The 137,219-nt window shown below is 41.4% G+C and overlaps 1 protein-coding gene across 1 annotated transcript; it reads right to left on the bottom strand.

Annotated features, from left to right (window-relative positions):
- Positions 1 to 16,432: 16,432 nt before the first annotated feature.
- On the bottom strand, positions 16,433 to 93,440 carry ARNT2 (aryl hydrocarbon receptor nuclear translocator 2). Its single transcript, XM_074155437.1, has 18 exons — positions 93,331 to 93,440; positions 86,789 to 86,836; positions 80,887 to 81,100; positions 78,482 to 78,695; positions 58,372 to 58,474; positions 56,301 to 56,366; positions 55,785 to 55,870; positions 46,625 to 46,701; positions 44,404 to 44,538; positions 43,440 to 43,514; positions 39,039 to 39,190; positions 31,623 to 31,695; positions 31,343 to 31,466; positions 27,131 to 27,230; positions 24,335 to 24,473; positions 22,012 to 22,177; positions 19,250 to 19,386; positions 16,433 to 16,802 (listed from the first exon to the last, which is right to left on the bottom strand). Exons 1-18 carry the CDS (start codon positions 93,438 to 93,440, stop codon positions 16,704 to 16,706), a joined length of 2,118 nt encoding a protein of 705 aa, XP_074011538.1. The 3' UTR covers positions 16,433 to 16,703.
- Between the last annotated feature and the right edge of the window lie 43,779 nt (positions 93,441 to 137,219).

Raw genomic sequence — 137,219 nt, 5'->3', positions numbered from 1 at the left:
ATTTGCTTTCTCAGAAGTCACCAGGTCCCCCCAATGGCATCCGGAGAACTTCCAGAGTTGATGAAGCAGCGAACAGGCACTTCCCTGTTATACCTGCCTGAACTGGAGACCGCAACCAGTAAAAGAGTGAGGAAGATTTCCATTCCCTTGTCCCACAAGGCTCTCTTAAAAGCTGGAGACAGGAAACATTATCTGTTAGGGACTGATCAGTATTTGTGCTGCAGCAGCTCTGGAGGCTCCCACTGACATCCTGCTCCTGTTATTCTGGGCACAGCCACCAGATTGAAAACAGTCCTGGCCGCAAAGACTTTGCAATTGAACCCATCTATGTGAATAAAAAGGGCCTGCCCCACCAGCAGACCCACAGCTGAGGGACTTGGCTCTTCCCATCTAGCCGGGGCCACCAGGGATCATTGTATCTGTGCAACCTTCCCAGCCTAGTCCAAGTCCAACATAACCATCCCTGACCATGGAGGATGCTACCAAGTCAGTACCTGGAAGGACAGCAGCAAAGCTGGAGGAAACCCAGCTGCTTTCAGCCGTCCTTTCCCTCCCCAACAACTCCTCATTTGATTTATGGTTTTGATGCTTAACCTCACCGCTTTTAGTCATTCCCACAGATAAAAAAGCTAGATGGACACCAGGGCTGAAACTCAATCCTGTGCCCAGACACCTGAGCAACACCACTTCTCATGCTTTACCAACCTGCAAGGCTTTTATTTATGTATTTAGAAAAGGGTTCACTCGATTTTTCAGTAAATACCTGTTGCTGGTAATGATGGCATTGCAAAGAGTTATTTGACTGTAGCTGTGCTCCTGGCAGCTTCCTCAAACAAAGGCTTAAAAAAAATTTTGCATTAAATTCAGGCGTCTGCTCCAGTGACTCTCCTGGTAAAATACAAGGCAAAGAAAAGAGTTCTACCAGATCTTCCTCCTCTTGCTCATATCTTTTATACCCCTCAAACCTGTACAGGGGTATACAAGACAGTGTTTGCTTTCCGGGAGAGGTTCGGTTGCATTTCATCTCTCCATCTAAAGCAATATCTTAAATTGGTACATAATTTATGACAAAACTAGCAAAAAAATAGATATAAAGAAAAGCTTTGTCAGATATCCATAGGTATACATTGATACTATCAATATCCAATCCTACTTTTATTTAATCTCAAAGGCACTGGTACATGCTTGGCTTGGGTGATACTAGGCTTGTGTTATATTTAGGAGGGATAAGGGGGAAGAAAACAGAGGGGAGATAAACTAACCATTTATGGAAAATTCCTGATTTTTTTTTTCTTTTTCTTTGTGTGTAAATGACAGAAAAATGTTTTGTCACAGTAATTTTCTTGGATTTCCAAATTGGACTAAGAAGCTCCCAAACTCCACAGACCTATCTGCAAATGTAGCGCTGCTTCTTGATGCTGAATGGGAAAGACTGAGTTAATTGCCAGGAAATGGAAACTGTGCTATAATATCTTGGCGAAAGCGTGTGCGATGAAGAGCTACTTGCTCTGCTGGACTTGCGATGCTAATAACATACATGTGTCTAGTGGACTGTGCGCCATTTAGAAGTCAGCTGTAACTGGAGGATCTGCGTGGCATTGGCGTGGATCAATCATTAATCAAGATCTGAGAGCTGAGCCCAGGCGGGTGGGGTGAGGAGAGTGGGTAGGGACAGGCAGAGGAGTCTGTCCCCAGGGCAAGCGCCGCCTGTGCTGATCCGCCCCCCAAAGGCAAGAGCCTTAGCAAGAGCCAGATCCAGAGCACACGGAGACTTGTGTCTGCCTGGATCTGGCATCCTTCTCTGGTCTGAACCGGGACACCAGGGCAGAAATATCTGACCTCGGGATCAGGCAAGCACATGCATTAAGTGGCTGTAACAAAATGCTTATCAGTCTCTCGTTACTAAAGATTATTCTCCAATGTCTGCACCACTTGCAAAACCTGGAACTGGCTGGGTGTGTTCCTTTCTCGTTCCTCCCAGAAGGTATGGGCGCAGTCAGCACTATTTAACCATTCCCAGGAAGAGATGAGCTTTCCTGAGAGGAAATCGGTGTTTCATCCCCACCCAGAAAAATCAGCAGGACTGGATGAAATCCCGAGGTCTGTATGTGAGCCCAGGGGCACGGCTAGTGAGTGTGGCTCTATGAGCCCTTTCAGTCCAAATGAAACATTGATGAAAAAAGACTTAAACCTCTGAATTTCCGTACTTTCAGTGTGAAACAGAGGAAGCCTGGGGTGGTTCAGCTCCCCCCAAGCCCTTTCTCCCCCCTTGGCTTCCTGCCATTGTCTTTGGCAGAGGCGGGGTGGCTGCGGGAGCCCAGGGAAAGGAGGGGGACTCTTCTCTCACCCACCGTACTGATTATTTGTAGCCTTTTCAGGTATTTTCCAGCCCATATATGTTTTGCTCGAGTGTCTACACACACATAGACACACATGTATACATTCATAGAGGCACACACAACTACTTCAGACATATATTCCTGCATATGCACACACTCATATGGTGACCTTGGTCCTTCAGAAAGTGCGTCAGACTCATTTCTGCCATGCTCATCTATTTCCATCAACAAATGTACAACTGACACCTCTTTTCCCACAAAATGGTGACGCAGAAGGGTGGGATGAACATGCCATGGGAGCGGAGCCCGGCACTGCCTCACACACTGGCACCACAACAGGAAAGCCAGGGGCAATGGGTGGCCAAGATGAGCTTGTCTGATGGTCCTGTGACCCAGCTTGTCACAGCTCAGCCCCAAATTGCTGTCTCTGTCCAGGAAGGACCCTAAACACCTACACAGCTTTTGCACCAGTGGGCCATCAGGCTCGTTGAGGCTTTGTTTAGTGGCCCAGAGCCCTGGGCACCCCAGAGCAGCTTTCAACATCCTCCCTTCCCTCCAGGCAAATCCTGGAAGCGGTCCAGCCCCTGGAGGCTGCCTCACCTTGTGTCAGCAGTACTGGTCCCCTCCTCCGCCTGCATGCAGCCGTGTTTCGGTGTCACAAACACATGCCCTTCCCAGACTCCTCTGTTCCTTGGGAGATCCTGGGTCCTGGAGCAGGTTCCTGTAACTGCAGATTTTCAGGCTGCTGAGGTTGGTTTTTAATCCCTTCCCTGTTCCTGGGACAGGCCAAGGCATCTGGCTTTCATTAGTTTTCCGTGTTCGACTCTAGGAAGCAAATTCTGGTTTGAGAAGGACTTTTTGCTTTTCACATCTTGCTTTGAAGAACCTACCATTTAAAAAAAAAAAAAAAAAAAATGTTTTCTCACCCAATTTCATCACTGGTAATGCTGAAAGGCGGCTTTCAGCCTGCTGGAAACTGGCCTCAGGGAGACCCCAACACCTGTTAAAATCCTGCCCTGAGCCGGGACCTCAACAAAATCCCTCCACCGCAGTCCCTGTCAGCAAAATTCAGAGCCGGCCCATCGCTTCAGACAGCTTTCCCCAGCTTCAGCGTAACAGAGAGCAGAGGACCCTCATGTGAGACAGCCCAGTCTGACAGAGCCACCAGCAACATCACGCAGCTGCCAATGGATGCCTGGTTGGGACAGGGCTGGTGAAGCACGTGGCATCTCCTCCTGAACCTAGCACGGATTCCCCAGCTCTCCCATCACACACCTGCACTGAGCTGGGCTTCATATCTGAGTAGAGCTTAGCTTTATTCCTCGTGTAACATACAGTGTCCACTGTGTCCAGTTTTGGGCCTCTCACTGCAAGAAAGACATTGACATTCTGGAGCTTGTCCAGAGAAGGGCAAAAAAGCTGGTGACGGGTCTAGAGAACAAGTCTTATGGGGAGCGGATGAGGGAACTGGGGTTGTTTAGTCTGGAGAAAAAGAGGCTGAAGAGAGACCTTATCGCTCAATAAAACTACCTGAAAGGAGATTGTAGAGAGGTGGGGATTGGTCTCTTCTCCCAAGTAACAAGCAACAGGACAAAAGGAAATGGCCTCAACTTGCACCAGGGGAAGTTTAGGATGGATATTAGGACAAATTTCTTCACAAAAATAGTTGTCAAACATTGGAACAGGCTGCCCAGGGAAGTGGTGGAACCACCATCCCTGGAGGTATTTAAAAGACGGGTAGATGTGGCGCTGCAGGACATGGATTAATGGTGGACTTGGCAGTGTTAGGTTGATGGTTGGACTCAATGATCTAAAAGGTCCCTTCCAACGTAGATGATTCTATTCTTCTACAGGAGAGGCCCAGACCTGCCCAGCTGGGTGAGCTGAACATCACTACCAACCTACCAAGGCCAGGAAAGAGGTTGTATCTGCTGCATTGCCAACGTTGGGCCTGGTGCAGCCAGAGTCAGCCCCAAACCACTGTGCATGCGGCATATATCGCACTGGATGCACCCAAAAAGGCATTTTCTCACCCATTGGGTAGGGTTACCCCTGGGAGACAAATCTGGACCAGAAAGAGCTGAGGATGGGAAAGGGGAGGGCAAGGAAGAAGGGGAAAATCATGGAAGTGATGGTCCCAGCAGGAAATCCAGATAAGAAATAAGTCATGAAATCTCCTTACCCGTGATTTGCTCTGTGAGAAATATCTGCTTCAGCCTTGCCAACGTGGGCGTTTTCTTTAGCATCCAACACTCAAACTTCCTTCCTACCTCTTAGTAGGCATTCCTGCTTAATTCATAGAATCATAGAATCACAGAATTGTCTAGGTTGGAAGGGACCTTTAAGATCGTCTAGTCCAACCATCAACCTAACTGATAAAAACCATCACTAAACCATGTCTCTAAATTAACACACCTGGAATTTTTGAACCATCCTTCATTTTCTTCCCTGGGACAGAGACTGCCTTTTTATTTTTATTATCCACTGCCTAGCATGATAGCACGAGCAGGGATTGCAGGCTCCAGCACAATCCCACTAAACAAAGATGAAAATAATACATTATCAATCATCAGAGCCACAGCCTGAGCCGAGCGGTGCCTTTTTGCAGTGCTTGGCTCATTACTTACTGCTGTCACTCACGCTCCAGCCTGACAAAACCTCTGAGGACTTTGAAGACCCTATGGGGCAAGTGACACAGAAAGGGAACATCTCTCTTCCATGCTGTCACCGTGCAGCCAGCAGCACAGGAGCAACACGCTGGATCTCCAGCCCCGCACCGGTGGAGCTCCCCGGGGAACCCGGCTCTGCGTGTAACTGCTGGAGAGAACAAGAAAAAATTACTACTGATAAATGCGGCAGAAACAAGACGACACATGCCCAAGAGCAAAGCCAAGAGCTGGGCCACGCTGTCACAGCCTGCTCCTGTGGATAAAGCTTTCTGCTGCTGTAGAGCGGGGTATGGAGCGGTGGGATCAGGGAAATGCTGTCACTCAGCAACTGCATCAACACCAGAACCTGCACCAAAGTGTTTGGAAGTGAGAAATTTTACTATTTTTTGCTGCAGCTGTGCCCACGTGCTGGAGCAAAGGGAAGCGATTTGCCTGTGCCACCTACACAGCCCAGAGAAGGGCGCTTGGCGGCGAACTGGGAAGCAAGTACAACAGTGATTTTTCTTTTAAGACATGAGTTCTGCTGAAGCCTGAAACATTTGGTGAGAGAGGAATCAGTTTAAGCAAGTGCTGGGCACTTTACTTACCCCAAAACACCATTTTTGATCCTCTTGAGGTGGCAGTAAATGGCGACCCATCCTCTGTTTTAATAACAGAAAACAGCAAAGACTCATTGTATCAGATGTTGCTACAACTGCCTTTTGGCAGATCAGTCACCTTAGTGCTAAACACAACACGTCACTTGTTCTTCTGCTGCAATGCTCAGGTGGAAAAAAGAGCATTTTAAAAAAAAAAAGCATGAAGATCTCTTGTTGGGTGGTTGGACGTGTCCTACACCAGGAAAAGTTTTGTCTTCGGGTAATAACCACAATGAGAAAACATAACACTGAACATTGAGGGTACTCAGAGCTCATTATTAATCAGGAGTTTCAGGACTCATTAACTGATAGCTTGGATTCTTAGAGCTACGTATTTTCACGCAGGGGAGAGGTTGTTGTTCGATGGCTGAGGAAACCTCGTACGGTGAAAATAGAGGTGCCTTCCCCATCCATCAGCCCATCTGTCCCCAAACCAGCTCTGACAGGAGGCCAGGTTGGAAAGAGGAGTCTGGTTGAAGGGAAAAGGCTCATTGTCCAAGAGGAAATGAACTTGGTCATATCACCCATATCCCCAAACACCAATATTTTCTGGAGTTAGTTTGTTTTTCCTCATTTCCCTATTTTTTGTTTGCGAAAATATAATTTTGGAGGAGGGATTTAGGATTTATGCTTACAAATAAAATAGACTGTAACTTGCATAATGGGAGCAGTTCAGTTTTACATGGTTGTCTCTTGACATGTTTACACAGCTGGCCAGATACCATTAAAACATATTTTCTCAGGAGGCAGTGTGGTCTAGTGGAATGAGCACGGGCCTCGGAGTCAGGAACTCCCACGTTGTGATTTTGGGTCACCAGTGATTTGCTTTGGTGTGCATACTGAGTCATTTAACCCCCGTGTGCTGCAGCATCCCCAAAAGACATCTCCTCATCACAGCTTGATGTTCAGGATCAACACGTAAATCCTGGGGCAGGAGAGGACCGGGTCCTGATGTGGTTGGAGATAATCCAGCGAAAAACGTTCCAAAGCAGGCAATAGCTATTTTGTTGCTTCACTCCGGTTCTTTTCTTCCCTCTCTCAGTTTCTCAGGACCTGTAATAAAAAAGGAAAAGTTGCTTGCAAAACTGAGGGCCTGGCTTTGCTGATGGACTGCATCTCTGGGGTTTTGTCAGCAGCTTGAGGGGATTTTTGTCAACAACTTGAGTCATTTTAGAGAACTGGTCTGCTCTTTGTAAAGCAAATTTCTGCAGAGGAGGATGGGTGTGGGAACAGCCAGGCAGCACAGCACAGCACCCGACGGGCAGTGTGGTGGGAAGCACTTTCTCCGGGCTTCTGGGTATGGGGAAAGGATTTGTCAAGGCGTGAAGCAGATGGAACTGGAGGTGGCTGCAGCCCGAGAAAGTCTTGGTGTTGCGTATCTTCTGTCCTGCAGCTGCTCTAACTTGCTGAGAAGGCCAGCTGGGCTTTTAATTCACTCGGGGTCAGTGACCATGTAAGGGTCTTAGTGCCTTCTCCAACTCTGTGGTTGTGCTGAGGGCTTGAGCTGACCCCACCGAATCCCAGGACCACTGGAAGTACGGGACCCATGGATTCACCTCTTCCACCTCCTGGGCAAGCAGGGCTCTCCCCAGCTTGACACCTGATCAACCAAGGCTCAGTCCAGCCAAGGATGGAGACAGCAAGAGCCCTCGGCAGCCTGTTCCCACTCTGCACAAGCTCGGTGAGAGAAGAAGTATTTCTTAATGTCCAAACTGAACCTCCTGAGCCACAGGCTGTGGCTGCAAAGCCCAGCTCAGGAATCAGACCTTCTCCTCCACTACTGCCGAGGCAACAGAGCATTTAGTGCATGTTCTCTTCGTGAGAAACAGCTGAAAGGAACAGAAGGCCTTTTTACTTTTTCACTTTTTCAGAGAGAGATTGTTCTCTTCTGGATGGCAGACTAACAGCAAAGAAACCTGAGCCTTCAGGGTATCTTTAACCCAATTTTAGAACCTCCTGGAAGTAGGGGTTATTAATGGACTTGTTGCTGGAAGCTCAGCTCTAGTGTTTTGAATGGCTGTGAAACATACACCTGATGGGAGAACAAGCATGAAAACGAGAAAAACAGGAATCTGTTTTCTGATATTCCCACCTCTGCTAATAAAGTTCTCTTTTCAATGTTGAAGCCTTGGTTGTTTTTAAAACAGTTTTGTGAAATTGCCTTGACACCTTATTAACGTCGGTACAAAAAGCCACTCGCCCACCCTTTACTGACACAGTGGTACAAGGGATAAATCGGGGGTTTTACAAACCTGTCAAAGGAAATCTGTTGCCTGAGCTCGGAGTGGGTGTACAGTCTGCAGTGAAGTGTCACGCATGTCTACAGTGAACTATAAATATTACCATTTACTGAATTAGGGCTTTTGTCTTTTAGTAGCCTTATTTAGATAATTGACACTTGCTTCAGTGGGTTTGCTCCGGTATTTCATTACCAGCCGATATATCCAGGCCAGCCTTGGTAGGTTAGTGCAGAACCCCACTCCCTCAGCAGGACCTGAAAATTTAGGTCAATTCGCATAACTTTGATGAATCTTTAGAACTAAAATGATTAAAGCGACAACTTCCATTGACTCCCCGCTGAGGTCTCTGACCTTAAATCATGGAGGTCACAAAAAATATGTTAAGAATCTAAATAAACTCCAATTCAGCACTCCTTTAAGCATCTCTGTGCAGTGGGGACATCAATATGGCTTAAAGGAAGTGCACAACATATAGTTTCTCAATAATTAAAAATTTTCATGGGAATTTCACAAATTTCTATGCATACCTTATTTTTTTTCTCAACCCCACCAAATGCATTTTTTTTTAAGAAAAGACAATGGAAAAGGTAAGCGCTTCACGTTAACAAGGTGTCAGTTCTGCAAATGCTTCATAAAGCTGGAACCGTCTAGTTTCAAGGTTGAATAGAATAAAATCAAGACATTTTTCAGTAAAAGGGTTTGATATTTTTTCACACTGTACCAGGACAAATGCAAACATTTGGTGTTTGAGCTCCATGGGTACAATGACAAAGGCCCCTTCCTATGTCACTGAGTAAGTCATCGGGCAAGAACTTTTCCTGACTGCAAAAGACGACCACGATGACACATGCACTTGGTATTAAAGGAAGAGGCTGTCATTAGTTGTTGCTGTGCAAAATCAAAGTTCAAGCCCAGACTCTCTTGTACTACAGCATAAATTGTTCCATTTTGAAGAGCCCTGCAGGAGCTCCGGGGAGTCAAGCAGTCGCATACTGGAGAGCACTGGGGGGCACAGGGAGGTGCAGGGGGGACCGTGAATCCACCTCTGTAATCTGGTGCCAAAGGGACACTGCAAAGGGGGAGAGGAGCTGGTTTTTCTACCTACCTCTTTAATGAAGGAAGGATGCTCCATGCGTACCTCGTGCTTCCCCCAGCAGACCGTGCCGGGGCAAGCAGAGGGCATCTTCCCCTCATATCCACAGACCGGCCCATTTACCTCAAGTAACCCTAAATTTTTACAGAGAGTACTCAGCACTCTTTTGCTAGTTGGAGAAGGCGGCAGCAGGTAATGAGGTGACAAGAGTTCCTTTAAAAAAAAATAAAACAATTATTTAAGTTTTCAGTCACCGGCATTGTACAGCGTTGCCTCCTGATGTCTTTTGCTCAGAATGATGTGAGCCAGAAACACCGTCGTGACATTTGATGGAGCGAGTGCGATTTACATGAAGGAAGGAATCCCACAGCATTTATGTCTCCGCTGTGAGTCATGTTTTGGTATCCCTCGTCCCGGGCCTGCACACGTTGAAATTGCCTGCAATGAGGGAAATCAAAGGAGAGGGGAGCTGCTTTGGGGATAAATCTCACAGTACAAATTCCTTCGTTAAGTGGAAAGTATTACAATCCAGTCCTCGCCTCCCTCTACACGCGCTAAGAGCAGACAGTGTGGGTTGTGGGTACATCTGCCAGGGCAGCATTTTCTCTTGTGCGTTTATTTAGCAAAGCGGAGGTCTCAAAACTACAGAGAAAGCAGCAGCTTAGGCCTTCAAAAATCTTTGCTCCTCAGTGACAATGGCTCTACCTGGCCAGTAGTTCCAGCATTAAGTGGAAAATAACTATACCGGGTTTTTATTTTGCAGAGTGAAGCTGCTTCATGGCCACACACAGACCTGCCGTGGGCTCCAAGGGAAGGGTCATTGGCCACTGCAACCAGGGACGGGCAGCACAGGGTGGGGGAAGCTCTGTGAGCCACCCAAAACGTGTTTGGGGTGACAGGGTGCACCAAAATAGTTCAGCCTTGCACTTCTTCTACGCTTCGAGTCCTCTTGTTTTTAAAAAAACACGTCAAGTACTTAAAACCTGACCTTCTTAGCTAAGAAGAGGAACTTGCTATTTACAAGAGGCCGCAGCGCGCCAAAGCGCTGGGTGGTTTCGTCTCCCTCATAGAGCGCGTGCCTTGGGCAGGTTTCCAAGCTGGGGCTTTCTGCTGTCCCTCAGTCGTGCCTGCGCATTTGCAATCACAGCAATGTGTGTACAGCTGCTACATTTTTTTGTCTGCAAGAGCCATGGTAATTGCACTTAAGCTGCTGCATCTTCCACGCGTGAGCCTTGGGTTGACATTTCTTTTCAATTGGGTCCCAAATGGCACATTTTGTATATTAGTATTTAGTGCCAGTCTATAATTAGAAGATAATTTTTTCCAGAGCTAATGAAAAGATGCCCTAGCAACCTCTGGATCTGATCCCAAATCCATTAAAACAGTTCAAGTGATTCCATTTTATGTGGGACAGACCAAGAAGTTTGAAGAATGATGCTGCTGAGTATTTCCAACCAGGAATATGCTGAAACTTGGTGAAAAAGAATGGAAGAATTCATCCTGTATCTGTCCCTGTTACATCCAACTTGGAGAGAAATTGGGAAAATTAAATGAGTAATACTTCCTGAACTATGATGGTATATTGATGGAAATGTGGCTAAGAATTACCTCCCATGGAAAAATTAAGGAAAATATGTTTCTATCATCATAATGAAGACTTAAGCCTTTGCTATTAGTCATTAGTGCCAGTTTATAGAGCCAAAGATGGTAAGTGTGGGCATACAGTGAACCTCGACTGCGTTGCTTCCCTGTGTGCCAGCCTTTGTGTGTGGATTTCTACCACGGTGTCCTGCCGCGCTGAGCTGCGGTGACTATTTGTCACCAAACATTTGGCTCTGTTTCACATCCAGTATCTCCAAACCCAGATTCCACACTGCAGTTAACTGCTCCCAGCACTTCCACACCCAGTCGTCACCCTGGTGCCCAGAAATACACTTGATTTAGTCCACGACAGCACAGGTTAATGGCCATCAATCTAAAAGGAGTGCTAAGGAGGGATCCTAAAACAGCTCAACCACACCATGCTCTGCTCGGTGTGTATGCACCTTTCTGCTTGGATGATGTTCTTCAAAAGCCACTAAGAGCCTACAAAAACGCACCAAACAGCTGCCACGATGAAGGTATGCTGCATTTCTAAACGGGGCTCACGGTCTGGGGCATATCCACGGTTTTCACAAGCATCTGGGGAAATGCCAGAAGAACATCACTTTGTTGAAAACCCAATTTTCACAGCAAACCAGCACGAATGGGACATTTTCACTGACCAAGCTCTCTCTTTGGGATGAGCACTGAGCGAGCAGAGCCCGACAGAGCCGGTGGGGTTGGTGGCTGCATGCGATTAAGCACATCCCAGTGCCCTGCTTTGACCACGGGTCCCAGCAGAGCCTGCGTCTGCTCTCCACAGGCAGAGCCGCGAAAACAGAGTACGAGCTGTGAAAACCACCTACCCTGTACCAGGAACGCGGGCCCGAGAGCACAGCGTCTGCAGCTCCTGCCATGCTCCACTCATCGGCTTTTTGGATTTATTAGCAAAGTAAATCCCTACCCAAGTCGACAAAGAAACACAGCGTAAAAACAATGAAGAACCACAGTGAAGGGCAAATGCACTTTACATAAGAAAGTCTGAAAAGGTCACCAGAATGTTTGCGGGAAGGATACAAGTGTTTTGTAACTTTGAACAACGAGACCAAAAGGTGGACAAAGCAACCACTGTGTTACCACCCCAGGGAGTGAATAAAAATTGCCACAGACTATGAATTAATTCTAAACCAATTGTGCTGTAATGAAACCCTCGACAAAACAGGTACCGATTCACACACCTCAGTGTCATCAGCAGAACAAAGGTGTTAATTAATGTTTTTCTGGAACTTCTTTTAAAAGTTAAACCACCAAACCACCATTTCTCTCCCGCTCCCCTGGACAGCCTTTACGCAAGGCGGATAAAAGGGGAACTTCCTGACCACGACCACACAGCATAGGAGGAGATTTTAAAGACAAAGATCAATGCCTAATCTTCTGATTTTGGGCACGAATCTTGAAACTGAGGGTTATTTCCTACTTGACGATTCCCAACAGCATGTCTTATTTATTTACAGAAAGACAGGAATTAACAACAGCTCATGACATTTTTATTTTAATGAAATTTAAAAAGGCAGTTATTAGTTATACATACACACAACTGATTCTGTACCTGTTAGTCATAAATATAGAACATTCAGAAGTACAAAATACACTTTATCCACAGCACAATTTCACATCAAGATGAAGAGTTTTAACAGATAAGTAACCAAGTGCCTAACAATGACAGAAGCCCATTTTTGGAGTTGTTTTCTTTTTCTTTTTTTTTTTTTTTTTCCTTTTTCTTTTTTTTTAAAGACCATTAATCTACACAAAGTAATCAGTGCCCACAGTCATCAGTTCCACATAACGCACTCTGGTCTGGAGTAGGAAAAGACTGACCTTTTAAAGACAATTAGATGCCATCACCTTTTCTTTGCTCCATTAATAGAAACAAAACAAAGCCCACATTCTCCTCTTCTCACAGCTAACAACTGTGAAAAATGGGACTCTGGCAAAAATCACCTGAAGCCAAATTTGAGCACTGCCAGGAAAAGTGAAAATATCTGAACTAGAAATTAGTCCACTCGATACCTTGCAAACGAAGAGCAACAGCAGTATGACACTGATAAGGCATTAATGACAAAATGGCTGTATTATTCTCGAAAAAAGAGTACACCTATGTATAAAAATATATGTCATAGCAATTGGGTAAATCCAACACTATTTAACACTGTGCCAAAAGTAATTAAGAGTTAAAAAGGCAGTACTGCAAGAAGTATTTACAGTTTCATACTGTACTTCAAAAGAAAAAAAAAAAGGCAACAAAGCTACACATGGAACTATCTGGTTAAAGCATCACTGTAGGTACTGCCAGTAGCACTTGTAACAAGTAATGTGCTGGAGTCCCTCTTGTTAAACAGGATTACTTGTCTGAATAAATGAATGTAAATATTTTAGTAGCTAAAATCTCAGTCTACGTGCCTGCTCATTGAAATAACTCACCCAGACCATTACTATTTGCAGTTTCTTGCTCCATCAGTTTTAAAACCAAAAGATTCAGTTTCAAGAAACCCTGTGTTTGCAACACGGTTTGATCAGAAGTCACAGCTTTATTTCCAGCTAAAAAAAACCCACAAAAGAAACGAGAAATCCACCACCTGTGAAATTCTGGAAACCGGCAGCCAAAGTGCCAGCAAAGCCACACCAACGGCACATAATAAAAACGTTAGCATTCCAAATGCACTTTATAATTCAGCTCTAGAATAAGTAAGTTGCTTTAGTAACGAAACACGCGACAGAAAGGTACAGCACAGCCAATGCTACGCAGCTTTTTTGGCCACAAGACCCGGGACGAGGCTGTTTCAGGGGAGCAAGCCACTGACACGACGGCGAGGGCAGCGCAGGATGCCCAGCGGCGGCAGCAAATGCTGAACTTGCTCGTTTGCTCGGCCAGAAGCACAAAGTTGCCAAACTTTAAGCTTATGAAGCGCTCCCTCCTCGCTGGCTTGGGAAGGGCAAAGCCCGCGCTTCCCACACGGCCGTGGGAAAGCGCTGCAGAGATGGCCGGGAACGGGAGGGGAGGTAAGGAAGGGTGGAAATGTCAAGAAGAAAGCAAACTGCCTCGGGATGGCAGGACAGAAATGAGGGGCCATAATGGCTCACAGGGAAAAACCCAAACCTGGCGCTATCCGGAATGCCCCCTTAACAGAGTAGCCACGCACCTTCCCAACCGGAAAGGCAGGAGTGGTCTACAAGGTGAGAAGCAGTCCATGCTCTGATGCCTTAGGCATGTTGGCTTCAAAAAAATAATACTGTATTTAAAAAGCAACAACAACAAAAAAAGAGAGATGTGCTTGAAATTCTGCTAACAGTGCAATTCTAACTGCACAATCAAATTCTGTACACAAGAAGCCTTCTACAGTAGTATAAAAACCATGACACACTGAGGAAGTTATCATCACTGATGTTAGGAGAAAGATTATTTTAAAAACCTAATTTTTAGGTTGAATTCAGGAACAAAGGTAATTATAAATATACTTAGAGCAGTTTGTTGGGCAATATACAACAGAGCAACAGCATTTTTTCAATTAATTTTTCACTTTACAGAGAAACATTTTTTTAAAAATTTTAGAAGAAGTGACATTTATCATGTCAAGTGCCTTCTGTGCAGAGACACAAACTGCTCATCTACTGCTCTCCCTCGCGATTAGCCCCCTCTAGAAGCACGTCCTGCTGTACAGATGCTGACCGCCTCGCTCCAGCCGGCGCAGCATCCAGGCACCTTTTACAGACATCAATGAACTCCCTTCTGGGACAGCAGAGCCTTGCTTCTCTAATTCAATGAGCAGTCATTCATCTGAGCAGCGCAAGCGGAAAGGGAGAAGGATCCAAGAGAATAAACATCCGTGTATTTAAAACAATAGTGCTTTAGGCTTGCTCACCTAAGAAGGTATTTTCCTGATCTCTGGGAAAGAAGAGATACAAGTTTTGGTTTTTTTTTGTTTGTTTGCTCTCAGTGTGATTTTGGTGAGGCAAGTACAGACCAGGAGATCTGAGGCCTCTCCAGTACTACATCTAGCAAGAAAAAAAATCTCATGAAAAAAAAAGCTCCTAGCCCCACTTGCACGTAGGGTAAGAGATTGGTCCCAGATTTAGCGAGAGGAACAGTAGGAAGGACTCTTCCTGGACACTGAAAACTACATGCTCTTCTCGGAGGAGGCCAGGGAAGCAAAGTCAGATGGGAACACCACCCTACGGCTAACGGTTAAAGCCACGTCCCTGGGTCATGTTTGCTGCAGCCCAGCTCCCTGTGCTGCTCGTCAGCATGAAACCAGGGTGACCAGAGCAGGCTGCAGGATGGGGACCTGTCTGCTTTTTGGAATATTATCCTGATAGGATGGACTGCAGTGATGCGCAGTGCCTCCCATCAGAGGCAACCCAGAATTCAAGAGGAGCTACAAGAAGGCAGACCTTAGTGAGGTCTGAGAATTGCTGTGGACACTGCGATCTTCTAGATGGGGGTTACATGCTGGGGTTGCTGTTTCAAGGTCGGTGATGGCCCCTGAACAGGCTAAGGTGGAGGGAAGTTGCCCCCTTCCTCCTCCACAAAGGCTGGCTACCACCGGCTGACCTCAAAGGTTATGGACAACCTGCACATGGGAACTCTGAGCTCCTTGTCCTTCGTGAGCGATTCCTTCTCCTCCCATCCCAGAAGAAACGATCTGGAGAAAAATGCTGACCTTACAACCCAACCTCTGTAACTTCTCATGCATATGAAGTATTGAATAAATACCTTTCTATCGCATTTCTGATGAAGACATATGGTAGGTGACTCGGCCAAGAGGAAGGTGATTAACTTACCTCTGTGGAAAAGCATACAGCATTCAGAATAGTCAAGAGTCCTCAACATACTTGGTAAGCTGAAAATCCCTTATTTAACAGAATAGGGTTAACAGGGTTTAACAGAAGTGATTGCTTGGGAATCCAAGCAAAAATTCAAGTTATCACTGTGTACGCAGTAGACAATAGTCCAATTGATATCTATTACCAACTCACTCTAAAAAAATTATACACTACAAAACCATCTCACTGCTTGCAGCAAATGAGCTTGAATGATTTCCTAAGAATAGGCCACCACCTTGCACTGTTAAAATGTGAGGTTTCACAGTATAAAAAAGTACTTCACAGAAAGGAAATGCAGCGAATATAGAAAATGCAGTCAGTCTTGATGTGTTTACAGTCATTTTTTACGAGGCAATATTTTTGGGAAAGCAAGAACCATAGAAATTAAAGCAGCCAGTGAAAAATGTATAGAGTTATAGGCCTCAATTCAGTGCAAAAACAGACTAATAGCTTATGTAAGTAAATGTTTGTTCTGAATAGAGAACCACCTGAATTAAAAGTAAGAACACCTATGTGAAGTGATGGAGACTCCCACAACATCTAAATCCTCCACATATACTGTCAACCATGTCAGTACACTTCAGAATGGACCCTTGCTAAAGGCAAAAGAAACCAGTACAGGAAATCACTTCATACAGCACAAGATATACATAAAGTACCAAGATGTACACACATTCAAGTTTAAGTTAGAAAAGGCAGAACTGAACCTTCTGGTGAGAGAGGCCTACATTATGTTGCTTAATCTCACATTTAAAGTGACCTAAAAACTACAAGAATCAAAGAAAACAGAATATTGTGTCTGCTTCCAGAAACTTAAGCTTAAAGCAAGGCATCGAAATCGAGCGGTAGGCACTGTAACAAGACATTACCTTACCTTTTCTCTGTTAGTCTTTGTTACTTTGTTATCTATTTTAAAATTACCACTCAAAGGAAATAGTAGGTATCATTCACATTCAAATATTTAAGACTCAGAGATTTTTTTTTTTTTTTTAAATCAAGCAAAGTGTTTCATCTCTGAGGTAGATGACGATAAAAAAAAAACAAAAATAAATGGAGCTGTCAATGAACACTACCAAGTGCTGGAGCTCCTCTGTCGGCACTGACACCCCAAGGAGGAGAGAGCAAGCCCTACACCACTATCTGAAACATGAGAAATGTGTCTTCTGGTTTAGTAGCTTCTACAGAAATGCAACACAGAAAAAGCAGAGCCAAAATTACACTGAAATGGCCTCGGAGAAGAGCTTCCACTTCTGCTTTGCAAGCTACTCAGAAAATGGTGGAAACATGCCCAGGTCAGCAAAATCTTCAATGTTGTAATTGCCAGTACCCTGCGTCGGATCCCCTGGCATCGGCAGCATGTCCTGCATGATAAGGAAAAAATCAAAGTGAAGTGTCACTTGCTAACACGTTACCCAGACACAAACTGCTTCCCGTTCCTCTTTTCAGCGTAAAACCAGACAAAGCCAAAGGTTAGATAAATAAGGTGAAAACCAGACCTGTGCAGGGGGCTGGGCTAGGATTTATGTGCTGCTTATGTTTTGCTGGGGCGTTTCTGAACGGGAGGTGGGAGTTTAGCAGGGCAGAAGTTTTGGATTTGCCTCTGAATAAGGCAAATTTGAGCTGCTCCATACTCCTCCCAGGCTGAAACAGTTCCTCTTGGAATGGGTAGCTACGTATGGAGAGAAGCAAACTCTCTGGTTTCACTGTATGGGAAGTATTCAACATCCCACACACTCCCCCACCCTGCAGAAAGGAGCTCCTGCTGTCTAAGCATGGGTTTGGAGAGGGTCTCCCCTCCTCATCAGCACTCTCTAAGTGAATGTATTACTGCTCTTTGTCCTTTGAGGTGCACTAAAGACTGGACATCCACCCCAGCCCAAGCAGCCTCCATGCATGGACAAAAGCAGAGGAATTGACAGGAACTTCTCAGGAGAAATGGGCTTTCATGGTAATCGCTCCCACGTGTCTTGAGCCACGTGAGATCCCTGCAGGAGGCTTCGAAAAATACTCAACCTTTCCTCTCAGCCGGAGACCGAAGCCACAGGGAAAAGATATCCCTTGCTGAGAAAACCAGAGTTTACACTGGCTTTTCCTGTCAGTCCTTACAATAATAAGCTCTTACTGCAAAGCCAAGTTTTGCCAGGGATGGCTCATTAATCTTACAATTAAACAAAACCTAAAGAGCAAAGAAAGCTCACAAGATCTGCTCTGTAAAGGAATAACTACTGAGAGCTGCTGTGTACTGGGAAGTTACCCTCAAATAAAGACAGATTAAAGCCCATCTGAGGTCTCCGTAGCATCCCTGTCGATGGTGGTGAAAGAGGCTGTGAACACAACTGGCAGTTTCTCAGCTGCCAGGGTCAGCCTTCACTTCCTGACCAAAACTTGCACTTATTTAATGTTTTCCCACATTCCTCCCCAGCCAAGGGGAAGTTGTAGCTGCCCCCACTTGTTTAAATTTCCAACTCGGAAGGCATTTCTGCTGCTGGCGCCTCTGAAGCGAGGTCACCTTGGGTACAGCCCTGGCAAGGTAGCTCCCCTCTCAAGTCTGCCTCTCTCCCTATGTCCGGCTGACCCAGGGCTGGCTTCAGGCACACACAGTCCAAGCACCTTCTCAGAGGCCTTTGAACTGAGCTCATCCCAGATTTTCACCACATCCAACTATTATCCTATTTCCTTCCGAATGCAGAGTCACCTCCAAGAGCCCTGCAGGTGAGCCCAGTTCTCCCATTCTCCCTTTCTCCTTCCCACTCATTTCATAAGACGTTTGCTGGGACACAGCACTTGCCGGAAACACAAGCAAGATGCTGCTCGGAGCCCCGTGTCTCTATGGGCCATCGAACCACACTGCCATCAGCCCCACTGGAATTCCCTTGAATATGCTTTTGGGTTAAAGTACGTGCAAAGCAATTAAACTTTGCTTACAGAGAGAGATGCAAGAGATTAATCTTGCCTGGGCCATGGGGCATGCAGACAGGTAGTTATTCCAGACGTAGCGATGTCCTTTGTTCCTGTGTGAAGCAATGGTTCGTTCACACAGGAATATTTTCAAGCTAACGTCTCTTCTGCAGCGTTCCTGCGAGCAAATAAGCGCGAGCCCGGTCTTGCAGGTGGATTTACTTTCTAAAAGATAATGAGGTGCCCCACTTCTAAACCTTGCTTGGGGCTTGAACTGTCTTTCCTGCATTTATCTGCATTGTTTTGTTGCAAACTGTCTTCTTGATCTAATTTAAAAACAAGTTATACAAGGACAGAGACCTTATTAGTTAACTTATGAAGTCCCACTCCATCTGTAGTGAAGGCCCAAAATTGTACTTAATATTACAAAATTACGTAGTTGAAGAGGATTTTTTACCAGCTGTCTGGTATCTGACTAGGTTTAACCTTAAAAAATTGTTGGCCACTATCTTCTGTGACAATTCTATGTTTCTATGCAATATCCAAATCCTCTCCTGTTTGAACTATCAAAGAATTACACTGATGTCTAATTGGACTCGACTGGGATTTTAGAGGCCAGCAAGAGGATAAGAAAGACACTCTTTTTGGGACTATTGCATGGCTTCCCTGCAAAACACACCTAAGTACAGGGTGCAAAGAGAAGGGAAAACAGCATTTTAAATCAGCAAAGATGCTGCTCTTCAGCAGAAAATAAAACCAGCTGAGTTGTAGGTAATGCAAGTGCAAAGCTATGGCAGCTCACAGCAAGAGGGAGTTGCTCCAAGCCCTGCTGGCACCCCTGGTCATCGAGGGCCACGGTTCTTCAACTCAGCAGTGAGAAGCTGTCAGAGGGACTTTGGGCTCTCCTCACCTGGAACACCTCGGTCTGACTGGGCTGCGGGTGCGAATGCTGGTCGCCGCTTTGCTGGTTGTGATGTTGGCTCTGCCACTGGGACCAAACTTCGGAAGGTCTCCCCTGGAACTGGCCGCTGCTCTGGCCACCTTCAGCTGGACAGGGGGGAGAAAGGGCAGAAGTTAGAGAGCAGCTCCTTCAAAACGCCTGCTGGTGCTTGAGGCTTCACCCATCAACGCCCGTGTTTGCAAATGAGTCTTAGAGAAAAGACCCCGAGTGATGCCCAGCCCCTGAGGGGTGAAAGCCAAAGGGAGTTCCAGCCCTGATTGCAGGCTGGGGGCCACCCTCAGAGTAAAGCTCATTGCCGGGGGCTGTATGGGCACAGCAGGTGAATTGCTCACAGCAAAACGCACAGGGACACCACAAGCCAGGCACTGGAAGACAATTTTCAAGCATCCCACCACCACTTTTTAATCACTTATAAGGAATATTTGCCATTTCACTAAAAACCAAACAGCATCATCTGAATGCTCTTTCTCTTTAAAAGACTAATTCTTGCAGAGCAGAATATAACTGCTTACCATCCTACCAAATAACACCTTACCATCTAAGCAGCATGCTTTCGGATTTTGTAAGCAGATGTAAAACAATAAGATCAACAGTCAACTGCCTTGCTGCATTACATGCGCAGTGCTGTTTGCTGCACTGTTGTGCCCTCCAATATTACAGCTGCAAAATGATTTATCCAATATCCATCTTATAGCAAATTATTATCCTGTTCGCGTGGTGACGCTTTCTTAAAAGTCTGAGGCCATTTAAATTTCACAGTGTAACACACACAGCAAGGTTTTATGGTAAGCACGCTTAAAAAGGTAATTTTAGGAAGATGGATTGCTTCTAAATAGTCCACCAGAAAATAACATGATGCCACACACATTAATTTGGTCACCTGTTACACATACATTTTTCATGAGTACAGTCACAGGTCACAAGCTGGACTCATTTTACCCTGTATTTCTACAGTCTGGCCCCAAATGTATAAAATTTTTGGATAATTTTCCTTCAATTATTTACAACGTCTCCTAAGAATTAGCATTTTAGAAAGCTTGCCACTAGACTTATGCTTTTCCTCCAAACATTTTCTCTTCTTTTTTTTTCTTTTTTTTTTCCATGTAACTGTTTTTGCCTATTTTCCTCTCAGAGAATCGCAGAGAACTAAGCAGGGTACATCTGGATCTCCCCGATTATCAGTGCCCATTGCCGAGGGTGCCAAATTTCCCGTGTGCTGTGTCAGGTCTCCGATAACCAGACTCGATCATGTCAGATCAGTCACTACTCTTAGTCATGGCTTCAGAAAAACACAGAAACACGTGCTTAATCCAATCCTTTTGGCTACCAGCTAAACCATGCAAAACAGATAAAGTGAACATTTTACAGGAAAGTAAACAGGCTGTAGTGACGTATTTCTATCACATCTAAAGCAGATAATTACAGTTCTTCCCTTAGTGACATTACCACAACCAATAATTCAGCTGACTCAGAAACCCTGCAGCCATTTTATGGGCCAAAACAAAATTCATCTAAGTTCCCCTTCAAAAGAAAGCTGCAAGTTTGTTTGTTTGTTTTTTTTTTATTTTATTATTATTTTCATTCTCAGAACAATACATTGGAATTAACTCAGTGAGGCAAATGATGCTTCTTTTTAGCAAAACTGTTACCGCCGGTCGGAGGTTCAGGACATTCGTCTCTGCGTTATTAATAGCATCCAAACTGATGTAGGTCAGGAAATGTTTCTCATTAGGTGAACGGGTTCTTGCCAAGTATTTCAGGCCTCAAATGCAAGGCTGTCTCGTAAACAAATGTACAAAACATTGTACATTTGTGGAAATGGAGGCAGGAATAAGCTCTGGGGGAAGAGCCCTGTTTCCATGCGCTTTTTCTAGGCGGCACAGCACAGGTCTGCACTCCGGGAGGCTGAGCTCCAACAGCCTGCGCTGATTTTATTCTCCAGGAATAAGAGAAAAACGACACACATTAGCACACGGCTACCCATGGTTTTTGGGATTGCACGTTGTTATCGGCTAGCATAATTCTTCATGGACTTCATGTGTGTTTATCACCAATGGATTCATGATTTTTTTTACTCTCAAATATTATTCTGCTGGTAGAGTGCAGAAAAGTTACCAAGGGTCACCCAGTGGGTCATGGTCTGAAAGCCACTGAATTAGTATGTAATAGGAACAGAAAACCATTTCTAAATATGGCACCTTCTCTGATTAGGTTAGTAGCAGCGTGGGTACAAAAAATCACGTCTCCAGCCAAACTCCAACAAGCCATCTCTGGGCAAGAGGACACCAGTGTGCAGTCAGGGAAGTTGAAAAATGAAAAGAATGTAAATTTGTGCCATTTAAGCATTCTCCTGAGAAGTGAGAAGAAACTGAACCTGCTGACCACAATTTGGGAGGACGTGTACTACTGTTGTAAGGAACTTGAAGCTTTCATGACACTATTTACTGAATTTAAAAAAAAAAAAAAAAAAAAAGCCCTAATACCATAAAATGCCACAATATTCTGAAGCGTGTTGGATGTGGAGAAGATGCAGCATGGAGGGAACAGGTCACCTCAGTCCACTCTGCTCAAAGGGAGAAAGCAAAACCCTTTTCAGCCCCTGGGCTCCCAACTGACCCACAAAAAGAACAGGCTGGAAGATTTTAAATGAAGTTAATGCTGGAGAGTTTCATTTTTATGTGCATTTCTGTGTTATGCCATCTAAAACTTACCAAACCCTGCACTTCGGTTTGCTAAGCTGGAGTAGGCATTCCCACTCGGAGAGGAGGTGGCTGGGCTGGAAAGGGGGCTGTATGATGACGGATCGGCTGGGTAGGTGTGACTTGTTCCAATCCCAAAGGGAGATGACTGAGCCTTGCCAGACTGAGACGGAATTTGCTGAGGAATAAGGGGTAAAAATAAAGGAATGAGTTTTATTGTTGAGGAACAGCACAGCAGACTGGCTTTTGAACAATGTAAAGTACAGACTAAATAAACTCTGCAGATGCGAACAGGCACGTTACTCCTGTCTCAGCCATATTTCATCTCTGTCAAAGACAACTTATTGCTGCATGAGGAACACAACATACTATAAACCAACACTTACAGCTCTCCTGCTGATTAACTTGTATGTACTCAATCTCAGAGCTACTTGGAAAAAAAAATTATTTCCTTCACTTCTATTACAAGGATTAATCTCAAACTGGTATAAGGTATAAGGTATAAAGAATTCACCCTTATTTGCCAGGTGTTTTGATTTTGCAGTGCCACAGCAAAATCACGGTTATCTGAATGTCTTGCAGAATATATGCAGTTCTCAGAGGACCACAGTCTTCAAGGGCTTGGGGGTAAACGGTCAAAATTTCAAAGCTTATGAGCTGCTTTCTCTCCCTGCTTAGAAGTACAGGCAGCAAAGTCATTTTGCCATGTAAAAGGCTTGGGAAGGAGTGTGAACCACCAGCCCTGGGAAGAGGGAAGAAACAGTCTAACCTTGCTTTAACTAGGCAGCTGAGTTAATTGAAGGGTATTGAAAACCAACTTGCTGTCGTTTCCATCTACATAATGACTTCGCCATAGGATCTCCAAGAATGTTACACGAATGATTAAATGCTGCAAGATGGCTTTGAGACACGCACAACGTACTCTGGGACTAAGGGAGGTGAAGCATCTCGTCCAAAGTCATGTGCTACAGCAATGTATAATGCTACAGACAGAATCTGTCTATAAAACATTTCCTGCATTATGAACAAATCCAGCAGTTCCAAGAAAAACTCACTGCCTAACCAGCTCCACAAATAGAAATTAAAGGTGATTACATCTCTGGCTACTTCTAACAATGTGCGCCGTTATCGGCAATCAATACACTCAAGCGAAGCCATTCTCTAGGACAAATGCAGGGGAACTGGGGGAGGAAAACAGATCCCAACAGGCATATAACATGATGAAGATGCTATTAAGTCTTGAGCTCAGTTCCAAGGTAAGAAACTGTACATTTCTAAAGCTTTCCACAGTGACAGCGAGACCATGACATGTCAGTTCTGCAAGGCTTAACTCTGTTTTACTTTATTTATGACGAATGAATGAATGCCAATTTCCCTACGCTACTCACATACAAACTCTCTTCACTTGGACAGAATTTGGACAGTAAGAGGGATGAGTAATTTCTCTTTTGTCATTTTTAGCATCCTCCATATCATTAAAAAAAAAAAATTAATGTTATGACTGGATTTCATCAAACAGGTGTGACAGAATAACCACGGCCCACTGAGGGCTGGGCAGGATAACTGTGATTAATGTGGAAAACATTCAGTTACTGAAAAACTGTTTGGTGCCCGCCCCAGTATGCCATTCTACCCTTCTGAACAATGGAAAGTCAAGAGTGATTAAGAGCAGCATTAGTGAGAGACTAAACGTGATTATTTCACATTATTTGTCTTTAACAGTTTCAAAACAGTTTTTTTTTTATTGTTATGCAGAAGAAGAGAGGTGGTTTCTGAGCTAAGATTGCCAAGTGCAGGGCATCTGATGGAGGGATGTGCTGTTTCCCCCAGCAGCGGACACAGAATGAGCTACACCGGGCAGTGCTCACGGTGGGGAAATGGCTCAGTACCCTCTGCTCTGAATTCACGCCTGGATTTGTATGTGTCCCTTTCTGATTACACTGCTGGCTTGCTGAGTGCAAGGCCTTGGTCCAATGATTCAGTGTCAGGCTTAATACTAAAGCCTAACAGCTGTCCTCTTTTATTTCATTCAGTGCACATATGAAAATAAACGCAGGACCGAGACCTTCCACTGGGATTTATGTCAGCGTAGCGACTGCCACTATTATGAACACTATTACAAACTAAATGCAGTTACGTGTAGGGCAGCTGTCTCAAATTATTATTTACCTGCCAAGGAACAGAAGTGGGGGAACACATTTCTCTCCAACCACCAATGATAAAGACAAAGTACAATTTAATCACCTTACAAATGGGGTTTACTAATTCTTTTGTAAAAAGCACAGAGATTGCAAATCTTTAGTGACCGTGAAGGAAAAACACCTTTAATCAATACCTGTCCTGGAAATGGTGGGCGATTTCCTGTCCAGGCAACCTGACTCTGATTTAGCTGGCGAGAAATCTGTGTCAGATTCTGGCCTGTTGATGAAGAAGACTGGATGTCGTTCACACCAGGCACGTGTACCACAGACGAACTGAAGGAACAGAAACAGTGCCTCATTTGTAGGATACATTCTCGATGCATAAACAGTATTCCAGTTATGGAAATTTTAATAATCACATTAAAACTAATTGTTCAATCAGTCTTAATAAAAAAGAACTTAAAACCATCACACAAACTACGAAACATATTGGCATTCTAAAATGTCACTTCAAACAGACACAGAGGGCAGAATTATTTTGAACTAAACTTCTATAATCTTTTTGAAAGGGCTTGGAAGAATAAAATCAGTCTGACACATGGTGCATAAACACTTTGCAATACTAGTTCAATATTTGATGCATTAAAAAAAACCCTGCTTGCAGAGAGTATTCAAGCAGGTACTTAATTTTAAATTTGTCCTTAAAGTCAACAGTATTTAAGCATTTGCTTAAATGCCACCCTAAATGAAGATGCACAAAAAGACGATACTTGTAAGTACTTCTTTATTTGTTTCCTGCCTGGGAAATGAAGAAGTGCTTGTTATATAATAAAATGTGAGCTTTTAATTCCTATTTTCACCAAATGATGCTAAAGAAGAGCATGCAGTTATATACCCAGGCAAAAGAATAATGAAGACAGAAACTTAAACTAATGGAATAGCTTTGGAATTAAAAAAAAAAAAAAAAAAAAAAAAAAAGGTATTTCCAAAGGAACTCGTTTATATGTTAGTTGTTTCCTAATTACTGAATTTCACTACAGAAAAATTTCCCAGAAATTCCTAATTAGAAGGAAAATTTTATGAAGGACTGCTCCACTTTGTCATTTTATTCTGATGGAAGTCTTGAACAACTGAATCTGTATAACCACACACTGTAAATGTGCTTTTATGTATTTTTATATATAAAAATACATATTTATTATTTTACATGTCATCTAGAAATATGTAAATGAATATAAACAAAGACACAGCATAAAGAAAAAGCTTTTGTGTATCAATTGAAACAGCTTGCTTTTTTCTCCAGTCCCTTCCCTATTGTCTGTTTTCACAATCTTACAGAGAAAGAAGAGAGCAGATTGGGAAAAGAAGTAAACAAGGCTGAGCAGAGAGGAAGCAGGAATCTGAATCCTCCGAGAAGGCTGACAAAATCCCACCCAGAGTGGTAAGCAAAACGTGGCAGGCATTTGAATATGGGAGTTGTTATTCTGTGTTTCTTAAGCTGCCTAAAAGCAAAGTGTGTCTTTAGAAATTCTTCATAGAGTTTGCTTTCTTTTTTTTATTATTTTATTTTATTTTTTTACTACCACAGTCTCCAAAGAGGGAAACGCAGACCAGAGCGTCCATCTAAATCTGGCTTAACTGGGAAGACCACAACAGCTGCTGGGGAGGGCTGGCCCTACCGCTAACACCTTCCCAGCTGGACTGGCAAGTCCCATGATCAGAGGGGCTTGGACTGCATCTGGAATACAAACTTTGAAACCAGGAGTCTGCAAAATAGTGCCTTAGAAGCTGCCCAAGCTCAGTAAGCAAATGGATCAGCCTGGAGAGCTTCCAGGGAGGACAGTTCATCGAGGGTGGAAATACTACAGATGTGTCATTACTGGATGTAATAGAAGAGCAGTAGGAAAAAAGCTATAGTTAAAACATGAGGAATATAACAAAGAAAATGAACAAAACACATGCCAAACTCCAAGATGACAAGTCAGCTATTCAGTAATATGCAATATCCAATTAAAAGACATTTTAATTTAATGTCATTTCCCCCCCTCTCCTAGTTATTCTTGGTTTTAATTTGACAAAACATACACACAGGATTTTATTTCTCTGCACTGAGATTATTAGCAATTATAACTTTAAGAACACATTGGTTTAAATAAAATTATAGTTTGCAGATGTTTCTGAATTCCTGAAATTGACAGGCTCCATATGGCTGTTCCTTCACTTTCACAACAACCTTGGTTGGTCTAAAACAGGAGAATGAAACTTCAGTACCATGGTCCCAGAATGGTGATATGAAGGGCATGTAGGTAAATCTAATCACTGATACCACCCTCTCAAAAAAGTGACTGGAAATGCAGGCAAACTCTTAAACTTCACATTAGCCAAATGTGTGTTACCAGCTGGTAGGCAACAACAGGCATCCTGAATAACTCAAAGACGCCTCAGAAAATGCTGGAGCACCACATTACGAGTATTCAGAAGTTGCCTTGGAAAACTGTTCATGCCCATGTCCCAGCCCTCACCGGGGACTACGGATGAAGCATCCCTCTGTTCCCTTTAATAAGGTGTCCACACCAATCACCTTTGAGGTAGCCATCAGAAGTACCGACAGCTGGAAGTACAAAACAAATCTTCCGCACCTTCCTAGGTTGGTTGAATGTTCCTCCAATCTCTGAGCCTGCCCCATCACCTCTCAGATTTACTTCCCTTCAAGATCTGCTGCTGCTTCTTAGCTTTGTCCAATTACGTCACAGCAACAAGTATTTACTTACCAGCCACTATTTTTAACAGCGATATCCACATCTTCTCAGCTCATAAGCCTAGTCCAAGTGCTGAGACATCACGTAGGAGTGAAGTGTACACAAAGCAAAGTTCATTCATGTAAAGAAAGCCCTTGCACCTTAAGTCAGTTTTATTTCCACCACATCAAAGGGGAACAGTCCCCCGCTTTCAGACAGAAACTGAGACGTTCAGGATCTGGACTACAGTACCTGAAAGTCTTTCCCGAATGTCCTGGCTGAAATGGGCTTCCCTGGGAGTAAAGCTGCTGGTTTCCTGCTGTGGATGCTGAGGCCATCATTTTTTTATCTGCTACAAAAGAAAAACAAATCACAGAAAGAGAAAAGTTTAGGGGATGAGAAAATGATGGCAAAATTATTTAACGAGCATTACAATGTATATACGTAGCAGGAATTTTTCTTTCCCTCTGAAAGATTTATGAAGAAGCCCCGTGGAACATACAAAGAATGACACAAAAGGGCTATATGACAATTCAGTATGAAACGAGAGGCACAGCTGGTTTGTGTCTACTTCATACCCTCTTCCCAGGATGTATCTCATTAATACTATTGTTTGCATGGAACATAACACTGGTATGTGCCCTCCAGCCATGCAGCCCAGACATTCTCTGTGCCCGCTGGAAGCTGCTCCTGACCACGCAGGCAGGAGGTGGAACAGGAGATGGAGAGCAGGCAGTGATGGGTGCATGAGTCCCAGCTACAGACTGTAGAGAGGAACAAAGGTTTTATGGAAGAAAGATGGGAGAGTCTGCCCAGGGGAATGGAGGAATGCCACATGAAACAAGCCTAGTCTGAAGAAGGTCTGATGCATGTACACCTCCGTGGCTTATCTGGGGGTGGCCTCAGGTGATGGTACCTTTCAGGCTCCAGAAGAAGCCCTCCAGGGCTGCTGCTGTTATTGCAGCCTCTTTGCACTGAGGCAGTGGCTGCAGGCCCACACCCCAATGGGTTAAACATTCCAAGGAATGGTGTCAAAGAGCCCCTGTCCTAATCATCTGACAGCCTGCTTCCCCGCAGGACAGCCGGAGTGGAGTACCCGGCTCTCCCAAGCAGCTTGGGTGGCATGCCTGCAGATCTCAGGGGGACCACCTGCAAACCTGGGTCATCCTGCAGCCCCTCCTGCATTTCAGTCTCACAGGTGGCTGGGGGCACCTCTCAGTGTCTGCAAGACGTACTCACCTGAGCTGCAGCAAGGCAAAACCCATCTCTCATGGATTTTGCTGCCCTATACGTAGCTTGAGGGAGGCATGAAATAGGAAGTAAGCATCCCAGTGGAGTGTAAGACAGACCAGCGTAGTGAATAACACACACATGGAGATGTCATTAACTTCTGTGGTCTTAATGTGGCAACTGGAGATCAATCTCTAATTGAATGAAACAAGATTGGGTGAACAGTGCCATTTTGTCCCTTAATTTAATTTTCTGGCACTGAATTATTCCAAAGCCCAGGGAAACCTCACTACTACTACTGTTCTTAAAATAATTTAAAGGTCTGATCCACCACCATTTATTCACTTTCCCCATCTTCCCTTACTACCTCCAAGTGCAAAACACTGCACAAGTCGCTGATGGCTTTGCAATCATCTGTTGCTACGCACCTCTGACAGGCCCAGAAATCAAATCTGTCTCCTCATTTTCCCCTGGGCTCTTTTCAGATTCCCACTCATTTCACAAGGTGTTCTCCTGGACACAAGGCCCACTCAACTCACAAGTAGCAGAAGTATTTTTTAGTTTTCTCTAGATTTTAGAGACCTTGTGAGTGTGGCTCACCAAAGGCCTCCAACACACACCATCTCTTCTCTGTTACCTAAGTTCTTCTTATGTTATGTTTCTGAGAAGAATCTAAGCTCACTTTCTTAAAGAAAAAAAGCCACCTCGAATAACCTCACAGGAGCCTTGGAGAAGGAGCATGTATGCTACTGATGCAAGCTGTCATTGCTTTTCCTCTGTAAAGCAGAAATCTGTAGAAATTCCTCACTGGCTACATATTGCCCAGCACAGACACTGAGTCTGGGCTGCAAACCTACGCTCTCATATGAAAAAAACAAGGAGAAATGGGGACAAAGTCTAGAGAAGATTTTGTATGTAGTAGGAAGAATTAAGAATGGGTTGAGATATCTCTAAGAAGAACGACAAATGATTTTTGCCTTTTTTTTTTTTTGCATGAGATGTCCCATTTTCGAAGGCCACCCTTTATAGGAATACCAAACTCTCAGGGTTGGAAGAGACTGAGCCAAAATCCTGCGGGTACTTTAGTTATTTGAGAACAACTCACCAGCAAAATTGAGAGTGCCCTAAATGAACTGGAATTCCTCAAGTGGAGCAGAGTTGCCATGGCAGCTACCGAGGTCCGTGCTGTAGGATGAGGCCAAGACAAAGGGAACGTCTAAACTAATCACAAGCAGCTAAATTGGCTTTAAGACCTCTCTCCTGAGTTACATCGAACGCTCTTTGGCCTCTGAATCTGGCCCACATCTCTTCCAGCCGTACTGCTGCTCAGAGCTTTACACACAACTTCTCTGCTCTCACCTTCGGTACTGCACTGAAAACCTAGTTTGTTTTGGTGTTTTACCTGCGTCTTTAAGACCTGTTTCTCTCTAAACCCCCTCACTTTACTGGTCAATAATATGCCCTTCTCCCAGTAGGACCAGTGTTTCTGCCTGTAGAATGTAGATGTCTGTAAGAACCACATCATCCTGTGCCTCAAGGCACTTGCTTCCTCTCCTCACTTTTGTTTTCCAGTTATGTGTGGCCACTGCATGCAATTATGGCAACAATCTCCCTCTGTCAAACCTGTATTTTTACAGAATGTAGCAAAGAACGAGATCGGGTATCAACATAATGCAAATGTCCTGCAGGCAGCACGCAGGTTTGTCAATATTGGTTTTGGACAGCATATCCCATCTCTAACTGCGAACCATCTCTTTTTATCATTCAGAGAAGACCTTGATCACAGCTCCCATGAGAAATTCAGACAGGGAGAATGTCCCAAAAAAAGCATAGCCTGTAAATTGATAAGAATGAAAAGAGAAATGGCATTTCCAAGAACGTAACCTCCCAGCTCCCTCACAGCTTGCTAGACCCTTAACCCTAACCCCTCCCCACAAACAGTTGAGAGCTGCCTGAAAAAGAGCCAATAAGGCAGCCAAAAAGCAAGATGTTCTTGCCTGGAAAAACACATTCTGGTGTTTAAGGCTGGAGTCTTGCTACCTTCTAATGGACCCCTTTTATGGCCTCAGCTGTTGACTTCACTGTTAGAGTAGACAGACAAGGATGAAGAGGAATAACAGAGAAGTCCCAGCAACAGGAGGACAGAGTATCAAGTCTATCCTGCACTTACAGTGCCTTCTCCATTTGAAAAGGCCAAGCCAGACATAAGAAACCAACACAGTGAGGTCATCTCCCAACACCCCTGGAGTCAAACCCTGTGGGTTGTTTCCTTCATGCACTGCGTGACGCTTGCACATTGATTTATTTAAAACAAATGTAAAAACTTCTCTTTTTCTGTGAGGACAGTTAAGAACAATAAACAATTAATGAGTTCTTCCACAAGCAGTGGAATTAATGAGCCTGGTTTCCTACAGATATATTTTGGATGACCCTTTCAGCTGCCAGCCTTCTCAATGACTTCTGTCTATTAGGCCAACAGGTTGGGGCTAGTTTGAGTCAGCTACGTCTGTCCAGCTGACAAGTTGGCTGCTACCTCTTGGAGCACGGCTGGGAAATCCTTCGGTGAGGGCACTCAGTAAGGACTCATTGTCCTCGCAGTAATTTTCACAAAATACAGAAGAATGTACTATTTCTGAGACTCCTATCACTCTTAGAAGAACTTGTTAAAAAGTTGTGGTGAAAAAAGCAATGACTCATGGACAGGTAACGTGACTGAAGGTGACTCAACTGAACAGAAAACAAGCATCTACTACATTTCAAGGCAGCATTTCAATACACCTCTGAAAGCATCAATGCAAAAGCTGGTGATTTGATAAAAAATTGCAGGCCTATCTTAAGACTTCATGGCAACTTTCTTAATCCATGTCTCTTTAGAGAGATTAACTCACATCTGCTGTTTAAGAAAGAAAATACATACTTGGAAAAGGCAAGTTGTGCTCAGTACATTTAGTATCTACAAACACTGCTTAAGGTGAAATGAAATGAAACGAGAATCAAAAATAGGCAGCTCTGGTGACACAAAAGCTGTCCTACCCTTCTTGAATTTACTCCTCATCATCTTTAGGGGAAATATCAACTCAAGGCAAATTCTAGGAAGTGTCCTGAAGATTGATGTTGCTTGGAAATTTCTACGTCACGCTGTAGTTTCACTTCATTCTCTTGAAGCTGTGCTCCACATCATGTAACCAAGCTTAACACAGTATTAGAAATTAAACATCAGAGACATTAACTTACAAGCAGTTATTCCAGCAAACATCTCAGCAAATCTAGGATCTCTCTCTTGGGAGAAGATAGCATCAGGCTTTTCCACAGACTTTCCACCCTCATGAACGTTAGCTGGTATACTTGGAACAGGCACCTGTTGAGATACACAGAGGAAGGTAATTCCTCCATCATATTTGACGAAAAAGAATTCAGGAACAGCCACAATGTATTCTTAATTTTGCTGAAATCTGCCATTGCACTACGTTTTAGAAGATCAGAGGCACAACAATAAAAACTAGAGAAATTTCACCTGAGATAAGTCATAGGATGACAGCCCATCTCTTTGATGTACTTCAAGTTCTGCTTGCTGCTGCTGAAGTTGTCTGCAAAGGAGACAAAATGACTTCGTTACAAAATTCAATTAAGATACAAAAAGTATCAGCCACGGTCTCCTATTTTGTACTCTGAGGGAAACGTCTCAGATGATTTAGTAAATCCTTTGCTGTGAGATCCATCTGTTTTTAAAGCTTTCTTGTCGAGAAAGCTTGCACCACAGGAACGTTAACAGGGCACATGCAGAGTTTTGCTGTAATAGCATAGAAATGCAGGTGGGTAAGTAACAGAGGATGGAATACAACCTCCTTATAGAGGATTTAAGAATTCACCATCAAGACACCAAGAATGTCTTCCTCATGTTAATGATGAATATACCAGACCCCTTCACCGATCCTACTGAAGTAAACAGGCAAACTACAGTAACATTAACACAGAATTATGCCAGTCAATAAGAAAAAGCGACCAAAGCTCTGTCTGAAGCATGTCAGACAAAATGGTTGAGCTCGAAAGAACTGCATATAAATCCTCCTTTGTAATAAAACCTATTTAACGTGCTTTGGTTCTACTCTTCTCAGGATCCAAGTCCAAATTCTTTTCAATTTTTGAAAGCTTTTAAGGCAGTGAATGTCCAGAAATAAATTGCTTGTGCTACCATATAAAATCAATACATTACATAAAATCAGTTTGTGTTGACAAATGCTACAGAAAACGCAAGTCTCCTTTTCATGCTAATCAGAACTGAACAAAAAATATCCGTTGTCTAAATGAGGTAAAAATCACTGGAAGTAATAGCCTTAATCCAATTATATGAAATTAGGAAAAAATAAATGTGCAGCAGCAGCAATAGAAAAATACTTCAAAAGAAACTGCCAGAGCCAATAAACGTTAGGGGCTGTATGCCAGAATGAAGAACTTTCGTGTTGAAAACTCTGCAAATCCTTGAAATGCACTTGATTTGCATTCAGTGACAGGTGCTGTTACTTAACTATGACAATGAACCAGTATCAACAGATAAAATCATTGGAAGTCATGAGAATTAACTGACAGGTGACCTGCAGGGACAGCATGCAAGTGGTGGTAAGTCAGGGATATTCACATTCTCCATGTGTAAATATTGCCCATTTATAAAAATGTATAGATCTTTTATATAGTTGTAATATATCTAGCACAGTGATTTTCTGAATCCATTTCTTCACTTGTTTTTTTTTAATTCTGAAAGGACACAAATTCAAAGCTCCTAATTAAAAAAACAAACCACTGGACAGTTATATTAATTGTTGCAATCAGGAAAGAAGATATAAACCCTCACAAATTATGCTAAATCTCAAAGATTAGGATAAGTTTGGAGTTGGATTGACAAGAAAGTAAGCCTGATACCTGACAGTGGTCACAGTGTCTATATGCTTCTGGCCTCTATCTGAAGGAAAAATCACCTAATGGACAGGAATTACACACCACGCGGGGTTTACCCCAGAGAGACACTATAACGTGACAGGTGGTAATAGATGAGATTTTGAAAAATAGCAAGATCATGGATTTGAACCTCTGGAAAATTAGGATACATTTTTGGCCACAGGCTTGAATTTTAGATTTTTTATCCAAATCTTCTTTTAAATTCTGAACTAGATAGATTCCAATGTCAAGGGACTGAGAGACAAACTTGCAGACAAAGTCAAGTGACAAATTAGGCACAAGCTGATGGAAACGTGAAGGACCACTCAAACAAGCTACTGACGTAGGTAACGGACTTTTCCATCCCTTGATGCTTTTCCAGACTATACTTTGCTCAGACACCAGTTACTAGGCTCCATGGCAAAATGGACAAAAAAAATCTGTGACCTGCAACAAACAGAAGACTGGAGTAGATGGTCAAAAGCCCAGTGCTAGCCTGATGGTGCAAGAACACATAATACATAGAATCACTTTTGAGCTATGAGTAACATGCAAAGAAAGTCAGTCCTCCAGGTCAATAGAGAGCCATGGATTTTCCACATTATTTTAGCCAACAGAAAATTCCTAAAGATTACCTCTGGAATGCAAGAAATTCTTTGTTCACAAGTACAAAATGCATACTTTCCCAACAGAACTATGGGAGGTAATTTAATCACGGCAAATCTATGGGGAAGTTTTTCTAAATACCACCCTGTGGACAATAAACACCCATTAAATCCTGTTGTTAATGTGAAAGCTAATTACACTGTTTCATTTGTTTTTATTACCAACGACTCGGTGCGTGTGTCAATAAACAGCACATTAGGTCTCTTCTGTTCCGTATAAAGTATGTTTTCTTGATTTAGCCATATACACACAAATGAGCCAAACAAAACAGCATTCTTACTAGTTATTTGTTTTGTAGGCACTTCTCTAACTTAGTGCTCCTTCACCCTTCTCTATCTTTCATCTCTAATACTCGTTAAGCTGCAGTACAATATAAACACCACATTGTGTTAACAGCACTGAACTTTGGGAACAACCTCCCAAATCCATTTCCTATAAAAACCAAACGCATAAGTGTGTTTTCGCCGAACTGTGTGCAAGCCATGTTGCGCTTAATTAAGACTGAAAAGCAAAGCCAGGTTAGCATCTTCTGCTGTTGTTCGCTGCTACTGTATAAATAGTTCCAATGATGCTTGAAACCTGGAAGAAGCTGTGCAGCACTTCATGGACCAGCCAAGCAGGGAGAGCTGAGCGCGGCTGTCGCCGTTGCTGCAGACCCTGCCATCTAACCAGCCTCTTGACCAAAGAGTCAACACGTGCAGGTCCCATCAGCCATCCAATTGCTAGATCGTTTTTGTAAAGATGATACAGAACAAGGGATTATTACCAGTTTGGGCAAAACTGCCTTCTGACTTTTGAAACCAAGGATAGTTTGGGTTTTGGTTTCAATTGCAGTTTCACAGCTTCAAGGAATTAATGAAAGAGAATTTTCCTGGCTCTACAGGCCACCCAACACAGCAAGTAAGGTATTGCCTGGGTCAACTTCAGGAACTCCTGGCTCACCCGCAGGTTTGGTGTGAAACTGGGAAACAGTTTGAACAAGGAATGGTTCAGTGAATCTGAAGGTTTTGACAGTTAATTCAAGTTTACTTCAGTAAATGTATCTGGAGGAAAAGGGAAAATTCTGTGAAAGACCTTTGACACTGGAGAGGATTTCAGCTGAACTAATCTCTCTCTATGAACACTGAAGTCACCTGCTACTTTTCCAGGCATCACAGGAACCAAAAAAAAAGATTTGAACTTTAAAATTAAAAGTCTCTATGGTGGGAGAGAAGGAATACTACTGTATCCCTACCAAGCTATTTTTATGTAGTACAGGCACACGCACTTCCTGTGCCTGGTTTGGACAAAAAGGGAGAAATAAAAGACTTGGGGCTGCTGCCGTAAAATCCTCTTCCAGAAACTCGCAGAATCTCCCTCTTTTAGCCTACAGCTTCGATTCATCCCTGTGAGAAGGTCTGTCTAGCACTGGCCTTGAGGGATCAGATAGCCCACAGATGGCATGGAGATCATGAGAAAGTAAGTCTTGAGCACCAATATCGTTGGCTGGAATTTTATCAGAAAAGCTGATCTCTTTAGTATTTTGGCCCATGAGAATCTGAAACAGAAAGTATCTCTGCCACAAGCGCAGGCTGATTCACCCGTCGGGCTGCCTCCAGCACAGACCTGTGCCGGCAGAGGTCTCCGAGACAAAAAAGTCTTGAGACTCAGGACAGCTGAAGAATTCATAAATGCACGCAGTGCGACACGGGACTCTGGGGCTTACAAAAATGAAACATCAGAATTTCAATAAAGGCCAGGAAAATATCTTTCTTCTGTATATATATATCTCTAAAGACATTTATATAGTTTGATCTATCACCATGACAGATTATTTTATTCAAACGCCACTCTATGTGTTTGTTAAATAAACGTTGATCACAACTATTATTTCTTTTTGGAAATCAAACAGTCCCAACTACACAGGAAAATGTGGTGAAACAGGGGCCTCTTCTTTTCAGCCGAACACAGCACAAATGCTGAACGTTAAATGCTTCATTTCTCCAGGAAGTTTCTCTTGGATGACTACACCCAAGTGAAACTGCGAGAAGTTTTCTTTTCTTTTTTGCAAGGAACTAAGTGAACATTTGAACCTAATGTTTCGTTATCCTTCCGCACCGAAAGTTTGGAAAGTTGACCGTTTGAAGCTCCAAAGGAGTATCTTTATTAAAAAAAAAAAAAAAAGAAACAAAACAAAACAAACCAACAAGGAAAAAAAAAAATCAATTAATCCCTCCACAACTGGAACCACCACCGCCCTCTACAGTCTTTTGGGAAAACGCTGTTCACAGATCAACTCGAGAACCATTCCGTTAACAGACAGACACACAAAGACGTACTGTGGCTTTAAACTATCCTAAGTTAAAAACTGATTTAAACCTAGATCTTTTGGCTTTACAATTTTATGCTGAATTTTTAGCCACCTCAAACCTGTATTTTATGAAGCTGGCTGGGTTATCACAGCGATAGACAAACCAAAATTTGATTTGTGTAGGTGTAGAACCACCTAGAACTGCGCAGTGGAAGGCAGCCCTGCTTGGTCTCCATCTGAAGTGCTTTGTTGGACCCAGAGCATCTGATCCTTCCACTGACACGTGAGGATGGCCACGCACACCGGGGTCGGTGCTGAACAACCAGCCCCAGCAGGAACTGACCCAGGAGGCAGAAATCAACAGTTACCATGACGTACAACTCCCTGAGGCATCTAGGAAATCAGAAGTCAAAACACGACCCCAAATGTGCAAAAAAATAAATAAATCCAGAAAGAGGCAGGACACATTACAGTAAGCCCTCTTTGGAAATCTGTCTGAGAAGTGGGAGAGAACAGGGGGAAAAACAGAAAACAGTTTGAATAATGCATTCTTTCTACTATTCAAAAGCAGACGTATAATGGGCTGTATCTTGCCATAAGACTAGAACATTTTCAACATGACAGAAAGAGGGAACATCCTCTGTCAAAGTAGCAGCAGGCAACTTCCATATTAGGTCAACATTTCTGGGTTGTTATTCAAACCTAGCAAGAGAGATATAACAAGAGCCAGAAGCTGGCACAGTCCTATTCATCACAGTAAGTGCTGCGATGCCAAGCTGGACAGTATAGTGGAAGCTCAGGAAAAAAAACATTCCCAGAGTCAACACAACATAAGTCTAGAGCCCCACTTTTTGATCTGTGGACTCTTAGGAACAAAGCATGATTAAGAGCCAGCCTGGGACAGATTTCAGAAGTCCCTTTTTATTTGGCAGGCCTGGGTTTACGTATACAAATTATTTGGAAAAGAAATGTAGGACAGCAGAAATGTGGAAATATCTATTTTGATGCACAGTGAAGACAGGGAGATATTTAGCTGTCTGATTTCAACGCACATTTGCTTGTTTTCAATGAGCTTAACTATTCAGTTTTTTAAGCCCAACTTTTTGGATATGCAGAAAAAACTGAGCAAAACGATGATGATGCTGGGTTTCAAGTGAGAGAAAGCATAGCCCTTCTAGCCCAGTTCTGTGTCATGTCCAAAGGAGCATGTCAAGGAACACCCAGAGACACTTACTAGCTTTCTGAGTTCAAATGCCAAAGCGTCAGGGGTCTGGCTTTGCAAGTGGAGCTCTCAGCATGCATCTCCACCAGGAGACTGCTCGTTCAGCATTTCCATTATACAGTCTAACAGGTTGAGATCTTAACACCAATAATTTCCCCTAAGCTAAAAGTTTGGCAAAAAACCTTTGGTTAGACCAGAAGCAGATTTCGTCTTAGAAGTAGATTAAGTTTATACTGGAAAGAAGAAATAACCCCCCACTCCCACCCTAATGCTATAAAGCAATAGCTTTATCAAGGCCAGATTAGCTTCTGCAGTTACTGGCTCAGAACTTAGGAGGCTCCAAAAGCTTCTCTGCTCAGTTACACAGTGATGAACCTCCACTATACTCCTAGGGTGACCTCCTCCTAAGAGGTCCAATGAGAGATTTATGAAAATATTAATTCAAAGACAGGATGATTTAATTCCCCTCTTGCGATAAGGGGTTGGATCTGTCCCCATACTTGGGGATATTCCACCAGATCTTAACTGAGTATCAGGAACCCTTCCCGCTCAAGCCTCCTAGGAAATCATTTTGCCAGCTTTCACAGGCTGTAAGAGGAGAAGATGTCCAGGACTACAGGATGGTACGATCACAATGAAGAGGCAGGAGTGTTGCTTACTTCTGTGATACTTGCTCACACGGCCATGGAATTTTCTCTTTGGCTCAGGAATCAGGCTAATCTTCCTCCAATATCGGAGCAGCTGCTCTGCTGTTGGAAGCTCTGTGCTAGTTTAAGGCAGCCTGGACTGAGATCAATGGGCTTGTCTAATGACATAACAGATAAGTGATGTTTCTCCCCCAGTGCTGCCAGGCCCTGGAAGCATCACAGGATAACGACACAGAGAAACAGCTACGCTGTGAGATGTCACGATGCAGAAAAACCCTGTTACATACTTGTCCCGGTTTGAAGTAAAACCGAACCAATTTTCTGTTCTGTAACTTTACATCCTAGCTAGGCCTCCTCTAACTCTCTGAAATTAACGGCATATTGTGGAGAAAACTGCTCGTTCTCAGAATGATAAGCCCAATGTTTGTGCTCCATGCCAAGGAATGGTATGCAGGGAGGCCCTTGCTTATACTTATTGCTGTAACAACCAAGGGCAGCCAATTTCGTTATTTGCCCCCTTAGAGGGTCGGAAACGGAAAAAATGTAGAGGGGTCACATCAGTGGGGAGGAGTGGACAGGAGAGGTGACCCAAACCTGACCAACTGGGGTATTCCATCCCATCTGCCCCATGCTCAGTATAAAGGCTGACGGATCAAAGGGTCAGCCCCCTTCCTGCAATGGCCGACGTCCAGAGAGGACTCTGTCTGTTCATCTGCCTTTGATCCCGATCCGTGTGTTCCTGACTCCAGAGCTGGAATCCAGTTCCCGTTCGTCACCGAGTCCAGCCTGGAGCTTCCCCAGTGCCTGCCGGTGATGTGACTGTCATCCTGGGAGCTTGATACGGTTTTGTATATATTGTATCTATTTCATTATTTTCTTCTTTATTTTTATTTTAATATTAATTCTTCATTAAAGTAGTTTAGTTCATTCTAAACTTCTGAATCTCCTTATCTCTTTTCTCCTCCTCTCTCCTCTTTTAGGGGGAGGAAGGGGGGGAAGGGCCATCTGTCAGTCCGGTTTTGGTAAATTCAGCCGAAACCACGACAATACTGTTATAGAGAAACAAATGTAGCTAGAAACAGGCTACCAAAAAATCAGGATGTGCTTTACAGCAAAAAGCAATGCTTAAATTCTTTCAAAACCACATACGTGAGCATCTGGAACGGCACATACTTTACATTAGTGTTGGTGCAGATGATGTATTCGATCTCATCAGAATAAGGATTCTGAAACGTGAAGCTGCTGGTTCTGATCAGCATCCATTCCCGGTTTTTGGTACGAAAACGATACATCACAGACAGGACTTGACCCTTCAGTTTCACAACCTGCAAAACCATTTGGAAAGGTTAATAAAAGGAAATTGTTACTTGTCGTGCAAATGAATAGTAAACAGCAGTAACTGGAGTGTTTTAAACCTGAATTAGAGAAAGCTACAGATACAACAGGGAGATTCCTAATTTAAAGAGAATAAGAAAAATCTGATTCGTGTTTGCAGCCATTTCCTTAAGAATGAAACCCTCACACTTTGTTCTATAAAATGCCATTTTCCAGCCTGCATATAAGAAGAATATAGATTCAGGACAACCAACAGGTTGTGCTGTTATCTGAACAGGGAAGCTTTAACAAGGTTTTAATATGGAATACTTATTGAGAAATTTGCAGAAACCAAACTGAGGATTTTGTAGATGTTTATTCGTAAACCATAAACCAGACATTGCAGCTGAAACAAAAGCCCACCAAGAAAAAACATTTTGAGGTTGACTGTCTGCTCTTCTGCTTGGATACCTAGCTACACAATTCGTATATGTGACATACCACATCACACATCAGCATCAAAATTTAGGATAATAATTAAGAAAGTATAAGAAAGAATACTTTTTTTAGAAACTATACATGGTGGTTTTGTTTTTTTCCCCAAACACATTTTAAGACCATCTACGATGGCAAAGTGCTAACAAGAAACACGTGCTTCTGGCTTTCAAAACAAGAAAGAGTGAGCCAGTCTTTGAATGTAGAGAACACCAGTAAGCCACTGTCCATTTAAATAGTATTAATGAAAATAGAAAGAAAATTCTTTGCTTGGATGGCCTATTTGTTTATGGCTAAGAATTCAGATGTCTGGCAACACTTAGTTCAAATTCTGGTTTTGGCAGCTGAAGTTTTGCTGAAGTCAACAGCTGGGCATCGAGTGAGAAGTGCAAAGCAGCCAGCTAAAGAAGTATGCTCAAAACAGCACTTGCACACTGGCACTGGCACTGCATTTTACGTGTTATCTAACAATCTTGGTTTAAGTTAGAAGAAAATTTACATGGTTTCAAGTCATTCAGCTGGCACTTACCTGGGCTATCTGTGTTTATATTTTATTGCTTTTCCACCAAGCTATCTCAGGGGTGCCTCAGCGAAGGAAAGGGAAGGTCTACAGCAATTAAATGCCACATCTTGCTGTGGATTCTTAATCCTTAATCCACCAGAATTTATTTTTTATTAGCTATCTGCAGCCTGTATTCTCTAAGAGTAGAAAACCCAGTATTTACCCTCTGCCTTTATCGACAAGCAACTGGATTAGGAAATATTGGGCCAATGCTGTTTTTTTTCAAATGTCTGTATTTCAAATTGATCAACTGGATACAGAATGGAAATGGAAAGAATGCAAAGAGAAGACTCAAGAAGCTTTAGCAATGCCCAGGAAAGTTCAAAATAATACTGAAGTAAATGCCTTTTTTTCTTTTATAAATGCTTTTGTAATTTGAGTTCAGCGAGTGACATTCTTTTATCAGCAATTTTCTACTACCACACCCAGGGTAAAAAAAACAGAGCTTGTGTAAAAATGTCCAATCTGAGTAGCATCCTACTGGATATCAAATAGCTGTATTCTGGATCCTTTGATACTAAACTCTATTTGTTGATCTTGGCCTTGAGACTATCTTATTCTGGACTGATTTTCCCACCCTGATGAATGAATTTATCTTCCCAAGGAAGTAAAAGCTTTGAGATGGATACTGGCAACTGACCAAAAACTGCAAAACTCTCCCTCTCTCCCTCCTCTGTTAAGCACCAACCTGGTTCTGATACTGTCAGCAAATTAGAAATGCCAAGTTTTCTGAGGGTTTTAGAAAAAAAAAAAAAAAAAAGAAGAGTTTATTGGAAATCACAGTTACCTTTTTAATGAAGAGATTTCTACGGCCAAATTAACAATAATAAAACAAACTGCAATGATCTATTGTCCTAAAGTCTGAATTAAGCAAACACTAATTCTGTAATAATATATAAAGCATAGAGATCACTGGTGGGAAAACAGTGCACGCAAACAAGATAACACAAAAAATTTCAAAGCTTACATTCTTTGGAAATAAAAACCACCTGGTGCATAGCTTAACTGTTTACTTCAGTCTTTTATTGCATGATTGAAATAACAGCCCAAATCACACTGCTACTGTACTGAATGAAAATATACCAAAAAAGGAACTGCCTACTAAAGAAACAGCACAATATTTTCATAGATTGGGCACAGGTCGAGCGAACAGGAACTTTAATTTCTAATCTGTATTTTTTTTGCTGCTGCCTTTTTATATGACCTTAAGCAAATTGTGTAGGTCCCTGATCCAGCGAATCATTTATGCACATGCCTAATAGTGAGTAGTGACAGTGAAGTCCCCAGCAACTGAGTCCAGGGACACTCTGGCAACATCCCGCGGCCTCACTCAGTGAGAAAAGTGAGGACCAACTCATTAACTTGAATGTTAGTTAGTCAGCCCTTCTCAGCCCCAGGCCATCGCTTCAGAGAAGGATGTTTGACGTGTCATTATCCAGCAGCTCTCTGCCATTGTCTCTTGGATAAATTAGCAGAATCAATGATCTGGGCATTATTAGTGAAAAACAGCATATGAGTTCTTGCTACTTTTCTTGCGCCACTGATGCCATCAGGCAGGAGTTCAGGAGCTGAACCAGTTGAAAGCTAGTCCCATGCAAAAGCAATTAGTTCCTCAGCAGCCTATCTGGCAAGTCCATCTGTGCTAGTATCAGGACAGCAGGGAGGGTGGGGAGGGGGCCAGGGAGGAGAGGAGAGGGGGAGTAGGACCCAACTCCTGGTGACAGCTACCCATTAGGGAGGCTCAGCTGCAGCATCACAACCCCAAGAAAGGTGGGCCACAGGAGATGACTGGGTGTGGTGACCTATTTCAAGCATCTCACTCTCACAGGCCGCTGCCTGTGAATCAACATCTTGAATTTAAAAGGTCTTTAGCTGCTGTTTGAACTCAGTCCCTTCAAGGGATGTGAAGTGGATGTGGAGCGCTAGGTTTGGTAGTTTCCGCTTGAGGGAGGGAGGGGGTGGTGAGAAATAGTTCAAGAGTGCCGGTATCTTACACTATCTCAAATACTTCTGTAGAGACCATAACCTCAGTTTCACAACCCATTCTATGGACACAGAACAGCATTGAGTTGTTTTCGCCAGAGAGAGGCTTTTCAAGCTCTGTTTTTGCATGCCATGCCTGAACGACGAGTTGGCTATACAAATTATTTTAGAAGTCACTTCATATCCATGTTTCACAGCTGAAAATACATCTCAGCATCCAAGGCAAGATGGATCAACAAAACATGGTTGAGCTCTAGGCTGTTGTCAGAAAATCTGGAACCACTTAGATCATCTGAACCTCAGTAGTGGGTTAAACACACTACACTGCACTGTCTCGTGCAGCAGGGAAGGCGCTGAAAAGACCAGCAAGAAGCAGAAGGCTTGGGGAAAGCACTCCTACTGTACGTCCCACATCAATCTGAAACAATAAGCTCTACAACGGAATAAATGCCTTTGATATAGCTGATGTAAACATGGCCCACTGCAAAAACGAATCCAGATCAGTAACTCTTTCCATATGTTGTACTCCTTTTGTTACTTCTGTCTGCATTTCAATTCCTAATAGGGAGAAGGGCCAAATTCCCTATTGATGTAAATTGGTGTAACTTCATTGAAGTATGAAGCAGGCCATTTGTGCTAGCAGAGAATTTAGGTCAGAAACAATCCAGCATTACAGCGAGGTGTAACTACTTTCAAATCTACAGCCCATCTTGGAAGGTAAATATTTTGGTTACCATTTAACATAGTGGGATCTATAAAGGCATCTCCAAACCAGCTCAAACCGTGCAGTGAACGCTCATTTATTTTTTTGTAAAAAGAAAAGAAAATGTATAACTAGGTGACCTATTTCTGAAAACACAGCAGATGCTGCAGTTTAAACAACCATTTATAGAATCATAGAATGGTTAGAGTTGGAAGGGACCTTAAAGATCATCGAGTTCCAACCCCCCTGCCATGGGCAGGGACACCTCCTGCTAGAGCAGGTTGCTCAAAGCCCCATCCTGCCTGGCCTTGAACACTTCCAGGGATGGGGCAATCATCATGCAGCTCATGATGCATCATGCAGCTCAACTGATTAGTAACTGATCAACAAATTGTTTTGTATCTTGCCACTCCTGCATAATAGAAAAAGTACCTTGAAATGCAGAAAAAAAAGCTACTTCTCTGAACAAAATAACAACAAAAATTATAAACAAATGCAGAAGGAGCAGACACAGCACCTGTTGGAAACTCTCCCTCAAATGGCTTTGATCTTCAGGATGGCAGAATTCTAAAATATCTTTCCCCAGAAGATCCTAGAAGAAAACATAAAGCTGTGTAAAAGACCCAGACCACAACACAAATTCACATGCAGATCTGCAAGTAATCCTTGCAAATGCTAGATCTACTGCCCTTAATGGGACTACTCAGTTAATCAGGGATGAATCATACAAAAAAGTTTTGTAGGCATCACATCCCACATTATATTTGTACCGTTGCAAAGATATATGTATTTACAACAAATTTTAAGGTGGTTTCTTTTTAACACCCGTGAAATGGTGTCTAGAAGAGACGGACATCCTGTACTACAGCTCATTTTATGGCACCAATTTTTGCAAAAACGGTTACTGTAAAGCTACCTAAAATCAAAATAAATGGGAAAATCTAATGAGCGAGAAATAATTTTTGCCTGTAAATTGCAACTGCTGAGAGTTATCTGAGGGAGAGTTGCGGTAGTCAGTTCATTTACTATTCTGCTCAGTTCTGTGACTAGCCTCCTGTTCAGAGGAGCAGATGTAAGCCTAAAGGAAAATAGATGCCATAAATGATGTTTGCTTACTGTTCAATAGATTGGCAGAAGTACAGATCTACAGGACTAAGACTCTCTCCAAGCACCATTAACTTTCTATCATAGAGATGTCTTCAATGGAAAGTCGTGCAAGGTTTAAAGCACAAGGTTTATATTCTGGCTGTTGGAATTCTAATCCGATCTAAAAGGTATAAAAAGATATCCCACATAACAAAGGGGAAAACTATAGATTTTAGAGAGGCGTGGACAGTATAGAAAAATGAACTGCATTTAGTGCATGACATATGAATTGCCAGCTACAAATATTTCGTGTTTTGCTGCTTTTGTTTTTAATGCGGAAACAGGGTTTTCCTCGTTAGCTCTAATCAGTCTCCGCATTTACATGACTCACTGACCTGGGGCTGGTAACCGATGACGCTGATGCACCTTGGGTCAACAAAGGTGATGACTCCATCAGAATTGTGCCTAGACAAGAACTCAGTTGGGACCGACATGCCATTCATGTCCATGCACACTGGAGAGCTGGTTACCTAGGACCAACGGAAGCCCACAGCATTTAGTCCACAGAACAGTCACCTTAAGTCAAAGTTGATTATACAGCTAAAGAATAAAATCTGTTAGGAGATTGCTAACTACTGAAGGAAGTCATAAATAAAACAACAGCATGAATAAATGACACAGAACAGCCTTTGGTCTAGTTTACAGTGCAAGTATTTCACCCCATGGCACGTATTTAGGCTTAACAGCACAGCGGGAAAACAAATACACCAGAAGTTCCCAATAAGGATGTCTATAGTAACGATATAACTACAGCTGGATTCATCTCACTCTGTGGGACCGTATGAAAGTTTGGCATCTTGGTTCCTACCCTTGTCAACAAAGAATGAAGGACTTTCAGAGGAGCATTCAACCCACCCATTTTAGGACGGGAAGGTCAATCTCTCTCTGAGGACAACTAATTTTCTGTAAACATATCCAATAGGACTAGCTCAGACGAGCACTCAACTTTCGGGTAAGGATCATCTGAGTACAGCCAGAGAACATGAACAAAGTGCTCTAGAGGTTGAGGCAGGAGATGATACTGGACCAGTAATGCTTCTGAAAGATCAGAGAGAATGATGCATTTCCAGCCCTCTGCCTGAAAGCTGTGCCATCAGGCCACTTGGCATCCATTCCCTCCTACTAGGGCTACAAATGAGACCGTTGTTTTTCTTACAACTTTCAGAGCCATCTCTGTTAACAAGGTCCCAATGCAAAAGGTGCAAAATTTCATTTGTTGCTGTCTTGAAGCGGATTAGCCAGTTAACTGTATGCAAGATTTTGATTTGCTGTTATCATTTGGGCACCTTGACTTCGTGATTAAACCCATCCCCAGAGCCTCCTCTTGCCCTCCCTCACACACTCTGCTGCCTTTTCTAACACAACAGATGTTTTGACATTCCACATGTTACTAATGGGATTTTCTTGGAAATCATCTTTCTTTGGCAGCTGTAACACATGAATCCCTGTAACTTCCTTCTCTCCACCAGCAGAATATATTACCCTTGATTATAAAAGGATGATTAATCTAAAAAGCATCATGCAATACTTCTGTAGCTCTGCCATCACAATGGAGGCGCATTCTACTGCTAACACTTGCAGTAACGTGCAGGCTGTTCACCTCAAATAAGCTGGGTTTGGCACCTGTGCTCTAATGAAAGGGTCATTCTACCTTGTGCGAACGAGAGATGCCATCCTAGCAGATGGCAACGACTGCAGGCCAACGGGAGATCGTGCAGGAGGCTCAAACACATTCACCCATGGCAGAATTCCCAGACCGGGAAGATAAAAATCAGCCTCCCTGCTGCGGTGAAGGAGATTCACCGCGACTGGTCTATCTCCCGCTCAGTGCTCTTGTCAGCAATGGACAAAGGAAGAAAATGTAATACATCAATTGCAACTGTCTGGACAGAAAGGGAAGTAAAATGTTATTCTGACAGTTCCCTCGGCTGACATTGCATCTGAATGCACGCTACAATACAAACGGAGAATAAAGCTGTTATTTGTGAAGTGCCTCCTGACTGCCTTATCTTTACCTTTTTCAGAATAACTCCTGCAATCACAGTTTTTCAAGTAGTTGATCAGCCAGAGAGAGAGAACAAATGAAAGAATAGCAGGGAGCACGTCACTGGCTTTGGGAGCCACTTTAACCTACCACCTGCAGCACCTGTACTCCCATATTTCTCACAGTCTAGAGTATCCCAGCCCTATGCACCCTGGAGAATAGCAGGTCTGCACGTGCTCATGCTCCGGGAGCATCTTTGCCGCTGTTGTTGGGTTAAATACACGTATACACCAAAAATCGTGTTTTCATTTTGCTCTGTTGACACATTTTGAACAAGTCCTGCTCACGGCAGGGTGGCTGGAACTAGATGATCTTTAAGGTCCCTTCCAATCCACACCATTCTGTGATTCTATAAATCACTGGCTGCACACAGACATCAAGGCGCTTCGTAATTTGGAGGCATGTTAAAAGTTACAGTCTAGTACCAGAACTTTGTGCAAATCCTTTACAACTAAAGCACAAGACTGATTATGCTTTCAGAAGTAGTTTATATTAGGAAAGCCTGGCATTACCTGAAGTCTTCCTATTGCCACGAGGCAATATTTACTACCCTGTCCCACATCAGCGTCTTCTTCTGGTATAGTCATTCCTAGAGTAAAAGATAACAAATACTGTTATAATTAGGAAATTTGGATGAGCAGAGATGCTGCTGGCCTGGTTCTATACTACTCTTAGATGCTCTAAATCACACAAGATAACCTTATTTTCTTCTCTAAGATTCAGGCATTATCTCTGCACTCAGATTCGGTGATCTTTCTCAGTAGTGTTTGACCTACATACCTCACATGCATATACAGTACCTATGGCAGCAATTTTGGCTGCCAAAGACAAAGCAGATACAAAAATTCCATTATATACCGAGATGGAAAGTAACATTTCCATGAGTACTGCTCCGCAGGATGTTACTGGAACGGAACGATGTGGTCACTTAGTACGGCCAGTGAATGCATGCCATGTTCAGTTTTCTTTGGGAATAATATATTATAATGAGCCTTAAAAATGAGGCACAGCCTAGATTACCCAGTAACTTCCTGCTCACATTTAACAGCCGGTTCTACTTTTTTCTATAATGGACTAAGTCTGGGTTGTTACATTGAAAGACTGAAAAAATGCGGATGCTTTGCTAACGGCGCTTGTTTCAGTTGTGTAACAGGAGTAACTATTATAAACACAGGAATAATTTCAAAACATACGTGTGTACTGTTTCCATCTCAGTGTTTCACAAATAGGAAGGTTCAGATTAGCTCTGTTTACTTGCTAGTGGGCTACGCCTTTAGTTAAGGCTATTTCCCAACTCCAGTATTCAGATACCAATTTCCTACGAAGCACGTGATAAGAACATCTTCCAAGAGTGACACTGCTGACTTATTTTAAGTGATTCGCAAACTCTTTCACAAGGCTTTTCAAGGAATTCAGTCAAAAGATGAATCATTTAAGAGGCACTTTAAAGCATTAATGAATTTAACTGCAAAGCAGCTATGAACTATGAAACAACAGCCACTTTATTCTCAAAATTTATAATTCCCAGTGTAAGTCAATCTTTGAACTGTGGCGAGGATGACAACACACAGCTTTCTCAAATGACGCTTCTGAAAAATGACCATAAATGCTGTTGAATGAAGTAGTCTCTGAAGGAAGTATTTTGTATCAAAATAATTCCACCTTATCTGACAATCAGTTTCTAAATACCACTTTACAGGTATTTTTCAATTCTCATTCGGCTATGTAATAAAAAACCCATACAAAGTATGAAAGAAAATCCCATATTTTTCTATAATATATTTAAGTGTTATCATCATCTCAACCTTTATTTGCAATGGAATTCACAATTTCAGGGGCCCAACTTCATTTGCATCCCCCAACAGATAACTAGGACTTTACCAGAGGATCTCAAGAGCTTTAATAAAGGAGGAGCATTATTGTCCCTTCTAACGAGTGGGAAACTGAGGTGCAGCAAGAATTTCTCTGTCCCACGCAACAGCTGGGCAGAAACCCCTTGTTTCCACACCACGCTCTTTCTGTCTGGAGATACAGATTTGGCCCTAAATAAGCCCTCAGCTTCTAAATCTATGTGATATCCCTCACCAAAAGCCAGGATACTTCTTTGAAATGTTTTCTTAGAAGCTGTATGAGAAGATCACGGTGGCAGTATGTGACCTTAGTAGTACATTTTAAGAAATCAATCGCTAAACACATAAGTTAAAAATAACATCAGGTGGAATTAACACAAGTTATTTTTCAATTAAACTTTATTTTGTGCTTCCGATAAAGGTCCCTTTGTGGGTTACCAGGGTCCCAAACTTTCATTTGAGTTCCTTCACGTGATTTAGAACATCCTTGAAACTAAAGGAATCTGCATTTATCCTCCCTGCGGGACTGTTGTGTCCTGCCTGCAGTTTATCAGTTTATCCTTTGAGCAGTTAAATTACAAATCCTTGTTTTGATATTTCACACATCGCTCTTCCAGTCTCTTTTCCGCTACACGCCAGGCAAACCACAAACAAGATCCCAAACACACATAAGTGCCATGCTCTGAGGCACCAGCGTACCACGGAGAGCATAAACCACTGACATGAAACTACAGTTCAGAGATTCATATTACGGAATTATTTTGTTTTCCTCCCTCGCTGTGTTTACATGCAGTTATTTCTTCAATATGTGACTTGGTAATTAGCTAACGACAGCTCCAATAGGCAAAGGAACTGAATTTGGCTGCCTCTTGGGAAGAGAGAGAAAATTACCCTGAGAAAGCCAGCAGACATATCTACCCAAAATTGTGTCCACTTAAGAAAGAATTTTGGCAGACACGTGGCTGCTATCTGCTCACATACATGTGGGGTGCAGGGAAGGTCGAGCTCCCAAAACTAAACCTAGATTCCTCCACATACCTGAACAATTTGAATTCTAAATAGGTCAAAAACGGTTAACTGAAAATTGTGTGCCGTTTGCAGGGGATGAGAAGTGGAATCCAGCAGTTTCACCAGACAAAGCGGGGACTGGAGGTGTCAACCGAGAGCAGGAACAATTAAATGACGCAGCGGCTCAGGAAGGAGCACGAGGATGCTGACTGCAGTGAAGGAAACGCAGCAGGTACTAAAACAACCATGGGAGGAAAGAAAGCACTGCAGCAACCGCAGAGTTGACCTAACACTTTGGCTGGAAGATGGCAGCAAGGACTGGATCCCTTTGGGAGATGGATGAGGAGTCTCTCACTCCTCAGCCCCAAACTCCACAACCTACAAGTTCAAACTGCCAGCTGAAACAGTAAACATTTTAAAAGCTGGTGCCTGAAGCAATCACGGCTGCATTCAGGCAGCTCGGTACAGGTGGTCTGATTTCAAAGATGGTGGTGAGTGATTCTAGGTCCTACCACCTTCAGAGGATTTTCTTGGTGGATGCCTGGTACTTCTGAGAATCAGACCACTTAAACACAGCAGCCTAAGTGCTGTTTTAAGGAAATAATTCTACGCGTTCTAGTTGGATAACCTTAACAAAAAGGTCCCTTTAAAAATGGAGTGTTCCATTTGAGAGGGACAAATTTAAAGTATTTTCCCTTGACTTCAAAAGCTTTTTTAATCGTTTCCTTAGCAGCACAGTGTATTGCAAAGGACAGCAAAGATACTCAGCTGGATGGCTTCCACTTCGCATAATCTTTTTTCTGCAGCTTTCAACAACACTTTCCTTTTTAGGAACTTGGTCCATGCTTGCTACTGCCCAAATAAACTCAAAGCAACATAAACAATCTCCAAAATTAAACCTAGCTAAGAAACACCATTTCTGTTGTCACTCTGTTGGCAAGGGAGGCTGTTGTTCTAATTTTCACCTCTGTTTTTTTTTTTTTTTTGGCAAGATGCATTACATTTGGTCTGTATAAGACAGTGGAAAATGTATTAGTTGGGTCATCCCACAAGACATCCTATGAATAAAAAATAAACTGCCTGGAATTAATCAATACATGACCCAGTGAATTGCTAACCCTTCCCCAAAAGCGCGTAGAGTAAAAACATGCCAAAATGATTGTCTGCTTGTCTACAGTGTAGGTGCTATTACTGACAGCATTCCATAGAGGGAAATTATTTTCTTTATTCTTTTGCTGATAGTTACAAAGATTCAGCTTTGGGTATGCTTATATATGAGGATGCATTCTTAGAAGAGATGTACTTTTGCTTTAGCATCCTTCCTATTGAACGTACTACAACATGGACAGGTAAATACAGATACATGTACTGCACTTAACACTGGTTTGACCGGCTCTTAACATAACGTAATATTGCTCTTTAACATCACTAAGTACCATCAGTATCTCCAAAAAAAGTTGCACAAGCCCTGAGGAAAGCAGCCATGAAACTGATCTTTAGCGGACATCAACAAAATAAACATACATTAGTTATTCACATTCTTTATGTGTAACCCTGTGAAAGGCCTTATTTCTCAACACCAAATAGATGCTCCTCTTGAATAATAAATAGAGTGCTATGCTTGTTCAAGTTAATATCAACAATTTGCAAGCCTAAGCCTGCAACTGAGCATCACGCATAGAATGCTGTGCCGTTAGAAGTTATATTTAATTTCCAAGTGTCCTTTATGCCAAGCAAACAGTTTCCCACAGGACAACGGCATGTTTGTGTGGACATAAGGAAATTTTTAGTTTTCCCAATAAGCTTCCAGTTGGCTCTAACAACAGAACAGCTTCATTTTATGCCTTCTTTCTCTATCCTTCTGCCCCCTATTTTCTGTGAGAGACAGAACAGCGTTAGTGGATTTGTGGTTTTACTTCACTACACTCAAAAATGAATTATTTATGAGTCTTTAGAAGGACGTAATTTCAGTGGTTGCTCACAATCCCCTGTTAATGCCTATCTCCATCAGAACTGTGACTGATAGTTGCATGTCTGTGCATGAAACTGCACCGTATGACTATCTCCCATACACAGGGATGGAAAAAGGCTGTGGATGTTTACAGCACACCAAGGAAAAATCTCGTGAAAAATCTCAACAAAAAATAATTATTTTTTTTTTAAAAAACAAACAAACCACAACTTAAAAATGACGGTACTGCAAAGAATATTCAAGCAACTATTTTGTTTTGTATTGGAAGAGGGAGCACTTTGTACAAATGTCCGGATTCTGGCCAAAACTTTAAAATTACCCAACAGCTTTGGCATGCTGTGGTTAAGACGTTACCGTAACTCTGACTTGGAAGACTAAAATGTTTCTTTTTTAAGATAAAAAACTAAAAAGAAAAAATAGATTTCAACATTATGTGAATTTGACATTATTCTGGGACTTTTTATTTGAAGTTTTCAAAATAAGTATCTATCTAAGCCCTTTCTTCACTGTGTATTTTTCTGCAGGTCCTGGCTTTGATTTACAGAAAACTAGCAACTTCCTGACAAACTGTATATTCTCTCTCCACCAAATATTTTCCATCAATTGTTACAGCATGAAAAAAAACTATTAGGAAAATACAATATGGACCGCATAAGATTAATTTCCTTCCAGGAATAAGATGCTCAGAGGGGAAAAAAAAATATAGAAGAAAAGCAGATGCTTTCTTAAGTTAAAAACTGAACTATCAGAAGGTCAGCATCTCTGAGTTTTGTCAGTGGTTATGAACTTGAAGCATTGTCTAGGCTAAGAATCACAAGCTGCTTCACTGGGAACAGAGGGACAAAGGCTGGAATTGGTGCTCAGTCAATTCCAAACAAGGGGTCTTTTTGCCTCATTCAAAATATCCCACACTGCACTGTCATTATTTAATCTAACATACACTCCACATAAGAAAGGAACAACGTAACTGGCTGGAACGTTGATCTAGAATATCTGACTCCTTTTTTTTTTTTGACTACCACTCAAAGTTTACCCTGATGCAGAGAGTCCACTTGAGTTCAATGTATAATTCATGGGGACATAAGCGTGCATGTATCATATGGTGGGTTTTGTACTTGAGCTTAATTTTACCCTTCTCTTGCAGGCACAATGGAGGAAAATGAACGGACTGTTTATTAACTGTCCGTTATCAGGCTGGTTAACAAACCCAGCCTGAATGGACCTGCTCCTCAAAGCAGCTCTGTCTTTTCTCTTTGGTTCACTCAGCCTAAGGCAAACACAGTGTATTAAGGAACAGCCAAACAGCTCAGTTTCCAGGGGAAGGCAGAGACAGCACCGGCCGCAGTGCTCCTGGCTCTGCTTTCTGCGGAGACACGGGAGAGGCAGGTGCTGCATCCTCCGAGCTCAGCTCTGTGCGGAGGACCAGGCATGATGCTCCCTGTGTTTTCTCTCCAGTTTCTCAGTGAAAAAGGGGTTAAAGGCAGTCCGCCAATAAGTGAGCCCTGCTGCTACATTAAGGATAAGAAAAAAGTCAGGCTAAATGTGCAAAAGCATTTTCATGCCGACAACAGACCTGAGTAACAACAGAATTTGCTTTCTACTTTAGATCTCTGAAAAAACCACCAAAACCAACCAACCCCAGTCGTTAAAATATGCCACCATACTGATGGCAGATGTCATTTGTTTTCACCTGTTGGAAGTATTTGAATTACTGAAGAGGTTTGGCATAGAATACTCGCAGCAGCAGCGCTGTCAAACCCGATAGTCTATCACGTTAAGAATGATCACAGAGAAGTTCTCGTCTTTATATTTCTGTGTCAGTACCAACTGTGTTATACTCAGTGTGGGACTAAAAGAAATGAACACGTTGGCCACAGACAGTGCAATACAACCCAGAAAGAGAAAATACCAGGTGCTAAACAAATTAGATTAAGTACAGATTAAGTGCATTTGCTAAATATTTATTTTGTTTACGAAAGTATGTTTTAGGTGCTGTATGTTAGTTATAGAACGCATGTGCCACATTGCACGCTCTGAAGGAAAAGGATATGGAGTTTGTATTAGAATGCCCACCCAGCAACTGAAAAATAAATGAAAATGATCCTTCCCATAGCCAAATTTTTAAACAGCTGCAATTTAGCACAAATCCATCTATTCCCAAGAATCCAGAGATGATGCAAAGGCTTGCTACTCTCTAACTGATTTGAACAAAAGTAATTTTATTACAGGGCAGAGAAGTCTTAGCAAATTCAATTACTGCTGCAGTTATTTAATTTGCTTTGCAGATTATGGTTGAATTACCATTGGAAACGAGAACAAATGCAGTGATGTTGCCACTTATTTACCCAAACATATTGGGGATCAATTCAGCCCATGGATATTCCCACTCAAATCTGGAAGTCAATGGATATATGACAATACATAACACTGATACATAACACAAAGGAGGGAAGACTGGGAGGGCAAATAAACACTCATGAAAGAGGCCCCAGTTCAGTACTATATGCCCTGAAAAAGGCACTCAGGCATGACTACTATGAGTAACAATTTGGATGGTAACATAAAAGACCACTGAAATTCCACATAAGGCTGTCAAAATCAAAAACATCCCTTAGGATTGTGCTATAGTTTGGAGTCATTAACATTGTGGAGGAGCACTGGGATATCATAAGGGAGCACCATGTGATTTTGAGGAGCGGAGTAATAGAAATGGGAAGAAATTCAACATTACTAAATGCATAAGCATGCACTTGGGGACTAATAACAGTCATAAACTACAGCAACAGAAATGGGATGAAACTTCGTATTACTAATTGAAAGATCACACAATTCAAAGCTATTTTTGCTATGAACTGGAAGATCTTGATTTGACAACTGAGAAAAAGGCAGCCTGGTATATATATATCAGGTAATTTAGGATGCCAGCAGGATGCACTATACAAAAGAGAAGTATGCTGAATCCTACACTGCCATTCAAGATAGGAAATATCATTTTTATTGTACATCATTACAATCTCATCTGCAACAAGAGTGTATAGTGCCAGTGGCCCACATTTTGAAAAGTTAAGTGAAAACATGAACAAGCGCAGAGAAAAGACACAAGGGTAAAGCAGAGAATGCACCGTGAGAATGGAAATTAGAAGAAGGGGGCTGGTTTTACTGTGAAAAGTCAAGGTTGACAGGATATGACGACCTTCTGGAAATGCAGAGAAAGACAGAGACACAAGGCAGAAAAACTCCCATTTGATCTTCAGTGAGATATAGTCCAAGAATACACTGGGATAAACTTCCCATAAACTAGTGGGGACTGGAAATTAGAGAAGTTGTTAAGCATAGGAGAGCAGTGAGATTTTGGAAGAGCTGGAGATGGGGAAAATACCTCACTAACGTCAACTGGAACTTACAATGTGATACCTGGCAACTGGGCACTCAAAGATCCAGAAGTTCCTTTTCATCCCATGCTCCTGCATTGCAGTGCCCGCTCCCTGTGGAAACGGCAGCTGGAAGTCATACACTGCTGATGCTGCAACCTAGAGCTGGCATGAGCTCATGTGTTTCCAGCTTGGCATTAGCAACATACAACCCTGAAGGGTTAGACCTCTCTAAACATCCCATAACGTGCAGCAAGCTTTGCATTCGAGCTTTAGCAAGGAGCTGAAAGAAATCCCATTTGACCTGCACATTCCTGAGGAGATGTCCGGTATATCAAAGCTGAATTCAATAATGTTTAGAATTAGAAGTTAATTTCTTTGTAGAAGAAGAAGAAGAAAAAAAAAAAACAACCACCTTTCATTTTCGTAAAGCAATTTACACAAACTGTGCTCTCATGCTTTGAGACAGAAATGAAATTGAAACATTTTGATTCCTACAGCAAGCATTACATTAAATCCTATTAGCAACAAGAGGGGAGGCCTTCCTCTTCTTCCGAAACTGCAATTCATCAGGAAATCCACAAGAAGTTCACATCTGCATGCTGGTGTCTGCCCACCACTGCACAAACTTGGTGCAAACCACCTCTTAGCATTCATAATTCCTGGACAAATGTGATTTATGCTTGTGGTATACGACCGCAAAAGGGCAGGACAACTCATGCTTTGATTCATGCCAGCAGGCACTGTCATATTGCAAACAGCCTCTTCAACTACTGCAAACGCCAAGGTCAACTAATCCAGTTCAGGATGAAGTCTGGATGAGCTCCACTGTCTCCTCTTTGGATTTTTCAAAGGTAAATATTCCCATATGTAATACTGAGTTGCAGTAGGTAAATGTTTTTCTCTGTAGTTCGAAGCAATGTGCCAAGACGTCTTTCCCAGAAAAACAGTCTCAAAACAGAACTTATCACAAAGACTGAACATCCTCCACTACCTCTTTGCAGTGAAGACCTATGCACCAAAATTGAAATGACACATTTTCAAACACAGAAGCTTGCAACTCAATAATTAAATATAAAAGCACTAGTTGGTGTTTTCCAGAGGTACAAATGTGTTTTGCCTTTTTTTTTTTTTTTACTTTGTGTTTACCTTCTTAAAATTAGGCCGTTTTTATGTTGGTTTATCAGATTGAAAACTTTTGGCTCCAGTTGCTGGAATCCTGCATTACTGACAATTCCTACAGCTCTCTGTGCCAATGTAATTGAGAAGGGTTTCACATGGAAAAACAGGGCGGCTCTGAGTAAGTAACAACAGCTGATTTCTTGATATCAAAAGCTTCTCAAGATGAGCCTGAACTGGTTACCCTGCTAAAATTCAGCTTGGTTTTGTACCAGCAAAGGAACCTGAGCCAGGTTGTCACCTGTCTTGCAGACAGTGTGGTATACACCCCTCCAGTGAGACAGATACGTACCTGCTGGTGGCCAAGCCTTGATATAGCCAGTGCAATGGACAACAGCATACTGTGCTTCGCCTTCTTTTACTGGGCCAAGGCCATTCCTAAATGAAAAGGAAACACAAAAAATATCATGCTGATTTACGTGCAGAATAGCTTTATGTTTTTAAATTATGACTACTTACGATTTACTGACAGTTTTAAGTTATGTTAGAAACAACCAACCATCAACCTAGAGTTCTGTACAACGTCAGCTCCATTACAACGCTATTCAAGCTCTGCTTGTTTTCCTTAATACTTCTTGGAGAAAGATACTGAAGCTTATTTCAGAGATGGAGCTGGTCAACAAAGATGTTGAGTGACTTTCTGAAGGCTTGCAAAAAGATCCAGTAACTCTGCCACAGCTGAATTTAGTGGCGAGGTCTCCTCTCCTGAGACCCAGCACTATGATTGAGTCCTTGACTGAGCACGAGCCCAGTGGAAAATGAGAGGGCTTATGGCAACTAACAGTTGTGGTAAATTAAGTAACAGTACCTGTATCTTTTTCTCATGGTGGTTATCCTGTTCAGAGGTAAATGATCCAGAGGAGCATTTCCACACCTAAAAGCAAATTAATATTTGAAAGGGCTCAAAAATTAATATAAATACCCAAGGTGAAAATGCATTTTAAGATTTTTATTAGTATATACAAGTAGACAATAGTGGATATTTATTTCTGACAGAATGCCACAAATTCATGTTTTCTTAGAAGCTACTGCTTCCACAGGCTGAGCTTTCTGCATATGCTCCAAATATTTTCTTTATTTTACAATGAAAAATAGAAGAGACTACAAAAAGATTCCCTCTCGCCTCCCCAAACCTAAAGACTATTTGAAATGGATATTCCAAGAGTGGCTAAAGAATAGATACTATAAAATACTATAAAACAAGGCTGAAAACTAGAGAAGAATATAAGTCAGGCCCCCAAATATGCACACAAAACAATGTCAGTGTTCCAGTAACTTCCCTGGACAGAGCATTTTGATTGCCATAAACCAGCTACAATGTCAGTAGATATTAATCTAATGTTTGCAAGAACAGATTATTTTGACTGTCAAGTAACTTTATTTAACACTTGTTCGTGTATATTTTGTGATATTTCTATCTATGCCTAACTGTATAATTTTAACAATCCATTTGAAGCTAAGTAAACAATTTGAAGGGTAAAACCAGTTCATTTTCAACGGAAAAAAGAACAATAACAATGAAAGAAGTAATCACAAGGAAAGTTCACATTATTTGAGGCTCACTCTTCCCAAAAGTCTTTTTTTTTAATTGTTATTATTCTTTTTTAAATATATACCAATCACTGCCAAGGAATGAACAATTAAAATAAGATTTAGAATCACAAAAACAATGGGGCTACTGGCATGTATAAAATTACTCTCATGCTCTGGAGTTTACAGAATTGCAGTTATTTCCTAGTACCCCAATCTGAAATGTTTAAAAAGCTGGAGAACAATTGCAAATAGACATTAGGCCTGGTTTTCTTTGCACAAAAAAGTCTTCCTCACATGACCACTCTGTGTAGCTTGGAGGAAAAGAAAGCAATGTTACAAGTGTCTGCCTGCCAGGCATATATATGTATTTCTTTCCACCCAGTTAAGGGGGGAAAAGGAGCTGCAGCTGAAGTCTAATCTTGCAGGTATGAAGTATATAAACCCACTAACAAAGGCACCCAAAAGCCATACCTTCAGCTTCCTCACATGACTGGAAGAATTCCACCACATTACAGAAGTACACGGATCTGTTTTAATCTGTCAAATGTTTTGGTTTGTGTGCTTCATTCTGTAACAAGTTCTGCATCATCTGTTTTCAACACATATATTGGATACAGGCTGCAGATGCAGTTACAGACTTTCCCCCCTTAACCACAGAGAGCGAAATTCATCGCAATAGCTACAGGCATTTGATCCCATTAGCCCTACAACAACAAAAGTGCCCACAAGCCCCAGTCAGGAGCACTGGGCAGGCAGATTTCTTTAAAGAAGCCCCAGCAATGCAGGAGAAGTTGGAAGATTGCAAAATAAACCCCCTCTAACAATTACTCATTTATCTAGCATCAACCAGCTGACATTTGGTTAATTCATACCAGGCTTAGATTAATTCCTACATAGCTGGCAAGTTTGCAACTGAATTCCTGTTTGTCTTCAAGATTCTTTTAATATTATTGGTTTGCTGAAAAAATACACAGAGTTGGGCTTTCATTACACTTGCGAAAGCTTTATTCCCAAAGTATTGATTTGAATAATTTGACTAGAAGAGACAATGGCTTACATTCCAGGGGTGAAGTTGTCATGAAGTTCTCTTGGGAAAGCATCCTACACCCCACACTGATAAAAATAACGGCAACACATAAATGAGGTGCTGTTTTGTCATTCATCATAAAGGAAAACAGGTTTCGGTTTTACTTCGGTTCCAAAAGCAAGCATTCTGGAAATGCTTAACGGGAGCGTGTCATTACAGCTTCATTTTTTTAAGAACGTCAAATTAGTGCAACAAAATATCTGAAGCCTAATCTGAGACGGGACTGAAACCACCACAGGGATACAAGGTAAATGTGTACCTCATCCTGCAAATGAAAGAGCGCCTTGATCCCATGCACATTCTCATTGAGGACTGCTGACCCTCTTTCTTTACTGTTCCAGTCTTCAAGTCCAGGATTCGTCCTAGAAAAGCCAGGGAAGCAACTGATGTTCAGTATATAAATTTATTTACTATCAACTAAGATAACAATAAGTTCATAAGCTAAATGCCCTTATCCCAGGCTAGGGGAAAAAATACCAACAAGAAATCTTGATCCTGGTCCCACATCGGCTATGTTCTGCCTTAACTAATGATTTCAGCGAAGCTGACTCTGAGTCACAATGGTGATGGCTCTTTTCTCAGCTGGCCCAAGACCAACTTCCAAGGAAGGGTCAAATGTCTGGAGACAAAGACGACAATGACAGCAAGCATTGCTTTTTGACTTGATCTGCTTGCTCCACTCTTTACCAGAGCTGTGGATAAAGCAACATGCATCATGCCCCTGACAGCAGCTCCTCCTTCCCTGTGGTCTCCTGTCTATCCAGAATCCTCTCACCATAACACATATTCAGACCTGCAGTGACAGCAAGGAACACGTAAGACCAAGCTTTTCTCCTTGATGATGAGATACAGAGTATATCACAGCAGCACTTGTGATGGGGCCCTTTCATAGTTGATAAAAAAACCTGACATGTCAGCATATTTTTAAAGTTAATTTTCAGCCAGATCAGTGAGATGTCTGGCTCCCCACATAGCAACATGAGTCTATGCAAGGTCCATGGCCAGACCCTGCTGATCAGCATATATGCTGACTACAAACCTTGGAATCTCACCCCACAGACACAGCATCGAAAAGGGATGACAGATACCAAGTCATCTCAAGAGAGGACAGAACAGAGGGAGCACTGAGCTGACGCTCCTGCAGGAAATTGGGGGTGGTCTTTACTAAAAAGCAAAGGTAGCACGGCAGTAACAGATTAATCTTTTCATTTTCCTGAGACAAAACAGAAGGCTATGATTTCTACAGATAGGTTCAGATCAGTGATGGCAGGGTACAGGGTATCACCTAGAATCCTACTGTTTATCACCAAAGAACTAACAGAATGGACTTTTACATCTACAGCTCAACTGCTAACAGATGACTTTAAAGTCTTGCACATTAGCAACACAGACTAGAAATGAATCACTGGCCCAGATCCACAATGCTTCAGGGCTGGATACAGCCACAGCCACAGAAGTGACAGTGGGCAAAAGAAAGGCAGTGGAACAGCTGCTGGACAATTAAATGACAGCCACCAGTGCTGATGACACACAGCCATGAGCAAACTCATATGTTAAGGTAGGCACAGTATCTTTCAGTAACTGAAACCGTAGAAGCCTTTACTGTGATATTCTAGCAAAGTTTACAGCAGTGTAAGATACCATTTTCTGACCGTGCTAAGTTGAAGAAACCATGCAGAACACATTCAAAGTCTCCCTCATCAGATTTCCTCAAAGTCTCTGTCCAAAAATTAAGTTCTGAAATAATTCCACTGCCAGACCTCAATTCCAGAATTATTTTAACTGAAAACACTTACCTCCATCCATGAATGGGAAATAAAATCACTACAAAACAGCTTAAGGATCAGTATTTTACATAAGGAACTAGGCACTAGCATTTTATTCTTAAGGTATACTAAAGATAACTGCTTCTGGAAGGAAGCCATCCTTGTTGACAAAAGGTCAGACTGTGTCATTTGGTGTATCTCCAAGGTTTATATCAGATGGTTAAGAAGTTAGCAAGCCTGGGAGCAATTCCTAACAATGCTTCAATTCAAAGCACTGGGCTATATATTAATATAGAGGTGTGATTCAGGTGTGAGCTGGGAAAAATCACACCACCCTATTTCCCAGCTCAGTTACACTGACCCTATGATGTAGGATGGACCTGAGGTTCAAGCACACTTCCCTTCCCCGCACCAGAGAGTCTGTCTCTCTGTCTTATTTTCTACATCCAAAGCCACAGTCTATTTGCCCACCCCCTCAACTATGCAAAACAGTTTAGAGAAATAAAATACCATTAGGCAGGAGATAAACTGACTGACAAAGGCAATGCACGATGAAGCAAATAAAGTCAGAATATATGTGCAGGACCCAGTGGCTGTCCATATAAGCATACAAGCCAAATCAAACCATTAAAAGCATTCTTCTCTTTGGATACAGTAACTTTGTCATACACAAAAACAAAAGAAAAGTTTCTGTGCACTGTTTTTTTTTTTTTTTTCCATTCCCATACAAATTCTTGAAGTGACACTCATAATCAAAAAGCAGCGACAGTACACACAACTCAAACAGCTAACAAATATCTCAGTTTTTATCAACCACAAATATCTATAAAAATAAGTATACTTCACAATTACGTGGCTGCTAAGCCTAAAATTGCTGACACATGTTCCTTTGGCATGTCTCGAACCCCCGACAGCAAAAGTCATAGTTTTTAAATTTAGCTTTTTGTTTGGCAATGTCTTACAAATATGTACCAGATAACAAATAGTAGTCTAAATTTTGCCCTGACTTACAAAATCACTGCAGGGGGTATGTGGGGGTATGAGTCAGAGAAATGTTTGGTACGTAGATATTACGAGAAAGCACTCTCAGCAGCTTGTTTCAATAGTCCATCATGCATGTGTTAACCTTGTAGAGCTTTAACAATAGAGTACAGATTTTGATAAAGAAAAAGAAGTTTGTGTCTGATATAGTATTAGAAGCTTATGTTCAAATTATATGAAAAAGAGGAAGAATTATAGTTGGATAGCCTAAGGACAAAGCTCCCCATTTAGCTCAAACAAGCCTGTCAGTGCACTCCCTGGGGTAAGAGGGATCTCCTAAGACAGAGCACACCACAGCTCATACCTCTGTTGGAGCTTTTAAGTTAAGAATATTGGTGTCACCAGGTGTGTGGAGTGTATCTGGTAGAGTAAACTGAGATCTTTATGCAGCCAACACAACCACGCAGCACAGGTAAGTGCCAGCTTTGGAAAAGGAATGGCGTAATACTCCCAAGGGCTGCACCCCATGTCTGCCCACAGCAGTGCACACACACCACTAAGAGCTTTCTCTGGAGACCCCTCCTGTTTAATGATGGCAATCTGGGTACAGCATTACCCCTGTTTATTTTTGTGCTAACTGCTCAAAAAACCATCTTCATTTCTAGACCTACACTTACAGCATTTAGCTCATACCACATAATTCTACAGAAGTGCAGCGAGATGGAAAACAGTGAAGTCAGGACAGGCTGGAGTTGTACCACGGTATTTGTCATGACTTCTCCTTGCTATGACAATCTGCGACAGTACAATGTCACCTGGTCTCAGGACACAACTCACAGCTGTTTCTCCCCAGGCTCTTCGCCACTCCATACCTGACCCTGAGGAGGGGATGGACCCACATCACCAGCGTGGAATTGCAAAATCCTCCTCTGCCTGCTTTAGCATCGTCTCCAGTTCGCTGCAGCCACTCACGTGATGGACATTGGCAGGTCCCACACTGCAGTCAACCAAACTGGCATAAATCACAACTCAGTGTCATACAGACAGCTCAGTTCAACAAGGTGGCACGCTCCGATGATAGCTCTGTCACAGAACCATAAAATATTCACATCTCCTTGTGCTCCTACTTCTTTAATGCTGGCGCTGCTGCCTTGGTGATAAATGCTCGCTTACCTTTCTCCACAGGAAACACACACAAAATACATTTGATTTAGAAGTTGGCGATTATATTCTTATTAGTAAGAAATATTCTAGGATGCTTGAACACTTCTGCTAACTGAATAGCGCACACATGCAGTTTTAAAATTTCTTCTTCTAGTTTCTCCAGAAGAACAGTTTTAACAACCCAGTGCCACCACCAGCTGGAACTCTTATGAGCTGCCCCATAAACTGGCAATTGCATGTAGTTCATTTTCACGTTAAACTTTTCCCCTCTCCAGCTCCAGACGCAACCCTCAGACACAGCAAGTGCAGGATGCGTGTCTCAATCACAGCACCGCTGTGGCTGACACTGCTGTCTTATTGCCACTTACAGCAGCTGCACAGCTAGGAGGAAACCAGAGTTTACTCTGCTGCAAAAGAGAAAGCAAATAAATGAGCACAATGCTTATTAAAGCTAGCACATAAATCTTTCCGGTTGGTCTGGGTATAATTGATAATTTGTTGAAAACTACCCACTACAGTCCCCACTCAGAAGGCAGCATTGCTTAAATCCGTAATAAACCAGTTGTCCTCTGAGCAGGAATCCACCACGCGACCCAGGAAAGGCCTCAGAGGGGACCACAGAGGTAAGGACAATGTGCAAGAGATTCATTATCTGGGTAAAATTACAGAAGCCATATAAAGCTTTTCCCACTAAAGAGATTAGTTAGTAACCAATTCAAGTGCTGAGGACACATGCCAGAAACGTTCCCTTTGTGTTATAGTGCAGCGTGTTTTCAAAGATGCTCTAAAAACGTTCTCATAATGATCAAGGGGACAAATGTTCATATTGGCACTGATACGCCCCTTGTGTGTGCAAATAGTGGACAGATTATGCACGAGCCTTCCCCTTTTGGATCTCAAATTGCTACCATGAATGTTCAAATACCTTTTCTGTGCTTGCAATGTTTGAGATGAACCTAAGCCAAGGATTGGCCTGGGCCTACTGAAGTTCATGGGGTTTCAAAACTGGGAGTTTGGCTCAAATCCATCTTTAGACAATAGCACCAGCCTGATAGAAAATTTGTTCCTCCATGTTTAAGCAGTGCATGCTAAGGTTTATAGCCTGGTAATCAAACACAGTCTGTTGTTACATTTTTCAGTTCTTTCCTTTTTTTTTTTTTTGGAGGGGGGGGAGGAGCATTCAGAACTCCATAAGCTTCAACACCCAATTCTACCACAAATGCCTTCTCTGCTGGATTTCCAGCTCCTAAGAATCCTACAGTCTGTAATTAGAAAGAAGGGTTGTTATATGAGGGTATTTCCCTGCAAAAATTACACCACAAGTTGAAATGGCTGTCTTTAAAAACAATCATATGGTATTCGCATCCTGCTTGCAACATGGAAATACCCCTCTTTTGCAACAAAATACTACCTGTTTACAAAGATCAGAAGAAATTTGTTTTGGCCTCACGCACACAAGAATACTGTTGGCAAAGTACATGATACATTTCTCCATTTCCCTCTAACTCATCAGTAGGTGGACTGCTGTCTTGCACAGAGTCTTGGACCTGATAAGGAAACAGTCTGAATTAATACAGGGAATCTCACCTTGCCCTCAATACCCTCAGCAACCCAGCAAGCTTCATGCTGCAGTTGACAGTGTCTTGTCTTACAAAGAACAAGTTAGATATTTCATAATTATTCTCAGCCACTGGATTGTCTACATGTTTCTTTCCAGGCAAAATAAAATAAAGGATAAACTAAGTTTGGTTTGGACATGATAACAAAAGATGACTTTGTGCTCATCAAAAATACTCCACAGGCTACTCAGGGAAGACAAAGAGGACACAGGAATACTGCACCCAAAAACTCTTATGAAAACTAAAAACATCTTTATCTTACCATAAAAACGGAAAAAGACAGACAGGGATGCAGGAAAACAAGAGAAAATAATTAAAAATAAAAGCAAAGTGATGGTCAAGATATTGATGCTTCTGGACATAGCTCCAAATGTGAGCTGACCTGCAAACTGAAGGGTCAGAGAACAAAGGACTTCTATGATGATGCTCTCTATTGGTACATTAAGTTTTCAGAAAGTAGAGATCAGCTGAAAGATGCGTGTTCTCAACTCAAACTACAAGCTGCCAGCCCATCACCCAGAAGTGCAACATTGCAAATGAACTATTTATCATCTGTAGGAAGGCAGCACAGGAAAGTCTGTATCACTCACAAAGTGCACTATCAAAAGAAAGCTTGGGCTATGGAAGATGTGCATGACGACAGCAATGGCAGCTGGACACTGACTCCACAACAGTTCGTACAGATAAAGATACAGGTCACTGCTTAGGATAAACAATAAAGTTCCAGAAAACAAAGTGAAACTCTTCTTTTTTTTTTAATTTTTCGTTTATCAGTTTACACATATGCACCGACTACAGCTGAACGTTCATCTTTACACCAACTGAGGTATTCAGCTGGCAGTTCCTCTTGAAAACAATGGATCCATTATGAACACATAAACAAAATGTCTTCAATAAGAAGATTATATAGCCAAAATTTGATCAATTTATATTAAATTACTCTTGATAAGCTCATGCCAGAACAAAAACAATTATTCTGCATTAATTCAACAATTAAAAGCAAATAAAAATCTTTAAAAATTTATACCCTTACAATTGAAAGGGATGCAATTGTATATCATGTTTAATGCAGCTCAGCAAGTGCTTTAAGCTCTATTAAGTTTAATAAATATACAACCGCCCTATGGAACCCAATATAAAAAAAAATTACAGATGGTCTAAGAACAGATTAAGAATCAAAACTGAAATGCACACACAGTATTTGAAGCCTCTCCTTCCAGGAACTCATGTTTACATAAACCAGAAGCACCTCACAATATACAAACAAAACATTATACTTATTAAAAAAAAAAAAATCATGGTCACACAGCTCTTCTCAGCATTCTGGGTTTTATTGTTTAAATAAAGGTAATATTCATAAAAGCACAGACAAATCTACCACATACAAACACATATTAGAGTACACAGTCCCTGTCCTGAATGCCCAAGGGCTTGCCCTACCAATGACAAGATACCTATCTACTGTGGGGTTGGTGAGACCAAGAGCAACTGCCATGGCTCAGAAATATGCTGCTGGTCATCCACGTGTCCTCTAGCAACAGAGCATCCCTTCAGCATGACAGTACCAAAGACAGGAACCATGTGGAGTGAATGAACCAAACAATACAATCCTAATAAAACTGCACTCACAAAAAATGCATCTCTGGCCCTTCATTGAAAGGGGATGATGCAAAACATGAGCAAATGGGGAAAGCAAACACATGAGCAATAAGAATAGCCTGGACACTTAAAATATAGGTGGACTTAAGACCATCCAAACTTCAAATTACAAACTAAGGGCAGAACCACACAACTGGCACCAGTTACACCATCTACCAAAACCAGCACTGATTTTACAGAGTGCCTCTCTTGCTCACATCAGACGTTACAGTGCAGTTCTCACAGGCAATGCCCCCTCATCTGTTGTTTATTTTAACACTACTACTTCATACTCACTGAGTAGCTAATGGTCTTTTAAATCTACACCAAAAAAGACACCAGTTCCTGATAACATTTGAAACACACCAAGAGGCCATGAAGAATGCACAGTTCTAGAAAGTAAGAGCCTGATGAGGTTGTTTTTACAGAACAAATTTGCAAACTCATGATGCTTAACTCATTCACCACAAAGCCCTGCTTGTTGGCAGACCCTCCCAGAGCACAGGCACTGGAACTCCCCCTGCATCAGATGCGGCACCGCCACGTGGGACCACTGCCAGGGTCCCTGGTGACACAGAGCAGATGGGCTCCTCACAGGCAGCAGGCTTTTCTCCTTCATACTTTGGATTCATGCAAAACAAGTATCAGAGCTGCATTGTTAGTGGTGGACACATAGTTTTAACTCGCATGTAGAAAGGGTCTGTTCTCCAGCCTGCCTCCCCTGGGTGTGCTGGAGGGGTGCAGGAACCACTGGGTTCAGCCTGGGAGATGTCTGGTAGCACAGATCATCCCTGACTTGTGTCACAGCCTTTTGGACCATAATCACAACTTCAACCCCTGGCTTAGAGGAAGCTCAGGACATGTTCTGTTCATGTGGGGGAACATGTTCCTTATCATGTGGTTGATATATCTAAATCTTTCCTGATACTAAAATCACAATCCTATCAAAACTTTCAAGGAGCAGGTGAGTAGGCCTTTGAGGGAAGTAGCACTGCAGGTGGGAACAAGGTCTTCCCATGCACACTGCCCACCGCTGCTTCCCAGCTGGTCTGACAGTACAGAGAGGATAGGACCTCCCCCACAGGAGACTGCACCCTACCAGCAAGGCTGTACAGCAAGCCAACATTTAAATCTCTGCCATATAGGATTTTGTGCCCTGGCCCAACTTATAGAATCATAGAATGATTAGAATCAGGAAGGAACCTTGAAGATCATCTACTCCAACCCCCCTGTCGTGGGCAGGTTGCTCAAAGCCCCATCCAACCTGGCCTTGAACACTTCAAAGGATGGGGCATCCACAGCTTCTCTGGGCAACCCGTTCCAGTATCTCACCACCCTCACAGTCAATAATTTATTCCTGATATCTAATCTAAATCTACAACTTCTCCAGAAGAACAAAGCCATGGGGACACTGGTATACTGATATCCCTTGAGAATACAGTACAACTGTAAAGTCAGTCAGCTTCACGCAGCCTGGAACAAAATCAGGGACCACACAGGACTTCCCAGCTGTCATTATACTGCACACACACCAGCCAAGAAGTCTGCAGGATGGCAGGGATAAAATGCAGTCCCTCTTGCTCCAAAGCTGGCAGTGCCTTCCAACCAAACACTACGAGGCTGCTGTAGCTCTCACAGGCTGGGGCTTCTGTGCTCTCGTGTCCCTGTTTTATCATGTAGCAGGTTCCTACCCCATTGCACTTAACCAGCATGTTACAAAGCACTGCCAAGACACTGATAAACAAATACATCAGTATACAAAATAAATAACTGGCTCTGAGCACGTACTTCTTGTTGGCAGACATCAAAGCAACTTTCAGAGGAGATCGACACCCTTACTCCTGTTTTAAAGGTGAGGGCACCGAAGCCCAAAGGAACGATTTATCTTCCCTGCAGTCAGCCAGCAGCAGAGGTGCAGCTACGAACAGGTTCCAAGCTCATATAAGCAATATGAGTTCTCAACACACTGTAGCTGTAGACAAAAATTCTCAATAATATAATCCACAGTGATTCTAAGAAAGTCAGTAAAAATCTCATGACAACTATATCCTTATCAAGGCATAATCAGCTTAAATGAGAAAGAAACATATTATGCTTCCAAAAGAAGACTATAGGCTGGGTGGGTGATTTATCTTTCTTTATATCCAGTGATAACCTCTTGATGTATCAGTATACAACCCGAAACAAATTAGCCTAAATAAGGAAAAGAAAATTAATTTGAAATTTCTTTCACGATGCTATTTAGAAGCAGGACATGCTCTGTATTGCTCATTTTTCCCTCTGCACTCATGAAAAAATTCCTGAACTACCTATCCCGTAGCGATGGCTGATGTTCCACTTATAAATATAAACCATCAAAGCCCACTCTCCTCACTAGCCTAGCTTCTCAGGGGGACTATTTGAACCTCTCTAAATATGTTAAGGTTTACATCATCTAATTGCAAAAGGCGTTGTATAAGCATTAGAGTCAAGTTATGACATTCTTACAATAGAATGAAGAGTTGATCCAATCAACAGCAAAGTTAAAAAATATAAAAAAAAAAAAAAAGAAGTAATGCAATTGAAATGTAGCTATTTTTAAATATCTCTCTGTCCTCTACTTACTAACTGGAGACACTGACCCACAAAGGGGGAATTGGAAAGCTTTCTCACCCCCTCTTGTTTTTCAACAAGAAACCCCTCGCATTACACAGCTGTTTGCTTAATACAACTTGTTCTTATAAAAGCTCATGAGGCCAAGAGGTCTCTGCTGTGCCTGCCTTCATGTTTGACTAACCAGTCTGCATCATGTAATTCTCCACAGTTTTGGGCAAGTATGCATCATTTAAATTAAATTAAAAAGGAAACTATGTGGGCTTTTGAGCCTTGGTATTGAGTTAATTTTAAGGGACTATCTGAAGGGATAGCATTACAGATCACATGCATGTCTCTCTGCTGATGGACCTGGAAAAACTGGACATAAAAACCCAAGCAAATAATTCAAAGCACATGTTGGAAGTTATGTTATAACACAAAAAAACCAAAAACATTTTAAGGACTGAATGTATTTAGAACTCTCAACAATGGTTATCTTATGTATAGGAAACAATTCAGCATACTAAATAAAATAGCTTACAGAAGCCCATACAGATGTGCAAGCTCTTCCTAGACATAAATACAACAGTATCTATCTCCATTTCCAGTTCCCTATCTAAAAAGAGGGATGATGATCCTCTCTTTTTTCATCTTTGCATTGTCCATTTAAACTTTAGCAGCAGAAGCTTTACCTTGGTATAGGTTTGTATAAGTTCTGACAGAGCCACATTCTGATCTCCACAGATACCTTCTTGCTCGGTCACTAAACAAATAACTATCACCAAGTTCATGGTTCCATGAGCTTGGCAGTTGGGGTAGCACTTCTCTTACGATTATCAGATGTATCTGAAGGAAAGCCTGAGCTGGAGAAAATTATCATACTAAGGTCTGCCAGTGATCCAAGATACAAAGACCTCCTCAAAAGACAGAGCGGACTTTCTGTAACTAGAAGAAGGATGGAAAACCCCAGAAACAGTTACTCCAAAGCACCATCAGCATAGACTCCCATGACAGGACAGCTATCCAAAATAACTCTGCAATATGTAATTTATTTTTTTACCATTCACAGCTGCATAATAAATCAATACATAAAGGTTTTAAGTAGCTTTTAAACTAACCTATTTGTTTCGCTTGAATGCTCAGCAGGAAGCTTTACTGAAAAGCACTTCTGCCAAAAAAGCTTCAGCTCCTGGCATTCTGTATTACTTGTACTTCATTATCAAACTCAAATATCTGTGATATATGCTTTATTAGTAAATACTAGTATCGTCTGGTTCTGAAATTTGGCTGTGGTCTGTTCCATATGAGCCGGTGACACAGCATGGAAGAGTACACAAGAAGAAATAAATAATGGCTGCAAGATGACTTTGTGAGTTATTTTGCTGGGGCCAGAATTAAACACATGAGGAGGCTAAAGGATGCTGTCTGGTTGTTTTCATAGGTTACTCCATTAAAATAAGGTTTGTGGGGCAAAATATCATTATAGGTTCTAACTCTCTTTTTGAAGACTCAAGACACTTAAAAATTATGTGAAAAAGTCTCCACACTATGAAAACAGAATATTTGATAAGTTCAGACCTAAGGTATTACAATAAAACAGACCAAACCACAGAAAACCGACTATGGGCCGTGTTACCGCTCTGGTTATGTGCTGTCATATGGGAGGGTTTTCCCTCCATGCAGCTCTGTGCAGGGTATCAGTGAGGAGCACGTGGGTGCCGTGGTCTCAGCGAGTTGGTGGACGGTAGGAAGGGAAGGATCAAAGACAATGGAAGCCCTGCCTCTGCTGTCCCAGTATTACGAAATAGGAGAGCTTCGGCTAAGGAAAGAGAGATGACAGCAGCAGGGAATAAGTCAATTATTCCCCTTTTGAAGCAAGCAGACACTTGGGTGGAATACTATCACTTCCAGGTACCACTATTCCCTCTGCCTCCCTAGCCTGTTGCTACAACTCATCATGTAATAATGAAATATTTTAGTGCATTATATTAACTTCATTGAGACAACACAACATTCAAATTAGGCTAAAGGAAAAGCTTTCCTTTAAAAAGCCATCCACAGGGCAGATGTTAAGGCTAATACTGCACCCTCGCAGCATCTGTGGAGTTCCCATCAAAGCAGTGAAGCACCTGAGCTTTACAGAGGGTCGCAAGCAGGGCCAGTGCCAAAGGGCTCGAAGAGGCATGCTCTGAATGCTTTATTGGCAATGTATTAACCAAAGAAGTTGGTCAGCTATTTGTGAAACGCTAGTATTTTTCAAAGGGGGGGAAAAAATCACTAACTCCATATATTTCATCATGTTTAACAAAACAGAGCAAGTTGAATAAATATTGAACATAGAAAAACCCCACCACCCTTGAAACCCAGCAACTGAAAATGATCCAGTCAAACATCTGTGATAACAGACCTAAGTATGCAGCAGTTTCCAAGTGAGAAACTCATGGTGAAGACTGAAGAGAAATAACAACCGCAAAACCCGCTTGCACATGCGTGCCCAAACACCTGAAAATCCACCCTAAAAGCATTCCTTAATGCTAATCAGGTGTAGTAAGTCTGTCTCAGAATACTAGGCTAAAGCTGCTTCCTTATTTTGGTAAAAACATGCACTGACCTCTTTAAAACACCATTATAATTACCAAAGTAATTTTGAAAAAATGCAGCTTATTATCACTAGTTTTCCTTCCAGTACTATCCACCCAAATGGAGTGTCTCAGCAGCAGGGAGACCACTGGGTCACTGTGTTTGTGTAGGAGTTGCTTTATGAACTGTTTTATACATAGCTGGCTTCTCCCAACATTTGGGATTTTTCTCCCCCCAGAAACAGCCCTAGAGACCAAAGCAAAACAAAATTCTCTTGGAATAATTTAGAGAGATTAAATGTACCATACGTTTAAAATATGATCATTTGAAAGTACCTATTTTATGAGAGCAGATTGGGTTTTTCCTATTTCAGTGCTATTGTCTAGTGTGTCAATGGGCAGGAATGGCCCTCTAAGGCCTTAAACTCCTCTTTCTCACCTAAACAACACAAAAAGCCAAATTCCGCCCTCGACTTGTAAGATCATGGGACCACAGTCACTGGTCACACAGCCACAAATGAATGAAGGATTTGTTTCATCCTCTTCAACTGAAAAACAGGGCAATCCACTTGCAAAGGAAACATGAAATCCCATATGTGTAATTTAATGCACAGAATATTTAAAACTGTCCTTGTCTTCCTTCTGGAGAGCCCTGCACATTCACAGACTTGGACGGCTCTCACTCACCCACTAAGCTTTTCTATTTTGTCACATGGACTTGGCAAACTGTGCTTGATCAAACCAAACGATGACAGAAGAGAAGCTGAGGACATGAAGCCTTTGGGCATCCCTTCTAAGCACACACAGCTGGGATGGACAAGGCACAGCTTCCTTGTTTCTCCTAAGCATCTACTGCACTAACTCGCTTGCAAACAGAATGAGGATGAGGGAAGCAGAACATCCTCCATCCTACAAGTAAAAGCCCTGCTAGCCGAAGAAAAAAAAAAAAAAAAAAAAAAAAAGCTGGAAACCCACAGTTTTCTATGCTTGGCACTGACAAGGTTCATAGGCCATCTCTGGCTGGTGCTGTGACCCTCCTGTTATGAGAACAAACAGTCCAAAAAAATGTGGGCAGCTTTTTTTCTTTGGAACAATGGCAAGGCAATGGGCTGGTGTGTACGGAAAGTCTTCCATCTGAACAGCCTCCTGACTTTCCGCAATGCCGGTGGGACCACATAACTTCGCTGAAAAACAGGTATCACATGGTGATTTGGTAGTTGTCAGCAACGAGCCAAATCTCTTCCAAGACTTCACACTTAAAATAGGAAAAGATGCCTTGCCAAAATTGGCTTTTTCTACAGTAAAACCAGACTGAAACCTGAAATACTCTGTTCACATGAATCACTTATATATATTCTATACGTGGCAGTACATTTCAAGAATTCATGTGCCGAAAAAGAGGGGACAACCTCAGTCTTGAAGCTTCTATTTTCAAAAATATCTCTGTTCCTTTCCATTGCAGGTGCAATAATCCTGGCACAGCATTCTCCAGCCTCCACCCTTCTAAAGACTGAAGTGAGGGGTGTGGGGGGTATGTGGGTATGTGTGTGTAGATGGAAACTCCCATAAAATATTAAGAGTCAAGTTTCAGACAGTCTTGCAGAGACATAAAAGATTTCAGGACGTCTCATATCATGTATATGGAAACTTTCTCTCCTCCCCATCCCACCTGCTTTGTTGTGTGCTGTTTACTGGATGCCTGCCTGCTTGTCTTCACCCTATAGGTTGTTTCATTTCATGGGCATTCAGTGAAAACAGCTGATGATGAACCACTGTTTTATCCTGGGATAAAAAAGCACAAGTAGCTATTAACTCTCCCTATAAACAAAAAATTACACAACTCATTCCCTACCTGCCCAGCAGCTAACGGTCTTGCTAGGTCAGTCATCCTGTGCTAAGATGTTAAAATCCAAAATATTGAGATCTGGTTTTAATTCTCTGTACTCTGACTTCCTAAGCTGCTGGGCTGGGCACGTTTCAGAGACAGATGGTTCTTTAGGGTTCACGTACTTAGAAGAGTTCACAGACAGAAGTAAAGAAAAATAAAGAAATCAAATGCTGTCAGTTCAAACAGCCCTTTACACACAGAGTACCTTTCTGATGTATAAACCTCTGATAAATGTTCTCTTCAAAACCAAAGGACAAAGTCCCAAAGGAGCTTTACTACAGCTCCTTATTTTGCTGAGTGTCTCAGCAAGGACACAGTTCTCTGAACAAAAGGGATTTTTAAAAATATATTTTTTTCAAGGAGGTTTAAGAGCTCTGGGTATAAAAGCTCCCATCTTTGGCAAGCATCTTAATTTCTTCAAAAGCCACAGGGAAGAGAGCACCTGACAATATATTTTTGGTATTTTTTTTGGCACCAATATCTAAAATAGACTTTTTTACCTGTTTGGGTTTCGGGTTTTTTTTTTAATAAATAGGCTGATGCAATTTTCAACTGGATGAGGAGAAGCTCTCTGGTTTGCTAACATAGTGCAGAAGTCATCCCATTAATTAAATGTTTTGATAATATATTACTTTTTCATTAGACATGAGTTTTGCTGTTACTGATGACGACATCTAAGGCATAACAGAATTATATTTGCCAGGGCTGAGCTTCTGGTCATGCCTCAAGTCAGTCTTTGAATTTCTTCAGAGAATTCTGCACATGAAGCCAAATAGGAGTCTCATCCAGCTCTCGTCCATATCAGTTAGAGTCTCTCCTAAATCATTCATTGAAGTCAGGTTCAAAAGAGTGATCATGAATAAGCCACATTTGTATTCAGTGGCTGGCTGCGTGTACAAGAAGAATTCCCTTTCTTCTAAGAAAGATCATGCAGAAATCAGAGTTGGAAAATTGACATGAAAGTATAAGACAGCTCACAGCACAAAAAATCCTGCACTGATTTTCAGAAAGAGTGTCTGTTGTAGAGAGAAGTTATTCCTAATCCTCTTTTTCACATGGTTATTTACCGTTTGTTAAGCACTCCCCATCTGTCCAGTGCTGTGGAAAGCTTCACTGTGCTTTTCCACTGGTCTCTAGCACTGCCCTCTTGAGTTTAACGCTATTTTTCTCATTTTTACAGACAATTTGACTCTATCTACATCATCTGGATTTTGTGGCTGTGTCTACAAACCGTGCTTAGTAACAGAAAGCTTTGCGGTTGGCCAGAAAAATGCACACGCTGAAACCATCATTGCAAGACAATATACTATTTGAAGGTTCCATGAGACAGGTTCCCCAATCCAAATCTCTGCTTGTGTAACATGGAGTGATGTTTCCACAATATTCATGAACCACAGTGAATTGTCACACAAGGGTCTATTCTTCTAAAAAGGTACCTATCAGCTCAACTTTGGATGTGGTCAGTCACCATTTCCATCATAAAGTTCTACTTTTTTGTGCTTATAAAATATGGCAATAAAATATCATGCCAAGATTAAACTTGGCATACAAGTTCTGTCCAGAACTAACCCCAATTAATCTTTTTCAGCTAGCAAGTAAACTGACTTAGTCATTTTAAAATCACTTGAAAATGAAAGCTGTAGAGGTTCTGGTTCTCATCATTTTCTTGCAATCACAGGTTGGCAGTTTCAGCACCCCTTAACAACTCAGCTAAAGCAGTTTGCAAGGACCCCTTCTCATCCCGAATGTCCTGAAGAGGCTTCGCGCCACAGATGGGATTACATACGCCGCTCCCTGCCTCGCCTTAGCTATAGACAGTGAGGCTGAAGGGAGACGTTATAGCTGGATTACTGTGTGCTGTTTGGAGCTCAAAACTGAATATAATAAACTCGGGTGTTTCCCATTTGCACCACTGAAGATGCCAGCTGCAGGAACAGGGACCTCACAGCCTTGACAAGTGTATCTCAGACACATCATGGAATCACTCGGAATATTTCCAGGCAACCATACAGAGGTACCTACATTCTTCATTCTACTCTTTCATGAACTGCTTATGGAGAATTCGATCGGTAGAAATCAGTCTGGCAAAGTGTTCTGGAACATTAGATTTTATCGAAGGACAGTCTACTACAATACTTGCTCAGCCATTTTTTGGAGAGTAAATGTAACAGAGATATTCTTCAAAAGTTGTTTTTCTTTGCACTTAAATCTACACTTTCTCTGTTCTCTGCACCATCAGAGATTTGTTGTCTGCAGCTGCTTAGAGGCTCTCGCTTGCATTAGGATTCCACTGTGTTGTGTGTTATTCAGCCCTTCACAACTTCCAACCCTGAGCCTGCAACTGAACCCAACATCCATCAAGTTTCATCAGTGCATCCTAAGGGCAGAGGTCTTTACTAATGGACCCTACTGTGAGACTTGATCTTCATCCATATGTGATGTGTGATTTGTTTTCCCATCTGCAGATTTCCAAGAACAAAGAGGGAAAATAAATTATTACTCTGAATATCTGCCCCATTCTGATTAATCAAGCCCATGATGCATATAAAGACTTCTTGAGAGCACCATTTGTTGCTATCGTCAAGTCTCAGCTGCTGTCTTTTCTAGAGCATTTCAAACCGTACATATACTTCACAGTTCAGCTCTTCTGTTGCAACAATGTGTTAGCAATTAATGTACAATAAACAAGCAGACAATTGTTCCATTTCCAGGGAATAAAGTCTCCAAGGATATAAAATGGAATAGAAACTATCCATCCTTCCCCATATCCTGAGAGTTAAAAATACAGCAAGCAATTAAGTCCCCAAACGCACTACGTGGTTTAGGCCATAGTTAAACAGCCACTTCAATTTGGCATATGCTTTTACTGCTCCCAAAGTCTTGACCTCTCCTTACGCTTAACTATTCACTCCCTGCTTCTCCTTGGTGTTAGCACACCAAGCAGGACGTTCAAGCAACCCTATGATAAGGTGGGCCAAAGAGTTATCTCTACCAAAACCAAGGTTTTTTTTGCTTAGCTTAGCTTTCAGCTGGGTCAGCCCCCTTGATGTGACTCATTGTAGTACCACATAAATGCCAAAGGAGGAGAGGGTGAGATGAGGTGAGGATTGCATAAGCTGGGGTGACTGCCAAAGACACGCTCATGCAACCGCAGCCCCAGCCCCAGTCTTATTCCTGGGGGCAGAAATGTGAGAGGGAGCCTGCTTTCTCCACCGGCTCCCCTTTGGCAGTGGCAGCCTCCCAAGTCCTTGGGGTCTGGAGCAGCTTCTCTGGGTAGCAGGATTGCTAAGAGGTGCTGGGAAAACCCCAGCAACGCAGCGCTAATGATCAGCGCTTGTAACGGGACAAACAAATATAACCAAAGGACATCGCTTTGATCTCATGCAAGGCAAGTGAAGTTTCTCCTCTGTCAAGATGCTATCGTTGCTTCCCCAGTTCAAGGGCTGAATGAGGAGGTTATAGGGTTGAGAAAATGGATCCTGAGAAGATGAGTAAGAGAAAAATTAAAAATCATAATGTATCATTATGCTTTCACTTGCAAATCTACTTTTCCCCAAGCAGAGCCTGTGCTCAACAGCCAGAGGTCACTAAAAGAAGAGGATTTCCTGCTGCCTGCAGTGAACTTCACTTTGAGCAGGAAAAATGTCAAACACAGCTGGCTTGCGGTTTGCATCCCTTTCAAGCTCTGCATTGCCCTTTGTTCTGCATGAATCTTAACTCTGGAAGGCCAAGAGAGACTTGGGGGCTGCCCAAACAGTTTGATAAACACTGACTTAAAGGACGTGCATTTGCCTACTTGACCTGTTTTAAAATGTCACTAAGGCACCCATTATTTCTGCTCACTGCAATATTCGTTTTATTCCTACCTGTTACAAAGCTGCAACTCTCAACATGGCTTGTGTTACAGGAAGGAAAGTGTTAACTGGTTGAACGGACTCTAGAATCACCTTGCTCCCAGAAAGGTATCTCAAAGGAGCGAGAGTGATGCTGCTACAGTCCTGCTGCATGCTGTTTATAAGCAAATTGATGCTGGTCCTTATAGAAGAACTGCTTCTCTTATTTAGCGGTACCTTACAGGGTCAAGGAAATTCAAGTTTAATATAACAAATCTCAATCTTTCCGTTTATCTGTATGTTCCACAGGCTGACAAAACTACTAGTATACTAACTAAATGTACTTCACCAGTCACATCTTTAAAACAAAAGCACTTAAAAAGCAGGACTATATTATGATGTCACTTACTTTACACTAATTTTATAAAAAAGCTAGAAAAATGCAGCAGACACCTTAAAAATCTGTTCGATTATGATCTTATGCGAGACGGTGCACATACAACTATACGTCTACGCTTGATTCAGAAACACTGATGATTGCGTTTATGGCTTGTGAGATGTTCAGCCGGCCAAAAAAATTGCACTGCACATGTAACCACAGTAACTTTGTAAAGGAAAACTCACACCATGTACCCCATATAGCCATGACCAACTACACACTGTTCTTACGCGCAGTTGCTTGGATCAGTTGTAACTGCACACACTCTCCATGCCCCAAAAAGCACCTTTCTATATCTAGCCTGCTCCTGCACCTTAAGGAGTGCTAAGCAGGCTACCCTGGCTGTAAACAGGCTGATGCTTGCCCCACACTGGGAAAATGTTCAGCTGACCACGTACAGCAGATTTATGGGCCTTCTGTGTCAGTCTGACAACTCCAAAGGACTCGTGTAGGAAAAAGATTTAGGCCTATAAATACTATTATTTGAAGTTCTCTTTCCACTGGCTACAGATGAATTCAGTGTAAAAGAAAAGCACATAGTTAAAACTGGAAAAAATACAGAGCTGGGTTTTCAGAAATGCTCTGTGTTTGTCTAGTCCTGCTCTAGTTTGAGCAGGTTAAGCCGCATAAGTGAGCACTTCTGGAAGTCAAAACATGACTGTTCACTGAGGCTCTGGAGTAATTGGTTCTTGGAGGAAGATGGTACATGCGTTAAAATGTATTACATGCTACATAATAAAAACAGAGGTTGTGCTCTTTTGCAAGTCTCGTGGTATGAAACTCAGCTGTTTTGCTCTGCACAGGTTCCCCTAACTGTTCACTTGGTTTCCATCCATCTGGATTTTCACCACAGAATTTTGCTTTGAGTTTCCAATTTGAATACACAAAAGCTGTGCCAAAACCACATCACATTCAAACCACAGGAAATCATGAATTTGGCACTGTTTTGACATGGAAGCTGTAAACAGTGTGCAGGTTCACTCAAAACTGGATCACTGTCCTTTGAGTTATGAAACACACCAAAACTTCCAGCAAACCAGGTCAGAATTCTGAATTATTAAAGCAAGGAGAAATTATATGACTTTTGCACGGATCATGATTTTATTATAAGTATTTTCCCCTAGCTTTTTTCCTTTAGCTATAAACATACTATGTGGAAGAATAAAAAGAAAAGTTGGGTTTCCTCTATTCCAAGTTTGAGGTAAAAGAGGATTTAGCTAATTCTCATAGCTCTAACATACATGTATCCTATTAAAGACAAGGGTACTTTCCTACTGGCAGTCTTGAGCATGAATAACTGTAAAAGTCAGAGTTTTAATGAAGATATGAATATGGTTTAGTTTTATGTGCAAAAATGATAGGTAGTCAACTTACAGCTAACTTACACCACTGCTACAGGAGCAAGCCTCCCGTTTAAAATCCACTAGATTTTCAGCTGCCAAAGACTGGATTTTTTCCCCAGGATTCCCGTTAGCAAACCGCAATGCACTTTTATGAAAATGGAAAAGTCTGAAGTATGATTTTTGCCTTCAAAATAAACACTGCCCTACAGAAACATATTTGTCAAGAAGTCACAAGTTCATTGGGGATGAAAGGCAAACAATCTAGATTTCCAGAGCAAGCCTGAAAACAATCCAGATTCCAAACCTAACCAAGCCAGAAGTTTGAATGCAAAGCTACATGAAGGTGTTTTGACTGAAGTCAAAGAAATAGAAAGCAAAACGTAGTCATGCAAAAGACGACTTATATTACTGTACTGCCTGCAAGAAAAATGCAGTTTAATCTTGCTGAATTTCATTTTTACCAGATTTTTAAACCAGGCATTTTGAATGTCAGAAAAACTGCAGGGATCCATAACACACAGAACCATACATCAGGCATATCTGACCTGTCATAGAGTTTTCGGATGTACATAGTTGCTCTCGCAGCTTTTCCACATCGTCTGGATGAACCTGTTCGTACAAAGTGCTGCCAAACCATTCGGACTGCGGCTGGTTCAGCACAGGAGTCACAGAGTCTGATACGTAGATCACTCTTCCCGTCTCAGCTGCAACTACAAACAGGAACCCATCTGCAGCCTCCAGGATAAGGTGTTTCAGTTCCTTCCAAAGAAAGGATTTGATTAGAATGCCAGCAAGAAGAGGGAATTAAATAACACATCTGTCATTGCCAAAGAATATTGTTTTCTTGAGATCTTAGTAGCTGATCACAACCTAGGCAGAAATTTTCACTGTAGTATTGATGTAAAAACACAACCGAACTTGCAGCAAGCCATAAATTGCTGATCTTAATAACAAACAACACTTTGTTTTCCTTTATTGCCTTTCATCTGGTGATCTCAATGTTCTTTAGGAAAATTAAGTAACTAAAACTCACTGCATATTGTGTGATAGGCATCTAACATTAAAAAAATAAAAAGTCATTTCAGAGTACAAACAGAGGAAATGAACAGCTATAACTCATATGGCAAACTCATCCCTTAATTAAATGTCTTGAATAATTTAATTGGAAAAAAACCAACAAGTCTTTCTGGTTTGCTGTTTGGTTGGGTTTTTTTTCCCCTCAGGATGAGCTCTGTTTGTAAATTAAACAGTCACTGGAGAAAAGGCAGAAAGTGTAATGGGAATAAGGACAGCAATCCCCAGCCTCCCCTCGCATTAGGGGCCCCGAGCCACTACACAAGAAATCTGTACCACTTCTTGCTTTCTTTTTCCAACCTGTGAATACGAAGCCTGAGAGATCCAAAGGGTCTGGAACACCTGGTCTGGCCTTTGGTCTTTTCTTTACACGGTCCCTTGCTTATCATCCCGGGTACCTCTGTCCTGAGACACACACACATCTGCCTGAGGTGCAGCATCCAGAGCCCCAACCCCACCCGGGGACTAGAAGGGGGACTACAGGCCTTTAAAGCAAGGTACTTCTGTGCCTTACTTCCAGACACTGGGTTTAGACACCCAATACCTTGAATTGCACATGCAAACGCAGTCTATATGCATCACACGGGAAAACTACCTTTGCTTAACAGAGCTTGAAAATCTCTCACGGGAAAGGATGACAACTACCACACCAAATCCTGGGACACAAGCTCAGAAAGCCTTTGCTTGGTGGCTCCAGTGACCACCAGAGCTTGTTAAGATACTGCATCTAGAGCTCAGACAGAGAGCTTTGGACAATCTGAGTCCCGTTCCACGTTAGACATCTCAGCATGGCTAAGTGTGCTAGCGGCAGATATTAGCTGATAAGGTGAGGATTGAAATCCGGCAAATCCTACTAGAGAAAGGGATAACTAATCTCAAGAAATACTTAACCGACTCCCAACTTCTGCTGCTTTATAGTAGAGAAAGCACATAAATTCTGAACCACTGACTAAATAAAAAACTTGACTGCATGGCTGGCTGCGCTACACAGGGGATAACGGAAGCTGTTTTGTACACATTATTAACAAAGATGAAGATAAACTCTGTCATTCTGCAAGGTTCAACAAACCCCCAAAATTTGCAATGAAGAGTGACTGGGGTATCCTACCAACGACCAGCTGAACGGCGCAGTCCCTCCAGCAAAGCCAGAATAAGTAGAGATGTGAACCCTGAGAGGTCAGCAGCAGCTGCTGTTTCTCTAACAGAAAGAAGTATTGCCTCTAGCCATAACTTACATGTGTAACTGCTTAGATCGTTCAGACCACAAAAATGCACATTACACCCATAGGACTTCAAAAACAATGAAGGTGATAGGAATTTCCAGGGCACTCAGTTAAACACAGTTTTCCTTCGAGCACTGGGTGCATCTTCCTTCTTCCATCAAAAATGTAACCAAGGAAGTACCTCAGCCAGTACAGATGGGATTCATCTCTGCCCAGTTCAGCTGCCGGGAACTTAGGCATTAAGACTAAACAAAGTTTTTAACCTTCTTCTAAACCCATGAGGGAAAGGCAGGTCTTTCCAGACTCATTTTTACCTTTTTTAGACAATCTTTGATAGGATGGAAAGAACCCAGTTCTAGAGGTGAAAATTCCTTTCCAATGATGAGAGAGAGCAAGTGACTTGCTTTTCAGATGGACAGGCCTCAATGATAAGAACACCCACTTTGTTGCTTCAGAGAGAGGTATTTGTCATACAGTTAAGATCAAGTCCAAACAGTCACAAAAAATAGTCTGTATTCAGATTTTGGATGTACAGCTTGTACCAGTTACTACACAACAGCAAAGAATCGAGCTGAGACTCTGCTCCTCTCAGCATTTCCTCACATCATTTAAGACCACAAACCAGAGAAAACACACATTTGCAAAAAATCTACCTGTTCTGTTAGAAATGACGGCTTGTAAGCTCCATCAGTAGATTTGTTTCCAGTGCCCCTCATTGATTTCATGTGCGAAACAGCCATCCGAAGAATTGTCAGCTTGTCAGGCTTACGAGCCAACGCGCTACAAGTGGGTACCATATCGGACAGCTCGGTGATGTACTGTGTCATCTTATTTCTCCTGCGCCTCTCAATTTCACTATGATTCTCCCTGAACATTTAAAGAAACACCAAACCAACAGAAAAGCAGACATGATCAGTGTAAGAATTCATAATACTTCGCACTCGCTTTGCTGTTTTCACCCCAGGAGAGCAAAGTGCTTTACAAAGCTATGTACTATTATCCTTCAGTTTATAGACAGAAAATCCAGGCCACAGAAGGATAAATATGATTTGCCCATAGCTGTGAAAAGAAGCCATATTTCTAGTTATTGGCTTCTGGCCTTAATCTCTTAACCAGTTTAATCTCCTTTGGTTTAAGGACAAAAAAAATTAAGTAGAAAGATGTGAGGAACTGACAACTGACAATTCCAGCCAAACTCCCATGTTTGCTGTGATGCATCCCACAGCTTCCAGTCAGACTTACAGAAAAACCCACTCAATGACAACACTGATCTCCAGTCCTCCAGTCCTGTAATGTTGTGTGGAACATCCTGCACCCCTGCAGGGAGACACTACATGCCTATAGGATCAGACTGCAGGACTGGGACCATATATGGTATAATAGTACATACAAAAAAAAAGCCCCAGTAAATAAATAAAATGAATACAAAAGACAGCAAGTAAACATCTGGCTTGTCAAACATAGATCAGAATTTATGTTTGAGAACAATTGAACACAGCAGGGAAATAACGACAGTACTTGATGCTGCCCCACTTTGGGCTGAGCTCCAATGTTCTCATCCTTTATAGCAAACATATGACTGAGGTGGCGAGTCAAAACTGAGGATTCTCAAAATGGACAGTCACCAAAATCTTTCAGAGCTGAAGATCTGGGAATTCAGTTTTCCCTGCACTGTAAATCACCATTCCTCGCTCACTATTAAGGAATTACACCAACACATACATCTGAAATGGTCCAAATGGACCTAGAACACTTCAGTGCCTAGGACTTATTTTTCCCATACTGTACCTGTCAGGTGGCAGCTAAATACAAGTACACGACAGGTACGTGAGGCTTCAGATGTCGAAGCAGCATCTTCCACTGATTTCAATGAGCTGTGCATGGCATTGTCTTGTGGGATGGCTGGCTGATCCAGCAAGGTGTGTGGAAGGTGACCACTTGGAGAGTCCACCAGCACTGACCGGTACGGTAACATAACTTTAAAAGAAACTGCAACATCCTTTTATGAAGACTGATCGCGAAAGTAGCAACTAGGCTTGACGTATTTTTTGGCTACTTTTATTAATGGAGTCTTTTCTTAAAATGCAGGAAAGAATCCAAGCTGTAGTATGCTGCTTCCTGAAAGAGAGGGATGCGTGGGCTTTGCCCTGCGTTACAATGTGTGTCCTGCCCCTGCACATATAGGTGCTATAGGCATGAGGCATTGTCTCCAGAAACACCACTTGTTAAGGCTACGTGCAGAGTTATTATTCCTACTGATGACTACCCTTACCCTCTGGTATCCAGGAAATCCAGCTATGGGTCCCTGCAGTGATAGTCCACGGTCGTTCAGGATATTACACCCAGTCCCTTAGTTAAGGTCACGATCTACTTAACTATCTATTACACCGTAATAGTGAACCTCTCCATTTCAAATGGCCTTTGTGTGGGGGTCTGCGCAGATGTAGGAAAGAACAGTGCCTGTGGGAGCTGGATCCTATACACATGCACAAGCAGAACAGCTCACGTGACAGTGTACATGTACAGAAGAGCAAACGTGTGAACATGACAGCATATATATGCAAATAAATATGGACAAGGGGAAGAAAAATGCATTTTTTACATGATGAAAGCTTGCTCTAAGTTCAGCATTTTCACAGAAATGGTGGTCAAGAAAAGAGAGACAATGAACACATATTCAACATATATTTTACATTTATAAATACATATTACATTGTTTGCCACTGAAGTATTTTAATACTCCTTAACATTGAAAACAACCATTATAAAGAGTAAACAAAGAGATTGCAAAACTTCCTGAGGAGAAAGAGAAGAATATTCAACAGTCCATTTCATCTATGATCATAAAAGCTAAAAAGTAATAGTATATTAACCAACTGGCCATGAAAACATTCAAGCAAATAAACCCCTGAAATTTTCCTGAAACTAGTTCAAGTTTAAGTCCCTAAAAGCAGAAGAGTGGCTGTGCTCCTCTTCCAAAAGTGCCTGCCTTAGGAACCCTGGCATTCATAAACATGTATACAGAATGATCTTCTAATCTGTCATTTCTAACTTTGTTTTTATATGGAAATTTTGGAGGGACGCTAAGTTTTAGGAGACTGTGGGAGCTGATCCAAACCTACTTAAGTCCAGGGCTAGTATTTCCTATTTCAAGAATTTTTGGATCAGCCAACCCTCCTGACTTTTGATCAGTCAGAATGGCATCATATAAAATAAAAATAGGGGCAGACCATATTTGATTTTCCTTTTTCCTACCTGGCCATCTTTTCTGTGTCAGCAGTACTTTGATCATCGTCCCACCTAGAAACAAAATAACCAGCTCTCTAAGCTAAGGCACACGTACTGAGATTTTTTTGGGCACGAACATCCCCCTCTTTTCTCTCAGCAGAAGAGCTCTACAGAACACGCCTACCTTGCAAACTTTTCCTTATCACCAGAGATTTGATCACCATCATACCTAGAAACAAAAGACAGTAAGTAAATCCACATGGGTTATGCATTGCATGACAGTCAACACGCAGCAGAAAGCAAAGAGGTCCACAACTGCAAACTATTACAAGTAACAGCAAGAGAAATGAGGGCATGAGAATGATAAAGCAAAGAAAACGTAGTCTGATGAAACTTCCAAGCCATGCCGGTTCAAAAAGCTTAATTTGTATATTTAAAAAAGTTGGAGACACTTTTCAGTGGATTTATGCAAACACTTCGACATACACTCATTGCTTGGGAAACTTAACAATCAGCGCCATTACAGAAAACACCACTGAGCTTTTATCGACAGCAGCCCATGAAATATTCATTGCTGTGTTGGAAGTGAAAGAGCTGTATCTTTTCCAGAATGCAACCACAACCCACTCCATTCAGCAGAGGGCACTGATGGTCTACAGATAACACAGGAGGGCAGAGACACGTGCTTAAGTGCAATGCATCATTTAAGAATGCCTTCAGAAAAAAGCTCTAGCAGGTACAGACACTGTACCACCTGTTGGGAAGACTGGCAAAAGTCAGTCAGGCAGATGAAACTCCTGGGTAAATAGAAGTGAAATTAAAACTGCCTTAAATCCCTAAAAGTAAACAGGTACCTCATTCCTACCCAAACCACCAGAAGTTAGATGCCCACACAGGTACGTGCCGTGTATTGGCAGCAGCTCTATGGAGGAAATCCAGATCGATGGGACTTTTGCCTCATGGGTTTAAAGCTTCACTGTTTTTGAAGCTATGTCCCAGAGACAGGCAGCAATGCGACATTTTACTAAAAAATGACATGCTTCTCCTCCTTTTCCTTTCCTAAAAACTTACTAATCCTTTGAAATTAGGTTTTGCTAGAATAGTTACAGAAAAACATCTTTTTTGAAAAAGATTTTACTTCTGGAGAAACTAAAATGCTTGCTCCAAAACAGAAAATGTAGGTTTTCAAAAACAAGGCTAACGGCTTTTCTAGAATTGAAGATTATTACTGCTCAAGAATAGTCAAATGACATTTTGCATTAGAATTAGCTTTTCCAAAATGATGTAATTTATTACAGCAGAGAGCCTACGAAGCTACAAAGCTTTCATGTATTAGCTAACAAGGTAATACAGCATAATGAAGCATCTTTTTTCTTCTACAAACCTAATAATTAACTCTTTCCTTTTTTTTTCTTCTGAGATTAATTAAAACTAATTTCTAGTACCCCAACTGTGCTTCATATTTTCCTTCCTCGGTAAGACTGATTCAAACTCTGATGAGAAAGCTTAAGTGGGACTTGAGCTGTATTTCTTTCTATGTTGTGTTTAACACCAGCACCTTCAAAACATCCAAGTGAAAACACCACTTTATTCCACTTGACGCTGCCCAGAGAACAGACTGAGCCCAAAAAATTTTAAACAAAAAGACAGATTCAATGAGGAATGGCCACATGCCGCCATGTGAGAAGTCCATGCATACGCCTCCACGTGACAATGAGATGCCATGCAGAGATACCTGAGCTGGCTTGGAAGTCCCTGAGAAGCAAGATCTGTTAACTCATGTGGAGTACGGTACTAACGCCACTACCTCCTGTGCTCCACTGGCTTGGGGCTTGTCTACTCATCCTTGTCTGGTTGATTGGGCTGAAGATGTTATTGCCTCCAACTACTCTTTTCTCCCTTCCAGGCTCCCAGCTGACCTCTCTGTGTGCATGCTTCTTCAGGCACTTCAGCCAAAGCCAGCTGGGTTAGCTTAAACATTTAAACAGCAGTTCTTTGACAACTAAATTAATTTTGACCAAGACAAGCTAGGCATCAGTCACGTGAGCAATATGGAGAAGGGAAAAGTCCCAAAAGGTGGGCACAACTAGTAGAGGATGTCTGAACATGGCCCTGGGCACCTCTGCACTGTTTTTCTGTACTCCCTAAAAGTGGAGCAATCTGGGTTTTTTACAGCATTTAAGTTTTAAATATCAGATTTTGATCTGACATCTAAAAATCAACTGAGTCTAAGCACAGCATACCTCTCTAATAAAAATAATGGAACTACCGGCTCCCCCCATCACCAAACTTTGCAAGGCTGAAACCAGGACGGAGAACAGACCAATGCACGTGCACCACTGTGCCTAGAAACCCTGACGCTTGTGGAGGAACAAATCCAGTCACGTTCATCACAAATCTTGTTCCTTTAACGTGTACCTTCTAGCAAATTTTATGTGTATCTTCTAGCCCTCAGATCATCAGTTTTAACACCAGAGACTGGAATATCCTTTCTGTAAATGACATCAGCTAAACAGGGGTGCTGCTGGTCTTGTCCAGTAGGTTATGATACGGTGTTACGATACATCTTCAGCATACTTATCTTCCAGACTGAGTCGGAAGATGGTGTTAAAACCCTACACTGACAGCTGTGTTTCAGCATGGCTGCTGCTACAGAGCTGCAGTTACAATTTGGATAATCAACTTATCTGCAGTATCTACCCCTCGCTGCAGCTGCTTGGTTTCTAATGAAAAAATGCAAACAGTGTGACCAGAAAAAAAGGAAAAGTGGAAAAATGGCAATGATGCTGTAATGTTTGTTTGTATTTCTAGCCTAGAATATTCCATGTTAATTAACATTTATTTTGGCAATTTTTACTATTCAGTTACATCTAATAGTACATAATGATCTTTAATCTTAAAAAAATAATCCACACCTCTAGATCTGTCATATTGTCTTAACAAGCAGTTAACATCTGAAATAAATTCAAAGTAAAATCCATTTTCAGTGGCAGAGAGACAACTTCAGCAATGTCAAATAACCAAAGTTCATCTACAGCAGTTGAAATAATAAGCTAAAAATCACAAGTTTCCTCATTTGACATAGCTGCAGAGCAAAATTATGACACACAGTCAGCTTTGTAAGCCAATAACTACATTAGGCAGATTTCTGCCAGGATGCCTAATTTGCAGAGGAAGCTGATAAAAACTAGTAACTAGAATTTAGGTCAAGTTGTTGGCAAGTTCTTAAGCCACATTCGTATTGGCTTTAAAACATTAGTAGTGAGACAGTCGTCTTTCTCCACTGAAAGAAGTCAGTGATTTGGCCAACTCTTTGTAAATGCTCACCTTGAAAATTTGCTGGGCCCCTCCCCATCTTCATCATCAAAGTCCATTCTGTAAAAGCAAGATTTCCAAATCAGTAATCATGACGTTGGCAATGGTGACATGAACATTCAAGCCAGAGGTTCTCAACCTTGTTTGATTTATGTTTTGACTAGAGGTGTTAACAACTGTAGATTCCAGTCTTGCTCATATTCTCCAGACCCCCTAAAAGTAGCTCATCCACTGCCAGGAACACAAAGAATATAGGCTTTTAAAAAAATAAGGTAATAAATGACTATTCTTCTCCACAGAAATCTGCACTGTTAAAATTAACAAATAAAAGGAAATACTAAACAAATGCAGTTTCACTGAATTTCACTGAATTTTTTTTTAGAGTTGGAAGGGACCATATAGATCATCTAGTCCAACTCCCCTGCTGAAGCAGGATTGCTTAGAGAATGCTACTCAGGACTGCATCCAGGCGAGTCTTGAAAATCTCCAAAGAAGGGGACTCCACAACCCCCCTGGGCAGCCTGTTCCAGGGCTCTGTCACCCTCACCGTGAAGAAGTTCTTCTGAGATGGTCAGAAGTAGTATCTCTTAGGCCTGATAGACATTTACAGAAATCAGTGGGGACTCTATGTTAGCAGACTGAAATTAAGGCTAAAGAAAATAAAGTTCTAAAGCTGTACACATAATAAACACCAGGCCACTATTTTTGCCCCAGCCTAAAGAAGAAAGCATGTTAAAGGTAGAGCAGAATAAACTCCCAGCCTCCCTTCTAAGAAGATTATCTGTGTCACCGCTATTGATTGTATCTGTGGTGCATTCTTTAGACTTGCCCAGTATTACCAATCATTTCACACAAATTACCCGGCAGTCTGCAGATGGCAACTACTTTGTGGTACTCCTGTGGTCATTACTAAAATGACCTATGGGTCCATCGTGCACCTAACTTACCTGGTTTACGTCCCAGACCTTCTTCTTAAGTCAGTGGAAGAGACGAGCTCTTCCTTGGGCCAAATCTCAGCCCTCCAGTTAGGCTCCTCCAAGGAGCCACAAAATGCAGGAACCTCTTTCTTCACTTCTTACACCAAGAGATTAGGAAGATTAGCTTCCTAAATTAGCCACGTAAATTAGTTTCCTTCTCTTAGGCAACGTGATTGTATCCTTCCCATTGATATTAAGCCACTACAAAGTTATGCAATAGTATTATTTCCAAAGCATTTTATACATTTTTATACCTTTAAAAAGAGGGGGACAAATACATATCCCAATTATAAGGGGGTGACTCTGCCATTAAGCTGATATAAAATTATCATGTACAATTATTGTATTAGTGTATTTATTTTAAAAAGAAAATACATCAGTATGATATACAGACCTTGATCAGTCACTTAAATGTAATTTGTGTAGATGGGGAAATCAGAGTTTTGTTTTGCAAACAATTTTTTCGGGTTTCTTTAACACGTAAGCATTCTAACATTTCAGTGTAATAAAACTTTACAGTTACAGATTCCGTGTCTCTAACACTCCCCATATGATATTATCCCCATAACAGATATGTCATATTAAAGACAAAGACCCTGCAAAGTGACAGTAATATTTATCTCAGTATTAAAATAAAGCCCTACCAATTAAAAATTAAGATTTGCACGTTCAGAGTGTGGAAACAATGATATAAAAATGCTCTTTAAAGCTACATCAGCACAGAGAAACATGAGTGCCAGTCAGGCAATACCTCCTTGCTTCCTAACTTTGATAACCAAGAGGGACTGGCCTATAAAAGATGTGTCTGAGTCACAGCAATCTACGTATAATCAGCACAAGGGCAGCGAATAAGCACAGGAATTGGAAACTGCATTAGAAAAATCACAATAATATTTTCCAGATGGTAATAGTGATTATTCATTTCTAGAGGAAGCAGAGGGAAAACCATTTTCCCCAAAGAGTCTTCAGAAAAGATGAGTATTTAATTTGGTTAAGATTGATGCAATCATCATTTTCACTATAAATCACACTTTTGCTCACCTAATAATCACCAAATCCGGTTTCAAAGCCAGCGACCTCCCCGCTGCCTCGCGCAGACCAACACCGACCTCCAGCGGCAGCACCCTCGCCCGTGCCCCGTCCCCACCGCTCACCCACCACCCAGCCACCGGCACCCCAGTGTGGACTCCAGCGCTGGCACTTCCCCAGACCCGCTGCACGCACAATACTCCCAGCGATTTAACATTCATCATCTAGCTGAAGGTCTCCTCTTACCTACCTGCTTCTTCCTCACGTATAATAACGTGCCTGTAGGTGACATCCCAGAACAAGCTTCCGAGTGATTTCAATTGCAACGTTCCTACCCACACCGAAAACGTGAAAGCCAACGTTACAGGTTTACAGGCGGAGGGCATGCCCGCAGCAGCACTGGGCTCCCCCTGAAACCACTCACAAAAGCATCACTTCAGGCATACCCTTCACTGATTTCACCCACAACTGAAACACAACCGAGAGAGACCCCCAGCTTCAAACTCGAGGGAAAAGGGCTGCAAGAAAATATATACGCCTGTGGGGAAAAGACTTTTTCTTCAGGGCTTTAATAAAACACTGCTTTAATTTGGGATGTATTAATTTTGTAATTCCTTTCCTTCCCCTCCAATACACTGAGATCCTGTGCCTTGGTTTCTTAGCTTCCAGCCAAATACTCCAGCTGCGTGCTAAGAGAGGGATTTTCCCCCCAGAATTAAACATTAGCTCTACTGCATGTAGTCTAGTATATTATTACTGGAATGCAATGCAGGGAATTACGGAGACCCTGATGACAGTTTACGGCTTGATCCTGCTGCCTGCGCTATGTGCCTACTTCCAGAGGAATAAGTGGGACTAACACACCTCTTCACCCAGATGGCTGGATACCAGCTTCCCATCTTACTAAATCTTCATGGGTTAATATCCATAGATAATACCTATCACATTTATAGCAGGCTCATCGCAGCAGAATCTGAGTGCCTAGGGTGCAACACCACACTGTAGCAGACTAAATCTTTAAATAACTCCTTTGCTTTATTAAACTACCCCAAAATCTTGACTTTATTCCGAATGCAAGATTACCAAAAAAAAAAGCAATTTAACATAAAATTCATAAACAATGTCACTACTTGTAAAAATGCAACAGCAAATATATCTCTGACCCATCTGTGTTAATAAATACATTTCCTAATTTCACATTTCACTGTGTAAAATTAAAAACCCTTTCAACCCTGCCCCTCCCCCCCAGATAAAAAATCCTAGGTATAAAGTCAGTGATTCCAGTGTCCTGCCTGAACCACTGCATATGCTTTACAGCAAGGCAGAGTGAAAGATAGGGAATCAGTTGTAACCTCTAGCAGAACATATAAAAATATTATTCCAACAAACTCCTCATACCCTGACAGATAAGATCTTCTGTTCAGATAGAATATATTGCACTTTAGCAAAACAGTACAAGCAGCTTCCAAGAAGACAAATGACATCATTTCAGAAGTTTCAGAAGGAGTATCTTTTATCTTCATTTAAAATTCCCATTAAAGAGACTTTAAAAAAGAGCTGCACTATGCTCTTTTGTTTTGAAGAGACAGCATAAATCTTCTTTTCCTCTTTCACACTGTTGATGTCAATCGTGAAAAGGCCTGATGTATGAGGTACTTATTAAAATATATTTTCCTCAAAAGATCTGTGGGTACCATAAATACTGTGACAAAAATATTTTTCAAAATTATTTATTTTTAATTAGAAATACTTTCATACCAAAAAGAAAAAAACAAAAAACAACAAAACCAAGAAGGTGGTCCTGCACAGGTTAAAAAATTTAGATGGGAGATGATCTGAATATTGAAACAAAATCACTATGTTAAAAATCCCAAGAAATGTCAAAAGATGTCTGCCCATGAATACCCAGGGTAGGAAGGGGGCTGGCGGGGAGGATGAGGAGCAGATGCAGCCAAGAGGCAGATGGGGATCTGTAGTAGAGCCCTTTGTTCAGTCCAACATCGGGGGGGTACACCCGGGAAGGGAGTGAGGGAGGGAGGGAGGGAGGCTGATCGTCTGAGGTCTCTGCCTCCCCACATCTCCCCAGATCTTACAGTTCTGGTTCAGAGAAAAGACAAGACCACAGGCTGAGCTGAAACAAAACCAATGCAACTGTAAACCAACCAAGCAAAAAAACCCCAAACCCTCCCTTCCCCAGCACAGATAACCTAGGAAGGTTAAAAGAGCCCCATATCCTCTAATTCAGCAAAGCCTAAAGAAAAACCACGTTAAATAAAGAATTGATGTTACGTTAATCTAAGGTAGTCATTGACCACTGCGATGCATTATCTTACGCACTACCAGGTTGTCAGTTTTTTCTATAGAATATTTGGTATAATTTATAGAAAGGAAAAATATTTTTCCAAGCTGTCAATGAAGCCAAATGCCTACATCGCAGAAACACCACCTGGGTAGCCAATGAGTTTAAACTGATCTACATTCAAGTCCATACAGCAATTATTCTGCCAGCTTGCCTCAGCAATTATGAGAAAAGAAACAATTTTCAGAGATAACCGAAGCTGGAAAAGACGACTGTGTTCACTCGCTACATTCCTTTATGTCTGACACAAAGCATTCATTTCCAAAATGCCCAAGGATTTAGGTGTGCAAAGACGTATCTCCAGGACAGTAATGAAAGGACCGAGTGTTAGTTGCAACTTTGTTCAAAGAGAAGCTAGGAGGAATTAGACACAGCAGGCATTCCTTCCCTCCAGGTCTGAATACATACACACTTAACAACAACAACAAAAAAAAAAAGCACCCTCAGCTCAGGCTTGGAGAAGGGCTATTAGTTTAGAGCTGTGGTGCACAGATGAAATGCCACCATCTGGGTATAACAGCAAATCTATACTCTCTTACTCACTGAATTTGCATGCTAAATACATTTAAAATAATTCGGTTTTCTGTTCCTCCCACCCTCCCCGCACTCCACTTTCTTGCAAGTAGATGATGACACTTAAAATGCAATGGTTAAAGCATAGTTTTCAATTAATATCAACTCAGTATTTAATATAATCAGAAGATTTCACAGTCAGCAGCATCAACCCTTGGTAGCAGTAATTTGCAAACTGGTATTCGCAGTTGACATGGTTTATGATCAAAAAAGAGATCAATTATCCTGCAACTCAAAAGTACAAAAGTTTATCTATGTTATGTAGCAATGAAAAGATGTTAATGCTTTGTTTTCTGTTTTGAGTACAAGTTTGAAAAGGCTTTTTCATCGAACAGTTTCAAAATAAAAAAGCGATGCCTGTCAAACACAGATTTCAGGAGTTTCTCAGACCAATTTCTTAATAGCTCTGCATATGGAAGCACTCTCAGTCGGGGTAAGTCTCCAAATCATCCTGTCCGAAGGAACCCCCCTCAGAACGATCATTCTGAGTGTTCAGGTCACACCATCTTAATCCCACGCCCAAGGCAAGGTCCACCTTCTCCCGGCTTAATTCATTCCAGGACTCAGACTCCGGCACTGTTACTGGGGCAGACACCTAAAACAGGCAACATACCTCAGCGAACAATCCCTAGAGTAGCTCTCACAAGGAATAATGTCTTCTTCTCGGGTGTCCATCAATGAAGATTTTACTCACACTATCGATCCTGTCAAGCCCTACCGCTCTCATATTTAGGGCTAAATATAAGACTTACCAATTTCTTTGGCAGGCGCTCTTAGATCAGAGATATCTCTGAGAAAGCATCACTAAAGATATCTATTTGCGATCAACCTTTGATAAAAACAGGGTTTTTTTGTTAATACTAGAGAGTGCTTTTCTGCTCTTCTGCAACTCTTTACACACTTTTCTCAGAGGATCAGGATGAGTTCCTACAGAGAAATTTGATGTGGAAAAACTATCCCTACACCACACCAACCTCTGTAGTCAGATAAAACAAATTTTCTTCTTTAGCAGAGCCGTCAAGCTGATGCATGGGCTGAACTTGAGTCAGGCTCTTCCTCCCAGAATCAAAGAGACTATGCTACGTTTCCAGCAAGACCTAGAATATCGTAGACCACAATCTGTGAAGAGTGACTGCTCGTGGTATTTCTGTACCTGGGACTATAAAGAAAACATTTTCAACAGAAGGCCTTTATTTGGGAGATTCCAAGTCCAAACTTCTGATGAAGTTGGATAAGTCCGCATATGCAAGTAAGAACACATCTTGCTACCTTTATTCACATGATAAATCCTTTTGAGATTAAACAGATGCAGACAACATGCATTCATTACATGTACAACAGCCACAGGATCCAAACTCTGTTTCTGGATGCTTTGCCAAACCTGAAAGTCTTTTGAAGTGTGCAAAACAACAAACAATACACTTATCAGCAAGTTGGATCTTGCAGGAAGAGCAGATACATTGAAGAGAAAAATAAACCATCAGTGATTAATGCCATAATGTAGTTTACATACACAAACATTACATAGTCAACACACACATATAGGTATATTTTCCATTTTTCAATATCAGTCATTTCCAGTTTCAGACCTGTAAAAAATTCAAACAACAGCTTACCCAGAGCGGCGCTTTCCTCCTCTGGAAGGCATGGATCCTGCCATTCTCACTTGTCCACTTGTCATTGGTGCCACCGGCAAGGCCACAGAGCCAGGAATATCTGATGCCATTTCTGTAATGTAGAGGTAAGGAAAGAGAAAGGAAAAGAAAATAAAATATTCCTTTAATCCATTACCTTCAAGGAGAAACCTGTGATGACAACATTAGAGAAAGGTCTTTTCAAAAATAAGCAGAGAAAGTTTTCCTTTTTATTTCTAATGAAAAGTAAAGTTCTCCTATCAAAGACCAGCAGATTCACAGCTCCCTTAAAAGAAGCCCAGTTCTGTCAACAGCCATTATGAATGCCTTGGGAGACAGAGATAATCACAGGTAGGTACCTCTGTATTTCAATTTACCTAATGTTTCTAATTTTACTTCTCAGAGGGGCTGTCAGATGAAGGCTAACAACCTTTTACAGTAGTTAAACTGCCCTGTAGAGAAATGCAGAGCTGAATCCCCAAGACAAATGAAGCTGTGGATCATGGTACCAGGGTACCACGAAAAATAAAACTTCAAAAACTTGTTAGTTTGCCAGCAAGTCAAGAGTTTAGAGCAGGGATGAATCATCAGGTGACACTGTTTTTTATTCTGGTGGCATTCAGAGGACGAGACTGAACTTAGCAGAGCTGCAAGGCTTCCTGCATTTCTGTGTGGTGCCTTGCAAAGCAGAACTGAGCCCAAAATCCAGGCTGATATTCATTCCTCTGCCAGAGCTCTGGGTGTAGCCACAGGTTAATGAGATGTCCAAACCTCAAAACTTTGATCTGAGGAACAGTAAGAGCACACCTTACACAACAGTTTCAGACCGCTAATGGCAAGTACTTTTACAACCTATTAATAACAGGTCATTACACTTCAAAAAAGAAAAGTGGAATATAATGTATTTATACTGTTTTGCCCTATCCAATGGATTAAGTGTGTTTTGCCTCTGTGTAACTCTTGTAAACTATGTAAGCAATTAAAACTTTTTTAATGAAGCTATACTGTACTCACTCTGGAGGTAAAATCTACAGTCACAACATTTAATTATCTTGAAAGAAAATGCATCCTCCTTCCAACTTCACTCCTTTTTTTAAACTTGGCAGAGCTACAGATAAATATATTTACTAATGGAAAGTAAATCTTTTAAAAATCCTGCTATTTTTTCCCAGCAGGTAAGTACAAAAGAACTTCAATTATGGAAACAGGAATCCAAGTTCTTTCATTGTCTGCAGAGCACTTTATTTCTGCCACACTTGATATAAATCCATTATGCATTTCAAATAATAACATTTTATCTGTTCACTGATTTCATTATTTTCTTCTAGTACATTTACTTTTATTATGTCCTTTTCAGCTAGAAAGCAATAGAGCAAAATACTCATCCAATATTTTTCAACAAAGTGTGCAAGGACAAACAATGAGGTCTCTACCTGCAACACCACACCATGGAAAGTCCTGCTGTGTCTAAAGCTGCTGCTATGTGGAAACACTACATTAATGTATATTAATATCTCCATACAAATAAAAGCATAAGCATCCAAACAACTGGTAAATCACTATTTCCAGAAGTACCCTTAGCAGTCTAATGCCAATAATTCATTTGGAACATTCAAACCCACATTTCATGGATAGAATCGAAGGTCATTTTGAAATGCTCTGCTCACTCATTTATTAAAGCAGATGGTAAAAATCCTAATAAATCTACCTGCAAAGTGTCCCTGTCACTCAGAAACACATTTCAGTATAGATCATCAAGAAGATCAGATTTTTTTTTTAAGTAGTAATTGTAAAACAATTTCAGATCAACTTTGAGCAGTATTTTAACAATACCATATTTGTAATTGCAATGAGCTGTTCGTGTAACCTCATTTTCTTTAATCTAAGACAAAGATGATGAAAAACCAGGGCAAGGGTTAGATTCATCTACTCTTCAAAGTCTAAAACCTAAAGCTATTTACTTAAGGTAACTTTACAAATCACTAAAAGGGAAACAAAGCACCATACTTGCAATTATTATGCATCCCATGCTTAGAGGTACATCCAAAATGTTGTTGAGTAATCTTCTTTCTCTAAAACCCCTGCTCTCACCACTGACAATTCAGGGAGACCTAGGGAAATAGTTTTCATCAGATGTCTAATTTAGATGGTTGCGGTTAGGCAGAATGAGTTGGTCTTCTGCTCTTATGTTCAGCCTTTAATGTACGAAGACATAAGAGGCAAGAGTAGTTAGCGAGTTTCAAGAAGTAAGGAAAAACAGAAACTATGTAGTTTTGGTAAGAAAAAAGAAAAAAAACAAAGGCTAGAGGAATGGCCAAACCACAGGCTCAGTTGTATCAGTGAGCAAAAACACCTGGAAGAAAACATTCTGCAACAAATAGATCATCTGTCTCTCAGAGTACAAGCTGAAGAGTTTCTGTGTAGGCATCTCAAATCTCTAGAATGGCACATCAAAACCAGCACAATGACAGAAAAAAGCCTTCAAATATATTTTCACAGTCCTGGGAGAACAAAACCAAGGTTATTGAGCCAACCGCTCTAAAAGGATGTCTTCAAAAATTTCCATTTCCAAGATATAAGCACAAGAAGAAAAAAAAAAAAAAAATCAGGGGATCCACACACGTTAATCCATGTAAAAGCTCAACTATGAGGGAGGAAAGCTTCAGGCCTTTCAAATCCTTCAGGCCCACTTTCCATTATGGAACAGATTGAAGGTGTGACAGACCTGCACATACATCAATGTGTAAGACACCCCATTTACCTTTCCACTTCAGAGTTTCCCATGTCAAAGAGACACCAGCCATTGTGTGACCTACTTTTCACAAGACCCTCAGAGGTGGACATACATGGTTATCAAAAGCAGTCAGCTTTCCCAGATATCTTTCCTGACACCACAGAATTAGAGTTCTGAAGACGGAGAAACCAAGAGGGTTGGGTCTCTTTCAAGCCACATAGCAAATACAGCAAAGAAAGCATCTCCAAGAGCAACACCACCATGGAGCATGGAGCACCTAGAACCTGACCTGCCTCAGCGAGAGCAGCCAGAGAACTGGTGAAGCTCCTCACACAGTGCACAAACAGTGACAACCAGAGCACTACAGGAGGACTTGAGGCACAGAGCTGACAAAGCGACCCCATTGCTCAGCTGCAGCCAACTGGGTGTTGGAAGTCAGATCAACGCTGGATGGCTGTGCAGAAACACAAGCACTAGACTGTGGCTATAAAAACTCCACTCACAAATGGAGCAGCTCCCTGCTGTGGGCTGCAAGAACTTCTGGGGAAGACCATGGAATGGATCCGAGCTGCTTCCCAAATTACTTCCATCTCTACTCATCTGCATGCATCAAAAGTACCACATCTTTGATGATATTTTTCCATTAATAAAAAGCGCTGGTCAGAAAACTAGAAACATGTCATCTCAAAAAATGAGGGCAGATCTGGAAAGGCAGAGCCAGAAGAAAAATCTGGTGGAAGAATCAGCTGCTTCTCTGACTAAGCACCTGAGAAGTGACCTGTCTGTGCATGCTCTGGGAAGAAAACAAGAGAGACAGAGAAAAAAAGACACCCATAGACTGGAATCTCAGATACAAATATTGTGGTAGAGAGGTATCCAGGGAGCCTATTACCATAAAAAAAAAAAAGAATAGGAAAAAAAAAAGGAGTGTGCATCTGACACAGACCTGAAGAAAAAGAAATCAGAATGGTAACCTGCAATTGTGTGAAGTTGCACCAACATAAATTTAGGGCAGCCTCTTGAAAGTAAATGAAGCTACTCTGTTGTAGCATAAATTAGCATGAAAGGCCAGCACTGCAGAAGCAGGTGTCAAGTTGGTTATATATATATTTTTTTTTTGGGGGGGGGGGAAAAAAAAAAAAAAGACGGACATGCTGGGTTAACAATCAAAAAGATCACGTTTCCAGGCTCATCTACACTCATGTCCACACAGATGTTAACACTGTTGTTCACACAAGTGTTTCAGCAGCAATGAACATTATGAAACAAGCTGTTCTCTCTCTGAGATTGGACCTTCTGAGAGTGGACTTTCCTTCTGCCAACAGAAATAAAACAAGTGTTGCTTACTTTACCCAAAATTAAAACATGAACATAAGGGTATAATGTTCAGAAAGTAAAACAAGGTCAGGCTTAATGTTCATGAAAATCATCTATAACCACCAAGGCAGTTTTCTGAAAAAAAATTTAAAAGAAGTTCCTTAGTGTCAAATACAAATCACTTTGCTGCTACAAAAATACACATAATATTTAATTTCAAAGTTAGAAAGTTACCTAGAGATCTGCCAAAGAACACATAAATGCTATTTAAAAAAATCCAGCACAACACTCACAGTCTTTAGTGGATATTCTTCCAACTAGATGACACCGAACAGCTCTTGTCTTATCGCTGTCATGCCTGGGGGCAGGCCTGATCCTGCCACTAATACTCATGTTCATCTTGGGGACCCCTGAGGAGCCACACTAATCCAGGGACAACATCAGTGCTCAATGTAAAAGCAGCAGAATTAGTCCCTCCGTTTCTGTCCAGAATTAATTTCACTGCTGATCACTCTGTGCTTGGATATTAATTACACTTTCCTCCAGCGCCACGCGGAGGTCACCCCCAAATTATTCAGGGATCTTTTTGAAATAAAAGACAATCTGCAAATGTACATTAAAAACATAGGAATAAAATACAGGGATTTATTCCCAGTAAATTCCATGTTCATCTCAAACTTTGTTATAGAGATCTGTACAAAAACCAGCTACTGTGCACTTCACAAAGCAAAACACAAAAAGCAGGCTAAATGCTGCACGAGGATACCTTCAAAGTGCACGTGAACCACAATCACAGCAAGCATTACTTGACGGTGCAACACTCCAGGATGAACCTGGACTTCACTTTTTAGGCAGAGAATTATACAACTACAGTTCTTAAACCCAAACTTTAAATCTCAAGCTCCACTTCAGACCCACCGCCCGAAATGCAGCTCTAACTCATCTCTGACAGGAATTTGTGACTTGCTGAGCCACCCCCCAAGGGAAGCCCAGCTCTTTGGCCAGGTGTCTCCACGGTTCCAGAGACGGCGTCTCCTGCTCTGCTCCTCTCCAGAAACCACAGCCCTACATCTTGCTGCGAAGCCTTGAAATACAACCAGACGCTGTGCATGACAAGACTTTGTAAGTCCATCTTACAAAGGGTCCTATTACCCACTCTATTTTCAGCCACTTGGGCTACACTCCCCCCACCAACACACACCACGCATGGACAGGGCCAGGTTTAAACCCAAAGCCCACCGGAGAAATGCTTTCACCGACTTCAACAGACTTTGAATCCCCGACATTAACTTTAACGACCGGTTCCAGGTTTGCTATTACATGTCAGGTACCACTGAGCATGCTCTCCATAGGGCTCTTTCATCCTTCGGTATCTACTGTAATAAACGGGATTAAAGTCAGATACCAGCATCTGATTAAATGAAGGAGATTCTACTTTTATCAATACAAGTGTGACAGATTTCCAACCGCTAATCCATAGAACGGCTGAGATGTCAATCACCTCCAAGTAAATGTGGATCTAAGGCTAAATACAGAATTACGAACGTGCCCTCTCCTGTGGACAGCATCATACACAGAAATTTTGAATGTTCTAAGAAAGCAGATTTCGAAAACTTCTTTGGAAACTGTATTTTTCCATACCCTGAAGTCATACGGGAGTTAGATGCGTCTCAGCAAAAAGGTTTGATTGCAGTCGATTGCAAAGGGGATTTTTCTGCCTAGCACAGAGACATTTAAGAATAAACTAATTTGTATCTCTTGCTTTAGAATATGCCAATGAAAATATGAAGCCATCATCTAGCCAAAAAAATTTCACAGAAATACCTATGCTAAAATCTAGCTGTATATTCAGTCACTGCTTTTCCATGTTAGCTACGGAGATTATAAAACAGAGCTCACTCCCAGAGAATATGAAAAATCAAACATTTTCATTGTTCCTCATAACTCTGTTAATACCATTTTACTTGCATTCCATTGACAGATACTTTAAATAGACTCCACATCAGAAAGATCTACTGTACAGAGAGGATATGCAGAAAAGCAAAAACATTCCTTTCCATGCTCTTAACACAATTACGATAACAAATAAATCAGGAAATATAATAAATCCCACCTTTAAGGAAGACTCCTATAAAGATGCTATTTCTTTCCTGTGAACAAAACCTTCTTGGGGAGAAATTTTATCCGCATATAAGAAGTGTCAGAAACCTCTGGGAAGAAATGTAGCAGCATTGGTATTCTGCTCAGAAAATGTCATCACAGATCTGTTTACCTTAACTGTGGACCATGATTCAGCCGGTGACAACCGTCTTGCATACTGATCAATTTATTTGCAGCAAAATTACTAACATTTTCTACTTTAACCATTTAGGTTCTGGAAACAGCTACTAAGATAGGGAGGGCTTTTATGAATAATATATAAATCCTATTTAATTAAAAAATTTCCCCTCCACCACAATACCCTGTACTTTGGGCTGGGAGGGGGGGTCCCCCCCATAATCCTGAAGAAAAATGAGGGCATACTGTGAGTAGTTACCAAAGAAACGCTCCCTTTTTTAAAATTAAAATCAGAGCTTTATCATCTGCCTGCATCACAGGTGAATGTTAAGTATATATGAAGGGGGAGGGAGATGATGCGATTAAGCTGATCGTTTTTGGGGGGACTGTCTGGTCCAGCAGAGACAGCGACAAACCATTTAAGAGAGTGGCGTTACTGGTGGTCTAGAGGCCAAATCCAGTTATCTTGCCCACTGCCTTTTCTGCAGTGACTCTGGAGGAGATGCCAACATTAGTGCAATGTGACTAATCTAAGAGCTATCTACTACATCTACCATCAGTAGACTGGGAGAGCAGGTTCTGAAGCCAAAGAGGTGAAATCCTCTGAGGTGCCTCCACACTTCACTGTCGCATCCACACAACCCATTTGTGGAGTCCTGGAATCTCAGCAGAAACCATACTTTTTTGCATGCCCAGCAACACCACTGGGATGTGCAAAAGAAGGTGGGATGCAGACACAGAATTAGAAGTACACCTTGACAAAGACAGTTTTGGTCTACTTTAGGGGATTTCTTGCTTTAAGTGCTCAGCTGGAGTGACAATGCAAGACAGATCCTTTCAGGATGAGCAGCGGACATTGAAAATCAGGGTTCTCTGAAGCATCCAAACCCAAGCATGCAGAAAGCATCGCACCCAAAAACCCAGTTGTGGAAATGCCAATCTTAAAATTTGTAACACGAAAAATTATTTCATACAATACTCTTAAGTGATTTTGAATGCTACTTTGACAACACTTCTTATTTTTATTTCCAGGGGCATAAGAAAAGGATGCAGTTCACATTCATGCTTGCTGCCTAGGCCTTCTCAGCCTGAATGACCAACAACCCATATACAACTGAATAATCTCAGAATGGCCTTTAGCATGATCCAGAAGAAGACCTGGAGTCACACATCTGCACCTACTGCAGAGACTGTTATAGACTAAATATTCAACTTGAAGCACAGACAGAAGATGCACATTACTATCTAAGCTTAGGTTGGGAAGAAGGGAAAGGGTGGCTGCTCCTTCATTGCTCCTATCTTCCTGACAAATGCCATGGCACCAATTCACCTTCTCACACATGCCCATGCATTTTTCCCTGGCTGTTTTTCCACTTCTCATTCATAATTCCGTCTTAACTCTTCTCGGCCTACTCAGCCTCTGGCTTAAGATGAACTATTTCTTGTACTCCCTCTAATAAGCCAATACATGTAACTGCTGACCATTCCCCTCAAGAAAAAGAGGTTGCGGGAATTCAAAATAAGGAGGAGAGATTAAAAAAGAGGTGTTAATGGCTCTTGTTCTGAAAGCATGTCTCTGGTCTTGGAAAATAATAAATCCCCTCAGAATTAAAACAAGGCTTCTATCTTCACTGTAGAATGAAGACTGGCACCTGAACCTAAGTGCCTGGCCTGGTCTAAAATTTCAAGAATCTTTCTCGCTGAAGAAGTGGGGGATTTAACTCAAGCAGAAAAGCACCTAGGTCTTTACCACAATTATAATGGACAAATGCGTTAGAAGAATAGCCCTTCTTGCATCCGAAGTCTGGAAGTGCACCAAAAATCAGGCTAGAAGCAAATCCAAGGACCTGGACTATCCTTCCATTGAAAAGACAACCTGAGCCTCCAACACTCGGCATGTCTCTCAGGTATAAATAGTCACAAGTGGGAAAGTGCACACGCAAATTGGGCAGGGAAGGAGGGCAGCCACGGTAAAAGGCCAGTTTGCAGACAGGATGAGAATCTGGCATTGAAGGGCTGTTTCAGGATTGATGGCACCTTTACTAAAAGAAGGGAGTTGGGTCCTTAGCTTACATGAAGGGTCACAGTGAAACCAGACAACAGCAGCAGGATCATTTATGCTGTCTGAATGTAACCCTACCTGGTCTTAGGCTAGTATATACATGATCATTCACTGATACAACATAATTCTTCACTTAACCATTTCCTGCCTTAATTTGCCCTGGTTTTATTGGTATTATTAGTGACATGTGGCAAAAGTACTAAATAAATTGCAAAAAAAATTAGGCTCCCCAAACTATGCATCATTTCCATTTGAAATGAATGGTGATCCTCCCTCCTCCTCTGACATTTTGCATTTGCCAAAAATAACTGCATAATTATAAGTTGAGTGCAAGAAACAGAAGGTAACATTCAAAGTTATTTTCCATAATTTTTACATAGCATCAGAACTAGCGAATACCATATATGGCTGTTCTGTTGTGCAGAAGTGGCCAAAGCTAAGCCATTAACGAACTCACAAAAACTGTAGAAGCACACACCCAGCCTCGGCAAACAAGCACGATGAAAAAATAATAATGTGTAATGACTTTCCTTCAAGTTTCTCAGAGACAGATCACACTCAGTCCATTAACTCTTCATTTAACAAGTCTGTTTCATTTAGCTTGTTTTGGTTGGCATTCAATTAGAAATTCATGTACAGGACATTTTTTTCCCTTTTTTAAAACAGAACACTTGCTGTATTTCAGCCAGTAAAACACCAGGAGGTAAAGTAGAAGCTGTAAGACAAGCTAAAGCTACACTAAAGCCTGGCACAATAATACCGAATTGGGCAAAACACCTGCACGTGGCCCTCCTCCACAAGATTATCACTAATTGTTTGTTAAAAGGGCTTGGTAAGACTTGTTGCTCAGTAGAAAAGCCAAGAACCAACTGGGTAACTCTCGATTTGTTTCAGTTCAAGTTAAAAAAAACAACCCCCAACACCATACCATCAGCTTTACTGTAATTCCAGTTATGTCCAAGTTCTGTCGCATCTGCCTCTGCATTGCTAAGACTTGCTGAGATTGGTCTTCTGTCTACACAGAAAGAAAAACCCTCTCATTCAACCATTCCTTTGCTGACGACCCTCATGACTACATGTAGAAAACAGAACAGCTAAACCTAGATTCCTTCACCCACTCTGTTGCTTGTCCCCTCATGGGAGCCACCCAAAGCCTGTCCACTCCTCAAGGGCAATGTGAAACTGTTTCAGCCACCATCAAATTCTCCCACAACTTGCACCTTTTTTATCTTCCCCCACCCTTACTACTTTTGCCAAGCCTTCCTGACCAGTCACGACTGTCTCTGGATGCCCCAAACTCCCTGCAATGGGAAGCTGTGGATGCTAGAAGTTTATATGGGTTTTAGTAAAGCCTGCCCAAAATTGTGGAAAAGAAATCCACTGAGTGCTACAAAATACAAATGTCGTGCCTGGCTCAAGAAGCCTCTGAGTCACACATGGCTGGAGCGTGGGAAGGTACCCAGGGGAAGCACCACACATGCTTGCTCTGATTTTATACTCCTTCAAGCACCCACTTTTGGCCTTGGAAAAGGCATGCTAGGCTTGGAGAAAAAAAAAAAAAAAAAAAAAAAAAAATAAATCTTTCTTTTGGGACAGGACAGAAACTTTTTACATCATGAGCAGGGGAGGCAACATTTCGCAAGTGTGCTGCTTCTACAGAGGTAAGAAATTAGCTACCCACCACTATTAATTTATTTCATTAACAATCAAATGAAGCATTTTCCACAGTATGCCCTTGCTCTAGATCTCTGATTACTAGTTTTATATAGTCATTGCTATTTGTACTTCCCCAAACTCCTCATCTTCATTTCCCTGTTCGACAAGATAATTATTAAAAGGTGTTTACAAGCTAATATCCTTTTAAAAATTTTAACACAATTGCTTTATGGTAAATAAATAATAACAATGAGTGCAGATAAACTATTGAGCAGTTACTCTCTCATCACTTGAGACTTCATTTTCATTCATTCATCTTCAAATTATTTATTTGAAATAATATTACTATTATCTTCTATCAAGAACTCTGGATTTTTACTATCTATCTAGCAAATTTTTGCCAGCAATATAAGTTAGTTTAGATTTCAAGCAAATAGCAGTGCTTGATCACAAATCTATTTTGTTCATGTAGAAATTTAACTGTCAATTTGCAGAAATAATTTTGGAACTGCTATTAAAACACTTACAATGGAAGAAAGAAGAAGAAGAAAAAACAAGAAAAACCCCACTGAGATCAATACTGTGGTTCTCCAGAATTCACATCATAACAAGATGACAGTGCTCTAAACTCCTATCAACTACATAAAACATACTGAATAGCTGTAAATATGCAATGAAATAAAGGTAATGGGTAATAAATCTGCCTACAACATTGACCAAAACTGATCTTAACTAAATGGAGATCTGGGTTAGCCTAGCTTTCCCAGGAATCTAAAGCTCTTTCTCAAATATTTTGCTTTTCCTCTCTACCCAGAAACAAACAAAATTCACATGAAAGTCATTTTATCTGACTTGAGAGCCAACACCACTTGATTTTTGTCCATATTTTCCGTTAACTACAATAGAAGTCTATTTCATGAGCATGCAAGGCAGTATTTATGACTGCAACTGTTGGTTCAAGTTGGAAGAACTTTGACAACATATTTCTTAAATAATGAGCAGAGATGTTTTCATGAATGAATTCATTCCTGGTCCTCTCTTATAATTGTTCCACATAAATATTCTTATAATCCATTTTCACTGAGGTGGACAAGCACATTAAGCAGTCTAAATTCACAGGTGAAAGGATTTATAAATTTGAAAATCCAAGGAGCCAGACTGAGACAGAAGTGGTATCTTCCACCTGACCTGTCTACTACAACAGAGCATGGGTCAATCACCAGGAGGAATCACCTCTGGTAGTCATCTTATTGAGCCAAGTCATGGAAGGGCTGGTAAGGAATCATGGAATCACGGAATTTTCAGAGTTGGAAGGGACCATGAAAGATCTGCATGACATGTTTCTGAGGAAGCGGAGACTGTCAAACCACATCAGACTAAACCCACCACTACTGCTGCCGTGCAAGCCACTGACCAAACTGGAGCCTTTGTGATGTACCCACACAAAAGGAGACATCCACTCCCAACCAGCTGCGGAAAGCTCTGGAACAACATAGTCCAGCTACAAGGACGTAAAATTTAGACCACTGATTTAAATTATTCATTGAAAATTACTTACTCATGTCCTTCAAATGCCTTTATTATTTATTACAAAGATTTTTTTTAAGTGTGGCTCAGAAGGGTATGTTAATTCTAAATTTAATTCAGCACATCAACCTGCATTACCAAATACTTAATTATCAGTATATTTACAGTGTCCTTGGGCACCGCTGGGTAATAAGAATGCTATTGTTTTCATTAAACAGTATTTTATTGATAGCACTAATGACTTCAGTTCTGGTTGATCAACAAGCAAATGATGCTTATTTGATGTTACGATAATTAATTGGCCTTTCAGGTGCTTCCACATACTAATTTATTACCAAGAATAAGATATTTATGTGAAATACCCTAAGAAGAATATCACTGTGCATCATAACGCGTTCTAAAAATAGGGTGTGGTTTAGTACTTCCCCCTTTCCTCACAATTTTTTATGCTACATTCTTCACCTAAAAATTGCGGGGGAAAAAAACTACATTTAACTCCATTTCAAAAACCCAGCCTGAGCCTTGCATATTAAATATTCAGTTCATTTTATCCCTTACTGAACTTCCAGTAAGTCAAAGAAGACTTTCTGTTTAACATTTCTTTTATTTTTTTTCTCTCAAGATGGGAGAAAACAGCTAACCTCACTTTCCCATAGCAGCAACAAGGATCAAAAACTCTCAGACGAGATGTACAAGTCAATGGGCTGCTTCTGGAATCTATTACCCCAAACCATTATTTTTCCAAACTCCAGGCGCAGTTTATGAAGCACTACAGTCCAGCCTTCAGACCACGGAAAAGGGCAGGAGATAAGAAAATTACAGATTCAAATCAAACTGGGCCTTGAAAAGCCACCTGAAAAGAGTACACCAGTCCTCGCAGAACATTCAGCTGGCACCTTTCTCTATCTGGATGTGTTCAGTTTAATCTCCCACAGAAGACAACCTTCAGAACATCTTCTGAAGTCTTACCTGCTCTGACATACCAACCCATATTAGCAGCTACCCTCATCTTTGAAGATGAGTTTCTCAAAACCTGAAAAAAAAAGTTACAAATAAAGGTCTTAGTGATTTTTCTACCTTTCACTGCCCCAGGATCATTGATTACGCTTTTTAGAACATTCTGCCTTTTAGGTAATTTCAAATATATTATATCCTGCATGTCTGCAAATAACAAAAAAAAAAAGTCCACAGGCTTTTGGAAGTTCAAAGGCATCTGTATTTGCATTTTTTTGCATTACTGTCTAGAATGTTTCATTCCCACAAATGTTCCAAATAGAACACCTCAACATCACGGTACGAGGGAAACCTTCATAGGTATATAGTAAATGCAAAATACTGCTATGCTCTGCTGCAGAGGATTACTTAGTGTTACTTTAGGTTTACTACATACCCAAGAATTTGTCATTAATTTTGGAACACTTTTTTCTGCTTAACTTATTCACAGAACTATTTCCTGAACAGCTTTTATAATACTGAATTTCATACTTCGCTTTTTAAAATTACCAATTTTAAAATAAGAGAGAAAATGATGTTTCCAGGTAAGCTCTGCCAGGCTTTCAAGAAGTGATCAGCTGCAATGGCCGTGCTCTTACCGTTTTTTCAGAATTACAAAACACAAGAATTCACTGGATGTTCTACCAGCAAACTACTAAACAAATGAAAACACGTAACAACAAAACATTATTTTCCATGTCCCCGTATTCATATTAAACATGATGGGACATCCATTACAAGCCACTTGTTCCCAAAAATATACAGACAATTCTGTGGATACATCAAATATAGAAGTGAAGAACAATACTGAAAAAACCCTCACTATAAACAAACTGGATGTTTGTCAAAAAACAAGCCGAGTATTTGTCTGTAAATATTGACCAAACTAACATTTTTGCTTTGATATTTGCTGACTGAAGAGCAGCACAGGCAAGTATAAAGGACACATAAAATTAATCTGGATGCCAAACTTGGTGATCAGGTTCCAGCTATTACAGGGACTCCACGCAACAAAGCAAACAACTAGTGGCAGCCAAACACACTTACCAAGAAATCACTACAAGTACTTTATCATTACATTTCAACATTAGAAAGAATCACGATTTGATTCCTGAAAATGCATTTACTTCAAGTGACAGCTCATTGACTTGATTTAAAGAGCAGTTAACACACTAACCAAATACCCCCATATAATGCATTTTCCTACATTTTAAATTCAACTCTCAAACATGCAATGAACAGTTGAAAACTATCTCATAATTTTCACTCTGTGTAACCGTATTTTTCACACGGTTTGATCATCTCTTTTGTGTATGAAGCAGTGAATAATTTGCTCTCAATCTTAGTTCACACTGTAACTGGCTGAGAACAAACTACTGCGTTTTCGAAGGCAAATTAAGTGACAAAAGCAACTGTAAGTCAGGATAGCACGAAATAAGTTGTAAAGCCTGTATTAAGACTTTAAAGCTAGGTGGACTGTTGGTAGTTCAGCACTTAAATATCTGTCCATCCATGCTCATATGTATATTTTGTCAAGACACTTTAAAAGCACATTATCCCAACACCATACCTACTGTATAAAGAAAATACAAATTAATGGTTATTCATGTGCCTGGAATAAATGATATCTGCTGTTTCCAAGGAAAAAGAAGCTGTATATTCTGCTTTTTTATCTCTTCTTCTTCCCAAAGGGAGAAAAAAAATCTTTGCTAATCCAACATAAATATGGTTGCAATAAAAGCCTGTTATTAAAACATCAATTACTACAACACAATGAAAAAAAAACCACACCTCTGCTTGCTCCAGGATAGGCACTCCACTCTCTCCTACAAATATGTCATTTTATAACAGATGCATATGAAAAAAGCATCCCAGAACACATAGTCTTACAAACAGGACATACGAACTGAAGGTAAGAGAAATGGAAACAAAAGTCAGATGACTTAACTGTGGCATGGGGATATTACTTGTCAGAGGTTAAGCAGGAAGTCTGAAGTAAATCTAAGCCCTGTCCAGTGCCTGTACCACAAGACTGTCTTCTTTCCCTGGTCAGTTCTCAGACACAAGATAGCCAGCCAGCAATAAAAATGAAGAATGCAGGCAGCTTCTAACAGCCAAGAATTTTCCTGCGCAGTAAGAATTTATTGGTCTCTGAAATTCTTACTCATAATTACCACAGTCATTTTAAATTTAGCAATGACGAAAGAACATTTTGTCCTTAAGACCATCTTGAAAAAGCAATACCAACAAAGGGGTTTAGGTGAAAACACAATGAGCTCTGGAGCTGAACTCAGATACGACATTATTAACCTCCACATGTAACACTCTAAGAGATGGAGCCATGACTCTGCGTACCCTGAAACATTTACTACATGTATGCCCTTCCTAAAGCAGTGAGGACTGGCATGCTGCCTGTGTCTTATTCAGTTCTGCCAAGGGCAGAAAGGCTTTTGCACATCATCAGTAGATGAGGCAGAACCGCTTCCTTAATGTCATATCAACCTTTTCATCAAAGTAGTCAGATACTACTTTAGAGAAGTAATAAAAAGGCATGTGCCAGCTATGAGACTAATGAATAGTTTTCCTCAAGCAAAACATAATTCAGCATGAACTTCATGTTAATGTTCTTTCCACCCACTCACCCATCTCCAACTGATTCTACTCAAGCAAAATGCCAACAAGTAAAACCACCCATCTTTTAATTCAGCTATTGTACCCCAGCACTAAGATTTTGTTTTACAGTGCCATCCTACAGCTGCCTAACCTCAAATGTTTCTTACACATTTACATGGCCTCTTTTTTAAAAGCATGCATGGAAGCTGGTGAGCGAAACACAAGGAACAAAAGGGAAAACTTTGGAGAGCAAAAGATATTCAGACTGGCAGCTTTCAATAAAATGTTAAAAACCATCATTAAGCCTCAGTCCCATTTACAGCTCAGAACCAACCAGCTTAAGAAGCAGGAGGAAGGATACTATTAAAAAAAAAAAAAAAAAAAAAAGATTAGGTCTTGAGCCAGGAAACAATTTGGAAACATATGTTACCTTGTTTGAAGAGTGAAAGAGTATAAAGATATATTTACCTAAAAGACTGTTACACCTCAGGCAGAGGTTCATTTGTTGTATCAGGAAGACATAACAGAGTACAGCAAGTCCAGAAACAATTTAATTTAGAAGAAATAAAACCAAAAGCTGTGATCATTCAAGAACCAAATCTCAGGCTTGAATAAACTACAAGAAGCCCTCAAGACTCATATAAACCTAAGTACTTCACAATGCCCATCAACAACAAAGAAAGAAGAAAATTCTCTGTTACTGTCTTATTGTGTAAGTATCCATAATGAAAACTTTATACACTATTCTAAAATGTCTCTGATGGGCTATTTTTGGGTAGGGGTTCCACATAGCACAAGTTTGACCTAGCACGTTTTGTTCTTAGTGAGACTCCAGTCCAGCCTCACCTATGTATCTAAGGGAAAGTTTCACTTGGAACAACCTTAACTTTTAGATGCAGCCAGATGCTGGTAGAGAACCTACGACACTACACATTTTTTTAAGGACTTGAGTAGGAATTGTGAAATTTGGATTCTGCAGGCGCCAACACATGGCATTTGGGGAAGACTGTTATGTTCACTTAAGACATTCTTAATTCCAGCAGTCCGCTCTCCTTTTTACTGGAGATCACTACCACGATGAGAGAGTGAGACGAATGGAATGTGTCCTCAACTGCTAATGCTTCTCACTCAGAGATGCAGCTCAAACCCACTCCCAGAAGCCTTTGATCCTCGCCGGGGCTGTGGTGGGGCCGAGGTGGAGCCCGGACCCTGGTGGCCTTTCAGCACCATGGATGGCAGCCTCGGGACCCGGCAGCCCGCAGGTCCCGGCCACCGCAGGAGGCACCGGTCCTCTCCCACCCAAACTATGCTTCGTAGTCAACGAAGGTCAGAATACCACCAAAGTTATTTTCACGGAAACTTTGGTCTGATAGGATGTCCACGAGAAAGGAGCTGACAAATGTGCCCACGCGTTCAGAAAGTATTCTTATTTTCCAGTCCTCGTGAGAGAGTTCGAAAATGCTGCTGTGTTTTTCTTAAGGGATGGCTCATTTATTGTCATTTCAACAATGAAAATGCATACTTCAAACCTTCACTGGTAAGCAAAAATACAACACAGCTAAGATGCAATTGCTGTTCCCACAAACCTGATTGCACAGCAAATTAATTTTTTTTTCTTTTTTTTTTTTCCATAAACCAGAAAAATTGTGTTTTACACAAAACCATCAAAAAAACAAATTAGCAGAGGAACATTTATCCAATAAACACTGAAACCTTGACATAGCTCCAATAATTTGGCATTGTATCCCTAATGCCGCTGAAAATTTCATAAAAATAAAGGGAAGTTTTCATCATACAGCCTTGTTTTCTACTGCTCTAACCACTATTCGCTACAGAAAGCGCAGAGCATTTTCAGGGTGACAGAGCTATATGCAGAAAGCCAGGCGATCTCTTAAAGATGATTTTTAAAAAAAATTAAATCTGAGGAAACCATTGGTGTCCCCATATACTACGACACGAACATGACTCACAGGAGTAGTCATCAGACTGACCTGTTTTCCCGAAGTCTCTCACAGGGCCAGCCTCAACAGACTGCTGTTAAATGAGCTGCCTCTCAGTGGCTGGCAACACAAGAATTTAGCATTTCAAACCAAGCTTTTCTAGCTAACAGTACTTGAAGTCTTTAAAGTTGGACTCACTCAAAATTGAGCTAGCAGCTTTGCCTGTTGGACATGAAACAATAGAAACCCGGCTTGGCCGCAGCCGTATTGGCTCTGCACTACCAACAGCAATAAAATTTTTTGTCAATAAACAGATCAAACCTGACTCAGAGGGCAGTGATACACAGTAGCTAGTGCCACTTTATAGCTAATTTTATGACTATAATCCACTTCCTACAGCTACTGTTACAATCGACACCTAATTTCAGGGTCTTCTGCCACGTGTTGAGGTTCACTGTGTGTTGGGCAGATTAACTGCTTTCCACATGACAGAAGCTTAGCAAATTAAAATACTAGCCTAATACTGACGTGCTGGTCACCCACATAATTACCAGCCTGGCCCTCTTCAAGACATTACTGAGTAACAGAGAGGCAGACCAGATAGTCTGTTTTTACTTATCGCAGTAGTATATGGAGATATGCACTCTGCAAAACACCATCCAAATAACAGAAGACAATATGCATTCTCAAAAGAATTAAACTGTACGTTAAGTAAGGTCTGAGACCACTGACAATGATCTATTCATAAGAAGTTACTTTAATTCTCCTTGCATTCAAAATAATCAGTTTTATCCTGAGTTTTAAAAGCATTTCCAGGTCAGTTTGATTTTCCATTCAGATATTACAGGCAATGCAGTTTTAAAAATACATGCATTGCAAGGGCATTTAATAGGACCCAGATGTCCACCTACCTTTACTAGCAGAGAGAACCAGCAGTAACAAGTCCCTAAAATTATCTACTTTCATCGAATTGTGTTCTGGATTATTACTGGAAAGTACTGGAGACCATTTTTGAAAATCAGGCCTGTATATTCCACAGAAACAGGTTTTGCTTTTACCTCTGAGGAATACAAATATGCAGTGTTTTTGTTCTTTGCAGCTCAGTGATTTACTGGCATGCCTCTTCCCATAAAATATTTGCATATATCTGAGAGTCAAACTGTTCTGATACATTCTGTGTTTGCCAGGAAGTGAACGCTTCAGTTCAGTGTAACTGAACATTTAAACAAGGACAGGCACCAGGACAAATGGCAGTGTAATTAACATACCAATGAAGAGCCAGTTGTTAATTACTATCCATTTCAGGCATTTTGTACGAGCAACTTACCTGAAAAGCCTTCCCATCTGCATGCTGGCAAAGCCAGTAATTAAACAATTCAACACCCCTTTTGCTTGATTAGAGAAAAAATTATAATTATTTTATATTATTCTATTTGTCACATGCAGTTGACATTTAGATGAGAAAAACTGCAGCAGCCCAAATCTAAACATTTGAAATGAATGTTATGAGATGTCCTCGAATAAAACAGCAACATATATGCATCTAGGGCAGATGTAAGCTAATAGAGGCTCCTAATTTGAGCCAACTGATTATACCTTACAGTACCTGCTGGGTTACATGGAAGGCAGCACAGTTGCTACTTAAAAAAAAGTACCACTTTTCTCTAAGGGGGACTTCAGATGCTACCTACAGAATGGAATCTGGATTTATAAGATGTTGAAAGACTTGGGAATAGCACCAGTACAAAGCCAGGATTCATTTGCATTTAAACAACAGCCACTGAGAAGTCAGTGCATAGCTCAGCCCAGCACCACAGTTAAAATACAGTAGTTACAGGAGTTTTAAGAAAAGCAGAGGCAGGTGAGCAGAGAGCAAGACTGAAACCATAGGACAGAAATACTCAAGACAGGCAAAATGGAAATAAAAGCTGACAAAAGAGAGAGGAAGCAGAAAGTTTAGAAACATTCATCAATATGTAGAGTATCCAAAACAAAGGATTTCTCTCTCTCCCTGTGCAGATGGCTTTGCCCAAGGAAGACTAGCGTGCTTTGGGTACAAAAAAAGGAAATTACATCTATCTTGAAAACAGCTTCTAATTCACTACCCATCGCATGACTACGGCCACTAATCAATGTAAACAACAAAACCAAGACCCATTTGAAATTTTGGCTATCCAAATCAAAGTTTGAATCAGCTCCTGTTAAAAAATTTGGCATTCTATGTTTGGTACTGAAGTTTCCAACCATGTGATTTATGCACTTTAAAGACCAGATTTTGCTGAAAACCTCTAGCATTTTGTGACAAAGTAACTCCTTCTGGAGTAGCCAAAAAGCAGATATTTGGTCGATGTGGGTTTATTCAATCAATTAATTTTCACTTGGATTTTTTTTTAAACAATGGAAGACAACGAATGATTAATTTTATGAAGTTTTTTTCTTTTCTTACAATGTGCATCTATCTTATTTGGCTTATAAGCAGAAGCTAACTAAAATGTACAAATACAACCTTATGAAATTTTTCTTTTCCTTATTTGACATGATGATGGATACAGAGAGGGTGACAGGAAATGCTTTACATCTGAACAAAGGAAATACTGTTAGCAAGAAGTAAACTGCACCAATTGTTTATACAGCGAGTGCCCACTCAAGATTTCTGAAATTTCAAAATTTTTGCCTGTATCGTCCAGAAAATCCATTTTTATGCACAGATTATTTTACAGATGGGTGAAGAAGAATCTTTGCAGATTTCTTTCCCACATAACCTTTACTGAGCACGCTCTTACAGTCAAGAAAAGAATGTAGTTTGGGTTGGTACCTGCAGACTCCTGCACCTAAGGCAGTGTCTGGCCAGACAGAAGAGCTCATCCAGAGCCAATTCATCGATCTCTAAATACTGCCGGCCACCCAAAGACACTCTGCTATAGATAGACTGCAAAATCTGCCGGAGATCTACAACAAGACCTGAGATCTAAATTCCCATGTCTTAAACTTGAGCTTAAGACCCCTCTTCCCCTTTTCTATTGTAAATTTTAATAACACCGTACTTTCTGCAGGTAGCACTGAATTAACACATTTTCCATTCTTACTTGTCAGTTATGAAGCAGTAAGACCCAAAAAATTACCCTAAATGACACACATATCTGATCTTCACAAGCCATTTAAGCATAATCTCCGAATACATCTTCATAATGACAGCCCCATTTCTGTCCTCTTAATAACAATAATCACTACATCAACAGTGTTATCTTGCCTTGACTGTTTTGAAAAGGCTATTTTTTTGCCTTTGCTACCTAATCTCTATAGCAATTTTTCTTACTGGAAAGAAAAATTAGCAATACCATCTGGTATTACAGAAATCAGCAATATCTCTTTTGTTTTGCATTTTTATTAATAAGCATGGGGAAACATTATTCTATTTGAAAAAATGTTTGGAACTAACCACAAGCTACATATGCAAATTTTAAATAAATATTCTGTGATAGAAGAGATATCCTGAAATGAAATCTTTTGCATGCCCTATATATTAGGAATGCCAAAAAATGACAGTTCTTAAATGCAAGTTACTGTTCAGTACACAGTCCTGAAGGACAAAACTTTATCACAGAACAAGTCAAGAGGCACTATCATCTCACACCACAGTTTGACTGAAATAAGGACCAATTCTGCAGCAAGGAAGATATGAAAATACAAGAAGCAAAACCTCCCATCAGCTAATGAGTATTCCATTTTCAAGACCTTTGCTTTAACATTATCTTAGAGAGAAGATACATCCCAGAAACATCAGAGCCCATAATAACCTACATCACTAGAACACTCCATTTACTCCTCAGGATGCTGTTAAATTGATTTTGGAGTTTACTGGATAGTCTATATTGTAATGAAGGGCAAAGCTGTTACTACTGCAGCAATAAAACACAACAACTTTTGGGCTCTGAGTTGAATACACAATTTTGAAATCTAAAACACTGAAGTAGATTTTTTTTTAATCATCATTTTCAAAGCTGTATGAAAGCTAAAGAAGCCAAATTTTCTACTTCAGAAAGCCATTTCCTTTGGGGAATATGGAATGGGCAGCATCAAGAAAATTTGACCACAGCACTTAATATCTTAGTAACTTGAGTGCAAATGCAAGACTGGCTCACAGACGATTGGGTTCTCAGAATGTCCAGCTGAAAACCGAGAATGATTTAGCTCCACTTAACTCCCAAGTCAAGCAAACACATACAAACAAAACCAGCTCCCAGAACCCAATGCACTTGCCTAAAACAAGAGCCCAGATGCAGAGCTGAGTTACAAGTTTTCGCTGATATGACATAAAATTTACTGTTAACTCATTAAAAACTGAAAGTAAATACAGCTTATTTAACCATCTTTCTTCAAGGTTCAACCCCATTTTTTTTTTTATATCTTCGATCAGCCATAGACTAAAAGTAACCCCCATCAGCTACTGTAGTTGTAATGTCTTAAGCCACAGCAACTCCTTTCAGGGCTTGCAACCTCCCTCTGTCTCAACACACCTCTAGCAGATGTCATTCTAGGGACATGTTGTTCTCCATAAAAGATCATTAAAGGAGCTTTAGTGATTATGTGTACATTGCAGTTAATTGAAAAAAAAAAAAAAAAGTAAGTATAAGAATACACTCCCAAGGACTCACAAAATCTTAAAACATAGCCAAAAAATGCATCCTACACGATCTGCCCTCTAGTGTAACTCTAGATAAACTCTGAAATCTCATTATTTCTTCTGACTGGACTGAGGGGTTTGTGGCATTTAGCAATACGCCTGTGGGTACTACCCAGGGCGGCCCTTCCATCTAGGGATACCTCGCCAGGAAAAACAGAAAGGATGCAACCAGTTCATTTCATATCACCTGATCACGGCATAAAGTTGCTGCTCTGGGATCACCCATCAGACTGAGCCAGACTGGAACCCATCACCAAAGACCAAGTAACATCCCAGGAAAAGGAAACATTGAATCCCTTAGGAGTTTTATGTTTTCATCCCAACTTAGCTAATTCAAAAATCACCACTTCATGTACTGCACTCAAGCAAAACTTGACCCCAAAGTACCAACAGTTGTGGACAAGTTTGCAATCCAAAAATATATACATTTAAAACAGACATGGCACTAAATTACTTCACTGCAAGCAGTAATTTATGAAACGCCTGTTACACCTCCACAATTTTTTTGTTCTTAAATCCCATTTATATGCCAATCTTATTTCAGGAGGAAATAAATTAACTCTGAAGCTTTGTGCCAATGCAGATGAGCTTCCCACACACCTGTATTGTGTTTCACACTTCAGTTAGTCATCCAGATTACGACAAACGAACAAAGTACTTCTAACCAGACCCCATTCCCAAGGCTAAGCACGTGAGAACAGGAAGAAAGAAGGTTATCTCACAGACCCCCCCCCCAGTTTTGTCAGTGCAATGTCTGGTTGCAGTTATGGATGAACACCTTCATCAAAAAGAACTATGAGTTTAGATCTAACACAGCCCAGGAGGCCCACAGAGGTGACATTACCCCCACAGTTCAGTCCCTGACACTGCAATTCCCACAAGCATTAGCCAGGATAGGCTGCAAACCGCTCAGACTCCCACAAACTTTCGTAACTCTATCTGTCCATTAAAAAAAAAAAAAAAAAAAAAAAAAAAAGATAAGTCTGCATGGAATGCAAGAGGGAAGATGATGCTGCAAAACAGTGCATGGTTCTGTACCAGGAGATCCTACACTGAAAGACTTTCACATCCAGAATTACAGAACACCCAGCTTTTCTGTCCCTGCTAATCCCCGTTCCACTATCTCAAATATGACTAAACTCACATGTATTTGTATTGTGGTAGCTGCAAGTTAATGTCCTGCCTAAATTATCAACTGTTATTAGAACCCCAGACAATTGCTTAATAAAAATTTAATCATATTGTAATTTCTAATCATCATTAAAGATGCTTAACAAGTTAATCTCTCTATTGTGCTCCCCTAATATCGTGGATCAGAAAGTCAACTGGCGTAAAGCAGCACAGCTTCAGCAATACTAACAGGGCTACTTTTACGTTACTCCAGCTGAGGATCTGGCCCCAAGAGGAAATAGCAGTATTAAAATCCTCTCAGTACAGTTTTTGACTGTTTCTCTGCACTGCTTCACAGCTAATCCAAAAAAATTAACAGAAGCAACAGATTATGACTTTAAAAACCCACAGCACAAATCAAGGCATTTCGTGGAGCTCTATCTTCTGCTGTCCGTGGTAGAGCAAACCCAGCACTACACTGGACATCGAAGGTCTCCCTTCCTCACCTCTTCACAGCTCAAAAACTCCCCATTTTGACTTCGTCCACACATAGCTACATGTGTCTGACAGCAACGCTCACGCACAGAAAACGTGGGAGGATCATTAACAGCCAGTGAAGTTGTCTTTCAGCTCAGATCTGTTCCAACTGCCTAGACGAGGAGTGAAACGATGCTCCGCAACCTCAGCCTTGCAGAAGTTAAGTACTGGTTCCCTTCAGGAAACCAACACGTTTCCTCATCCTTCCGGTGGACTGGCAATCTGTGCTTAAGAGAGTTTGCGGACCACGCTGCAAGTCCACTTTAACTGTGTCAGGTTGCTGCACAGAGATGCACACAGACAACACACTTGGCTCTCGTTTGCCTCATATTTTTTTAATGTTTCTTCAATAAACCCACAACGCTCTCTAAATTCACAAAGCGGTCGGAGGAGAACAACCGTGAAGCCCTACTCTGAGGCTGCTCTGCGGTGTGTGCACACCATACCTCCTGCAACCACATCTTTCTATGGCTTCACCTGCAGGCAGATGAAAACAGAAAGCAGAAATGGTTGGTGCAAAAGGGCCACCAGGCTCGACTATAATTCAGTGGTTTCACCTCTAAGTGGTCAGGACTGCTCCTTCTATGCGTAGCTTGGAGGAGCAGATAGGAGAATGGCAAACCAAACCTAAGTCAAAAGAGGCTGTTCTTATCCTGCTTTGTCTGCAAAACAGCTCACAGATTCTAGCTAAGTGTGCATGCAATGAAACTCTCCGTTATCATGCGCGACATGATATCCTGGGAGCTAAATAATATTCATTTTAATAACCTTCCATTAAATATTGATTTTAATTTAATATGTAGAATTCTGATATTAAAACTTGATCTGATTGGCAAAGATCTGTTCCTGCTTATTTTATTGACACTTACTGAACCAAATTAATTGTTTATATCATAATATTTACTTTCAGTATGACAACCACATGACCAGCTACCGCAGGATTTAATCTAAAGGACAGCTTTTAAACATTAGTTGGCATTTACTCAAACAAGCCTTTAATTGTCAGAACTGAACTCAACTCTACGAAAAATGACAAAAAGTGATCACATATTAAAACAAGTAAAACTGGAATCCACCTTTCATAAAAATACTCTTCATTAGTACTGAGCCCAGCGCAAGATGCGCTGTCCCGCTTATTTTTAGGGCGGGACACTTGTTGATCCAACACTAAGTTGATCCAACTACATGTCCAAAATACGTACTATGACATTTCATCCAAACCCATTTGAGTCCATCACGTACTCAAAAAAATCGATGTTGCACCTCACGGACACGTAACACGACGTCAGGAAACGTCTTCCCTCACCAAAAATTCAAAGAGAAAAATGTAGTAAGTTTCTTCTCTTAACAAATATGGTATTAACAGAAAGTATTTATTTCACCTTTGGCAAGAAAAATAAACACAGGGCAAAGACCCTGCAGGCACCCAGGTGCCCTGGGTCAATTTCAACACCCTGTTTTGGTTCCAAGCGATGCTTCCCAAGCCGGTTTTGCTTCCCGACAATAAACCAGGCAAGAAAAGTAAATATTCCTATCAATTCCCAGGGCAGCCGAACCCCGCTGCCCCACGGCCACCCTTCCCACCTGGGGACACGTCCCCTCTCTCTCTCCTGCCGTATGACCGCGAATGCTTATGCAAAACTGTTGATTTCTGCGGCGCCTACACCCGACGGCAGCGAACCCGCAGGGAGAAGGGGCAGCCGGGCTTCTCCAGCCCCAGGAACCCGCCGAGGGCTCCCGGCTCTCCGCCTCCGCTCGCTCCCCGGGGCGGGCGGCTCCTGGCCCGGGGGCGGCCCGGCTCTCCCCGCCGCCCCCTCCGGCCCGCAGCCAGCCGGCCCCCCGCCGACCGGGGACGAGCCCGGGGAGCTGCCGGCCCTGGTGGCGGCGGGGACCGCGCCGTCCCCGGGGGCGGGTGTGTGCCTAAGGCTTGGGGGGAAGGGGGGGTCGTGTTGTGCGGCGGGGCCACATGGAGCGAGACGGTCTCCCTGCAGCGCAGGGGGCGACGGCAGCAGCAGCTACTCACCGGGAGGGTTTACCGCCGCCGGCGTTGCCATCTTGTCTCTGAGAAGAATTAAGACAAATGCAAGAGGGGAGGAGGGATGCTCTAGAGCAGCCCGGGGGAGGCGGGGGAGGGAAAGGCAGCCGGCGCCAGGGCGTACGGGCGGGCCGGCCGGGAGGCGCGGGGGCGGTGGGTTGCTCCCGCCCCGGGGCCCGGCGGCGGCGCTCCCCGCTCCGTGCGGGGCGGCCCCAAGATGTCCGATGGCCCCCGCGCCGCGTCTGCTCATGCGCCGCCCGCAGTGAGCATGTGCCGGGCGGCCGCACATGTGCGCTGGGCCCGCGCCCGCCGGAGCCCCACCGGGACCCCCCCGGCGCCTCGCCCCGCAGGGACCGGGGGAGAACGTGCCCTTCGCCCCGGTGCCAGCCCAGCCGTCTCCCTCGGGGCTCGAACCCGTGGCCCCAGTGCGCGCGGCTTTTCACAGGGCGCCAACGCCCCTGAGGGAGAAGGCTCCGGTGGAGGCCCGCCCGCGGGCCAGAGGGGCGACGGGTGGCGGTTGTGTGCTTCCCGCCGCCCCCGAAACGGAGGGAGAAGGGTTTGAGGGCCTCCCGTAGCCCCCGAAACTGGGGAGGGGTGGTTGGGGTGCTGCCTGCCACCACCAAAAGCTGAGGGGTGGTGGTTGGAGGGCTGCCCGCCACCCCCAAAACTGAGGGCCCTGCTGAGAGGGTGCAGGAAAGGAACCATTAGACAACGTTACCGCTGTCTGTGTCATTCCCAGACCATGACAGACATCCTGTGGAAGATGGAAGTGGGATGGAAATCCATGAGTCCGCTCACCTCCAACGCTTTCTCTGCTCGGGGTTCCCATTTCCGTGGGCTCGCTGGGAACAACACACACCCTGGCGTTCGGTTCACCCAAGTGTGAAGTGAGCCCTGGAGCTTTTGGGGGGAAAAGAGGCGCCGTGGTGTCATCTTGGTGTTACGCTAAGCATATGTCTGCCTGTAAGATGGAGGACTTGGTGCTTCAAATGGACCATGCTATACAGAAGCGTCTCAGTCCTTTGTTAGTAATGCTAATTTCCTGGAATTACAAAGGAAAATAACAACTCTTGGGAGTTCTTAAAAAAAAGTATCCAGGAATTCAAGGGAGGGGCCATTCTCCGCTCTGCCGGTTGGGGTGTGGGACTTGTATCGTGTCCTTCTATAAACAGGGGCTCACCTCACCCTGTGCTGGCGTTCAAGCGGAGTGCAACAACCGAACAACCCATCCATTGTAACACGCTCAGCTCACAGCTTCAGGCTTTCCATTAAAACACAAGGACTCAAAATACACTTTCAGTGAAGTCTTGAGATTTTTCTCATCATCTCATAAACTCGGGTATTTCAGGGGAAAAAAAAAAAAAAACAACCAACGGTATCATAGAATTATCAATCTGCAAGATTTGTGAAAAGCAACCAGTGCCATAACTGCAGCAGTCACACGTAGTATGTATGGTAATGCTGAAAAAAAAACCAAACCGCCCTCTTGATGACTTTTTCCCACCCCAGGAATGCTGCAGAGGCCTGTTAATCTTTAAACACCTCCCCGTGGCTGTGCCCGGTTGCCCTCAGCAGCCCTGCAGAAGGTAATGGGAGTGCTCACAATGAAAAGTTGCAAATCAGTCCCTCGCTTTGCTGAATAAGTAACCTGGAACAGTTCAGCCATTAAACTGGCAAAAAGATGGAGAAAGCATGGAGGATCTGTTTACCTGTTCCCTGTAGATGAGTTTAATCAGAGTAGCATTAAATGCTCCTGCTTATTGAGAAAGGTTTCTTTATCTTTGATTTATTGTGCTTTTGCCTATCAACGTCGAGCTGTCTTTCTAAGCATCTTACTGCTTTAGTGCCTCCTGACGCTGCAGAGTTGTGGATGTTCAGCAGGCATTCTTAATACTTATCCATCCAGAGTAGCTTACCCTTCTGCAGGACATAGGGCATGGCACAATTCCTTTAGGCTTCTATAAGTCTCGTCCTCAAATTACAGAGGTAATACTGCTCATGAAAGCTATTCCATGAGCCTCCATTATGTCAAGTTACATACATGCATAAAGCTTAAAGCGCCAAACCCCTAATACCATAACGTTAGTTAAATACCATATGAAACCATAATTTGTAGCATTAGACACTTCTGAAGTGTCCTCTGAAGACATTTACAAGTATTCACGTTTTAAGCCTTATCTCTCTCTCATAAGAAAAGCATTAATATTTCTTATTTCATTTCTATTGTAGAGATAAGGACGCCACCCTGGAAAAACCAAACCCAGAGAGATCTGACAGTGCGCTATCGTAGCTTTCGACAGACCTATGGAATAAGCCAAACGACTGAATATAAACCAATGAAACCATTCAACTGCGTATGCTGTCCCCTTGTGTAATGTCCCATGAGACATTAGATTAGCCCAGAAAGAGCACATTACAGCCAGTATATTTGATATTGTGCTCCACCTAAATAAGACCTTAGGGCTTAGAATGGAACACGTTCTGTCAAATCTACTGTGATTCAGACGTAATTATGCAAATAAAGCTTCTTTTCTTTTTTGTTTGGTGTGAGCTTTGTTGACTCGCTCTGTTCAGTTCCACACGCAATTCTTTGTTCGCTTAAACAGATTGAAAAGTGAGATTGATTTTTCTCCTCCCCATCTTCTCTATCTGAATAGGCAGTATTAGCAGAGCCTTTCAGAATCCCCGAAACAATCCATAAATGAATGGAACTATTCTGTATTTAGCTGTAATAAACTACTTCCTTGCTATCTCATGCAGAGCCTTTCCATATCTGTGGTGAGATCTGTAACGCTGGTAACTGAAGAGAGAAACCACCACTGCTCTTAAAATTATGTTCTAAATGGTGGAAGAGTGATGCTCTGTGTTTTACTTTCGCGGTAATACAAAGAACACGTACACAGTAAAGCATGAAATCAATCCAGTTACCGAATTCATGTTTCTCCAGTTTCATACTATACTGTGTACCTTGAAAGCCTAATTTCCATGGAATGGGGTTCCTCACAACAGAAGCGGGGACAGCGCTGTGGACTCCACCCTTGCACTTGCTGAGAGATTAAACAGCGCTATATCAATACCAAGCGCAAAATGTTATGCACATGCAAGATAGCCACATGCAAAATTTTTACTTTCACGTGGCACAGCAGGGGGTGCTTCACTTACCATATGAATAGAATTACAAACAAGTGTTGACATGATGCGTAGCAACAGGAAAGTAAACGAATTAAGAAAAGTGATTTTTATCTCCATTTTGTTATAACGTACCAGAGAATGTCTGTTAGGTGTCTTTACAGTGGTTGTTTCCAATTTAGAGGGCTATTATTACTGACGCTAGCGCTCAGCATACACGTGTATTCTGCATTTTGGCACTAGAAGTAGAAATAGATCAGCTGAGCACTGCAGCATACCCAAACTGCTTCTCACTAATGCCCTTCCCTTGAAAGTTCAGCACTGGCCCGCAAATTAGAAAACCTGAATGTGTACCTTCCTGTGTGTTTTCATCCCGTGCCATGCACTAATAATTTCTAAAAGACCTTTATTTCTTTTAAATGGGGAAAGGTTGGGGTTTTTTATTATTTCCTCTGAAAAAAACTGAAGTCTTTCCAAAATGGCTACTCCATGTGAATGAGGAAAGTGCAGAAACAAAAATCACAAAAGAAAAAAGTAATAAATTGAAGCGAATGAGAAAGTATGTTCAGTGTCAAAAATGGATAAAAAAGGTCTTTGGCTTTTCTTACCAACTTATGACAATTCCACTCTAACAGAATGGAAAATCAAGGTCTGAAACCTTGAACCTATAGTTACCCAGTAGAATTTTCTTTTCTGGGGACATGAAGAAGCTAAGTGACGTTTCAGACATTTTAATCCAGTATAATCAAAACCGGGGACATCTGAGTAAAGTCTCATACTTTAATAAGACCTCCCAGCTATATTCTTTATTCCATGTTTCCATTGTAATTGAGTTAATATATTGCACCCAATTCATCCAAAAGTCTTGGATAGTTTGGAACGAGGATGATATATGCATATTAAGCAACACCATCCACCCAAGAACTCGGAACTGGAACATTACATGCCCTTTTTAAATTTGTTTCGTCACGTATGGATGGCCACACTTGCCTAAATAAGCTATAGAGAAAATGATGAAACTTAAAACATGAACTATCATAGGAAGGTCTTAAAAGCATTTGTTAAGGAAATTACAACCTTGTTCTTTAAACTATCCCATATAATTTAAAAGAAAATTGTATTCTTCCTATAAAATGCAATAAAATACCTTGATAAGAGTGTGGAAGTTCTATTAATCTCTATTCAGTCCTGGAGGTATAGAAATGTAATTTCTATGATGTTCTCTACAGTTATTGCTGTTAAATTCTGCAGTGCTTTTCCTTTAGGGAAAATGTCATTGAGTATTAGAGAAACCCTCCTAAAGGTGAAATGTCTGTGGCAAAAGTCCTCTTACCTAAGAAATGTAATGAGATCAGGCAAGTATTCGTGTGCTAGTAGAAGTCTGGACTAGGAACCAAACACGGAGGCATCTTGCCTCTCTTAACTTCAGCCCTAACATTTCAGGCTTCTTCTAAGTTTGTATAAATTTAACCACATATTAACAACTGAAATGTAAACAATGAATCTTGATTATCAAGCCTAAGAGTGCAATAACTGGTGCAAACACATTAAACCCAGAACTTGTTTTCTTTACAATGTTTACTAAGCAGATTTTATTTTATTTCCTGATCTTAACATCACTCACTGGCAGAAGTGCTGCCAACAACAGACACCATTAAGCTGATAGAGGCTGTTGGTGGTTCCCTCAGGCAGAACTGACCACGTAGCATATGGGAATACAGTTTTCATAGTGCATACCTAATGATATCCCTGAAACCATTCCGTGAAGCAACTGGGTGAAAACCAAAAAGCTATAAATGATGCTGGTCTACTTACCAAAACATCACGACATGAACAGAAAGATAGATCCCAGAAATAGCTCTGGGCCCTGGATCAACAAACTGACACAGACATCAGAACTACAAGAGTAAAGCCTTTTCCCCCAAAATGCCATGCGTCTCACTTTGAAAAAAAAAAAAAAAGTTTATTCATTTGGAGGGGTGCGTTTCTGGTATATTATAATCAGGATATTATTATTTAAAGCATGAAGTGAGTGAGACCTGTTGGGTTGGAGACATAGAATCATAGAATACCAGGTTGGAAGTGACCTCAAGGATCATTTGGTCCAACCGTTCTTGGCAAAAGCACGATCTAGACAAGGCGGCCCAGCACCCTGTCCAGCTGAATCTTAAAAGTGTCCAATGATGAGGAATCTACCATTTCCTTGGAGAGATTATTCCAATGGCTGATTGTTCTCATTGTGAAAAATTTTCCTGTTTTGTCCAATTGGAATCTCCCCAGGAGTAACTTGGACCCATTACCCCTTCTCTTCTCTATGTGACTCCTTGTGAAAAGGGAGCCTCCATCTTCTTTAAATACTGGAACGTGATGATAAGGTCTCATCTAAGCCTTCTTTTCTCAAGGCTGAACAAACCCAATTCTCTCATCCTTTCCTCATATAGCAGGCTTCCCAGTCCTTTGATCATCTTGGTGGCCCTCCTCTGGACCCTCTCCAGCCTGTCCACATCTTTTTTGAATAGCAGTGTCCAAAACTGGACACAGAGTTCCAGGTGTGGCCTGACAAGCATTGAGTAGAATGGGATAATGGCTTCTTTATCTCTGCTGGTGATGCTCTTGTTGATGCAACTCAGCATCCTGTTGGCTTTCTTTGGCACAGTAGCACTTTCTTCACTCATATTGAACTTGTTCACCAGGACCCCCAGGTCCCTTTCCACAGAGCTGTTCCCCAGCCAGGTAGATCCCAACCTGTGCTGCCCTCCTGGATTATGTTTCCCCCGGTGCAAGACCTTACACTTGTCCTTTTTGAACTTCATCAGGTTCTTGTTAGCCCAGTCTTCCAGCCTATCCACATCTTCCTGCAGGGTGGCTCTCCTCCCTTCTGAAGTGTCCACTTTCCTACTCAGTTTGATGTCATCAGCAAACTTCATCAGGATGCACATCGCATCATCCAGGTCACTTGTGAAGATATTAAACAGTGTTGGACCCAGTCTCAATCCCGGGGGGACCCCACTTGTGACCGGTTGCCAGATTGAAAAAGATCTATTGACCGCTGCCCTCTGGGTGCAGCCTGTCAGCCAGTTCTCACCCACCACACAGACCACTTGTATCAACCGTAACACATCAGTTTCTCTTGGAGGAGGCTTGGGGAACCACGTCAAAAGCCTTGGAGAAATCCAGGTAGACAATGTCCAACATTCACCCTACATCAACTGAGCAGATTACTTTGTTGTAGAAGGCAATCAAGTTTGTCAAACACGATTTGCCCTTGGTGAATCCCTGCTGGCTTTTGGTAATTTGACTTGTGATAGCCCCCAGGAGGATTCATTCCATAACTTTCCCAGGGACTGAAGTAAGACTGATGGGCCTATAATTACCTGGATCCTCCTCTAAATGGAGTTCCAAGTCAGCAGAAGTCCTGAACATCTTTAGCCCTTTCCACCTTCAGAAATAAGGGCCTGAGCTATATTCTGGAGAAACAGCTCCAGCAAGATGAAGGCTTTCTTTAACAATTCTGCCGCTGTGTGACATCCCTCTAACTTGTTAGCCCTATAATACTCACTGGAGTAAAAAATCAGTCAGTTTAATAAAAACCAGAGCCAGTCTTTTGTATGGAAAAAGGGCCTTTTTTCACTCACTGCTCCAGGTGGGACCAAACTGCCACTTTCTCAGATTCCTGCTGCCCTATCTGCTCTATTCCAAAGCCTACGAGTGTGATAAAATATAAAGATTCAGGTAATATAACATCTACACATCTTGACAAAAGTATTTCTTTTCTTGGTTCACGATTTCTAGGTTTACAACAATATTTCTAGAATTGATCTGTCTGTAATCCACAAAAGATTGATACGTTCTGACATACAATAAAGCTAACGGTAGGACTAGGACACATTTACACTTATGGCAATGCAGTTTGAAAAGTACACTTTAAGAACACGGCATATTAGAAAAATACTGCTACCAACTTGGTGGAGGCCTTTGCCTTGTTTGAAAAGGGAATGTATGAAAAGTATTTGGGTGAGTTTTGTAAACAACATTTTATCCTCTTTACAGAGTTTTCTATATCTCATCAGAGAGATTTACTGAGGATCATAAGCTCCAAAAAGACTAACGTGGCAGAAAATCTCTCACAGCTAATTGCAACAAAACTCTCTGAGTCCCACGAGACACAGAAGGCAATCTGTATCCTAAGGAAAATAAGAAATTATGAGGAATCTGAAGAATGCTGTACTATTTCAGTTGAGCACAGGACTGGAAGAAACAAATACATGAAGAAAGTGGCTGTCTGATATTTGCCCTCTGTTCTAATGTGCTCCTTCTCTGCTTTCTTTACCCCCTCTTTCTCCAGCTACACAAGATAACAATTTCCAAGAACCATAAAAGAGAACAGAAACACATGCATTTAATCGTCTTATAAATTGAATTATGATTTATGACAGGTTTTACACTTCACAGGTAAGATGTTATGCAAATTCTCAGCAGACCCTTTCATTTAAAAAGCTTGCACAAAATATTTTTGGTAGTTCCCACTTGATTTTATTTCTGAAATAGACAAACTGAACATGTGTACCTGTGGCTCAGAGACCAGACAGTACATGCTTAATTATGTTCAAAAATCTAATTCCCGCATTATGGAATGCAGCATAATTCATTTCTACATTGGCAAAAGTGTGCTTTAAAAGTGATGGAGCATCCCTTACCATATGCTTTATGGTTCTTGCATTTGCATTTACAAAGAAGGAACAACCATCTTGAATATTTTAATAGCTGGATATACAGCCACCGATCATTTTTCTTTCTCAGCCATCCTATCAGATCACCTCAAATATAACCTAATTCTTTTACTGTACCTGCTAACATATAAAAATAAAAGTGTATTAGTATACGTGTATTAAAAACAGTTGCCAACATATAAGAACTAATCAGAAGATCCACCTGGCCAAGCATTTTGTTTCTGACAACGTCGACTAATTCTGCAATGCTTGAGAGAAGAGGGTAAAGACAAGGGAGATACCAAGTTATACTTCCCTCTGATGTACTCCTGCAGCTTCCAGCACACTGCGACTAAGGGAATTCGGGAAGCTGGAGGTTTCATCTGCATAATTAAAACCCCTCTTAGTATTAGCCCAGTGTTCTGAATTAATTGTAAAATGTCACATCAATTAATTTCTATCCAGCTGGGCTGGGTCATGTATCGATCCCCTCCAAGAGGAGGCCGAGTGTCAGGATTTTAAACAGTGGAGTGATGGAGCTGGCACACGGACTCCTGTTTCGTAGCTGCACCTTTTGGGGCAGGAGATAATGGCACAGTGCAAATAGCACTGCAGGCACTCTGAGATGAATGCTTATAAGAAAAAGTCTGTGGAATAGCAATGCCTAAGGTGTGTGCTTTGAACTGGATAAAACAGTAGGGAAATCCATCACAAAATATCCTGGGTATCCAGAGACTGAAACGCATTTTAGCGTGTTCATCTCATCTGAATTTCCTATGCCCAAGTGTTTCATCTCCACAAAGTTGTGTTGAGGCTCCTGGACAATATTAGGCAAATGCATTTTGGGGGGTTTGGAAGCAGGAAAATAAACATCTTCCTTTCCCCTCTCATCTTTGTTTAAGAGAAAAAGAAGAAAAAAGTAGTTGGCTGTTTCACAATTCAATCACCACATTGCAAAGCTCAAGGATGGTACCTAGGGCTTTTGCTGTTTGGCCAGTGGACCAGTTCACACGTCTGGGGGAGCCACATGCTGCTGCTCCAGAGCAGCACAGTCACCCAAACTCACTCCAGGGCAGGCAGCACACTCATAACAGACTGGGAAAGGAAATACCTTTAAAGCTTTGTCAGTGGGATGTAAGAAAAACACTGTTTTTTCATGCTGCCTCTTTCATGATATATTTTATCCTGTCCATTGGTGCGAGGCAGAAGGATGGATAGAAGAATGGTAGATTGGTGACTGATTCTTCAGAGCCTGAGCTATCATTTCGTAATGTGGTGTTTACAGGTTTTGTCAGGGATTTCCCATTCTAAGCACGTTGTGCTTCACCTCAAAGTTACAATCTATCAATTAGAGTATTGAACGGGGATGGAAGGCAAAATCAGAGGAGAGGATTTTCGAGAAATGCCCTTGGTGCATTGGAACTGTAGATGACCACAGAGATTATGCTAATTCCTAAACCCCAGCAGGGAGGATATTTAAGGCTATGCAGCTGTATCTGTCTGGACAGGGCTACGCGTTTTCCCCCACGCTACAATTACATTGCCAGGCTCTGGGGAGATGTGTGATGGAGACAGACAGAACACTGACCAAGTGCAGGAGGAGCTGTGTGAAATGTGGTTACCCAGAGCCTAACTAATAACATGGGGTCACAGGAAAGTACCGTCCCAAACACTTCCTGGAATGGTGCTGGGCACAGCTGATCCTTGGCTAAATTTGCCTTTAATCATACTCACATCAGTGTAGTGTTTCCTTTGCCTGAAATGGATGATGTCTGTAGAGAACAGTAAGACTTTTGAATCATCATCAGGCTGCCCAAAACCTGCTGAGTTTTACAGGGGCAGATTCACCTCTTGAATGGTCAAGGCCTGGTAATGAGAAATGTGTACACAGTTTTGACGTTGTCCAGTGCCAAAATGAGGGTTGGGTAAATTCTTAATCCCCCCACTTACCCTCAGCTACCTCACTGAATTTACGATCTTCAAAAGGCCTGAGGAAACCAGGCCTCTGAGAATCTCATCTTGAAATGAAAGATGATAATTAAAAATAGGACTGAGTACCCTGCATTTTCCCAATGAAGAATCATAGAATAGTTTGGGTTGGAAGGGACCTTTAAAGATCACCTAGTCCAACCCCTTTGCAATAAGCTGGGACATCTTCAACTAGATAAGGCTGCTCAGACCCCCATCCAACCTGACCTTGAATGTTTCCAAGGATGGAAACATTCTCTTCTTATTATTCCCAATTAACACATTCTTCGGTATGCGTTTGAGGTATTTGTTGTACCTCTCACTGCCTTACCCCACGAGCACAGGTGACCGAATAGCAGAAATGTGTCCCGAAGACTAGCGTCTGCAAAATACATCTTTTTTTTTTGTGGTACTTTTTCATGGAAAACATCGACACAATATTTTCATGCTATCATGGCTAATATCAAATGCTGCTCTCAGACATTTTTCGAATTGTTTAAAAAAAAAAAGTGAACTTCCATTAATACCATATGGAATCAGATTAGCCCTGCTGCTAAAAGATTCATGAAGAAGGCAAATCCTTCCATCTTCTCCTGCCTAAGCAACAGCAAAATAGACATAAGCGGTGTGATTACCAGTTTGCGGGTGACACAATTCAAGGTCATGTTGAATTACTAATCATCCACCCATCACTTGGCAACACACAGCCACGCATGCAAAGCCCACTCCACCGGGTTGTGTTACAAAAAAATAGTGGTAACAGAGAAGAAAAATAATTTCTTAAAATACCAATGATTTATCTGGAGTTTACACTATATTTACCCCATAATTTAAAGTACAGGTTAATTCTAATTTTTCTGGTTTTCTGTATCGTGTCTTCAGAATCAAAACTCTGCCACAGTCAAACAAAGGTTTAAGTACCCACAATTAAATGGTGTGATTCAATGTTTTCAAATTCTTAAGTGTGATGCTGCGGGGCATGTCTCAGGATTAAAATAGAGAAGAACTCAGCAGTAACTGCTCATTTATTCCTGTCTTCACTGCCAAGCAGAAGAAATAATACCCAGTAAATTTGTGGCTTTCCGTCACCACTGGAACACATGAGGTTGAAGCTTCACTCCCCAATCATCTGACATCCATTCCATAGCTCATCATCATCATCTTTTTGTGCCGAGGAGCATGGGAATGTGCTCTCCAGCCAGCTGGACTTTCTGTTAATACTCGGGGCTGTTATAGTCTAAGATAAATGAACTCGAAGTTTCTTTTCTACCAGGATTTGGAAGTTAGACACGCACCTCTCGCTAGTGAGGCATCACCATTTATCAGAATAGTTTTAAGGGGTTTCTGTAGCATTCAGTCCTGCATAGAACCGCCCTGGTTTTATCACTTTTCAGGCATACATGCCTGCAGAAGGGAGTAAGAATATGAGGTCCAATTAACAGCTAGTATTGAGTACTTGGCCTGATGCCACACATCCTACACTTCTAGTGTTTTCCAAAATTAATTTCCCTTTAAAAAAAAAAAGTGTCTCTAGTCCTTGATTATGAGCAGGGGAAAAAAAAAAGTGTTAGCTTTTCATATTCATTAAATTGAGCCCCAAGATAAAGGTCACTAACATTTCTTGAGTGGAACAGTTTTTTCTAGAATCTGCAGTTTCATCAAAGTGTTCCTTTGGAACATGATTTTTATGCCAAAAAAGATTTTGGAAATAGCTGGAAACATTATTTACTTACTAATTTTATGTCAGTCATATCAAAATCATAAATTTCAACCAGAGAAAAACATTTCAGTTTATCTACCATCCTTATGTATCTGGCTTAGCCTTTTGTAATATATTTTAATAATACTTTAGTATAAAAGTCAAAATTGGATAAATTACAAAAGTGGCCTTCTGTCATATTAAATGAAGCAATTCATCACAGCTTGAATGCATTTTTGTCACATCAGCCTCTCCTAAAAGTTAGGGGGTTTAAACTGATGATGAAGAAAGTCCTTGAGATGCCAGAACTCCCTAAGAAATTGAAATTTTATTTTCTGATCAGCTTTTAAAATAAAATATTTTGGTTATATTTCCAAATACCCATGTTTAGCATTGATAATATTATTGGATTGTTGACAATATTGAACGTTTTAGTTAGTGCCATTAGGTTTCAGAGTAAACAATTAAACTGTTGTTATTTTTACCAAGCTGCTGGATTTATCCTGCGGTCCCAAGTACCTCCAAACTGTAATTGATAAAAAACCCAGACATACCTAAGACAACAGCCAAATGGTCTGCAGAAGTTCTCAGTGTAAAAACCTGTAAGATAATAAAATACTGACATTGTGGATAAAGCATTAAAAAAAAAAAAAAGTAAAATTGAAGTAAGTGCAAGTGCAGTATACATACTACATCAGTCATCTACATCCAGTAAGAGTCCCAGTTTAAAATATATATTAAGCAGCTACAACAGAGCAGATTGTGAAAGAACATCTAAATTATTCTGCAAAATTTATGTTTCATTCTGCCGCAGAGCACGAAGAGCTTTAATGCACAACACACAAATTGTCATGTTCTTGTCTGGGGAGCAGTCTTGAAATCATTAGTCAGTTTGCCAGCATAAGGAACATAACACAGAATCTGAGAGATGCATATGGTAACAACTTTGAGTCTTATGACCAATCTGTTTTTTATAACAGTTTGTGAATACCTTTAAAGTAAATTAGATCTATTAATCTATCTCTGATTTTGGATGGGGTTTTTATCTCATGTAATTGTTTTTTTTGCAGATTTTGATGTTTTCTGATTTAAACGTATGTGCTGTGATTAGAATAACAGAGTAGACAGGGATCATTTAAATAACATTTCTCATCTTAAATTGTTATTGTTGGTTTTGGAACATATCTGCTCCTTTTAATGTGTTCTCCTTAAAGAGAAATAAATGACTTCATTTTCCTGGGAAAGTCCAATCTGTTCTGGAGAAAGCTGTGCTTTAAAGCTGCCTATACTGTCTACTCGGTTCTCATAATGCTTTTTATTCTTTTTTTTTTGCCGGTGTCCATCTCCAGGAGTGTGCCTGTGTAACGAGAGTGACACGTGGCGTACTGCAGGGAAATGTGCACCTTCTCAGAAAGGCCCAGTCCCACAAGAAAAATTGTTTGTCTGCAAGTGTGGAGCAGAGATTTCATTTGCTGTAATGAAAACATTAATGCCATTGTTCTAAGGTTCTTTAAATTAGGTTTATTAAGCTATATGCCACATTTTGGAATGCAATTAATGTGCGCCTAAGCTTTCCATTTCCTTTAGTGTCACAGGGGATGTATTTGATATAATGTTATTTAATATTTTAACAGAAGCAACAGAAACTGAGATTAGGCAAGTTTGTTATAAATTAGAAACTAAATAGAACTCAGTGAATCAACATTTTTCTGGCAGGAGAAATTTCGTCTGCATGTTATATTCATTCTGTATGTAACTTACATTTCAAAATTCTACTCCTTAACATCAAGGATTTATACACAGTTTGCCTGGCTTGTGGGCAAGATAATTTTTATCTGTAATTAGATGAAAAATAACATTCACATAAGGGTCATGAGAGGTTATTTAAATTATACAAATATCATACAAATGTAAATGAATGCCCAGATTCTGCTTTCATTGTGCAGGTTGGACTGTACATTAATCTATCTTCTGAGCCACTGGAATCAAGGATATTACTCTGAATGCAAGGTTTAACTGTGTAAGTAGAACAACCAGGTCACAGAAAATCTCCTGGGTTTGTCATTTTAAGGGGCCAAGAAGACTCATAGACCCGTTGCATCACAGGTTAATGCAAGTGCTTGCACGATAACATGCCATGAAATGTTTTCATTAAAAATAAGGATGAAATGCCAAGTTGTGGCATTACAGGTGGTGGTGGGAGGGCTCTCACTCACCCTCCCTACATTCACACTCATCTACAGACAGCAGCAGGATGGAGACAGCCAGAAGTGCTAAACTCCAAGTCCCTCACTCATGTGAACAAGTAGGTCTGCAGGATCGGTTCCTTTGGACCTCCAGGAGCTCTGAGAAAACCAAATTATCCCACAAATAATATGACATCAATTTCTTACTCTCAACATGGTGCTCCATGACTTGCAAAGCTTTAAATCAAAAGAGGAAGCGATGAACAGGCGAGGTACGGGACCAATGCCCCGTGTCAAAACCCCTGCCATTCAAGCTTGCTTTTATTACAATGATGAGAATTTCACATTGCATTTCTTACAGTATCTTCTTAGTATTAAATGAAATTCTGCAGTTCCTGCCTAATGAGCAAGTGCTCATTAGTGTGAGTACTTTAAAGAAGTATGCAGATGCAAGACCTTCTCATTGTAAGGAACGAGTATTAATGAAGAGTAAAACAAGGCTGAGGTACCGAATATAATTTAAATCCCCAAAAGAGCAACTCTATCTAGAGTACAAGATTTGTGCTGCATGAGCCGCAGGAAAAAATACCAAAACTGAACAAAGCATTTAAAAAAGCATAATGTTACTTAACTCTTAAGATCTCTTGCTTATTTGCTTCAATATTTTCGCATCTCTGTTCTCACACTGTTAACACACAGAATATATTTGGCTGGTGACTGTGCAGCACTGAGGTATTCTAGCTATCGAGACTTACGTTTTGCATTCTTCATTTCCAATAAGGACATTGCTTGCAGCTGGGAAGTCATTTGGGATTGAAAGTCTAACTCATACACATAACCTTTAGTTTCACAAAGGCAGAAGCAGCAGAGAAGGATGGACCGAGTTGTCCATCTTGCCTGTAAGTTAATGAAGGAACAGCATGTCTGTTAATGTAGGTGAAGTGCTTAGGACAATGTTCTTAAAATTTTTCTGTGTCTGCTCCATTAATGAGTAAAATATTAATATAAGGTCAGAAATAAGACATCGATTAGTTTATTAGTGATAATAATATTTCAATAGATTCAGTCAATGAATCCAGTTTCACTAAGGCATTATTTACTACCATCTAGATAAATAAGAAGTTCAACTTTGGATCTATAGAACAGCTCAAAACCAATTTATACAAACCAAACCATAATTTGGATGGAAATAAAAAATCTGAGATATTGAGGCAAATACACCCCTGGTCCAAAGGATGACTACAAAGTAAATAAATGATCTGAAATGCAAAGATAAATACAGTCCCAGTACAAAGATTCCTGGCTAATCACTAATCCATATATGTAATGAAAAAGAGTTTAGGATCCACAAAACTAAATTCTGGCATCAGTTATGTCATCTCTGGTATACCTGTGAGAGACAAATAGCAGCTTGTTAGTAAGAGCTTACTAAACCAACGATCCCTAAATATGAAGAATGCAGAGACAATGGTATTGTGGTATTACTGTCTTATCTGGCAAAAATAAGAAATAATATCTACCCAGACATGAATTTGGCTTTGACACAGAACAGCACAGTCAAAAAATATTTCAGTCCAGAGGAATTACATCTGACCAGCGTTTCCAGAAATGCCTTTTAAAAATCCCCTACTAAACTCAGGGGGTTATGAAGTAATGTTGGATGGCAGACACAGAACAGCAAGAGGTAATAATATACGTTGTTGGTTTTATTTACTTACTTATGACACAAGATTACTGTTGGAATACACGCTGGAAGAAGAAAGTGCATGGACAGACACAGAGACACTGCATTTCTATCCTATGGAACCCATTAGAACAATCTGTGGAAAAACACAGGGAGCCAGATTATCAAAATGGTGTAGTGGGTGAAAGCAGTTTCTGTGGAGCATCTTCTTTGGGAATGGGTGTCAGAAGACAGTGCAAATACATTTTTACCTTGATATTCAGTGAGTGCTAGTAGTATTAGATAGCTGCCTAAAAAGATATTTTGCAATTTTATTTGAGCTAGGGCAGCCTTTCCTCTATCCAGCAGTAAAAATTATTGATAAAAATTAAGAAAATATTTTCAATACATATCAAAGTGCTATGTTTACCGAGGTACTAGAAAAGAAACATAAAAGTAGACTCTCCCAATACTACTCACGTACTGTCTCCTGTAATAGACAATATATTGTTCCTGTTGTCAAATAGAAAATGAAATTTATAAGTGGATTGAGAGCCTTAAATACCTCCAGCAAGCTGTTATGAAGTTCTTGATAACCCATCCTACCTACTTAAGTATATCACCATTAATTTATCTATTCAGATACTTATTAAGCCCTTATCTCTGTCTTCCATGTTCTATGCCACTTTTCAACAAGGCAGATTTTAAAAATGCATATTTAACCCCATTCATATTTTCCTGTTCTTTATCCAGCTACAAATGACATCAGTGTCAATGGGAAGAGATGCTGAGTGCTTTTGATCATTAAAACTGTTTCATTATTTGTTTGTAAATATTTTTTCCTTAAGGAAAAAGGTTTTGTTGGTAATAAGTTGAAACAATTCATTACATTTGAAAACCAAACACAATGCTTGGTCCTGTTATGCTGAATAACAGTAGAAAAAAAGCAAGAGAATTCATGGGAAAGGGTCAGGAGCTGTCGATGGAGCCAAAACAAAAATGCAGCAGGAATCCTGAAAATCACTATTGATGGAACACAATGAACTTCCCTGAAACCAGATGTGCTGCTCCTAGTTCTCACACCCCTGAGCTGACATCCCTTGGTGCTGCAGAAGCCAGTGTTCCCATGTTTGTAGCCCCTACACAAACATCTCTGAAGGCAGCACATTTATTTTTTCCCTTACCAGGCCCAGAAGTCTTCATGGGGAAAGGCCACTGGGGGTTATGGATGGTTCGGGGCATTTGGGTATTAAAATACAACTGACTCTCTGGTCCTACCCACTCACTGAACATCCCTGGCAGGGTGTCAGAGTAGGCTTTCTGTGAGTACTGTGCAGAGCCAGAACCATTAAAGTCTTTTTCTTTTTTTTAATCACCCTTCAAGACTCACTTTTTCCAAGTCCACGTTTCTTCCAGTGAGGATGCTGTGGAGTAGCAAATCAGACCTGTAAATCTGTGACGATTTAAGACCTGGCCTTCCCGTGGGTTTCACGGGGCCGTCAATGCCTCCTTTGGGATGGCAGTTTCTTGGGAGTGGTCCTGAACCTTCCTTTTCCCTGCCTTGGGCTGAGAACACGGTTGGCCCTTAGCCAGGATGCAGAGACTTGCTTAGGTGGAAGCTAATTTTGAAGACGCAGATGAACAAGGACAATACGTCACTCTGAAAACTCTGTGGCACAATATTTCTGATAGACTTTATAATCCTCTGCTGTATGAGCTAGCACAGTTTTATCTTCAATGGAAACATTAAGCTAGTTCCCTATAGAGATGGAATAAAAGAAAAAAAAAGAAGAGCTGTTGCATTGCTCAATACTCCGTGTTAACATTAATCTGTGGGTGGACCTGGATGTTTGAGCCCACAATGACAAAAACTGGGGCAGATGTGTGCCCGTAACACAACTGGCATCCATTGATTTCATTGAGGAGAGAGGGAATGGGCTCAGCTCCACCACAGGGGTCTGTTAGCAACTGCTCAGCAAACTGAATTACCGCTAAGGTCCACTGGGAGAATTTTAAACACTCATAAAAATGCAGTATTTATTCCAATATCTACCAAAGATTCAGTCCAAAATGGTGATCATTTGCCACAGCTTAGAAGCATATTTAGGGCTTTGTGTTCCAACTGCACAGGCTCCAACATGGAAGTCACTATTGAATGACTGCTGTTCTGCTGTGGGCTATGGCTTTTCTACTGCGGGAGGATTTCCTCTCAGAAAACTTAGTATTTTCCTGAAGATTTGAACAAGAAATTCCAAATTTAAAAGCAATAATTCAATACTTAAGTGAATCCCAGTTGGATGAGCTGTTGTTATTATTTTGTAGCAAATATTTTTGTAGCATGTAGTGGTCACCTCATTGAGACATGAAGATAACGACAGTCTATGGAGCCTCCAGCTTGACTGCCGAGCCACAGCGGATAGACTAGACAAATCTGTGAGATGAGGTGGGAGGTAGGCACGACGGGATTCCAAAAAATCCCAAACAAACCCCAGTCAGGGAATCAGCTTTCAAAATATTTATTAAGGTTTTCAAGGCTTCAAAGATAAAAGAGTCATTCCAAACATAAACTCTCGTCCCACATAGACAATGCTTGTACTTACATACTGGTGTCCCAACGAGCTTTTCTTTTCAGTAGAAAACCTTATCGCTTTTGAATATAGTTGCCTGCAGTTGAGTTAGGAGATGGGATGTTGACTGTGGAGAAGTGCTGCATCTGGAAAATCACAATTAATTTGCCAAAGGGCCGAGTACGGATTGTCTTAGCCTGTACAGTTTAGGGTCAGCGTTAAAGGGAAGAAAGAAGGAAAAAGGGGAAAAAGGGAAGGGAAAAGGAAATATGCTGCAGTCATGTTCAAACAGTGTGTTTTCCAGAGGAGTTCAACCTAAAGGGACTTACTTTCCAGAAAATTTCAATGCAATATATCCTTTTACTTAGAGAATATATATATTTATATACTTTTTTTACTTAGAGTTTAAGCAAACCTCGAGGACTACAAAGATGATTAGGGGCCTAGATCATCTCTCTTATGAGG

This window comes from Numenius arquata, chromosome 11 (genome assembly GCF_964106895.1).
Source record: "Numenius arquata chromosome 11, bNumArq3.hap1.1, whole genome shotgun sequence".
NCBI classification, from domain to species: Eukaryota; Metazoa; Chordata; class Aves; order Charadriiformes; family Scolopacidae; genus Numenius; species Numenius arquata.
Note: the sequence above shows the minus strand (reverse complement) of the source record. Positions and strands in the feature narration are given on the sequence as shown.

Excerpts from the sequence above, each read along its gene's own strand:
- ARNT2 (XM_074155437.1), bottom strand. The coding sequence starts at position 93,440 with ATGGCATCAGATATTCCTGGCTCTGTGGCCTTGCCGGTGGCACCAATG. Across the intron at positions 43,515-44,403 it reads TCATCGGTTACCAGCCCCAG|GATCTTCTGGGGAAAGATAT; the intron begins GTCAGTGAGTCA and ends GTTTTCTTCTAG. Across the intron at positions 16,803-19,249 it reads GTCAGACCGAGGTGTTCCAG|GACATGCTGCCGATGCCAGG; the intron begins GTGAGGAGAGCC and ends CTTATCATGCAG.